We start from the raw sequence: 144,179 nt of genomic DNA on the forward strand, positions 1-144,179 counted from the left end.
GCTATCATCTGAGTTTTTATTTCTTTTCTCTAATAAAAGAAGTCTATGTTTAAGAAATTAAGAATTAAGAAATTGTTATCAGAAGAAACTGTATTTAATGTAGAAAAATAACAGTCTATCCAAATCATACAAGAAGATATAAACAAATACATGTAAATAATGGAACGTGTAACCTGTGAATTAGAGTGACCCTTATCCAACACAGTTTCTGAAACTGAGGGTTTAAGCCATCTAATATGGACTAGCACGGCTCTTACCCAAACATTTCAAAAAAAATACACACTTTAAATCTTTATTTAAAATATCACTACTGCAGAATCACAGCATTGAAGGGGTTGGAATGAACCTTGGGAGATCATCTAGTCCAGCTAATATAGGTTCCCTACAGCATGTTGCACAGGAAAGCATCTAGGTGGATTTTGACCATTTCTAGAGAAAAAGGTTCCACATCCTCTCCCAGCAGCTTGTTCCAGTGCTCTGTAACCCTTACAGTAAAGAAGCTTATTCTCATGTTCAGATGGAACATACTCCTATGAACATACATTCCTCAGGCTGTGGCTCATGAAGCCCATGGTCACATAAAGAAGTGCTTCTAAAAAATTTATATTTAATAGTCATGCCTGTGTGCAATGCCAAATGTGAGTCATTTGGCTTTGCAACTATTTTGCAGCTTCTCAGACAGAAGCACCTTGAACACTGCATTGAGCACAAACTGACTTCTCTCCTTTGGCAACTACTGTTTTAACACCGAGGTTTTTTCCATACATGTTGTACGAAGAACTGAGTCAAGAAGACTAAGATTTGCTGTTACAGGACATGGTTAAGGTCTTCATTGAGTCATTTCTTTCTGTTGTCTAATAACAAAATCTTTAGTAGATGAGAAAGAGAGCAAGAGTTACACGAACCACTGAAATGCTGTCTTAAAAATAGGTTTGGGCTAAGGAGGACAAGATGCTTGCAAGATATTTTCAGCTATTTCACTGCCCCCAAAGGACTGCTGCTGTGCACATAAGCCACCTAGCACTCAGACATAGCCTAGCAGAGAGTTTAAGTACATGCAACACTTGAAATTTATGACCTGTTCTTTTGATGCTCCCACTTTTAAAGATGCTTATACAGACAGACATAGTTCAGGTGAGTAACATTTTTTTTTATCACAGATATTGGAGTTTTGTTTTAGTTAACAGCACTTTTGCCACATAAAATTATAGTTTGGAAGGAGCTATTAATTTTTTTTTTTTTTAATTAATGTAGGTTGAATTTGTTACAGACATATCTTACCAGTTTGGGCAGGTGCAATGGGTTGCACTTGGAAGAATGAAGCCTGTGCTTCCATATTTAATAAAAGCTTCAGCAAACCACTTTATTTTTCTTCTGTCATTCCAATGGACAAACTGCCTGTCTTCTGTAAGACAGCATTTGCCACACACTCCTGAAACACCCTCACATTGCTGGCCGTCCTGCTTCTTCTGAGATGCTTCCCTCTGTTACCTACAGGTTTAGGCCAAAGGTCAAGCAGCATTTGCTGGTACCTTATAAGAGCAGGAATCTTGGTTTATTCTATCTCAGGATATGAAGAGTTGCATCTTTCTGTACTTTGAAAACTCCCTGGGGACAGAATGTGATCCATGCAGAGCAGACGCGGTCATCCTTCATGAGGTTATTATGTTTAATACCATGCATATTAAATAAAAAAGTAATGAGACCATTTCTGAGAAGAGTAAATTTGCTTTTATGAGACTTTATGGGATTCTTTTCACTCCAGCAATCTATCGCTTTCTTAATAATTTACAACACAGATTAGAGATTAAAGAAGAGTTTTCTGTAGACGTAAATAAAATCAGTGCAAATTGGTGACAATTAATGGTGATGTTCTTATTATATTCCAATATAGTAAGTAAACAGTTCTTCAGAAATCACAGCATGGTTAACAGAAAAGTATCTGGTTCACAGAGCTTACAAGTCTGTCCTGAAATAATGCCAGATCTTATGTTCATAAGATCTGTTTGTCTGCACTTGCTATGTGACACTTGATCCCACTGTGGTATTGCACTTCGGAATGGAAAAAACCCAACAGTTTAGTTAGGCTTTTAGAAAGCATTAGCTAATTATAGTTTTCATAATCTCCTTCATTTGGAACTAGTCTCCTACTTGTCATAGCTGAGATTATGCCTCCTCTTGAAGCATCCCACACGTTCATTTGCTGGATACTGTTTTTCCCACAAATATGTGTCTCTGATCTCTTAATTCTTTTAGTTTATCTTAAGTGAAGTAGTAGATTCTGAACTATTTGCTGTTTTATTTTCTTCCATGATTGATTTCAGTACAGCTTAAAAATTCAGAGAAAAAAAAAAATAAACCATTTTTCCTCACAGCTTTTCTGTGTGCATCTTAATTCAAATGTTATGAGTTCTAAAAATCATTGCACAACAATTTCCAAAATTCCCTAAGTGATGCCCACATGTCTCATTCTTCTTATCTTTAGCTCTGGATGTATTCTACACACAGATACTTTCTGTATCTGATCATAAAAAATAAACACAATAATCAACTTTTGCTGAAACTCAATATAGTTCTTATCTAGTGTTCAAATATTTCTCATAATGACAAGAAATGTTTTGTAACTTTTCAGATAAAATTTGAATCAGAGAACCATAAAAACACTTGGTTTGGGAGGAAACTCAGAGTCATCTAGTCCAACCTCCATAACAAATGGCAACCCCAAAATATCGCATATATGCTTCAGATCATGTCTTAGAATGACATACATAGTTTCACCTAGTTTATGATCTGCCTGGAAAGTTTATTCTTTAAGATGTCTCATTTCATTTCACCTACTGATATAAATTTTGGAAAGAAATATAACCAGTGGTCTCACTAGTTTCTAGATGGGATGAAAATACTTTCCACATGGTTGGTCAATGTAGAATATCCAGGTGTATCATATGCTGATGGAGGATAATACTGAAACAATAAGGGAGAATAAGACTTCTGAAGTCCCAAGCTTTACATTAGATGAGATTAACTTTTCTACAAGAACAGCTGATATTAGTGCAAGGCAACCACAGTGTTACATGAACAATTAAGGAAGCATCCAGAGGACTATCTATGTAATAAAAATAGTGAATAGACTCTGTGGATGCTGTGACAGAGACACAAAGATCAGAAAAAGAAAGACCTGTCTTCAGTTGACATGAATATCTCCACTGATGTACCAAATGGGAATTAGGAAGGATATAATTATTTCATTGCTAATATTAAGCAGTACTAAGATAATGTTGTTCTATGTATCTGCATTAGAGATAGTGGAGGAGTGCAGGTGAGGGAGACACAGGCCACAACACCTGCCCAGACAGGGCAGTCTATGTTTCCTGCACCTATTTCCTATCCATTTTCCAGTTTCGGTCTGCCTCCATTTTCCAGTATGCACATCTCATAGTCCTTTTCTGCATCCCTTCCAATGCAAACCATTCTGTGGTTTTGTGATTCTTCATGTCCTTCTTTTCCTGCTGGCATCTTATAGCCTCCTTCCCAGGCTCTTCACAATTTCTTGTTCAGATTCTAGAATGCAGAACCCAAAATACCTTTATTAGAACTGTTTTCTTGTCACCTCTGAAGTTGCCAGAGAATGCTGCTTATCAAAATCATGTAAGGGGTTTTTATCTGTCACTGGAAAAAACAGGAGACTATAGTCATGACGAATAAAAGCAACTATTTTTTTTAAGACACTGTTACTGGGAAGAGTGAAATTGGGAAAAAACTGCAAAGAAACAGAGAAAATTTGAATTCTTACCAGAAGTAAGAATATCGTGCCAGGTAAAGATGTTTTTCTAAGCTAAAGTGACTCTTCTGGGGCTTCCTGCATCCCTGTTCTGTCAGCATGCGAAGTGATGAGAAAGGCCAGGGAGCTGGTAAGGGACATGGAGATCTTTTCAGGATTTCTTCTTAACTTCTCTAGGGAAGTAAGTGTAAATGTGCAAGTGAGCTACCGTTCACCTCTCCCTTCACTAACATCTTTCTGTCTGTTGTCAAGATTACCTCATTGGCAACTTTCCTCCATCTCATTATTTACCTTGTTTCAGGTTTTTCAGGCCATCTCTGCCCAGTAGAGGGCTGGAACACTTTTCTGTTTTAAAACTGCAAGGTGACCCACAGTTTGTTCTGTCAATCTGGTACTCACGGTTTTCCTTTATCTGTTGCCAGAACACTGGAGTTAATGTGTTTTGGTTTTTTTGCTACTTGAGAGAAGTAACTAGGTTGTATGGAATGCTATGGAAGAAAGGTCTGGTAGAGATAGGGCCAGCACATCCTGACATTTTCAGAGAATGCCTTGTATTGGAAGGGACCTTGAAGATCATTACTTCCAACATCTATGCATGATATTTTCAAGCACAGCAGACATTATCAGAAATTTGAGAAAGCTGATCCTCATTTCCCAGTAGAAAATATGCAATGACTTAACATTAAAAGAAAACCACTTCCCCTTAGCCCCAGTCAGTATCAGGGGACTCATCTTCATCCCAGTGGCACTTCCAGTAGTGAAGGTGGTTCTGGACTAAATATATGCATTTTCTTGCAGATATCTCGCTCAATTTCTGTATAATCTGTGGATTAAATCTTGATCATTTAATCACATTCCTGTACTCCCAGTTTACATACTGACATGGCCCAACTGGAATTCTCTTTGCTTCACTTCAGTAAGAACTCTACACAGGCCTAAGGCAAATGCAAACATGCAATTTTCTGAAGTGCAGATGGACAAATGGCATGTCTGCAGGTGGTGGAGTTGGTCTAATGGTTATGGTGTACTCAAGAATACAGTGGCATTCCTGAAGATATTTCTGTTTTTCAGCAAATGAGATTCTTAGATTACAACAGTTACATTGCTGCAGGTTTTGAACATGCCCTGACAGTAAAGGAAAGATACTGAAAAAGGAGATTTTGCAGCAGCCATGTTGCCCACCTGTCATCAAACATCTGGGGATGTTTGGATACAGCTACAAACTGCATTGTGTTTGTGGAGTTAATGAGGAGCAGAAAGAAGGAGAATGCCACTAACAAAATAGCATCTTTTGAATGCAATTCATGAAACTACATCAACAGTATGAAAATACGCATAGGTACAGATCTGCAAATTACATTTGTAATAGGATTGCATTTGTTACTGTAGAGGCATTTTTCTGTATTTCAGTAGCACACATGCACAGAAGTGCTGCCACTGAAATTATTTTTTTTTCTCCTATTCACTTTTTATTAAAAAAACACTTTATGTAAATTCAAGAAACTGTAATAGAGTTACTGCATCCCTTGCAGGCTCACAGAAATTGTTTTTCATGAGTATTGCCAATGCCAATGCGAAAATTAGAGGATATGTTAAATCAAACTCAGAATATCCAGCCAGAAATACATCCAAATACAACTTTGAATGAAGTTTTAAGTAGTATTTAGTGAAAAATGTTTAAGAATAATAAGAAGAAGCAGCTTTCAGTAAGTATTTGTTTTCCCACTGTTGTTTTGGTAGAAGGGTTAGCTCTTTTCTACCCCTTGTTTCTGAAGAAAGCATGAATTGTATGCTTTGTCACTGACAGAAGAAAAAATACTCCTCAATTTTTCTGATTTTTCATTGCATGGAATATAGCTTAGTCTCTTAAGAGACCAGAAACAAAAGAACATTCTCAATTTGCCAGCACAGCTCGCAGTAAAACAGAAATGAACACTTTCAGTAGCACTTTTACAAACGTTCTCATGTCAGAAGTTGTTTTCAGACAAAAACCTCACCCTCTGAAAACAACTGTTTTAAAAGATATCAATGAATTGCTCCATGTTTCAGGTCAAAGGTATACAGTACACACGTTTCTGACTGCTGTCTCTTCACTGTGCCCAAGCAGGCAGCAGAGGGCACAGCTCCCACAGTGCAGATATGTGACCATACCTCCTCCTGTTCAAACGTCTTCTGACTGTTGAAACACTGCAGGTTCCACAGTGAGGGAGATCTCTGAAAGAAGATGTTTATATTGCATTATTTATCCAACAATAAATTACGTACAGAATCGCAGACTTGAATGTGCCTAATAAAATTCCCAGAACACAGGAAATATCAAGGATCAGTGGGGTATTTATTTAAATAAATATTTAAATTGTACAGAACACCAAAAAACTGAATACATTTGAAACATGAAAAAATATTTGGACAAATATCTGCTCCACACATGCAGCTCAAATTTATTCCCAAGCCATAGCAGTAACATTAGGCAAAGCTATGTTTAAACTGATCAGCAACTCCTACTGAAGGGTCTGAAGCCAGACCATTTATTATACAGGTAACAATTTTCAGCATATTTCTAGCAGAGTAATCTGATTTCAACCTGTGGACCTAAGCCCTCAAGTTTGTGGATTCTTCTCAAGGTGAAAGACAAAGGAGAAGAGTAAGCTTGATTGCAGTAGGCTTTGATTCTGTGTGTGTTTTTCCTTTTTCTGGTAAATATTTAAGTATTGGACAATCGAAAGTTTGAAAATATTTACTGCAGGGCATTTAAAATGCGCTATCATGACATAGCATTTTATATGTTATATCTATAAGCCAGATAAATTCTGTTGCAGATATATATGCTTTCTTTACACATTAATGAACAAAGTTAAAAGGAAAAAAAACCCAACCATACCATTACTTCATCATTTCTAATGCAGCTTGTTTCGTGCATCAGTATACCTGTAAATGATAAAATGTGTACATTTATTACCAACATATCTCCACTTTATGAGGTTTAGTTTTTTGGGTTTTTTTTCTCCCTACAATTTTTCCTCAGATCAAGTGATGCGTGATGGCTTGGAAGTGACCTTATTCTAGTTAACTCCAAAGCCTTCATAACCTGCCAACTATCCTACCACAAGAGTGTCTACAATACAGATAAGACAGGATCATCTAGGATGACCATAGCATTACAAAAACAATGGTATCTTAGCTGGACTTGATGATCTGCAGAGGTCCTTTCCAACCCCTACAGTTCTGTGATTCTGTGTGATTTTTTGCATACAATAACTAAAAAGTGGTGCTGTGAAAGCCAGGGAAAACATTTTGAAACTTCCATTATTTTGCAGGGCTTTTTTTTTCACAAATGAATGCAATCTCAAGATTTGTAGTGTTTGATGCCTCAAAACTGAAAACTTTACATTTTCCTTAGATTTAATATTTTTCAGAATATTTTCTACTTTTTCTGGCTGGTGACCTTAAAATAAGAGTACTTTCAATTAATTCCTGTATTATGTTTGTGTTTACTTTCACAGTCATAAATAAGGTCAACAGGCATCTTGCTTTGAGTAAGTTAAACACATCTATAGTAGTTCACAGATTTAGAGCTTTAGACATTAAAATTTGCCCACATTGATTTGAAAGCCAGGGATTCACTTCTATTTATACTGTAAAGGTTTTGCCAAGGATATCACATTTCTTTAAGCCCACTTTCCTGGAAAGGTGCTAACAGTTTCCCTGTGGAGTGTAGATAGCCTAAAATGTGGAGGCAATAATCAGTGCTTGATGGAATACAGGCTTGTGTTTTAAAAAGCTTGATACCATCCATGCTTGTTACCTCAGCCTTCTTACATCCTGTGCTTCTGTGACATTTCTTGTGGTTGCTGCTATAGCATTTTATTCCCAGAGTTCGAATGCTTTAGTCTAATTTGATAGTGCCTGGACCACAAGTAATCCAGAGGATTGCACAAAAGCCACAAAAGTAATGATAACATGCTTTAAATCATATTATTTTGTTTACATTTATAGATATCATACTTCAATCCCTATTGCAATTTGTGAAAACCTTTTACTTTGGAAAAAAAAGTTTAGTGCTCTTTGAGTTCAGGAGTCTTTCTATCATGATGTTATGAAAACCCTTGAAATATTTTTTTGTTAGGTGGAAAAGGGACTGCAAAGCGCTGTGCAACAACATGCAATGCCGTGATATCACCTATCCTTCCTAAGCTGCATCATTTTACCTCCTGAGATTTAGTTATTTGGAGAAAAGCTAGTTGAACAGCCAAATTGGAATGTCAGAAATTAAAACAAGCAGTAAGGGTTTATTCAAAAAGATACTTGCTTCTTTTCCTTTGCATTCTCATTCATAAGTTTTTAAAAAGAGCCCTTTCATAATAATACTGCTTTATCAATATTCATACAGCAAAAAAATGATATTGTTTTCAATAGTTTTTAAGTTAAAATTGTAAGAACCAAAAGCACTTTAATTAAAGAACACAAATAATTAATTTAACAGCAGTGATAGAGTCATAGTTAAAACTGAGGTGCACTTATGGAGTATAAAAAGGTGTAAGGGAAGGAATCATAAGCCAGTTGTGTTGGGTTTCAAGAAGCAATCCAGTTGTCCTGTCAGTCAACCATGCTGTGCTGCACTGAAATCAGAGATATAGAATTACTTTAGAGCCGGGCTGATGAGACAGTAAAAAGGTCATAACTCTAAAATCTGGCTCCTCTTCCAAGAGATCACTTTACTGAATCTCTGCCATGCTCACCTCGCACAGAAAGAATATTTTTCATAGTCAGAAAATTGACATTGATTATCTGATCAAGCAAAAGATACTGTGGCAGTTTTTGCACAGTATATTCCCATTGCATCTATCCAACAAGACAAGATTTATATTTCCCTTTCCAATTATTCTTAAAACTTCACTTCTTTCTTTGTTAGTAAGTACAAAATAATCTCACTCCAGTTTGCTATATTGTTTTTTACTGACTTTCTTTATTTTAATCACATTGTGCCCATATCATGCTAGAATGCACCATCTCTTTCACTCACATTATGCAGTTTCAGATCTCTCTGATTTAGTCTTGTCTACTTGGTCACTTTCTTTTTTCTGTGTTTCCACGGGTAGTTCTTGACCACTGACAAGAAGTTCTTTCCTATTGTTTATATATATCTAACTCTATTTGACTACTACTACAGGTGACCAATAGCAGACAAGAAATTGGCTTTTCCACTCTGCTATGAGCGTGACTATCTGCACTTGATTTGCTGCTCTGGCTTTCACAGGAGTGAAGGAGCTTGTCCTGCATTATTTCAAAGAAACAGTGATAACTGATGTTAGATCTGGTTAAAATTCAGTATTTCTCTTCTGCAAACTTTATGAATTTTACTCTTGGATGCTGATTTTCCTAAGAAAAGCATTTAAATGTGCTTTGATTCACAAAATGAAAAACGTTTGAGCCTTGAACAACTATGGCCAAATTCTCAGGCTTAGATGTCCCTCCAGGACCCCTAGCAGTCCTAGAAGTCAAATAGGGAGAGACACTTTTGGGCCATTAATAACCTTTAACTCACAGCTCAAAACCCAGATTTTCTCCTCACTGAGAGGGGCTGCTAGTCCCAAGTGCCCAGGACAAAGTGGCCATTTTGGGCCTCCTGGCTTGGCTGCCATACAGTTCCAGATCCATTGGCTGCATCTTTTTACTGTGTGATGCCACATTTAGTTTCCAAAGCCTCAAAACTTGGTCTCTGACAGCAACCTGAGTCTGTTTTGACACTGAACATGGTACTAATTTAGCACAGACACTCTAGAAGGTGGCAATCAAGGCTATGGCTGGCCTCCTGCTTCCCCACACCCCTGCAGGGGTCCTGAAGCCTTGTGGTAGGACCTGTTACTGAGCTTTTCAAAATCTCTCCAAGTCAAAGTCTGGCCAAGCCCAGGCTTCCTAATACTTCAGATTGATCTGCCAGTTTTGCTATTTTCGTTTCTCACATAGTTTACATAAGGTTTTCCAAGGACTGTAAGTTGTGCGCTTTTCACATCAAGCAGAAATGTGGTGATGAAGTGAGACACTGAAATCTGGCTGGGAATCTTAGTAATCTGGCTAAGAAACTGGATAGGAACTAAGCAGGTGAAGCTGTTTCTCTTTCAGCAGAGGTCTAAAGTGGTTATTTTCCATTCTTGTAAGGCATAATTTCAAACAACAAAAAATTACCAGAAAATCGGTTCTCAGCTATGACTGAGATTCACCTAAAAACTGTTATATTTTTAGACATCAGTGCCACGAGTTCTACAAGTTATATAGCGTTACTTGTACAATAGTATCTGTAAACCCCAACGTCAGCTATGGACATCTGCAAAGGCAGATATCAGTAGCTTTCTATTACTGAGAATAGTCTGTAAGAAAAACAGGAAAATACCATTGGGCTCCATTCCTGCAACTCAGGATGACAAGGCAATGCTCACACAGTCTGTGATAAACTTCGTTTTATAGAGAAATGATGATTACGTACGCTCAGTTCCAATGTTTACAAATATAGATAATAACACAACTATTTAACTATGCTGCAGTATTTATCAAGCATACACTCCTAAAAATACAATCACGCTTTCAAGTGTGTATGATAGAGAGTTTAAGCCAGACAAAATCCCATACTTAGCTTTAAAACAGAGTCAGAATGTCATATCTTACTGATGATAGATGTGACTGTATGTGAATGTTCTTGAACCGTAAAATAGGACCTACTTCAGGAGAAAACTTTGGAAGCTGGGCTTCATTCATGCACTTAGTCAGGTATTGATCTGCAAGAAGATTATCTTGAAGATTCCCAGCAGTACAAAACTGGCTTGAGACCATTCCCCAAATATCTGAAGGACTTGTAGGACTTGATAGGCTTTGGATGACCTTTTTTATTAGTCATAGCATTGTTGATATTAATTTACACAGCTTAGAGTAGAAATCTTCATTTGTTTATTTGTTTTACTGAGGACCTGATCAGTGGCACAAGTTATAACTTATTGCCAATGGAGACCATCAGTCTCCTGTTGATATTAAGACCAAGGAAGTAAAAAAAGATGCATCACTGGGACTTCTCAAAATGTTCTGGAAACTTTCTACATGCGAAGACATTTTCAATGTTGGACACTCATTCCGTGTGAATTTTGAAGAGAAAAATAATTAATGGGGTTAGTAAAAGGGGGATCTGAAAAAAAGCACCAGAGATATTCTCCTTCCAGTCTCTTATTTTTCTAATTTTTGTTGAAAACAAGATTAGATGGTGTATTTATAAAGCTTACGGCATGCTTTCTAATTTTATGATTTCTGTCAGTTGGCAACACCTGTAAGTGCCACAGAAGATCCATATTATGTCCCATAAAAGTAAGACTTGTTGGCAAGTTTCTAGTGTTTATGGCAAAAAAAAAAAGACTGATGATTTCCCAGTAGAAAACATCCAGAATAATAACTGTTTTGGGGAATAGAAGGTAGAAAAAGACTTTCTAAACATAAACATTCAATTGCTGTTTGGTTTTAAAGCATCTTGATGGAGGAGATTTATACATACAGAAAAGTTAATCACAACATACTTCCTATGAAATCACTTGGGCCCAAATTATTTTTCCTCTGATGCTCTTGTTACCTTCACAGCAAGGGAGGACGGTCCTTTGTGCTACTTTGCGTTTTGCAAGCACCTAAAGAACATGAGGCACATAACATTGTGCACAATGAAATACAGGTGCTTGTCACTATCCTAGGAATCTATACACAAATGCATATGTAAGCAAAGACTTTATGATAATGACCAATAAACACTATCCAAGTATACCTGTGACATCTTATATTTTAAATTCATAAAATATAAATGGATATAATTGTTACTCTGTAAAGAAAGAGGCCTTTAAAATACTCTCACAAATAATAAAGATTTTAACGGGAAGTGAATTTCACAAAGTAGGACTATTTCTTCTGCAATTACTGACATACAGTCAGTATTCCTGGCAAACCACCGCTTTTCTGTATGCTTTACCATATGACTTGAATGTCACAAAGTCTTTACTGATTGATGCCTTTGTTGTATTCTATGCATTTGCAATGCTGACTGGTAGATATGTTGCTGGAACCTAGACTGTAGCAGTTTCATTTCTGCTGGGGCCAAACTGATAAGCAAGGCTCAGAGCACACAAGGGATGGAAAGAAATATGCCTCAGAGTCAATGAAAGAACAGCCAAAGTCACATTTTCAAAATCCAGACACATCCATCAGTACCAAGGGGAGGGGAGGGGGAAACAAGCATGGGTAGATTGCATTGCATTGATGATAATTCTATTTTGCAAAAGCAATAGTATACTTGCGTGTAAAAAGTTGACTTCACAAGAAAGAATTAGGGTTTTATGGTCAGTACTTATTAAGCTAAATTTATCTGACCTGCATTTAAGTAGTGAAATAGGGCTGAAAGCTGCAGATACAAAAGTAACACCAGCTAAAGGTTGAAAATTTCAAATATGCAAATACATTCATCTTGTTACTAAATCAGCTGCTTTGTAGAGAGTCTGATCGCCCAGTGCCCTGCTATAATTGTAGCTTGAGCTCCTCACAGACAAAAGCATCCTGATTATTGCAATGTGGGTTTTGTTGGCTTTTCAAAAACAGCTGATAAGATGGAAACACAGGAGAAACTAATGAAGAGAAAAGGTAGGAAAAGTTATCCAACAAGAACCCCAGCAGCTGTCAAGCACATTTACTGTCTTCAGATAATGAAGGAAGATCTGTTTTACAGATAACAAAAAACACCTCTGAAGTAACAAATTTTTGTTTTCTAGTATCTTTGTCCTGCTAACAGTTATCAGCATTCCAAGCAAACAATTCATGCTCAATCCACGTAACGTTATCCTTTGGCAGGTTTTAGATTTTGGGAGTATTACATACGACATGACAACCTAATAAAAACAGATAATTTGTTCTTGATTTAGGCACGTGGAACACGCAGCCAGAAGTGCATTCCTGACAGGAGATTTTCTGCTTTGGAGAGTGCTAGAGCTATCTCATTTGATACAGACAAGATAAGAAAGGGGTGTCCCTCTGGAGTTGCTTCCTGCCACAAATAGATAGTGCACTCAAGCAGTGTTGAAGCAGCACTATTAAGTGTTTATTAGTTTGCCTTGAGGCAATGCTTTAAATGATTTTTAAACAGTAGAAATAGGTTGAAAAAACTTGTTCCACTTTAAAATATACCAAAGTACTTATTAGATCAGAACTTTAAAATTCTAGGCAATATATGATAACTTCCATGTTGTGTCTCTAAATGGCAGAATTTCCTCTTGCAATAGAAGAAGTTTAGGTACTTTTCTGGCCATGTTGCTGAAACACGAAACAAATGGTTCTGTTCTACAAATTGGAGTTACATAGTTGGTAAAGAATTGTGAAGCATATTAATGGGTGTGAAGGTAGATAATGAAGGATACTATGATTTCCACATTCTTTAAATTTTGGAAATTTATATTTCACATTAAAAAAAATAGCACAAGAGATAATAAGCAATGTATTACACTTAATAAAAGTTTCTTAAAATGCTACTAAAGCAAGTACTAGCAAAACTGAGAAGTTGTAGAAATATTCATGTTGAATGCAAACCATCCAATGCCATTATACTTATGAACATCAATGCCATTATACTTGTGAACATCAATCTTTTGCAGTAAGACTAATGTGTATAAACATTGCACCATGTGTAAAAAGTGAATACAATCCTCAAAATCCTGTTTAAGCTATTACATTTTTAAACATATGGAAGAGAAGACATGCACTGAAGACTGTTAGCAGTAGGGTTAGAAAAAAACATATATACCTATTAAGCTGCGATTTTCCACTTCTTTCTGTACTTACCCCTAAATTGCTTTTGGGAATATTTGTAGTTCTGCCCATTTGAAGATATTGGCTGGATATGGGAACGGACAATGCCTGAACAATTCATCAGAACACCATAAATAAGCCGGCGTTTGTAAGCAGGTTCTCAGTTTCATGATCAGACCCAGGGAGTGCAGAGTGGCATTTCTAACAGTTGTACTCAAATTCCAGCATATCTTCATAACAGAACCAGCAGAAATGATTCTTTTCAATTGCTTTTCAGTTTCATCTCATTAACTGGAATGCAGAGAAGTATTCAAATGTAGCCGAGGCTTTCTATAAGTAGGATGACTTGGCAATTCTCACTGTTTTCCTGAAGGTCAGTTAATGACATGCTAATAACATGTGCATTTCTCTTTCCTTATCAAAACTGCACTCAGTGATGAGGACTAGAAACAGCATATTGTTTGTGTTAGATCAGTGGAGATGACTGTCTGTTATCCCAGCTTAGACAATATTGCCAACTTTGCTCATCTCTCTACACAGACGTTTAGCCCAAATCCACATTTCATACACAGAGCTTTCAAGAAGAGCTGTGCTTTGCAGGCATGCTTGCTTGAGAGCTTGTGGAATTTCACCCACCTTTGTAACAGGTGGTGCTAACTTTTCGTGTTTCCACTCTGTTTACAGTGATGTAAACTTTCACAGAAAGACAGTTTGAGTCACATGTGCTACTACAATCAGAAAATAAAATTTTAAAGCACCATTCCAAGAACTCTTGAAGCCATGCACAGAGTCTACTTGGCCTTTTTGCTGAGGCAGCATAAAATAATCCACACTAATAAGGAATTACTTATGTTAAAATAATATCATAAAACAATAGATTATTATATACACCGAAATATAATTACTCATAGTCCACATTGTAGAAAAATACCAGCAAAATCACCTTTCTGAATGCTTCCAAAGTGAATTTGAAGGATAAACACAACTCTTGTAAAACAAAGCCATCGTATACTTCTGAATTACACATTAGTACTTGTATTACTCTTTGCATCATGCTAAAAAACAGAAGCAAAACTTCTTGTTATTTTCACAACAGTTCTAAATTTATCTGACTCACAGTGGGTTTGCAAAGCTGATCATATCAAAATTTTAAAAGCTTATTCTCTGTGGTGTTAGAATAAACCTTCTGTCAAGAATTCAGGTTTTTAAAACTATTTTTTTTAATCATTATTTACAGCTTGATCCATGCAATGAAAACCTGAAGGTTGTCTGGAAGGCCTTAGATTCAGAAAAGACTGAAGTAAACATCATCACAGCCTGATCATAATATACTGAATAGTTAAATTAAAATCCATGCTGTTTCTCTTCTTCCTTTTTGAAGACCTCAGATTAAGGCAAGGATTCAGCTGAAGGAGCTGTTGTGAGATGGGGCTGCAAGTATATTCCTCAGCATGAGTTTATGGGATCCTGATTCCTCAGTTCTATACATCCATCTGCTTAAAATTACCTCTGGTGCCCATCACCAGCACATCTTTGGAACTGAAGTTGAGAAGAGGAGAAAAGGGAGAAGAAATAACATCAGAACTGTGTGTTTCCTAAACTGTCTTGAAAATCCAGGGCAGCTTCTGCTAAACCTTGTGCAGCAGTACAAAATAGGTGAGATGGCATCTGAATATCTGAATTTTAGTGAGGCACATTAAAAACACAGTATAGCTTTTCCCATACAATTTTAAAAAAGAATGTAGACTTTGCCTCTGAACATGCAAACATTAAACCTTCCATTAACCTCAATGCACAGATGAAGATTAGCTGTATACTGAAGTGTTTCACTTCCTCAGGAGCACAGCACCTTGAAAAATAAACCCTTTGGTCAGTGATGATTGAACCAACTCTTTGATACCTGATAGGATTGGGGATGTAGAGGAAAGTGGTTTTTTGTTCATTTGTTTGTTTTTGTTTGTTTATTTTAAAGTAATATTGCTCATTATTGTTGTTGCCTGTTTGTGTCACCAGGGTGATTCACCTCTGCTGCTATGAGAAAACATTAGTGTTTTGAAATAACTTCATATGATTTAGGAACATATCAGACTGTAGTCTGAAATTTTAAGCAAATGAAATCTTAATCACGGGTTTCATTAAGCCAACATATCTTCTGCAAGGTAAACAAGATCCATTTTCTGATTTTGATCCTTCAAGTCTACTGCATCTTTGGATCTTCAGTGGCTCCCTGACTCATCCTCCCCTCCATAAGAGTGTTATCTAGATTATTTTCAAATAACCTCTTTCTGTCTGCTCAGAGTACATACAGTATTACAAAAAACAAGAGCTTCTGGGACACTGTCATGTTGAATTGCATTGCTGCATTTTAGGTCAGTTTGTCTCACTTGTAATATAAAATCAGTATTGCCTTTTTACAGCATTATTGTTCTTGATAAACATTTACAATTCTGCCTCAGCCCAGTTAGTTAAGACTACTCACATCTTGCAAAGTCTTGTGGGAGCTGAGATAACTTCATATTTCTGGAGATAGTTCCATTGCTCAGGTAAAGATGGTTTGCTTCTGTGTATATGTGTATTTCCTTGTAGTGATGTGTTTCCCAGAGCAGCAGTTCTTCCCAATTCCATTCGTATGAGACTTTCCCCAAAAAATACATACTTTCATTAAATGTCAGCCCAAATGTGTCTGAACAGGGGATTTTGTGGTATGCCAAAACAGCAAAATGGCACAGTGCATTACTTACTCCATTAAGTGCTACCATATGGAGCTGCACTGGCTGCTTCCCATTTTATAACACTGTCTGCAGGACAGAAAATCCAGTCTCTCACTACTTATCAAGAAAAGTGCTCATTCTGTTCTAAACTCTTATGAAACTGTCTTGTATTGTGAGTGAAATTAATAGGTACATAGGTTCTTTCAAGGAGAGTGTATGCATCTAGATGAGATGTCTCTTGCTTTTTGCAATTAAATTGCTTATGTTACTGGAAATTACTGATGGCTACTGTTTTGACTAATAAAAATGGTTTATTTTTCTGAACTTCTCAGTTCACCTGATGTATGTTGAATTGAAAATAAACTAATAAAGAAAGAACCTTTAAGTGAAACAGTATTGTAACAGTGTTTTCAGAGAAATTGTGCTATAATTACTGTTTTATTTCACCTGCAGCATCTAATGAAGAATATGTGCACTGACATGTGACCATGCAAAAATAAAGTATGTAGGTCTGGTTTCTCGAGCAAAGCAATGCTCAGCTTTACAAATGGCTCTAGCATTGACAACTGAATTATTTGATAGCCAGCAGTGGCAAAGGTCTAGACAAGATAAGTTAGACGCCGCAAGATACAGCACAAATCACTAGAAGAGAAATTAGGCTTCCAGGTGACCCCATTATGTGATTTGAACATTGTCTATCTGAAACAATGGAGTACCTTCATTATGTGATTTGACTATTATCTGTTGAGGTATTGCAGCACGTTACTACACATAGCCTTGACATTTGTATGCCTTTGGATATACAGCAGTGCTGTAAATACTTGCAGTTCCTCACACTTCCTCCATTAAGCACAGAAAACTGTATGTGCTAAAAAAGAAAAGAAAAAAAAAAAGAAAAATCTATTCTCAACTGAATAACCGTGTCTTGCTGATCAGCGATACCTATTCCAATTACCAATTCAAGAGAACTAGTGAAATATGTCTTTCTGTCCACAGCTGTATGAAAAGAATTACAAAGAGGCCAATAATTCCCTCTGGTACTTGATACCTTCTTAATAAGCAGCGAAGAAACCAGAATGCTTGTTTCTTCCTTAGTATAGCAATTGCATCAGAATCATAGAATGAATCATAGAATGGCCTGGGTTGAAAAGGACCATAATGATTATCTAGTTTCAACCCTCCTGCTGTGTGCAGGGTCACCAACCACTAGACCAGGCTGCCCAGAGCCACATCCAGCCTGGCCTTGAATGCCTCCAGGGAACTTAAATTGCTTTGAAAATCAAATGGATGTACTTATGGCAACTAAGAAAATGAAAAAGCAATTCATAGTCTAGGAAGATGTAACGGAAAGGAAATGTCCTTGACTTGATCAAGGTAAGACAAATTCCTTTCATAGTATCTCTAAACTTTGGCTAGCAGTGATGTAGAGGTGGCTTATTTTTATAACAAAGAAAAGAGTAAAATGAAAACTGCATTTTATTTCAAGACATAAAACTATCACTATATTGACATCTACTGGCTACATAAAAAAGAGTGAGAAAAAAATTAGTGCAGTTGTTTGAATGGATGATTGAGTGGCAAAGACTTGAGAAAATTACACAGAAAACCTAAGTATTGTAAGTCTTATTTTAAGAATACAATTTTCTGTCTTTTACATTAAAGTTAATCATTTTCTCAGTCGGTGTTTGATGTTCAATCCATACATAAAAATATGGATACCTGTGTGCTGTGCATCAGGAGCCAAACCCCATAGTAAATCACTCACAGTTCCAAATGTAGACAAATGCATGCTACCACTTAGAAAGATATTCTGGAGAACCACTGCAAAATTTCTCATTCTGTCAAGAGTCACAAAATAAAGTAACTGTGCTGAAATATAGTTCTCTCATAGTTCTACATTTGTCAAGAGCCCCTTAACATATAGCATCTGATCAGCAAATCAGATATCACATCAGGTTCCAGCAGCACCTTCCATCTTCAGCATTGTCAGGCTCATTAAAGAGTCATTTGTGGTGCTTACAGGACAAAACCAGATAGATTACATTCATTTCTTCTTTATCCATTTCTTCCTAATTCAACTTCTCATTCATGTTGAGGAAAACAGTACTGTTATAACTACACAGATGTCAACCAATGTGTGTGCTTTGAGAACACTCAGAAAAAAAACATTGTAGATGAGATAGCTCCAGGCAATATAGGCAATGGTTGATGATACAGATTAGGGATTTTTACCATGTGTTCTATAGTTGCCTTGGAAAAGAGAAGACCTTGTCTGACTTCATAGCTCTGATCACCCTTTTATCAAGCACAGCAATACAGGGAATGCAGAGTTGACCAAACCTGGCAGTTCAGAACAGGAAACAGAGTGTGAAGGCAGCTAACAGCAATGCTGTTAGATTAGATAAATAGAACCCTGAGAGTTGAAGTCACTCACAGTAGATCATTTAGAAAACAGTCAGATAAAATACTACATCTTGAAGCTCTAAAAGTAGCTTTCAGATCAAGCCACTTGTTAAAATCAGCGTATTCACTGGCTGTTCTGACTGTTTTGATTGCATTATTTACCAAATAAAAGAAAAGATTTGGTGAAAAAATCCAACCAAGATTGATGATATATTGCAATCTACAGAAATCTAATGCAGTGTAGCTTCATTGCATGTTTCTCTCAGGTTTTTCTGCATTGGCATAGCGATCAAATAAGACACACATTTTTTGACTGCTTAATCCTTAGCCAATTAGTCCCATAAACATTTAAATTAGCCCCACAAGCATTTCAAAATCAACAAACTGCATTGGACCACAAAGCTCACCACACCATAGCAAGAGTTAAGTCAACTAAAACAGTGTAACCGCAGGAAAAATACACCACTGGGTGATGTTCATGCCAGCACAGCGTGCTGTGACTAATGCAAGCGCTATTGGTTACAGCACCAAGCCAACCTCAGGCATGAGGTTCCCCAGGGAGGTTGCTAAAGAACAGCGGTGTGCCCGCTGTCCCAAGGGAGCCCTCCATTCCCAAGGTGTCCCCAGCAGGCATGCTGGGTGATGGTGCTGCTGTGGGGCTCCCATGTCCTGTAGGGCCCAGGGACGCCTGTGCTGCTGCAAGACCAGCAACAGCCGCAGCACGTTCAGTGCCTGTAGCCTGAAACAGGCACTTCCCTCACTGTGAAACTATCTCCACGTGATCCCCGCTTTATGCCTGTTGCATTCACTTCCTATTTTGTCTGTGGAGAACCACGGCTGGCATTTGGATAAATCCAGGAAATCGAAGGGCTGGAATCTCCGAACAATGTTTACCCCTCTCTGGGAGACCCGTGAGCTGAGGCCAATACTGCTCAAACAGGAGAAACCTGAGGATGGCGGAGAGGCAACTGAGAGTGTCACAAGGCCCAGCGGCTCTCGATGCATCTCCCAGCAGGGTGATGACTGCTGGAGTGGCACGTCTGTAATGGGATACAGCAGGGGCAGCAAGGTTCATGCAAAATGGGGCCACTGAGCATGGACTGAGGGTCAGGCTGGCGTCTCAGCTGGACTGAATTTAGTCCAGGCTGAGGCTGCTGGCTGCTGGGCCAACCCCCGCGTAGTCAAATGTAGATGTTGCCAGCAGTTTTCTAAAGAGCATTTTTGACTTTTTGGTAACAAAACCACCAGCTCTGCTCAGCAGTTCTGGTGGCATGAAGATCTGCCTTCTTACATTTTTTATACCTTGGCTCTCCAACAATGTGCTGTCTGTAAACATTTAGGTTTACCTTTGGAAGGTGAGTAAGGACAGAATTGATAGCAGTAGCACCAAGAGTAATGAGTAACTGATGCAATAGGAACACCGCTGTCTTACAGAGAGGTAAGGAAGGGCCAGGAAGAGACACCCACAGCTGCTTCTGTGCAAGGAATCAGGCTTCCTTCCAGTTCTCTGGAGATGGCCAGACCCCGAACTTCTCTTACTTTCCTCACCAAAAGATGTGGTTTTCCCTGGATTTGCACTGCTGTGATGTGTGAATTTTAAAGAATCTTGCTTCTTAATTGTTTTCATCACTCAATATTGGGCATTTGTTCCATGGCAGCATTCTTTTGAGGTATGGTGCAAAGGAGTCATTGTGTGAAAACACAAAAATGAATGAGAAATGCCTAAAATTGTCACTTTTCTTCAACAATTCAGAGTGTTTTCAGCCCTTAAAAGAGCCTTGTAGGGTTAACATCAGACAGGACTTTACAAGACTGCCAGCATAAAATGTTACATTTTGCACATCCATTACATGTCTTGCAGCAAGGTTTGTAACTTGGATTCTTCTGTAATTTCATCAAGGGAGAGAAGGGCTCCAGGAAAAGCCTCCAGACAGCTTTAGATCATTATTGCAAAGGAAAGCTCAGCCAAGGAGTACAGGATTTTTTCCTATTTTACTCATTGTACCCTGCTTCTGGCCTTCTAGGTTTCCCTGCTATGAGCACTGCTGACCTATCTCTGATCTCTTAGTTTTTCTTCCAAGTATTTTTTGTACGTGTATTTCTTCAAGTGACATTTTAACCCATTCAAGCATATCTGATTGATGAGAGGGAGGTGGAAAACAGATGTTTGGCTCAAGGAGTTGCAGGACCAGTCATTAATACACAGAAGAACAAGCTGTAGGCCAGACTGAAATCTCATTTCTGTAACACTACACCAGGTTGGAATAATTGCGAAAAGACTGAATTCAAATACATGATTCTACAAAACAGCACTGCGAGTGAGCATAATTACATTATAGCTTAGTTGTTCTCAAAGCTGTGGCAAACATGGTATTCATGTTCACGATCTGTAGATTTCCAAGCATAAAGGAAAAAAATCATTCTATTAGTATGGTTAGACTAGTGATAAGATTAAGCAACCTTGTTCCCAAAGGTTATGCTTTGAAATCTGTAAGCATCCCAGAAGAAGTGATCCATATTGCCACAGGGCTGGAGCTGTCATTAACTGGATTTCTTAGGTAGTCAGTATTTCAAGGAAATTAAGATCTTCTTTTCAGTGGCTTAACAAAGAGTTAAGCACCGGTCTGAAAATACTGACTTGATGTGACTAGTGCAAGGCCACGAAGAAAAACGGTGTGAAGTTAGGAATGGAACAGAGATTACACCCAGAGCTCCCATTCCTGATGAGTAAGCGTGAGGAGGGGTTTGGCCTCTTCTCTCAGGCAACAAACAGGACCCGTGGAAATGGCCACAAGCTGTACCAGAGGAGGTTTAGATTAAACAGAGGAGGTTTAGATTAAACATAAGGAAAACTTTTTCTCTCAGAGAGTGGTCAGGCACTGGAATGGCTGCCCAGGGAGGTGGTGGAGTCGTCATCCCTAGCAGTGTTCAAGAGGTGGCTGGATGAGGAGCTGTGAGATATGGTTTAGTGCTTGTGGTAGCAATGGTAGTGGGAGGACAGTTGGACTAGATGATCTTCTAGGTCCTTTCCAATCTTGTGATTCTATGGTTCTATGATTCTATGCCTGATGTGGTTCAGCCATAGGACAGACGTGGCTTGAAAATGCACCTTTCCAAAAACACTTTCCACCACTCTCCATGAGGCAGATATGTGATGTGCCCCTGGCCTGAAGTCACCTCCTCCTACAAATCCACTTTCCCAGGCCTTCTGTGAGCCAGAAAATACCTCTTTCCTCAGAAAGAAAAGGGTGCCCAATTTCCAGTTGCTCCTTCTTAATCTCACCTATGTGCTCCTGAAGTTGACCACAGGACCACTTGGTTTTTTGTCTGACCATATACCTTAGAAAAACTGTCTGTTTCCGTAGTTAAATCAGCATTCCACTCGTATGCTGGCTTCTGTGACATGAAAGCCACAAAAATCTTAACTTTTTGCTGAAAGACAACAGAATTATAAGCAGAACAAGCATTAGCATTTCTGTTTCACAGATAAGGAGAAGCACGGGAAAGACTTATAGTTGTGTTCTGAAGATGTATTTTGGCATCTAAAATGAAACCCGGGCTGACTGCCAGTGTCTAAATCCAATAAGAAGTCAAAAAAATCATATGCCTACTTTATTTACAAAACACCTAAATACTGCTGGTGTGCAGGAATACCATATGCAGTGGTGCCCATGCAGTCAGCTGATGGAGATGTAAGAGTCCACACTGGGTGGGGACAAGATGTCACACAGGTGTTCCATCACAGCTCCGAAACGGCAAAGGCTCTGTTGAAGTCTTAGGTTGTACAGCTTCACAAGGCATTCCTAGCACACACCAGAATCATAGAATCATAGAATGGTTTGGGTTGGAAGGGACCTTTAAGATCACCTAGTTCCAACCCCTGCCATAGGCAGGGACATCTCTCTCTAGACCAGCTTGCTCAAAGCCCTATCCAGCCTGGCCTTGAACACTTCCAGGGACAGGGTATCCACAGCCCCTTTAAGAAACCTGTGCCAGCGTCTTACCACCCTCACAGTAAAAAATGTCTTCCTAAAATCTAGTCTAAATCTACCATCTTCCAGTTTAAAGACATTTCACCTCATCCTGTCACTACCTGCCCTTATAAAAAGTCCCTCCCCAGCTCTCCTGTTGGCCCCCTTCAGGTACTCCTGGGAACCTTCTATTCTCCAGGCTGAAGATCCCCAACTCTCTCAGCCTGTACCCATAGGAGAGGTGCTCCAGCGCTCTGATCATCTTTGTGGCCCTCCTCTGGACCTGCTCCAACAGCTCGATGTCCTACTTGTGCTGGTGGCCCAAAATTTGATGCAGTACTCAGGTGGAGTCTTCACCTGGAGGAGTGCTAGCTGTGTCCATAGAGAGGGACAGGAATTAAGTATGGTCAGCTATTGCTGGGGATCTTCCCCAAAAGCTTTTGATAAATGCCAGCTAGAGCTCTCTGAGATGCAGTGAAGTTGTTGAAGATGTTGGCATCTATGTGGAGAAAGGTACCCTGGAAAGTTTGTTTGTATATGACATTGTTCCAGGGACAGTAACTGGGCCCTGCCTTGTTTTATTTAACATGATAACTGCAGCTGTAGGTTCACTGCAAAACACAGCAGGCATACTTGACTTTCTTTCTGGAAGAGCGAGCAGGCTTTGAACAAGGCCATCAGAAGACTTCTGCTACGCAGGATTTTAATGTGAACACTTCTGTAATTGGATAGTACTTACACTGTGGGTGTGATATTGTGTCTCTTTGTAAAACTCAGAAAATTAAAGGGACAGCAACAAGAATATGCAAAAATAATTTCTTTTTAGCTATCTCCCCGTTTATTTGTTTTATACTTTGATTGGATCTTTTCCCCGATCCAAACAAGAAAGGTAACTCTGCCAGTAAGAAGCATTAGGTAATGTTTGTATAGTGCCTACCAAACCAAGAGTGCTAAATGCTAGGACTGAAGCACATCTCAGTCCTCAAACACGTTAAATAGTTGACCCAGTGCCCAGGCTGGGACAACTACAGTCTCCAAAGAGGCTGAAGATAAGCCTTAAGCCGTAAGAAAAAAGAAGCCTGGAGCAGCTCTCTAAGTAACACGATTTAAAACACAACTCATAAACACTCTTTAGAAAAACAGGAGCGAGCTTTCTTTTTTTTCAGTTCAAAGCAGTTCAGTCAGTCTCGCTTTCTTCTTGCATGAATTACCATAAGCAAATTGAAAGAGAAAATTCTCAACTCTGATCTTTAATCTTTCTTAATCTCAGCCCGTTTTAGCAGGAGCTTAGTGCAAGTGACTGCACAGCATTCAGGGAGTTGTTTTGTTATAAGCTACAAACACCCCCTGAACACACTGCCATGCTGCAGCACACCCTCAGCAGTAACTAGGGAAGCACAATTGTAAGACTTCTGCATTATTTAAGCAATATCACCTACAGGCAGTGGGTGTACCCGAGTGCTGTTCTGTTCTGATATGCTGGGTGTTCCCGCTCCACGTGGCAGTGCTAGATTGCTAGATTGCTGCCTGATTGCTGCAACCCAGATGGAGGCTCTGGAGGTTGTCAGTACCATTAATGTACTGCCACTGTAGGTGAAATCCAGATCAGGGGTAAAAACACCAGATATCCAATAAATAATATGGACAATGATAACATGACAGAAAGGAATTTGGTAGTATATTGGTCTGTTCACAAACTTTCACATTTCTGTAACAACACAGATCTATTTCCACCTAATGCACATTTAAGATTTGCTTATAGAAATTAAGAAGCTTGACTTATGCCCTAAAAGTGATACTTAGATATCTCATAATTGAGCAAGAGTGATTGGCAAGCACTTTTCTAGGATCACACAGAATAGAGCAAGAGCTGTTCCACTGCTGAAACACCACTGTTCACCTGAATCAGGGAACTGAACGAGAAACTGCTTTTAAGTAGCTGGCCAGCTTTTTTACATGAACATTCATCATTCCATCTGAAAAAAAATCTTCTCTCATTTTTGTTTATTGCATGCATGTACAAAGAAGACAGGTGGAGAAAGCTGTGGTTGTTCAGTCTGGAGAAGACAAGGCTCTGAGGAGACCTCATTATGGCCTTCCAGTACACAAAAGGAGCTGTAAAAAAGATGGAGACCAATATCTTACACTGTCAGTTAGTGATAGGATAAAGGGGAATGGCTTTAAACCAAAAGTGGAGACTTAGGTTAGATATAAGGAAGTCACAGGCTGCCCCAGAGAAGTTGTCCAGATGCCCAAGGCCAGGCTGGATGGGGCCTGGACAGCCTGATCCAGTGGGTGGTAACCCTTCCCACTGCAAGGGTTGGAACTCAGTGGGCTTTAAGGTCTTTTCCAGACTAAGCCATTCTGTAATTCTGTGTATCTGTTCTTGCATGGAGTTTGGTCCTGGAGCCACAGGTGCTACCTGCCCCTTTATGTATCAGTAAGGTCCAGCCAAGCCAGACTGAGCTGGGCCTATGGAGCCAGACTGGTGGTGCTGACCTGGCTGTGCACCATCCAGGCTCCCTGTATACAAGTGACTTGAACATTCTTCTTTTAATGCCTAAGGGAAGAAAGAAGAAAAGAAAAAAACAGCTGGAAGAAAACAGTGAAAAATTTGATCATATAGTAGCAGTTTCTAGCATCTGGTTCTTGTTGCACTGTGCAATGGCAACTGCTTATGAAGAACAGGAGAGCATTTAAGTGCAGATTCACCTAAATATGATCCTTTTAAATCTTTACATGCCTTTTGCTATATCCAAAAGTTCAGTATATTTCTCCTTGTTTTCCTTCGAAGAAAGGCAGTAAGCTGCAGTCAGTGGCACAGCATCTCCTCTTTGAAAGAACATTCTGTTGGTAGTCATGCTTCTATCTTTGGCATTTCTCTTCTTCTTCACAACCCCCCACTCAGTTGCTCAAGTTCAGCCCAACATTTTACACCATTGAGTACAGCAGAGTCTGTAATAATTTTTTCAAATGCAATACTCCTTTCCTCAATCATTCATCTCCAGATACTCCTGTCGAAGCAGAATAACTTTAACATTGGCACTGTTTGAGAACACTGGGCATCTCCAGCATCCAGGACACACTCCTGTGCAGGTGGAATAGCACTGACACTGTACATTTATCATTCCTACCTATTTGCCTGATGAATGTAGCTGTATCAATGCCTCCACACAGCCAAACTGAAGCCTCTCTGGACACAGGACAGTGTGTGCAGATGTGAGGAGGGTGCTGCAATCCAGCTTCTGCTCACTTACATAACATTCAACAGAATATGTTCTGCATTTAAGACGTTCTCCAACTCTTTCTCTATGGTTTATGTGTGCATACACTCATATATAGAGAACATAACATAGAGAGAGGCAAATATATGTAGACAGAACACATACAGTTATTTTAGTACTGTTTGTAAGCATTTTAGAAACTATATAGAAACAGCAATTATACCACCACCTTCAGACTGTGCATAAAAGGAGAATGTTTCGAAGATTTGCTGAGGATACTTGGCTGACAGCACCACACACAGTGTTGCAGCTACTCAAACAGTGTTAATTGTTAGTTTTGATTTTTGTCATATAGAGCTACTGCCCTGTTTCAGTCGGCTGCAAACAATTCAGTCTCGGTGGAGCAGGCATTTGGAAAAAGCTCTGTTGTTAGCTTTGTGCCTGTTTTTGTTTTGCTGATGAATTGCTCCTGGACTAGTCTGGTAGTTCTTTGGGTAGTGCCTGCTGAGATTGTTTGTGAAATTTGAGACTGAACACGTTGTTGAATAGTGCGGTACTGTGACTATTACACTGCACAGCTTGATGATATAACACCAGTAAGGCATTGCTCTTGGTTATAACTGTACTCGCAATGAAATAACTAACAGAAACACTGTTCAAATCATCTTCAGCAATTTTTGGATTGCTGATGCCACCTACAGACCTGGGCACACAGCATTCTTTGGACTACCCTCGGTTTGGTGCCTGTTTTCTGCATTACCATGAACATTACCATGTTTTAAAACAATTTGGAAGTGCAAGTTTGAGTGCTGAGAACACTAGTGATTTCCAGGTAAACTGCTTATTTGTGAAATCACAAAATACATAAATGACCTCAAAACGACCAAAGAGAGCATCATGACATCACAAATGTGACTGGCACAGGCTGTGAATACAGCAGTGTGCACTGCTTCCCTCCTGTGCCAAAAAGAGCAGAGCTGACCCCAGGGATCCTCTGCAATTTATTTAATTCTGATAAGAAGTGTATGGGTGACCAGTCATTCAGCTGTATACAGCTCTTGACAGATATTCTTTTCAACAAATGCCCTGTGCATTTTTTTGGTCATTGAGCATTTCATTCTTCTTCGTATGAAATCTCCAACTGTGTCAGAGGATAACCTCTGATCAAAGAGAGCTGCAGCTGGGGCAGACAGGCAGACAGTTTAGCCTCATCTGCTCCAGAGTGATGTTAACGTAGCACAGAGCCCACACTCGAGCCTGAACTCCCTGGGAGCACCCAGCAGGCAGTATAGTAAAGCTCAAAGTAGCATGAGCACTAAGGCCGTGACTGAGGATGACAGCCCAGTCAGAGGATGCAGTGCTGGGACTGGTCCATGCTCTGAGAGGCACTCACTACAAAGAGAGAACTAAACAATCTGCTTCCAAAGGAATTTCAGTCAGCTGAACATTTGTTGCCTTGTTCAAGCGCCATCAGCTTTCAGCCTAGACATAGGATATTAGAATTCCTGTGAACCATGTCTTCTTCTAAAAGTTACTTGCAAACGTCATGCAGACTAGAAGTGCTATCAGAAACTCTAAGTACAGTTGATCAAATTCCTTGCTGCTGCCAAAGATGATTTATTTGGAACATACAAAAGGCGACAGAATCATAGAATGGCTTGGGTGGGAAGGGACCTCAAAGACCACCTAGTTCCAACTCCCCAACCATAGCAGGGTTGCAAACCACGACATCAGGCATTCGATCAGGTTGCTTAGGGCTCCATCTAACTTGGTCTTCAACATCTCCAGGGATGGGGCATCCACTACCTCCCTGGGCAACCTCTTCCAGCACTTCACCACCTGATACCTAATACCAGTCTACCCATTGATGGATTTCAGAGGAGGGGTGACAATATTTCCCAAAGTTAGAGCTCCAGTAATAAAACTGCAGATTGCTCTGTAAAACTTTCATCACTTTGATAGAAAATACAAGACACAGCCATAAATCAATTTTTTATTTTGATAAAATCCTCATAAATATCAAAGCACTGGATCAACTCCACTATTTTCAATACATAAAAACATGTACAAGTTTTGTTTCTGATATGAAGCCTTACTGCTTTCTCATCTCGGCAAGAAAGTTGTATAAGTTTCATGTGATTTGTTAACATTTTGTTCATGTTCTGCAGCTACTCACATGATCAGAAAATATATCAGATCCAACACTAAATCTAACAAAGGGTACGAAAGCACACAACACACTCTCGTTCTCTCCGCACACACCTTGCAGACATCCTCGCTCAGAAAGAAGCAGACTGATGTCTTTTCAGCTGCATTCTTCTTCCTATGTCAGAAAGCAAAAAGTGCCGGCAGGTTTTTCCTCTTTGGTTACTATTTGTACCTGCTGCTGCCAAATGCCTTATAGTTATCCAATAGCCTACTTGTGTTCGTTCCTTTAGAATACAATCAGAAGGCATTGAGAGGCCTTGCAGCAGTAGCACCTATATTCTGGGGAGGAGAAGATAAAAAAAAATAGTAAAATACACCTGTCTCAAACTAAGCTAAAGTATCTATGACTCTATGTCTATTTTATTCAGTTAAAAAAAGGCATATAAAAACAATCCTGTTTGTGATTTCCCTCATATTTGCCCATTTAAGACAAAAAGACCTGTTGAGGTAAGAGGCACAGTATATGAAACCTATGAAAAAACAAACTGATAGAGAGTAGTTGTGGAATATGAGGTCAGAGGTACTACAGAGGCAATTGCTGCTCATGAAATCTTTAGCTGCCTCTCTCCAGTACTGCTGGTTTTCACTATCTAGTTCTCACAGTTTCAAGGTAATCTACCTATACAAGCTATATGCTATGGCAAATTCGTTATTATTGAAAATAACAAAAATTAAATTGGCTTAAAACAAACAATGAGATTCAAATACTTTTTTTTAAAAAAAAGCTCCTGAGAGTAACACAGGCTCAGGTCAGTTCACTGAAGACAGGCATTTCAAGACACTGCTACCATGAACTGATCTTTTATTGGATATTGATTTGATTTCTTTGGCTTAAGGGCTATCTTTGGTCTTTGAATACAAGTGCAGTGACTCAAGTTCATCTGCAACAGGAGAGCTTCAACATGCACCTAGGAGATAATCCGTTCCTGAGCAATGCTGTGTGGATTATATGAACCAGTCTAAAGCAAGGGCTGTCTCTGCCTCTTGAAGACTATTTTATGTGGTAGGATTCTGATGCTACATGGACGTGGTATTCCATCCTTACTGTTCACCAGATGCAACAGACTGGATTTAGGCATGAACTCACAGATCTCTTTGTGACTGTGCAGTTTTCAAGGTGTGGGACAATTTCATCACCTCTACAGCAGAACTCAGGAATCCCTAATCCACCTGATGTGATCCAACATATACAGAATCTTTACTAAGTTCAGTGGTACGTTAAAGACCAGAAGAATAATTTCAGAACATCCTGTACTGCCATTAATACCAGGGATCCTGTCCAGTAATTTGATGACCATTTCTGGAAAACTCCTTCACCGCACCAAATCCTTCTGATAACACTCTGTGCATGTAACACAAACATCTCAATGCTCCCACAGCAGTGCACACAAACACATTGACCTGTTAACATCAGTGATGGAACTGCCAAAGCTCAGGACGTTTCTGTCTGGGAGAAATGACTGCATAGTGAACCAGTAATTAAACACCTGTTTGTTAGAACAACTCACCAAAAAATAAAAATAAAATCACAAAGTATATTAGCAACGACAATTGGGCCTCTGGTGTCAGAGGTGGCCTGTTCTTGCTTTACATCTTTAATTCCTTCTGACTTCTCGGCCCTTCAGGGGCTGTGGAGGGCGGTAGTTCCGCAGCAGGCAGCAGGCCGCCTCGTCCTCAGCTGTGCTCAGGAGGCTGCGGAATTGGGCCAGCTGCAATCCAGAGACACACAACGTTCAGCAGGAAACCCTCGCACTCACACCAATGAAAAACCACGTGGTAAATACTGAATATCTAATTCAGATCTGAAGTTTCATACTTGGCCTAATTTCTAATATTTCCAACATTTCTTATTTCTGTGTACCAACTTACTTCCTTTCTAGGTTACCAAGTGTAGGATTGTACAAAAGTCATCTCATCTTCATATTGCATTGAGTTGTAGAGCACTTGGTACCTTCATTTCATTAAGAGCAAAAAATGCCAGTGCTATCTTTTTTTACTCCACTCCACAGCTAATATTTATAATATTTATAATACTTATAATATTTATAAGTGGGCAGTAAACTGTATAGTCCCCAAAACAGTCCCATTTGAGAAGTAAAATTGGTCAAACAGTATCAGTCATGATATGAACTGCATTTTTAACTTTGTGTGTGCTTATATTTATCTGAAACAGCATATTTGTACTTTAATATATAAGATTGCAAATACATATAGAGTGCAAAATATTAAAGAATCACTGTATTTTGCATCCTTTCCAATGCTTCATCCTCTGAACCTGTTACACATGGGTGTTTTCATACGTCTCACATTTTAGGATATATTAACTATAAATTAGCCCAGGTGCTTTTTGACCTGAACAATGGATTGTCTTTGGGAAATTCATATCTTAATGCAAATTTTCAGTCCTAGATTGTGTTGCAATGAGTCCTGCAAGAACGCACTTGAAGGAGTGAGGAGATAGAGATGAGAAAAATAGAAGCACAGAGAGAATACACAATTCAAAATCAGTTAAAAACAGAATCTGAGGTCACTTAAGAAACATCCCATTCTGTGAACTATTCTAAGGCCTTGTGCAAAGACTGTAGCCATCATTTCTGCTGAGCATGTGGCCCAGTGTGTCAAATCTTACTGAAGTATTTGAAGTACACCAGCCATGAATGAGACAAATGCTTTGGTGTAAAGATCTTGAGATTTACAGTGTTAATAACATATCATAAGTGACATACTTACAAACTTCCAGTATTGATCTGATTCACTTTGGTCTCTCTGCTGTAAAAAAACTCTACATACCAAATGATCAGCCCACTGGGTGTCACTGTTGCAACGTGAATATATAGTGTGAAGCTTAATTTAATGCCATGGAAGTAGACTAATTTTTTTGTATATATATATACATATATATATTGTTTAATTTCATAAGGTATGCAGTGTCAGAGTCTGCAAAAATTTATCCTTTTTGGTGGCATTTACCACTGAAGCCTTACAAAAGCCTTATTTCTACAGTAGTGAAAAATCAAGATATACCTGTTCAGAACAAACACTTATGGGCTCTCTCAGGACAATCCAGATGACACTTTCAAGAAGAGGTGGAACAGTGAGAGAGCCAAAGTAAGTCCAGTAGTCCAGGGATTTGGGAAGCAGGCAACTAGGATCAAAGTTGGTGAATAACGCCCTCTTACCCTGAAAATTAAGAAGAAGTACGTTGTGGTTATAAGAAATAAAAAGAAATTGCTTCTTACAAGTGCATTGGTGCTTTATATCTATTAAATTATTCATCTATTTACATGCAGTATTATTTAAAAGCAAATCATGTCAAAGGAGGCAAGGCTTGTTCCATCATGACACAGGCTGGCAGCATCCTGGACATGCACAGCAGGGACCATGAAGGTAAGAGGAGTAGCAGCCAGGTTACCAGAAACAAAACAATGAAAGCAGCCACTGATATCTGGAGTTTTTTAGAAATATTTGTTCACCTTGATTCTGATGGTGTCCAGGCGGTCGGTGATCTTCTTCAGCTGAGGGTTGCATTCACCAATCTATTAAACAAGAGAAAGAAAAATGCAATAGTTGTGCTCTGGAGAAAATATGTCAGAAAAGATAAAAATCAGAAAGCAAACACATACTGAATCTGCTTCATACAGCTTTTGTTAGGTGACAGTAAGTGACTTACATGTGCTAAGAAAGACAGTGAAACTTCCTGAGTCATTATAACATGAAATGGAAAGTGAGAGCTCTTGTAGCACAAGCATCACTTTTACACCATCACTGTTAATAACTTTGGGCTCATAATGCAGATTTTTTGGCGGGGGCTTACCTTCAGAAACACAGCCATGACTGCCAATCCATCTGACTGACGAGCTGCCTCGACAAAACTGGAATATTTTTCAGCATTCCAGTGAACTACATGAAGCTGAAAAGCAAAAGGCACAGACAGCATCAACTCTTGCTGAACTGGAAGAGTCACAAATTAATACTAGAAATTTACTGGTAACATTATTCTACTTCACTTATTTGCATTCAAAGACACTTTTCTCACCACAATATTTATTGAAATTGCCAAACACACAGCTCTTACAAATTGCAGCAAGCATTGCCAGTGGCTGGCATTACCTAGCAGCAATCAGCATAGTACAGTGCCTAGCAAACCACTCCCAAGTCCCAGATTTCGAGGCTAAGACAAGATATCCCCTGGTTATGTAACTAAAGCTAAAGCTTTGGGTATAGCTGATTTTAACGAGTGATTGAAAATCATTGGGATGTCATTAGTTCTTTGTTTCTTTTTTTCCTAATCAAGCTTTCAGTAAATCAGCCGCAAGCAGAAAATGAGCAGAGGAACATGTTAAACTTGCAGTAACCTCTTATCCCCTGTTAAGTTTAAGCTGAATATCAAAATTTCATCTTTGATGCATTCCAAAGGTCATTTTCTATGATTACTAGTATTAGGAACTTAAAAGTAGCTTGATTATCTCAGGTTTGAGCATTTGAATTTCCAACAGGCACTGTTCTGCAACTGTCTTATGGTAGTTGCTTAAGAACTTGAAGACACCCACAAGGGTGAGGACTCCTTGCTATCTGCCTCCTTAAGACAGGAAAAGCCCCCATACCGCTTCAGTTCCTCCTGCTAAGCCAGGATCTCTAAATCCTGCCCAGGCTCAGCAGTGGGAACTCCTGGTTCCCCAGAACACCCACACTGAGCAAAGGTCTGACTGCCAAACTGCAGAGAGAACACATACTGCACTCAGGACCAAGTACCTCACAAATGTTAATTCCTCCCACAGATCCTCAGTGGATTACTGCATCTTATCTGCCACAATTTTCAGATAAGAGAGGCTCAGAAGCAGGGCAGGGAATTGCCTTTTCTAAAATTGGTGAGCATCTTCTTAGATTTTGCACTTGACTCCATAGGAGTGCTGAAAAACAGCCTCACTGAATGACTTAAACAGGGGTGAGCTCCTGAAAAGGGGGCATCTCTTTGAAATGTTAAGATCTCCAGTACATGAACAGTTTGGGAAAGCTGGAACTCACTTTAAAGGATTTATATGAGAAGCAGCACAACAACAATTTCAACATAGTTGAAATACAGATCTAGTGAAGTGAAGACTTTGACTCCACACCTCACTAATTGCCTAGCCTCTATGAGCTTCAATCTTCTGTATCTGTAATACAGAGCTGTTACTAGTTGTTACAGGATATAATTAACATTTGCTGAGTACTTGGGTTCTAAATGGCTGAAACATAACCTTCAGCAAGTAAGGAATTCTACTGAAATCAATAATAACACACATGCTCACGATGAAAGATTTGCTGGCTCACAGTTTCAGAATCCTTGAAGGAAAGTTGCTTACAAGTGCTATTAATTAAACCAAGTGGAGAACAGAGTCCATCAAACCACTCTGAGGTGAACAAGTATCCTGGAGCTCATTGTGCCTGCACCACTCACAATTAGAAGTTCAAAGCAGCTACGTCGAACAATTTTTAAACAATTACACTTTTACATACACAAAAAGGAAACAGAAACTCTCAGTCGGAATTGACTTTTATTGTGGATTTTAAAATAGAAAAAAACAACAAAGAACAAAAAGCAAAATTCTCATAACTAAATAAGACTCCATCAGAATTTTGCCAGAAGAACCCCAAACCAACCCCCAAAAAATCAAAACTCCCAGACAAACAGTGCTGGGAAACACTTTTGGTACAGCCCCCGTCTCAAAGGCTTGTGACTTCTCTTTTAAGGAATATATACCGTCTTACCACCACTGTGTCATTGCAGCTTGTGAGGAGACCTTGATCTGACCATATGTTGCCACAAAGAATGGAGCTGTGGATGTCTTCTGCTTTCCTGTAGAGTTAGGGGGCTGAGCCTTCCACTCTTTTTTACCTGTACACTACTTCTTTCTTCAACACAGTTGATGCTTTTTCTTGAAATCTTTCACATCTTCCTCATGGACATGAGCACTGAAATCATCTTCATTTCTCCTTTTGATGTATTTTCTTTTGAGTAAGCAGTGCTCAGAAGCCTTGGTCTGAATTCTGGGTTTCTTATCTCATAGCCAAAATGACATCTAGAGAGCTTCTTGTGGAGGCTTACCCAACCAACAGGCAACGGAAAGCTTTTTAGACTGGCTAGAAATTCAGATATTTTCTCCTTCCATTTGGTTTCTTAGATGGGATACACATTTATATTTTCTCAGCTAGAAATTTTGTTTTGGCACTGAATGGTTTTAAAGCACCTCTATTAATTCTTTATATTCCATCCCACCTGGTTCCTGTGGAAAACATAAGCCTTTAAACACTGCAAATGTCACTTTTCCCCATTAGTGTTAGAAAAATGATTTTTTTTTTCTGACCACTGTCTCTTAAAGCATTTCCAGCAATATCTGATAACAGCACCGTGCATACATTTCAACATTTTTTTCTTCTTTAGTATTACAAGACTTTTATTTTTCCACTAGCATTTATACAGTTTACTTCTTTTCAACCCCAGAAAACTCTTCACTCTCTGAACTATTGCTGATATAGATCTCAGTCTCATCAAAACACTCCCCATTACTTCCATTTGCAAAGAGGAATCAGTCACTGTTGGACTGAGCACTCTCTATGGTGGATTACTCCAACAGATCCAAGAAGACAGAGCAGGAGAGTGCTCTCCATGTCAGAGCAGCCAGTGCACCTGTCCCCTGTGACAATGCCAGGCCAGAGCTGCCTGACATAGACCTTAGGGTGCAGTTCTCAATCAAACAGCTTCTCCTTTTAGAATGGATCAAGCACGAAACACTTCAGGAAGACTGCTTGTCTTTTGATATAATGAAGGGAGAAGGAAAAGTGGGAGTTGAGGGGCAAAATTATTCTCAAAATGGAATGCTAGTCACAGGTTCAGAGGAACGAACGATTCTGCGCCAAGCCTTACCTCTGCTGCATACTTCATCCCATCCACAGCGTGCTCAGAGCCAGCCTCGTCGTTGGAACCCCAGTGGAAGTGGATCTGGCGCAGCCTGTAGGTCCCACAGAGCGGCCCCCCGGTCAGCACTACAAACCCAAACACAGGAGAGGGCTTAAGTGAAGGAACGGGAGCTCTTGAGGCTATTGGTGTGAGTTTAAACTTGCTTAAACTTAAAGATTCAGTTTCTGGGCATTATGCTACTTCTTCTCAAAAGCTTTTATATGGGTTCTCCTTTCTTTGATGTGTTATAAAGGAATCCTTGTTTGTCCAAAATGTGACTATCAAAACTGTGTTGATGTACTGATTAGTGGGTTACAGCCCACTGAAGGGTTACCACCAGGTTATCACCAGGTGTGTCTTGCTAGGGCTCGGGTATTTCTCAGAAGATGGAAAAATGGAGAAGTGTTTCTGTTTGGCAAGTAGTGTCCTGTCTTGAATGTATTTGAAAGAATAACTGAGAAATTAAGCATAAAATAGATTTTATGAGTAAAGGGGAGGATCAGAAAAATAAAATATGAATAGATTTTTTTCTCCTGTTTGAAGTTCAGAGGAAAGTAGGTGGATCATAAAAAAAATTTCAAGGCTTTCCTTCTTTTGCAGCCAGATCCAATTACAGCTGACAGAAGTCTGAGAAACTGGAAGGAGCAGATGCTAACACAACTAGATACACATTGTACAAGTGCAATATTACTGACATTTAATTTGCCATTTCATTCAGCTGAACACCAATACGGATGGACTTCCACTGTTTACCTTCTGTAAAGCATTCGTGTTTTTCTGAGCAGCTGGGTGGACCGAAGTCTGCACAGACACTTGAACACAAATCACATTCAAAAAAACTCCTTACTCACTGCAGAGCAAATCACTCCACTTTCTCTCTCTGCTCCATCCATGTTTCCTTGGAGGGTATGGGGATTGGTCTGAGATGTTTTACTGGCTCATTGTAGAGATTTTAAAAACACAAGATGGAAGCTTCAAGGAGATGTTTTTTAAATTAAGAGCACTGGGAAGGACAACAGCCACTTATTTCTTTTTCCAGTTTTAATCCAAAAGATAAATCTTGTCGGGGGTAAAATGCCACCAGGTAATTGTAAGAGAAGAATTTATTAGCTTGCCTAAACGCTAACACAAGTAGCCTGGAGAGTGGGAAGGAACTGGAACTGTTTATCTGTGGGCAAAAATGTTTGTTCTTAAAACTTCAACTCAAGAACTTACTTTTACAGAGCCTATAAACCTAGTGACCAAAAGGGGATGAGGGTAGTGGCACTCCTAAAACAAATTCCTTCTTTTGAGGACTGAGAACTTGTTGGCAAACAAACCTGAAAATGTGTAAAGATCAGTGTTATACTGGCGGAGGAAAAACAACTGCACAGAAATGCATCAACACTCAATTAAATACTTCCGAAAAACGTGGAAAATGGCCTGATGATGTATTTGTGTCACATCATACAGTGATGGCAAAAATCTTCCATTCAAACAGCCACAAAGCAAAAAATTACTCAGAATTCAATACTTTTTCTGATCAACGATCTGAAAGAAAACAAAAACATTACTACTGATGGTTTATCAGTAACAAGTATCAGGTAAAATAGTGAAAAAGTCAGTTTACAGATGCAGAAAGATCTGAATTTTTTATAAGCAATGTGTGAAAATGGCTGAAATGTAAAGCTGCACATGTATGACTGAAGAATGTATTTCATACATAGAAGAATTCTGAAAGTGACTGAGGATTAAGCTTATGAATTATCTAATCAACAGCTGCCAGTGCTTTGTTGTATCCTTGGATTTATGGCCTGAGGAAAGCAGTAGGAAGAGAATCATATTACCCCTGCTTTCCCACCAGTGTAAGCCTGCAGAAATATGTGTTGAGGTCTTATCACTTCACGGGTAAAGTTAAAAAGTGAAAGAGGCTACTGGCATACTTCTTTTTTAATTTATTACTTAAAGAAAAGAAATTTAAACACTGAGCTGTTCTGACTCACACCAGAAATAATTTGTGATCTTGACTTTTTAGCCATGAGAGTAGTCAACAACTAGAACAATCAAGGGCAGTGGAAGATTTGCTGTCACTGGAAATTTTGAAGGCAGATGATTGAATGTTTTTGTGAGAGATGTGCTTTAATTCACCCACACCTACTAGACCTGAAGCAGAGATTAATCCAGGGAAGTCTGGTGGCCTCTGACACACAAGGCCAGACCAGATCTCTGCCAGCCAGCTGGTGGCTTTCAGGCAATATCCGGTGTTGCACAGACTGGCAGAAGATTTCAGTCAGACTAAGACTGTTCAGGAAACCAAGCAGGACATTGCTTCCACCTCTGTCTGTCACTGTTGCCACTATCAGCCAACAAGTCCTCGTACTGAGGGACAAGGTGATCACTTATTAGTCCCCCTCTGGCTTTCATCCTCAGCTAAGCCTCACACATCCACATGAGGATTTTACTGCTTCAAGAAACTACAATCCTACAGTTTCAGAGGAGGGGTGGTAGCAAGTCTGCCATCCAAGAAAAGCCTCTAATGATGCAGGTATTAACATTACAAAGACTGCACTAAATCAGAGAACTTCTAAATAAGAATTATTGCTTGCAAAAAGGGAAACTATACAGCCCTGTAAAAGACCAGAACAATGACACTTTTCAGAGAAGAAAAGAGATCCCTTGGGATGTTTTTCACTTGTTCTGCGTTGGTTCTTTCCTAACATAAGAAGTCCAAGCATGGGTCATAAAAAGGAAAAGGATGTACAGTCAAACCTGCAACTAAAATCAGGTACGAGATTTGAGTAATTTGGTTGGAATAAACCTGTAATGAGACTCAAAGGATTAATCCACAGTGAAAGAGTAGGATCTGCAAAATTTTTGACAATTATGGTTCAAACTGGGCTGCTGGCACTATCGAGTTGGTTGGGGCACATCAACTTCTATGTGCAAAGAAGGAATCCTAGTGCTTCCCAAGAAACACAATCTAAAACTCCTCTGGAAATATGACTCAACATCCCAACAGGCTGAAAGACAGGGGAATGGGAATCTCACCCAGAGGAGCAGAGCCTTACTGGTTTGAGGAGGTCACATCTGGCTGAGAGATATGGCCAGACTGCGCTCCATTCAGGAAATGGGGGAAGAAAACAATGCAATAGGAAAGGAACAAACCTGATTTATTCACAGTGTCATCAAACTCAACGCTGGTGGAGTGCCCGTTGTTCAGGATGATTTTAGCAGAAGCTGGATCGTAATTGGGATTTAGAGGACGGAGAGAGGGGTCATACTTGGTTTCCTCAGTTCTGATGTCAATTGGTGACTGCCGGTCTCCATTAGCGACAGGAAAAACCTCCTTCCAGTGGGCAGGCCCTGTGAAGTATTGGAGGAGAAGCTTCATAAGCCGAAAGAACGATAAGCCTGAATTTTTCTTGCTTGCATTATTTTAAATTCTAAATGAGTTCAACAGAAAAACCCAGATCAAAATATTCAGTTACTTTTGTTGCTCTGTGTCACAACAGCAACTCTTGGGATCCGTTCACATACCTTGCTTAATGTCTGCAGGAATGGGGTTCCACCACTTCCTTGGGCAAACCTGTTCCAGTGCTTCACCACCCTCATTGTACAAAACTTCTTTCTTATATCCAATCCAAATCTCCCCTCTTTTAGTTTGAAACCATTTCCCCTTGTCTTATCACAATAGACTCTGCTAACAAGTCTGTTCCCTTCTTTCTTATAACCTCCTTCTAGATACTGAAAGGCCACGTGCAGTGCTAATGATCTATCAGTATTATAAAGAACATAGCACTTGTTTTTTCCCTGAGGCTTGGCATGGGTGAGAAGCATAATAATTCACTTAACTAAGAAAGAACAGATATTACAGAAACTTAAATACAAGCACTAGAAACTCAGCTTGTAAAATCAGTACAACCAGAAATCATTAATCCCTGTATGAAAGGTAACTGATCTCATCCCAAAAATCAATCTAATTTTGAATCTCTCTGTACGTCTCAGTACTTCAGTAAACAAAATGGCAAAGAAAAGCTTAGGTTGTAGTACGCTATGATTAATAGCCTCACATCAGAAGGAGTCAGATAGTTTTCTGTCCTGGACTTCAACAGTAGTGAACATAGCTCAGAAATCTGCAGGTGCTGGGATAGTCCAGGCATGCAGCAGTGAATTGGGAAGCAGAGCTGGCTCCCACCTGGGCTCACTGCCCCGAGCAGGGGATGTGAGAGCTGAGGGGTCTCTTGCACAGAGCAGCCAAGGCTTAAGCTTCAAGAAGAACAAAGGCCTTTGGTCTTGACTTTGTTACAAAGTGATTTTGCTAATGACTTAATTAACCCATTAGGCAAAATACTGCTCATTTGAAATACAAAGCTGTGTAAACTTAATTCTTCTCATTTCACAAATGGTGGTCAAAACCATTCAATATGTTGATTTACTACAGTTTAGCAAACAATATAGTTTTAGTTGTGCTTGGATGCTAGTACCTTGCAGTTAGACATGCACTGCACAGTTCTAGTCACTGAAGAAGCATTTACTCCATGAGTCATGCCTAGTGCTTCATTTTAGGATGCTTAGGAAAAGCATATTGCTACTTAATTTTAATACTTAGGATATACTAAAGTAAAATATATTTAACTACTTGGACTTGCTGCTCTATCTCAGCAATAACTATAGGTACTGTACAGTAAATAATGAGTGATTTGCATTCACAAATAATAAACATGGGACAAAAAGAAGACCTAAGTATGTGACTCTAACATTAGACAATTATTCAGCAATAAACTTCAGTCATTGCACCTGCCTTGGTGTTTGTCCTTTGCTCGGATGACCAAAGCCCACATTTTCACCTGCCAGTAACACAAGACTGCCAGAAATCTGTCCTTACATATGCAGGAAAGTGAAAAGAGATTTAAACTTCTTTTATATCACCTTGTTTTATTGAGTGATATTCCTTACTAGAACATCTACCAGCAATCCTACTGCAATCCAACTCCTGTAACACTGGGAAAACTGGCTCAGCTCATTTCTACTGACCCAATCCCAAAGCAAGCATTTTGTATGACTGCAGGAAAATATGTCATTGTATCTGTAAGTCCACAGACACGACACTCAAATGCATGTCATACAACCAGACTTAAACCAGTGGGAACTTCAGCACTGAAATTTCATCTAAATTCAGACCTGAATTACATGTCTCCATTTCAATATGATGGCAGACACATTCTGGATGTTGTTTGGTTGCAGTGAGCCTCTATACTTGCATAAATATACCATATGTACAGGTGAAAACACAAAATACTTGCAAGTCATCCAGTTACATATTCATTTCCTATAATATTAGCTCTACTTAAAACAATTGAAAATTCATAATGGGCAAAATTAATAACGGGCAAAATGCAGTGCTGTTTTTTTACTACAGATATCAAAACTATCACATCCCTTTTTCTTTACAGAACACCTCAGTGTTGGGAGAGACCCAGTGACATGTCTGCAAAAAAGCACAGTATATATAATACTTTCCACATAATTAATTCCACATCAAGCCAGGAGTAAATTTAAGGCAGTGGATTCTCACTTGGTGTCCTAACTAAAGTGGGAATTTCTGCCCTGCACTGCAGCCAGTGCCCAAGATCTCAGCGTTACGCCTCTGTGTAAGCACTGCTAGAACCATGAGGTAAGGAGAACGGCAAGGAAACAAAGGCCAAGGTTTGCATGGAAATAAAATAGTGCCTCTTAGCATTTCAGAAATATGTGCATCAAAGCAGTGAGGAAGGTTTCATTCTCTGCATACCAGTCAGCCTTGTACGTAGATACACCATAAAAGCAGACAGGGATCTGTAATATTTGATGGTTTATGCACAAAGTGATTTAAGCAGCACTTATTGCTAAGGGGCAAACGAGTTTTTCCCCAGTTAAAAAAGAAACAGGGCTTTTATCCCTGCAAGTAACAAATGCTGAGGTCAGAGTGAATGCAGACAGTTCCCCCACTCTTCAGGAAGTCAACTAATATAATATACAACTAATATACAACTGCATCAAAGTTAATTAACTTCACTCTGCTGCTACCTCCCGAGTAGCAAAAGCAGATCTCAGTTTTAGAGAAGCTATTCAGGGCCATGCAGGCAAAAAATATGGTGCAAGAGGCACAGCAATCTCATGCTTCCACTGTTCAGTTGAACAACTGGCAAAACTAATGCAAGAAATACATGGAAAGAGTTAAGAAATAGAGCTGATATAGGGAAGGGCAGTCAGGTGTTGGACACCCAACCTCTCTCCTTTATTCTCTTGTGGGTTTGAAGGGCAGGCGATGGGGTGCTGGGATACGGCCCACCTCACAGTGGCCAGGAGCTGGAAAAGAGTGGGGAGCCAAACTCCACCCAAACATGTTATCAACCAGTAAACAGGGCTTGGGGGAAAAAGGAGCCTCAGGAGGGTCCAGGACCAGCCCGATAGAAATTCTGGTGCCCTCCCCTTCCTAGAAGCCAGAAGGAAGGCCAGGATAAGAGAGGGACAGGGACTGCTTATCTGTGCCTTGCAAGTGAAGTTTGCAGCACCCTTGGAAAACACAGGGAGAAACACACGAAAACAAAAACAAGAGTCATCAGCTTCTTATGGGGATGGGGAGAGCACATAGCAGCAGACAGCACCCAATTGCTGTGGCACTGTAGCTGTCCACTGCCACCCAGTTCTTTGGGAATGGCGCATCCACTCCAGCGGAGAGGGAACAAAAACACCACAAAGGGAAGCTCTGAGCAGTACCACTGCTGTGTGCACTAGCACATAGAATCAGATTTACAAAACACCCCGAGTTGGAAGGAAGCCACAAGGATCACCGAGTGCAATGCCCAGTTCCACACAGAACCATCCTAAAAGGTCTGAGAGCAGTGTCCAAGTGCTCCCTGAACTCCGGCACTCAGGCTGTGCCTGCTGCCCTGGGCAGCCTGTTCCATGCCCGCCACCCTCTGGTGTAGAACTTGTCCCTAACTCCCACCCATGGAATCATGGCAGCTCCAGGCCATAAATTCATGTCAATATATATTTCTTCTTTTTGCTGTCACAGTGCCTTATTGCCCTGTGCACTGACACGATACAAGCTGTGCTATTTGTGTGTTTCCAGCCGGCACCAGGAGCTCTCCCATTCCCATCTGCATGCACTGGAGCACACAGCACAAGAGCAGCGTCTGCACGAGTTACGGATCAAAGCAGAGCAGCGGCATTAAGCCTTCCGCTGGGAGCACCTCGGCGATTCCAAGATCGCTGAGATGAAGGGAAGCATGAAACAACCCAGACCCCAAAGCATCTCCCCGTGGGCGTGAAACGACAAACCCCGATCCCGGCATCGCGCAGCAGAACGGGACACGGCCGGAGCCAGAGACAGCGCCGGCACCTCCCGCACCGCGATGCAGCACAGCGAACACCGCACAGGGACGCGCCCGGAGCGCGCCGCAGGGACGGGGGCAGAGCCGGATTCGCAGCTCCGCGCCTCGCCACGCCGCCCCTTCCCCGGACAGCTCCGGACAGCTCCGACAGGAGCCTCCGTCCCCGGCCCCGACGCCCGTACCGTTGTGCTCGTCGTATCCCCAGTGCAGCATGGCTCCGGCTTCGGGACGCGACGCGACGCGATGGGACGAGACGCGAGACGAGAGAAGCGGCCCCGCCGGCCCCTCCGCCCGCTTTGAAGGCGCCGTGCGGCGACGCCCCGCCGCGATAAGCGGCCCGCCCGGCCCGGCCCTGCCCCGCGGCGCGGCCCTTCGGGGCCACCCCAACCCCCACAGCCCGGCGGGGCGGCTCCCGGTGCCCCATCGCCCCGCGGCCCCCGGCGGGATGCGGCCCCGCGCAGCACACGCGGAAACGCTTCTGTGTGTTCCAACTGCGTGCCGAGGGGCTGCCGCCGTGCGCTGCTGCTCCCCCCGCCCGGCCCGGTGCCGCCGCCCGCCCTCAACATCCCACGCGCTGCGAACGGCGGACCCGCGGAGGGGAATCCCGGGCCGGTGACGTCAGGGCTTCCCCCGGCGCTCAGTCATGACGTCAGGCGCGCGCCGGCTGCTCGCGGCGGCGGCCATGGGGAAGAGTCGGGCGCGGAAGGCGGCGAAGGCGGCGAAGGCGGCCAACGTTTTCGCTATCGCCCGCGGCGCTGCCGCCGGGAAGGCCCGCGGGAAGGGCCGGGCGCGGCCCGTCACCTCCGGGCTGAGAAAGGTGAGCGGGAGCCGGCGGGGCTGAGCCGCTCCGCAGTTTCCCCGGGGCTGCGGGTTTGCGCGTGCTGAGGTCGCGGCCACGATTCTCCTGGGCTGCATCGAAAGCCGCGCGGGCAGCGGGGCGAGGTGATCTGCCTCGCTGCGCTGCGGTGGGAGAGCGGCCGGAGTGCTGCGTCCGGATGGGGAGAGCTCGGCGCAGGAGAGACGTGGGCCTGCTAGAGCGTGTCCGCAGGGCCGCAGAAATTATCCACGGAGGGAACATCTCTTTTGTAAGGACAGGCTGAGAGAGCTGGCGCTGCTCAGCCTGGAGAAGAGAAGGCTGTGAGGTGACCTGAGAGCGGCCTGTCGGTATCTAAAGGGGAGCTACAGGAAAGAAGGGGACAGGCTCTTTAGCGGGTCTGTGGTGGTAGGACAAGAGGAAATGGGTTCAAGCTAAAAGAGAGGAGATTTAGTCTGGGTATAAGGAAAACTTTTTGCAACAAGAGAGTTGAGGCGCTGTCCCTCACTGCACACCACTTGGTCGGCTGTGCAGAAGGAAGTGGCAGCTCCTAAAAAAGGCCCTTTGAGATCTTATTCTACAAGAGAAAGCCACCTGACAGGTTAATCTGGCTGACAGACAGGAACACAACGAACTGTGGAAATAAACAGGGAGCCATGAAACAATTTCACGTTGCTGGTGTGAAATCTGCACTTAGTCTAAAGGGCTCTGTATAATAAAAGGAGGAACGGGCTTAAAAGCATCTTCGTGAGAACCCAGCAGCTTATTAGGAGTAAAATTTTATTCTGTGTGTTTGAAGCTGTATTCTTTAATTCATTAAGCCTTTGGGGATTTATGTATCTTTAAGTAGTACTGTAAAAATGCTCAAAAAAATGTGTTTAAATGGGTTTGTTCCTCAGTGAGACTCCATAGTAACTATTCAAACAGCTTTTGATGCAGACACACATCCCAGCTGCAGAGCCTCATTCTGCAGAGCAGTTCCTGCCTGAGTGCAAAGGGTATTTGGAACACAAACTGACACTTTCGGCACTGCTGAAGCTGGGAGCTGCCAACAGGCTCTCATGGAAAACAGAAGGCCTGAGAAAATTGAATTGCCCACAGCCCCATATACTCTAATTTGAGCAAGGAGCTGAACCTGTATTTCTTGAGTCAACCTATAGTTTATTATCAATTATCCTCTAATCTAAATAGATTGTTTTATTGGCCTCGTGCCCCCACTTTCTTACTGCTGGTCCTCCTGGCCGCTGTCTCAGGAATGAATGGAATTATTGTTAATGTCTGAAATTACAGCAGCTTTGAAGGCAAAAGGCATAAATATGTGTAACAGTGCACAGTTTGCTTCTGCCTATGTAAATTGCTGAGATGTGAATGAAAGCCTTTGGAATAGCTGGAGACAGCCTGCAGTTTGGGATGTGTGGCATGCTTCTGGACCGGGTGCAGTGTGAAGTGCTGTTGTATGGCCAAGATCCTGCCCAAAGTGCAGTGGGTTGGTGTGAGCTCCTTTCCCAACACAGCAAGTCTGACCGCTTTCATAATTCTGTATTTATTCCAACATTTGTACATGACTCAGCAATATAACTGACAACCAAAATTCTAATATAAAAACATTCCTGCTGTAATGTTGTAAGATATGCATATAACATATATTAACTAGTTAACAGTTGTACAAAAATGATGCCAGTGCAATTTCAGTTTAGAACACCAATGTGTGCTGTTTTTTTTTCTCCCTGCAGATAAACATTGCAAATGCTGACAAAGTGAGCAAGATAAATAAAGCTTTTGCTGAAATTCAGAAAGAAGTACGGCAACTATCGAAAGGTACTGCAGCAGAACCTCCAAAGAACCAGCAGGTAATTTCTCTTTGTGAGAATCTGAGGAGGAAAGTGAAAGGGATGTACATTTTTAAAGCATTATATTCTGACACAAAGGCTGCAGGCAATTCTTGTAGTGGTTTTAAAATGACAAAGCCAGCTTTATTAACTTCAGTTGCGGGGAAATGCTGAAATCTGGCTGGCATTGTCAAGTGCCCTATAACTATTATGTTAGGGGGACAAACGAGATTATACAGGTGAACCCACCCTGGCTGGTGGGGAAGTAGAGGGAACTGGACAAGACTGAGTACTGTGCCTGGGGTCATCAAGTTTTTGTGTGGCTGGGAGCAACAGAACAACTGCCAAATAACCCAGGGTGAGGCTGAAGAAGAAAGGAAGCACACGTGATAGTGCTGCTGGTACAGCACGAGGCCAAGCAAGGCTGTAGTTTGCTATTGCGCATGGCTGGGATCTTGGACTGTCCCACTACTTCTGCACTAGTAGGGCTGTACATGACATAACATTCAATGTGACCATTTGGGGTGTAAAGAAATAGTATTTTTCATCTCTGTTTCAAAATTGTGCTGTCTTAAGTATTCCCTGAACTAAAAGGTGTGCCTCTTTCACCTGGGCTATGCACATTACTGATGTGATACTTTATCTTTCACTTGCAGCATAAATAATTGGCTGGTTTTTATTTTTTTCCTTTTTTTTTTTTCCTTCCCCAAGCATAAAACTGAATTGATCTGTATTTTAAACTGAAACTTTTCTTTTATAAGGTTACTACACCTTCAGAAGAGGAACCAGCAAATGTGGATGCTGCCACAAGTCTGTTATCACAGCTGTAATGCGTAACGGATGATGAAGAGATTCCAAGAATTGAAGGTCACACAGGCTTTCTTTGTAAAATTTTATTAAAAAAATCTTGTTAATATACAAGTATTGGCACACTTTAATACAAACTACAAACAGACCTTTCCTATCATCTAGGAAAGTGGAATGTCAGAAGTCAGTGTGAGAAACTTAAAGTGCTAAAACAGAAGGCACTTCACAAAATTGGTTCACTGAAACAATTAAGCATAACTCAAGTTGATATCCTTCACTTTTCAGCTTGGCAGTGGAAGTTTCAAATTTGATGGGAACATTATAAAATATTGACAGCTTCTCGGCAGTAAAGCTTCAAAGAAAATGCTGGTAACTATGAGAAAAGCCTAATCATTTTGGAAGGCTATTAAAGCATTTTTGCTTTCCTTAGAAAAGAAAAATCCAAAATCATTGGATTACACAAAGGACACTCAGGTGAAAAATGTGCCAAGATTCTGATAAAAAAGCCCTTTTTTTCTGGTGGTTAAATTCGTTTTGTGAAGTAGTTAAAGGAAGCAAAAGGAAATATACTCCCAGAGTCAGTGAACTAAGAAGTTATACATTCATTATTCAAATACTTAGGTTATGAAGAAGTCTAGAATGTTATCGTTAGAGGTAGATAAGTAGTCTGGTTGACACAATATCTAATAATTTAGTATCTGCACATCAAAGAGATCACAGACTCCTTCATTATCATCCAGGTTAAAGTTGTAGTCATCTCCGGGAGTAGGAGAGAGTCGTAAGAGAGGAAAAACTGTAAAGCAGGAATAGTTTAGTTTAAGTTAAAACACTTTTGGAATATCAGTCCTGTCTCATAATCCAGTATGTTCATCATCACCAGTGCCAGGGTCAGTCTTAAGTAAAATATTGCCTTGATAATCTCACAAGCATGCTAGGACACATACTGTGACTATCTGTATTGCCTTCAAACTAAGGCAATAGGCGACATGTCTACACCTTTGTCCTTAGTATCTTACATAAATTTGCTGGGGGTGGAGTGAAAGCTGTGAAGTATGGACCTACTCTCTCCTTTTGCAGCAAAGGAACTCCTAAGCAGCTTTTGAAAATTCTGTCAAAAAGCCACTACTTATATTTATCTCCTTCCTGTGACAATATTGTATGTATTAGTCTTCAGATATTTAATGTGGATAAAGAAATTAATATTATCTCTATTGTACAGAAGAAAAATGGAAGCTGTCAGCTTCTCTGCACTACATTTCATGCACGGAATTGAAGCCCTTTTTGGGTAATGCAGGAGAAGCCTCAGCCCTCGTGCTGTACCTCAGGAAGACTAATGCAGAAGAGTTGGGCACGTTGTAGCTGTTCTAAAATGGGAGAGTATGTCCATTTTATCCACATATTTTATTGTCACGTTCATAAAACTCCAGCTTCCCTCTTAGATCTTGTAGCTGCATGTTTCTTTCTAGATAAGCCCCAAGTCTGCCTGCTTGAAAAGCAGATATTAACACAAGGTGTTCACAGAACAGCATAGTTAAATGGGAAAAGGACTAAGGCAGCTGGGTTCAGTGAGATACAGCAGGGGGTCATAAAGTGTATGGAACCACTGTAGCTCAGTTCTGCATACATATGGCCAAGGAGATGCAAGACCAGAAAAGGATTGTATTCATTCTGCCAGTGTAAGAGACCTGGCCAAGTATCAATCTGTATGCAGGCATGTAAATATGCTCTGAAATATCTGCTCAGAGCTCATGGAAGAGGCCTGAGGCAGAACAGAATTAAACAAGATATATATATATATATATATTTTAAGGCAGGCACTCGAGTCATCAACCTGTTCTTTATTTATTTTCAAATTAAGTACTGTTCAGTTACTCATGCATGTAAGTTCTTGCTGGATTAAGGCTTCATATTTTGACTGTTAAATAAAAGCGTTGCAGGGAACAGATAGGGATGCAAAGATGAGAATGACAAAGATAGAAGAGGCAGTACAGGGGAAAGAAGTAGTATCATACTGGCTCTTGATATGAGATTTAAGACACCTACCAAGAGTGCTGTTCATATAAAAACCATACTGCTACTTTTTTAATATCTGCAAGTAAGGATGCTAAATACTTACCATCAGAGGACATAAGTTCGTCAATAATATCCCCACCAATATTTCCTGTGAAAACAGGAGCATGTGTTTATTGCAGTTAACAGATTCCCTGCGTAACAACACTGAACTGTAAAGTACAGTACAGCTCACATGCACATGCTAGGAGCTGTGGAGACAGTGTGCTGCATAAATATATAAAATATATTCCTGTTTTTATCCCTCAGTTTTTCCTGATAAATTTCTCATGCTTTCCTCAAGCTGTACAGTCAATCTCTTATAACCCTAAAGCCATGTGCAATGAGTAGCTTATTTGATAGCAGAGAAAGGTATTTTGCTCAAAATGAGCTTGCTACCCAGAACTGGCTCTGTGGCTTCAGTGGGAGATAAACAAATGCCTATCATTTCCTCCGTGGGAAAAGCCTTAATCCTTCCCTCCTTGTAACTCATTGGTAACTTGGCAAAAAGAATGGCTCAGGAAGCAACAAAAATACTGAATAGCAACTGTTTTCTTCCTACCTGTGGGCTCCTCCATCTTTCCTATGTCAAACGAGTTTGGCTTGAGGATACAGTTAACGTCCAAAGGGAGCAAAGCCTGATAGTCGTTGGAGCTTGCTGTAGCTTGGGCGACATCTCCTGAAAGGCTGGGGTACAACACTGACTCTGGAAGGCTAGAGTAAGGAGTTGCTGGCGTTGTACTGTTCTGCTGCAAACTGCTTTCTACAAAGACAGAAAAGCACATTATAAAATCTATTACTGTAAAAAGGAATGTAAAAGACCTGCATCTGGCTTTCTCTCTTGAGGACAACACAGCTAATGTCTGGGTTGAGGAAAGAAGAATCTCTTCTCCATTCCAAACTCACAAACTCAATTTTATCAGGATCCCTCAGAAACAGAGACTGAAACGGTGACGACATTTTCTTAAATATTTCCATATTATCCTACAATTACGATTTTAAAAAAATACCAGATATTCAGGCAGTCTCTCATTGTGGCTATGTGGAAGAAAGTAAGTGACCTTGTGGCACAAAAGCTGGGACTGGTGCCTGTAGTATCTCCTTCACAAAAAGGTGTATGTTCAAATCATATACTCCCGTCTAAGGCTGACAATTTAATTCCACCCTGCATTTTGGAGAAACATCTCAGATTAACAACTGGGATCACATGCAAAACCTGTTCGGTGTAAGATGATAAGCTACAAGGGGAAAATCTGTTTCATCAATCAGGGTGAAATCAATCAGAGCACAGAAGAGGAAGAACCTCTTGAAAGCCATTAGTAAGCCCCTTGGGATAGTTTCTTAACAGACACCTGCCCTGTTATGCAAATTGTTGATATGCCTTTCTTCTATCTATCACCATTTCTCTTTCTTCCCCCTAAGCCTTTCTCCACCCATCTTAGGTGGAAAAATAATTCAGACCCACCTGACTCTGTGTCCACTGTTGTTTCTGGCAACTGTTGTTCCTGGTTAAGGCCATGTTCTGGTGGGTTTTCAGGAGCTGGAGTAGGTTTAAGGGGAGTCACTGGAGCTGCAGGCTGAGATGGGGTTTGTGCAAGGTCGTCAGGTGGAGGAACTGGAAACACCATGGGCTTGGAGGAATTTGATTCTCTGTTTATAAGCAGTACATGAATAGGTCCTGAACTACTTTTAAGATTGATCTGGTATTTTTTCTGTCCATTCTGGCCCTGTAGAGATGGTGTATTAAGAAAGTTATAATGCCCACAGAATTCGGAACTTCAGAAAAATAGTGATTGCATAGACTTATTTCTCATAGTAACCAATGAAGATGCTTAAACAGAATTCTCGATGTACTTTTTACCTCCCAGAAGATACAGTACTCTTCTAATTAAAATGCTAGGAAGAAATTTTGATTGTCAGACTTATCAAATCATATTCAGACAGGAAACATATATTTAAAACAAATATAAGTGATCTAATAGGAAACAGATAATAATTCTGTTATGCGTTTATCTGACCAGAACAGCTACACAAGACACAAGACACTTTGAAGGGCTTAACTAAGTTCTGAATTGAAGTTAAACGAAACCTACAGTAGGGCTACATCTTATCAGTAACAAAACAGATAAAAGATTTGTATACTTTTACATTTCTTCCTCTTAAATGGAGCTTCAGAACCATCTTAGTTGGGACCAACCATGCCACAATAATTAAGTTTTCACTCAGACCAAGTGAACACAGAATCATTGAGTCAGTAGAAACAATTTCTTAGCTGATTGGCTAGGCATTCTTTTTGCTTGGCTAATTCATCAAACAGGTTTTCAGCAAGTATGTTCCAGAAAAAAAAATGAGGATGAGGAAAGTGGAAAAGGAGCCTGAAGGGAGGGAACCAAAGTAAATGAATCCCATTTGAAGTTGCTGATGGAATACTAAATCATCTGCTTTTGTCCTCAACAAAAAGTCAAAAAAGCTGCATCATAACTGCTTTCACCACACAGGGAACCATACCATTGCCTGAACTGTTTTCAGCACAGATGAACAAACCAGTATCACTGGACCAGCTTCATGGTCCTAGCTTTGGATGCTCTTCTGATATCAGATTGTGCTTAGCCTCGTTAAAAATAGCTTCTGAAACTTCTCCTGTGAGTTTCACCTCTCTAAAAGCATTGTGTCTGTCCTGCTTCATGCAACACTCTCTCCCAACTACGTAAGGTATCAACCCTATTTAAAACAGAGCAATGCATTTAAAAAAAAAAAAAAAGATTAAAGATTGACAGAGTTAAGTAATATGGCCTCTTCCTCTAATCCTGCCAAGTCTAACAAACCTTTCAGTTATAAAGAAGTCTGCAGTGTGTTTCTCTATTCAGTATATTACTATGTGATTAAACATGAACAGCATCTAAACCACATCTGCAAATAAATCTAAAAGGCATTTTCATGGAAGTTCTGATTTAGCAACACAATAATGTTTGAAATTTAACACATAAAAGTTACTGCTATTAAGTTCTCAAGGGAATTCAAGACATTATGCCTAAACTGCAAGGCTGCAAACTTTAAGATTGAGGGAGAAGAGAGGACAAAGAAACCAACTATTATATCTTGTTTCCAATATAAGACAAGTTATCATTAGTTTCTCATTTGTATACATAGACTTAGGTGTGCTGAAAAACAAACAAACAAACAACAACACTTTTTCCCACTCAACTCCTCCATCCTCAACTAAGACTAGCTTAATGTTTTTCCTTCCTCTCTCATCACAGCCTGAGATAAATCCTCAGCTACAGTCTACCTCTTCTTTTCCACTGTCCCCCTACAGCACTCAGGTAAACAAGGAACCAGTACATACCATTTCGGGTATAGGTACTTCTAACTGTGTACCACAAGGTGCTTGAATTGCTAGAAGTGTGTCTCCTGGTTAAATAGCAATTTTTAAGAAAGTGTTAACTGTGCGTATTTTTCTTACATCTTGCATGATATCCACTCAAATAAGAATAATTCTCTAAAGCTACTCAAAGTACTGCATAAGTCCAGCACAAATACACTTAGGATGGGATTTGCATAGTCCCTGTAAGATCCAAAACCCAATATTTAACTAGCTTCCTTCTCAGCAAAAGGATCTCTTTCATACAGCTTGCTTAATTGCTTTGAGAACAGGTGACACAGGAAAGCGAAAAAACATTTCAGATGTTGTCTTCAATGCCAGCATTTTCAAGTACCTGAACTTAGAGCTTCTGCAGCACATCCAACTAAGATGCAACAGGTGGCCATAACACTCACCTGTAGCTTCACTACGTGCATCGCAAATTATTAAAGTTAGGACACATCAATTTGCCTTCATCCATAACTTGGAATGATGCTTTTTTTCCCCTGCCATTTGAGATATATTTTACACCAAGTACAATGCGGTTGGTATCTTAAACAGCTCCTACATATTTTGTAACAACTAATTCTTCTCAGCAACAGCTTGTTTTGTAAAACTCCACAGCAGTTTCTAATGTTACATTTTTATTCATAATGAAACCCAACCTTCCTTGTGGCGAACAGGCTGAACAACAATACTCCCTTGAGTAATTTGGGATCCAGAAAGGGTGTCAAGGGAAATAATTTCTTCCAGCAATTCTTGGCAATTTGTTCAAACTTCCTGTTCAGAAGGAATCTTTCTTGTTCAGTAGCAATGTCCCATCTTTAACTTCAACCGGCCCCATGTAACATCACAAGGAATTCCTTCTGACTCAAGCTGTCATCTGAAAACTTAAAAGAAATCTAAACATGGCTGGCCTTCAGATGAGACCTGCAAGCCCTGTCCCTGGTTCTGTCAGGGTCAGAGACAAACTCCTGCAAAGTGTGCACAGAGAAAAAGACATCCAAAACCAGCACTCTCAAGCAGCTGAACTTCCATTCCATACAGTGTGTGACTATAACTACACTAGAACCTGGGGGACATGAACAGTAGAAGATGTATCTGTTTACTTCTGACCACTGTTGAATATTTATTCTAAACACAAAATACTTGCAGGGAAAGGCAGGTTGGTTAGCAAGTTGAGTTTCAAGAAGATCAGGAAATCCCTTATTTCATGAGATACAGCATAGGAGCAACTCACCATTGAAACAGTTACAGATATCTTCATGGGTGACATATGAAAATGTAATTTATGTCAAGGAACATCTTTCTTAAAGCAACGTGAAACTGGTATTTGATGCCTTAAAAAGAAGTTTGTCCAAACTAAGCCCAACTTTACTGCTGCTACTCAAAGGTGTAATCAAGGCTTGATTTATGATGTTAAAAATGACTATTTTTAAAATAACACAGTTCTGTACTATTAAAAATATATCTATGTGAAGAAAATACCAAAAGAGAAGGAGCTGAATAGCTTGAATGAGAAGAAATTCTTTTCAAACAGAAAACATGTAAAATCTTGTTTTTAAGAACACCATTTACCTCATTAACTTCACATTATATAATTCAACAGTGTATCAGGATTTCCCCCCAAAAAACACACAAAAAGACTGCTAGAGGGGACTTGAGAGTTCATCTTCAGACCCATTCCACTGCCTCAAGGTAGGATCAATTATTAAGACATTCCAGACAGTTGTTTGCCTCTCCTGTTCTGGAAAACATCCAGTGATGGATATTCCAACATCTACCCTGGGGGATTAATTCCACTGCTAACTCTCCCATGGCACATTTCTCTTCATACCTTGCTTAAATCTCCTTTACTACAAAATTTTATAGGTATAGTTTCTGCAGAGCAATTGCAAGTAATGTTAAGTACTTATCATTGGTACTGTCAATAAGAAGGGCATTTTCCTGCTCTAAGTTTCAGATGTGTCTGTTTTGCACAGTATCTTGCAAGACAGATGAACACATTACAATACACAATACGGCTGGATCTTTCTGCTTATGGGGTATTTACACACAGGATATTTTTTCTGTTCTGAATCTAACAAGCTTCAGATCTTTGTCAACTCAACTCAATTTATCTTTGGCTTTAGCTTTAACTTTTCAAGAGAGAAAAGTAGAAGATTGGGAGGATAGGAGGGAGATTCATGTAAAATACAGCTAAGAAGGTGTAAATCCAAATGCCTAATGGCAATACAATCAATTTAAAACCAGATATCAGGATTATACCGTGGACTTAAAAATTACTGCAATACATACATATGCTAGATTATTTTCAGGTTACCATTTGTACAATCACAGAGCTTAAAAATACACGCAAACATCATTTGTACTCTTATTGGAACAAAACCTGGAGAGAGAGAAAAAAAAATATTCTTCCTTAGCCTTTGCTTCTGGATGAAATTGATGGATTACAGCATGTTTCACCCTTTACCTATGCTTTAATTGCTGTTTTAATTCTTGTTCCAAGATGCACACTGTTTCTTGAAAAGGATATTGGTGGTTTGTAGAATCATCCATAACATTCTTGATGCTTTGCTGTAGCCACAGTTTCTGCTGATCCAATTCTTTTTCTTTTAGCTCTAGGTCTTCAATTTCAGCTTCAAGATACCTCAGCCTGTCCACGACTTCTTTTGTATTGCAGCCAGCACCTACTCCTCTTAAAAAAAGTATAAAGATTCATGAAACCACAAGAAGTGAAAATCTAAAAGAACACTTTCTAAGTATGCCATCAATTATTTGAAAAATCTAAATTTCATTATGAAGCAAATTTACTCTCCCAGCAGCGTTTTATGGGAAAAATGAGCATTTTAAAAATCAGATCAGATTGAGACTTTCTCTCTACCTAACCTTATATTCTTTCAGAATGTAGCTTTTCTATATTAGAGATGGTTCACAGCTCTCTTCCCCTTCCTGCTCTCTTAACACTTCAGTTACCCTTTCGTAGTCAGTGACCAGAGAAAATAATTAAGAGGTGTGTGTAGGTGGAAATACTGTTCCCCAACACCTGTCACGGATTCAGGGAGTGTGAGTGATAGGTAGAAAGTAGCAATTCAGGTTTTCTGAAAGTATCTCTCCTATAGCTTTTAAACTTGAATCTATGTATCAAGGATGCAAATTAAAGGAAAGACCAACCATGTTCATTGGTAACTTGGATGTTATTTTGAAATGTTGCATTGCTCATTGCTGAGAGTAATATTACTTCATCCCATGTTAACCAGTCAGGAGAAATTGATGGAGGGAGTTTGTGTTGCTTTCAAGCACAGTAAGAAATGAAGAATTGACAACTCTTACTTCCACTGAATGCTGTTTTTTGACTTCTTCTCTATGAGATCAATACCCTCTAAAACGTTGGTGATATCATAGATCCTTCTCTTCTGCCTTACAGCAAGGGCATCAGCAGCCTGTGGAGACAAGAGCATATCAGCAATATCAGCAACGTGGGGCAAACAACAGACATTCTAACCCATCCCCCTGAAAAGAATGCCAAATAATAATTGGCTTGAACTGTTGCCCATCAGAAACAATTCTTTCTTCAAGAATAGGGGATGCTCAATGATAAATTCAGAAATTTAGCATCTGCTTCAAGCGGCGTGCAAGTGTGGCCTCCTGATGGTGAGGGAAATCACATGAGGCAAGGCCAGCAAGCCCACCTTCACCAGGGAGGAGTGCTCACATTAACTGCCAGCGCTGCCATTGGTATCTGCACCACCCAACAGCACTCCTTCTACAAGGCATGAAACAGAAGGGAAGGAAGACAGCAGCACTGCAACAAAATAAGTATCTGAGGCCAACAGCATGTTGAATTTATTATCCCCTAACTGCTGGGATATGGGAGGATGGGGTAATTTCTCAAAGTAGCTGACAGAAGGAGAGCTGCAAGACTGGAAGCCAACATTGTCCTGTAAGCCATCTTGCCATGTGACGAGTGGTAGGAACCATCCTCAATAGCATTCGGAGCTGCCAGAACACTAGCCAACACTGGCAGCCACCACCACTTCCCTTTCTGACCCAGACCAGCTACAGTGTGTTTGTATGTGCTGTCACAACATGTCACTGACAGCAGAGCACACTGTAAGTCAGAGGAAATAGGCTGCTTGATCATTCATAATTCTGTCCGTGAGGATTCTTTTGTACCTGACACAAAGCCTTCCTAGATGTGCACTTCCTGGGCACCTGATGAATACTTTGCTTTCTGCACTTTTTTTTTGTTTGTTTTTTTTAGGTCTTGGTTCAACCAGGGACAAGGAATGAGGTTTAGATCATATCAGAGATGTTTCCCTTTAAAGAAACTTCATGGAAGGGGATGACAGTGGACAACGGGAACCTTCTTTGTGATATAAAAAAAGTACAATGTAGACGGGCAATCTCTTCCCCATCTTCTTTTTGATTTCCCATCAGGCAGGTACTTCAGAGATCAGAGGCTAAGTTCTTATATAACACAGTTTTTCAGTTGGAAATTTTGTCTTTGGTGGTACTGTTTGTTTGTTCTAGTTGCTTAGGTTTTAGGACTCCATTGATTTGCATTTTCTAGAGACAAAAAAACTCCATCAGAACTTCAAATCCCAATTCCCTTCCTGTCCCCACATTTGCAATGCTTTCTGTCTCTTGCCGTGGAATAAACTTCAGCGGCAAGCAAACAAATTTCAGGGTACTCAGTGTTTTGCACTGTTGATCAGAAATACCATTTAGCCCCGAGTATGGCAGGGATGCCATTTTGCTACAAGCCAAGCCTACTTGGAAACAAGGTGGAAGCCAGAGTACACTGCTGAAGAGAAAAAACACACTGTGTTCTGGGTGTCGTTTCAGGTGGCTTAGCCTTTATTCGCTCATTGTGATCTTTCTGTATTTATCCATTCCTTGCAAATGATGGATTTCTGAACAGAGGAGCTTACTTTCTTTCCCTTCCATCTCATCCCTTGACATTTTAAGCTTACCTCCTTAGCAACATTTACTTACACAGGGTTATTCAGGGACAGCTACACAATTATTCTGGAAGAGCTGCTTGATTTTAAAATGAGCCCTCTAGGATTTAACCTCAAGACAATCCTCACTCCCATAATTTGTCAGGCATTATAGCAGAGAAACGGTCAGTGCTAAAACACTTCCAAAGTTCAACACACACAACTGCTGGGGCTTCCCGCACCCAGAGTGAGGAGCAGCAACCTGCATGGGATTAGCATCTGTGTCCCCTGGGGCTGCTTCACAGATGGTCAGTTATAAAGGTGCCCAGAGATCACCAGGAAATGTTCTTCCTCCATTGATAAATCAATCAAAGTACACTTGGAGTTTCCAAACTCTGTTTTCTTCATGATGTACTTAGTATTTTGGTACAGAAATATTACTCAGATGGTCAATATGTGTAAATACAACCGAAAAAATCTTCGATGATTGAACCATCTTTTGGAAAACACTGTTTCACACCAGGAGCTCATTTCCCTGAGCGCACCAGCAGGGTATGCATGCTGCTTTTCACTTTTCCCTACACACGTGACTCGCTTATGAGAAACGCCAGATTACAAAAAAATGTACATTTTGACTAATTGCTTCTGAAAGTCCCAACGTTTTGTTCTCTTCAGTTAGTGCTTACTTAAAACAAACCGTATCCTGTCATTCAGAAACCGGTTTCCAATGCCCTGAGCAGAAGTCTTTGTCATTTCTGCAGTGCCTGTTTACCTTCCCCTAACCATACATGCTGCCATTTCCCCTTGGTGGGAAAAGAACTCCTTCCACGCAGGGGCAAACGACAAACACCCAAGCCGTAGTTCCAAGTCTGACCACCTGAGCGCCCCAGCTGGAATGTAACACCTCGGGGACCCCTCCTGGCTCCCTGACAACTTTCACTTTCCGCTGTAACACTGTTAAAGAGCTCTCTCTGAACAGCACTGCGCGAAAAGTATCCGAGGGCACCTCCTCTCCCAGAGCCCGCTACCAGAGCCAAGGAACGCGGTCAGCTGTCTTGAAAGGATTCAAGTAACCACGGCACCGAGCTGCTTATCCTCAGCTCGGCCAACACCGCCCTCATGCCACCTCTTCATCACCCTGCTCTCGGGCGGAGGTCTCACTGTCGCACGGCAGCGACGCCACAGGGAGCCCTGTTACCTCACACCCCGCATGGAACGGGCCGAAAACAGCCTTAAATAGGCGTCTGTTCACAGAGTCAGTAAGCAGAGCAACCGCAAAGTGAAAACAAACAACCGAAGCCAGTCGGGCTGCACGGGACCACGGCTCCCTTCGCACTCGGCAGGTGACCCGGCCCCGGGGCACGGCCGCAGCCTGACAGCCGCCCGGAGCCTCCCGCCGCTCCCGGCAGCTCTGCGCGCCACCCCGGCCTCCCCACAGCCGCGGCCATGGCGGTCCCGCGCCGCCCCGCCCTCGCACCACTTTGAGGTCCAGCACGCCGTCCTTGGCCTCCTGCAGCAGCGACACGAACTTGGTGGTGAGCAGCCCCAGGCTCTTCTCGTGCCGGCTGCTGCCTCCTCCGCCCGCCGTTTCGGCCGCCGCGGCCATGCTGCCCGCCGGGCCGGCGCCAGCGGGGTCGCCCTATCGCGCCACGTGTCGCGATCGCCGCAACAACCCGAGCTCGGAACGGAGCCGGCCCGAGGGCTGCGGCGGGAGGGGCGGTACCGCAGGAAGTGACGCCGCCGTCGTTGCCTGGACACCGGCATGGGGCGGCGGGGGCTGGGGAGCTGCACGGGAACGGCGCGGCTACGGCGTGCGGTGCCTGTTGAATGCCAGAGCAGTTGGATGACATATAAACTAGGTTCTGGTTACTTTGTCTTTAGTAAGAATACGGTTCTTTAGGTCACATCAGAAATTTGGCTCAAGTCCATTTGCGAACGGTGCACGGTCACGCCACCAGTTTGGTCACACCAAACTCTTGGACCCCACCTCAGCCCTGCGTGCACGCTGAGATGGGACAGCAACCACACGCGCTGGCGCTGCCATGGGCAGCACGCACAGTGCGATGCGCGGACGTCGTGCCACTCGCTGAGGGAGAAGACCTGCAGCTGCCCCTGCCTGCACCAGGCAATGGAGCATGTCATGAAGGGGCAGCACGCTGACAAGGCCATGGCCAGGAGCTGGGACCTCTCAGGCAACAGCACGTTCTGAAGAATATATATATATATATACATAGATTACCTTGTAGGTAACGCTTCCTATTTATTTCCATAGAAACCACAACAGATGAAGAGAACAATAACACTACTTGGTAGAGCAAAGCCTCAGATACAAAACTCGTTTTTTCAACACAGTAACCACCATTAGCTGTGCATTTTTGCCAGTGATGAACAAGAGCTTGTGTGCCTCACTTGTTACAGTCTGCACACAGAATTACAGAATCACAGAATGACCAGGGTTGGAAGGGATCTCAAGGATCATAAATCTCCAACCCCCTTGCCAGAGGCAGGATCACCAACCTCCCCATTTAATGCTAAACCAGGCTGCCCAGGGCCCCATCCAACCTGGCCTTGAACACTTCTAGGGATGGGGCATCCACAGCCTTTCTGGGCAGCCTGTTCCAGCAACTCACCATTCTCTTTGAAAAGAGAAAGTAAAAAGTGCTGTCACCACCACTGAAAGGCAGCACCCACCGCCTCACTGTGCTCACAGCCACTGTTCGGCCTCCAGCAGCATTCAGCGAGCATCAACAAATGTCAATGGGTGCCATTTTTTTTTCTGCGTGGAGGAATTCAGTGACACACCTTTGCTTCATCTGCACTTCCACATCAGACAACACTGTGTCAGAGTGCTGCTCTGCTGCCATCTGCCACATGGCAATAGAGCATAACAGAATACTGGTGGGAAGGTTCAACCTCTTTTGCCATGTCAGCAACATCTGCCTCTGACATTATGGGCCAACATAATAAAAGATCCTTCTAGGTGAGCAAGTGTGCGCTGTCTCTGGCCCTTGTCTTGCATCCCTCCTGCTCTCAGTCAGCATCAGAATTTCCTTCCCAATTGCACATTTTGCTGCTGATTTTAAAAAATCTGTTGTCTGGAAACAAAACTGAAGAAAATCTAACAACATAATCAGCAGTTTTAAATGGTTGTGATTAATACCTGAAAACATGTTATATAGATGACAATGGCCAGAGTCCGTATTTCAATTAGATTCTTATTTATTCAGTTATTTTATGCTCTCCAGTAATCTCAGACTGAAGTTTTTCCATTTGACACTGTTCTGATCTGCGCCACACTTGTATCCATTTAACATTTTGAGACCTATTCCAACCATAGGAATTAACATTAAAAAAAAACTCTAAGAAATCTATGCAGGCAGAAAGAAGGAAATAATGCCAGAGGTAGAATCAGACATGTGAAAAGGAAACAATACAAACAAAACTACCGCAGGTATGTGCCCGGGTGCTACGGTGTAAGATTTCCAAGCCAAGAGCAAGGAACAATAAGAACCTATGGTAAAAAACAGTAACAGCTCCCTGTGACAAAATCAGGAAATGGTTTCAGAATGAAAAACTTGGAGGAAACCTGGGCTGGCATTAATAAACGGAATGTGGCTACAAGGAAGGTGTGCTACCTTGCCAGTGCATTTGAAGTATTTAGTTGCAATATTAGAATGTGGCTTGGTCAAAGAGTTAGAAAAGTGCCCAAAGAAACACTTGATAAACACAACAGAAAAGCATTCTGAATTGCTGCAGAAATCCCAGCCTTTTGGTGTGCCATCCATGTAGATGGTATAGAACAGTTTTCCAGATTATTACATAGCCTCCAAAGAAAGAAGTGTGCAGAGCACAAGGTCACCTTGAGAGGATATTTTCATCTGCACATTGGTGGTGCTGATATTTGTCAGGCAATCAAGAAGGTTGCTGTGATAGTGTCAGATTGATAAATCAACCAAATTTGAAACTTTACAACAAAGTTTACTAGAACAACAGACATGTGCTAAGAGTTAAATCTTGCACCTTACTAATTGTTATCAGCATATATTCGTTTTTAAATATCATCAAAGTGCTTCAAAGCAGTCAGTCCTTAACAAGTCTATCATTAGACACATACATTAGTTGGAAGAGTACAGTACCAGAGGGGATGCCCTGTGGCTGGTGCTGGTGGCTCTGCTCCTCCCTCATTGTCAGTGCTGGATGTAGGGAACCAGAACTGAAGTAGGTCTTTTCTGTCCCATCCCACACACATGGGATCTTCCTAATTTATAAGACAGTACAATTTCAAAACAATTCTCAGCCCTTCCATTTTTTTCTTTGCTGCAGCTTAACTTTGTACTGGAAAGAAAGTGTCTTCCCAGTTCTCAGCGTTGTGTGTTTGCAGAGCACTTAGCATACTGGTGGTGCTGCAGCCTCTGCTTTCAGCTTGTGCCCATATTTCCAAAGCTTTTGCCTCCATTCCACGATGAAGCTGCACCTCATGACAAGAAGCAGCTCGTGTTAGCCTATGGTTTACACAAGATCTCATAACATGTTGGTAACAAGCCCAACAAGCCTTGCAAAGTTAACAAAAGCCCTGTGGCCTTCTATTAGCACTACTACTCATACAAAATTATGTATACTGCTATTCCATATTAGAGAACTCATTTTGGGATGCAGAACAAAGTGATGCTAAAGTCAGGTTAGTTGAGTCTGTTGTCATTTGTGCTACAGGAGTCTGCTTTAGCTGTTGAGTCTCAAGATGGAAAGAAATAGCACCACCTGGTGTACCAAGAAAGAACACAATTATAATTACTACCACAGTATTAAGCACTTCAGATTATGGTTCAGTAGAATGAGAATAAACAAATGAAACAAATGCATCAGTAGAGTGGAGATGAAATTTCTAACATATATACATTACTATGATTGTTCTCATTTAAAGCTTATTATCTCCTACTTTTCAGCAGCCTGGTGAAAAGCCATTTGCTGCAGCATGTGCAGATCACAAACATTTTCAGGTAAAGTTCTTTGATTGCTCATTAGAAGAATTTGTACCACAACACAGGAAATCTTTAAGTTTGTCTTCACACATTTTTGTATTCTCACACTTAGAAAACATCCTTTGCTTTTACATTCTTCTCTCACTCAAACAGTCATGTCTCAATTTATGCAATGATTTCAATCAATAAATTTGTTTCTGATCCAACTTTGACAGAACACTCAAGAATAACCAAGGGTTAGAAATAGGTATTTATTATAAAAATACTGTACAAGTATTTGCCTGATTCCCAAGCCCTCAAATTTCTATATAAAATTTATTCTCTAGAAGCACTTCAAACCAAATAAGAAGTGCACTGTAGCATATTTGTTTATATTAATATTCTTTTTAGTGTATACATTTGTAAAGAACAACTCTGAAATGTAAGACATAAAGCTTCACAGATCTTGCTGAATGTCATTCAACACATACGTAATCCGTTTTATTTTATCTTCCATGGCTTTTTTATTGCTTGCTGTTTCTTGCAGAAGCTGACGCATTTCTTCTTCAACGTAGTAAACCTGAAAGCATATACAGATCAAATAAACAAGTACAGATCTAACTTTTCCTTAGTACTGCCAACAAACATATACTCTTCCTGATTTTTAACTCTGATAAAAGATATAGGAGTTGCATCTTTAAATCAGAACAGATTTATGTTTTAAAGTTTATATTATGGAAAAAAATTTTTGACTGCAATGATAAGTAAAAGTAAAAAAAACACTTTCTCAAGGAGTTAGACAAAAATGCCACAAATACAGATGACAGGACAAACAACTTCTAAATCAGAAAAGAACAAAGTCCATGTTAGAAGGTATCAGATATTTAAATAAGTATCACAATTTTGCCAGCGAACAGAACTTGCAGTAGTAGAATTTTAATTAAAAAAGAAAAAAAAGAAGTACTAATTAGTAGGACACTGCTATTAATGTAAAAACTAGAATATCTACTACATAGAAAAACTGCTTTGTCACAGCAAGATAGAATGCAACACATGGCAAGCACATCAGCTGCTAACACAGACCTATGCAAGTTAAATGGAACGTCTGGTATAATCATTCCTTATCTACACCAGCAAGAATAATGGAAAGGTGACAACTAGTAACAGTTGCATCACGTGCGACTTCATTTGCTTCACTCCAAGAACCTGACCATAGTACAGCTCTAGTAATTTTCTTACTGTGAAAAGATGGAGTACTACGCTAGGGCTATCTCCATCAAGTAATTAGACAGACTAATAGAGATCAGTGATTTTAAGCATCATTGCTGGAGTAGCTGGAGAATAAAAATGCAAATAAAATAAACATATTAATTTGGTATCAAAATTACTTTTTCATTTGCTGCTTCAATTTGTTTTTCCTTCTCATTTGTCAGCTGCACTATTTCTGCCTCATGAGCTGCCAATACTGACTCAAGTTGTTTTCTAAAAGTATCATCCATTTCACGAAGCCTCTCTGTAGCAATCCTAAAAATAATAATAATGAAAAATAAATTACATTCTTTCAAAGAAACAAAAATATAAAACATTTTGCTTTGCATAATCCTGCCTTTGGTAAGATTTCAACAACACAAGCACAAAAACAGTTATTTCAATATCTAGCTTCAGAAATATTTTGTTTTCTCAAGCACATCTTCTGGTTTCATGCATCGTATTTAGGGCTTCTGGCACTCTTAGCAGAAGCATTTCACTTAGCTGAAACATTTAATCACTAGAAAAAAATAAAAAGATTCAGACTTTCTAATGTTAACATGGCTCATAGCACCATATGTTTTCAAACATTGGCCTATCATACTTGTGCTTTCTGAGAAGGCAAATAGACTACATGATCCTGCAGACTGCCTCCAGGTCTATGTTCCACACAAACAAGAGTCTACTTCACAGAATTGAAGCATTTATCAGACTCCCAAGCAAATTCTGCTTGGGGATGATTCTAAAATATGCAGTAACAGAAAACAAAGCAATCTATTCCACAACAGAATTGATTTACATCAATATTCTGAAACAAAACAATTATTTCAGGTAAAATTTCAGTTTCAAGACTGATTTTCCAGCCATTACAAAACCTATACCATTTGAGGTGTGGTTGGTGTGTTTTTGTTGTGGATTGTTTTTTTAAATCAGAATTGACTATCAAAATATTTTCTTTCATATATGAATCAGATAACCTTCCTTCATTGAAGCATGATTAATGTACTTCATTTAAAAAGATAAAGCAAAAAATTGAAATCATGCTAACTCACTACTTTAATAAAAAGTGGTTATTATTGATAGTAAATGTGCAGAATTTATCTAATTAGTCTTTTCTTAATAATAGTTGGGTGGAAAACAAGAAAAAAGGGCCAAGGAATAAAGCAAAAAAAACCCTACTAACAAATCCAAGTTCATCACAGGCAGAGGTCTACCCTATGTCTCTGAAGTGCCATATGTCTATAAAATAACTGAGCATCATCTAAGTCTGTGATCATTTTCTATGGTATGATATTTGTTTATATATATTTATTAGTAGTTGCTCAAAAATATTGACAGTACAAGAGGAAAAATAAAAGAAACTGAAAACTTTTTATCACTTGTGTGGGAGGAGAGTGAGAAATAATTTACAAATACTCAGTTACAGACTTAAATATTTATTGTCAACATTTACCCTAGGTCGTGATAAGTACTGTGGATCCCACCTCAGTTTTTCTAGGTATTAGATCAAGGTATTTACATAAGTCTGACAGACATCAGTAAAGTGCTGTGGCCTCTTGCCTATATTCAAGTGCCAGCCACAGTTGCTTGGCTTGACCTTGGCAAACAGTTCTATGCATCCTGATAACAAACAAGAAAGTTGACAGGCTCATCCTCAAAGAAATGCCCCTTACAGACTGTGAGACTGCCTCATGTGTATGAGCACTTCAGTACATGACTCTAGACAGCACACGTGATGACCTGCAGACAAGTCTCTACCACGGAATCCTGATGTCAAACTTCCTCAGAGAAGTGAACCAAAAGCACAGCAGTGGAGAAGCATACTTGGGGGCAGGCTCTAATTATTTTCAAAGAGAACTGGAATATAGCTAAAAAGTTTAAAGGACAAATACTGCAACTGAATACTGGGTTTGGGTAGTAAAGTCACTTGTAGAGCAAGAATTACTTCTACTCACAATTTCCTGGAAATGGGATTGCTAATTACTCACCAAAGGCATTCTGCCACTGTAACATTTTTGTTTGTTTGTGCAGCTAACAGAATAACCTATTAACGTTAAGGTTTTCACCTCTGAGCTTGAAGACTTTTATTTCTCTCTTCAGTCAGCTTCTTCTCCTTCATATCAAAGCTCTCCTTCATCTGTTTAACTTGTACCTCCAGCTGACTTAATAGCTCATCTTTACCTTGCCACTTCTTCTTCAGTGCACTGAAAATAAAATGTATATATTTATCATTCTGCTTCTTAGGAGGACAGAAAAAGATTTAAGCTCTGTAAGTTTTAGTAGCAAGAAACTACTCTCTAGGCAAAAAAGAAGACTTCATGGAACTGCTGTGAACAATCAGGATCCCAAAGAATTACTGCCCATTGTATCCATCACCTGTGTGCTCTCCTCATGCCATCAAGTTCTACTTCTTTTTCTTCTAAACGCTGCTTTAATTGCTCTTTTCTTTCATTTTGTCTTTCTAGCTTTTCCATAAGCTCTTCGAATTCAGTAGCTTTTTCATCCAACTGGACTTGAAAACGCTTATGTTCTTCATGCTGTTTTCTGATTTGTTTATCTCTTTCTTGTAAGCTCTATGGGAAAAAAAAATATTTCAGAATAGAAAAGATAAACTCTATTTTAACTTTATTGTTAACCTTAAAAAATATATGTTTAGTCTACACAGAATAAAAGCAGACTGACTTAATAACACTTAAGTCTCTGAATGAGATGTAATGGAATAAACTAATTAAGACACAATAGCTGAATTGTTAAAATACTGATTGACAAAAGCAGAATAAGTATTTATGCTAGTAAAATAAACCTGCAACAAACTTCTTGTGTTATTAGAAAAAAAACAACAAACTGAAGAATTACACTCTCCTGGATTTTCTCTCTCTCAAAATCATTATCGAGAATAACTGAGTGGGGCAAAGGCAAAAAGGCAAAAAGTCTTTATGTAACTATGATTCAATGAGAGATTCAATGAACATCTGTTGAAAAAAGACTCTCTTCTGCTCTCAATGAAATCAGTTGCTACGGACAGCTTGCTTGCACTTTCTGAATTAGTAAAACTAGGAGTGCAGAGCCACGTCTCCATCAGAGCTGTTACAATAACTTTCATTACAAGTCTTAATTTTACGTAAAAAACAAACTGTAACACATCCAACTTACTTCTTTTAATCTCCTAATTGTTTCTGTCTGATCGTCCACTATTTTGTTTTTAATTCGTATAGCATCACTGTCCTGTTCCCTCTGCTTCTTTAGAATTTCCACCTCATTTGTTAAAACCTCGATTTTTGCCTCCAGTTTTCCCCGATCTTGAGAAAGGTGAGCTCCTAGGTAGTACAGGACATTCATATACTACAGTCATCAGTTTACAGATAACTTCAGGATGTCAGAGGCAATATTAAACAAATGTCATCATTCAGCCCACTATAAACACTGCAATCTGTAAGAAAAACTTAAAAGGAACGGCAGAACTGAAGGCTAGTATCACAGAACCATAGAATCATAGAATGGCCTGGGTTGAAAAGGACCACAATGCTCATATAGTTTCAACCCCCCTGCTGTGTGCAGGGTCACCAACCACTAGACAGGGCTGTCCAGAGCCACATCCAGCCTAGTATTTTATCCTAAGAAAACTTCCCTAAAAAAAAATGAACAGAAATTCTCAGACTGCACCAATCTCAGAAGAAACTACAAAGTGGTGCTAAGACTCATGAGAATCAGAGGACAAAAAAAGCCAGGGCTTTTTTTAACCCACATTTAATGCATTATTGATATATTTTTAATAAAAGATGTCAATAAAATTTCCACACTTGACTTAGCTGATAGACATGCAGTATTACATAACACAACAGAAACTTCTTTCCATAGTTTCTTATTTAAAAATGCTTCACATAGCATTATGGCATTTTGACATTTTGGGCACGCAGATACACTGCACTCACAGATAACTCTCACAATTGCTGTTAAAGCTCCTATAAATGGTACTACAGAAGTAGTATTTTTCCACATCATCCTTACAACCAGGTAAGATCAACAAGGCACTGAGAGATCTTATCATAATTATGCATTTGTTGGGATGTTTACTTGGAAAGCATAATATTGAATAGCTGCAGTTTTACTGCAATATATATATGTAATGTGTGTGTTTTACCTTGTTGTGCCAACTCCTGCCCCCATATTTTTCTTTCCATTTTTAATCCATCAATTACAGATTCTTGAGCAGTCAGCTGAGAAATAAGTTTTCCATTTTCCTTCTTCAGAAGTTCCACTTGACCAGCTTTCTCTTTGTCCTGCTCAATCACAGTTTCAAGTTCTTCAGTTCGATTCTGTGTGAATTCACATGGGAAAATAAAGAAAGATTCTTTAAAACAAGTATTCAGAATCTCAAATCAATGCTAACTAGCTAGGAAAGTTAAAATTTCATTTGCTGAATACCAGTAAACTGAGAAATATTCTGCTTGCGTAGAAGCTTCCATCTGACTTAAAAATTTGCTCATCTTCCCAGTAATGAGACACAGATGTTTGCTTCAAACAGAAATACTTAAATCCCTCAAAACCATTCACAAAGCTGTTTTCTAAATAGCCAACTTTGATTAATGCCATTACAAAAACTCATTTAGAATTGTACATGTCAGAAACATGAGAATAAACAAAGTTAAAATATTAAAACAGACAGAAGTTGTGATGCTTTCAACTTCCTCTTGTCATGATCAAGATTTATGTCTGATTACACAATTTTTTTGTTTTACATATTAAAGTTATTTAATATAGCTATTTTTGTATTTTAGTTTTTAAGCAACATCAGTCACAGGCAGAATCCTGTTTTGTTTGGATACCACAATAGTGATATAACAAGATTAGAATCAGCTTTGCAGGGGTTGTACTGCACAGAAATTTTAACAAGGACGTACTGGATAAATCTGTGGACCAGATTACACTAAAAAGTTGTTGAACAACACTTGACTACTTACAGTTTCATTTTTACTTCATGTGCAGTGCAATGCCAGTTTTTTAGCTGTAGAACCACAATCCATTATTTTGACTTTACAAAAGGTCAGGGAAATTAATGTATATTTTTAAAGCCGACTTCAGAGCAACCACCTGATCATATATTAGCTACTAGTGCTCACAAGGCAAAGCATGCAGTTTCTCTGAAAACAAGAATATCTCTGGATTTTGTAGTACAGACAGCATAGTGTTTGTAAGAAATAAGGAGGAGATACAAGAATAAAAGCTGATCTGGGTTACTCTGCTTTAACGCTAAAGGAAATACGCATCTTTCAGTGAATCTACCTGGTACAGAATAGTTACAGTTTAGATAAAATATTAAAATAAACAAAAAAAAAATTCCAACCCAAATAGATATATAGTTTAAATGTTTTGAAAGAAGTACCTTCAGGTTTGCTGTGGTTTCCTGATTTGATTTTAATAATTCTGCAATCTTTGCTTTCTGTTCTTTCACTATGCTTGTTAGGTCTTGGATCAGAACTGTCATCTCTTTTTCCTTTTGTTGAAACTGAAAGAGGGCCTGCTGATGTTCAGCTAAATCAGCAGAAACATTTTCAAAATCCTCTTGTACCTAAAATTTCATAAGAACTCTTGAAAAATGTTCTTTGAAAAAAAGTGTAAGCATTAAAATGGTATCCTATTTTTCAAGTAAAAGGGAAATTTAAGTTTAGTAACTCAATGTGAAATAATGAGTATCCAAAGCTGGTTTTCTACCAGTTAAGTTCCAATCATTTATATTTGAAAGTAGCAGAAACTACCAGCATTTTCGAATGAGTCCTTGGAACAAACACTTTAAGAATGAAAGGAACACAACCCATTTAAGAGCACTACAACTCTGTCTAGTTCAAGATTAAATGTTCTCTTACCTCTTTAAACCTTTTTGCCTCAATCCTTAAAGCTAAACGGAATTCATCTTCTAACTCTGTATACTTCTGATTTAATGTATTAATTTTCTCCTCAAAGTCTTTAACACGCTGTTCATGCCTCTGCTCCTCTTTAGCCACTTCTTTTGACACAGCTGCTTGAAACTCTGGTCCATGTAAAGCAACTCGGGTTTCAAGTTCTTTCCTGGAGTTACCAAACATATACAAGAATTACATAGAAAAGAACTACAGTATTTGACAATGCTACTTCAGCTGATTTCCTTAATATTTATTAAAAAGGATGGAGAAAAGTGTTTTGACTACTACTATTAAAACATCCAGAGAAAGGAATAGCTTTACTTTTTAATCCAAACGTTCATAAAAAGATTCCATTATTCTTTTGCTGTTAATGTTCGTTTGCTTTCCTGGCAATGCAGAATCACAAAGAGCAGGAAGAGAAGGGAATCAGGAAAGCCACTGTATAGCCAGATAACTTTTCTTCCCTTTCCTTACCCAGTAATTGTTGTTTCCCACTTAGAACCCAAACCTAAAAGCAACTGCAATGAGGCCCTAAAGAGCTCCAGGATATGCCTCCATACAGGATGGTTGCACATCCATAGGAGAAAGATGGAGCACAGTGTACTTCAAGACTATTCTGCCCATTTGCTTTAAATAACAAAATCTGTCTGCCATCTTTCGTGTTACATCTTTTAGGAATTTTTAACAGAATAAAGTAAAGTTCTCAAAACACAGTGATCAGATTTTTCCCATCTTAACCTGCAGTTATTTTGGTATTTGAATACATTTAAGCTCAAAGCTAAGCAAGTGTTATCAGCTTATTTTATCAATAAGCTTCTTCACATGGTAGTATACCAAAAACAACTGGCTGTTTTACATGTACATTTATTTGATTGTATTAGCTCAATAATACAGAACTTGTGTTCAAGTATTCTCAATAAATAAATGAGTACATACATACTTTTCTGAGAGGAGAGGGCAAAACAGCCAATCAAGCCACCCACCCAAAATAATAAACTAATGCAAGATGCTACAGAATCTGACATCTTGGGGAATTACTTTGTATTACTGAAGTACATATGCACACATACACAAATATATATGTATATATGTACATATGTATATACACACACAAACCAACTTTCTGACAGTAATTCAAATGTGACTTCAGTTTTACCTGATCATTTCCCAATTAAAGACCATAACATAACGAAAGTTCATCCATATAATAAAACAAGAATGTGTCAAAAGAAAGACAAAAGAAGAACATCTGCCTACAAGGACTTGCAAAGCAGGAGTCTAAAAGCTACGAAGACATTCATAAAAGAGACCAAAAATGTGTGGGAAGATATCTACATACTTTACAGAGAACACCTCTCCCATAAAGGCAGCCACCCACAGTTGGCAGAGCGCATTCAAAACATGTCTGCAATACTAATGTGTTCTACTTTGTTTTCACAGCAAGTTAATAGAGATCCCATACCTTTGTTCTCGTTCTCTTAATATAAGAAGTTCATGCAGTTGTTTTACCTTCTCCCTCTGTTGTCGAAGAGATACTCGAAGTAACTGTAATTCTCTTTCATTTGCTGATGCTTTAAGCTCTGCTTCTTGCACCTGTTTCATCTGTATATAATCATAAAAACAAGAGGACAAGATTCTTAAAACTGTTACCTATCTTCGTGACTTGTACCAAAATACAGAACAGGTGCTTTAGTAGCACTTTTATACAAGCCATTATGTTTAAATCATGCTTCGCAACTGGCAGAATTTTTCATAAAGTTTTATGGAATTTTATACTGTTACCTAACCCACAAAAAAAGTATTTCTTTTTACTTAGTAAACTCTTACAGTTGCAGAAATTTAACGGTAAATGTTTAAATATAAGCATTAACTTAGCATACCACAACACAAAAAAGCAAATAGCTTTCACCAAGAACAAAGGACATCTATTTAATTTATAAAGAAGTAGAAATTGTCGTACATAAATAGGACAGGAATATTTGTAGAATGATCTTCTCAGTTATAAACTCTCATATTCTAACATTTGTACTGGTTTCAAGCAAAACATTTTAGATCAGTATTTGCTATCTCTAATTATTTTTACACACTCTCAATACAAAAATCTGCATCTTACAGCTTATAGTTGCTGAACAGAGTTTTTCTCTTCTGATTTCACAAAGAAAAAGAACACTCATTATGAACAGCAGATGGCATACTCCACTTTTTCCATGAAGCTTTCATGAAGAATTCCATTTTATAATCTAAAACCTTTTAGATATAGAAGAGTATTTTCTGACATGGCAAGCCAAATTAAAAAAAAGATAATAATTATAGAAAAAGATTTTATTACTCATGAAATAGTAATTCAGAGTCAGGACACTTCAGAAGGCTGCAGGTTAGAACATGCAACAGAAACAGCAGAAGGTGATGTCAGTGGTGACACTCTTACATCACATAATGACTTGCACTATTCATTTCAATCCCTGTGTGCTCAAGTGTTAATGACTTACCCACCTTGTCGATCTGATCTGTCCTCCTGAGCAAAGCAATGGACTTAGCATATCTCTCTAAATTCGGTACTAACAAAGTTCAAATCCCTTTGCTTTGCAGAGTATCAAAGGTGTGAATGCTTAGTGGACTACTCAGGATTAGTTTGTGCGTTAGTTATCTAAGTTTATTTAAGTTCTTTACTATTAGAGTGCTCAGGTGCTGGAACAGGCTGCCCAGAGAGGCTGTGGATGCCCCGTCCCTGGAGATGTTCAAGGGCAGCTGGATGGGGCCCTGGGCAGCCTGGTCTAGTATTAAATGGGGAGGTTGGCGGCCCTGCATGTGGTGGGGGGACTGGAGCTTCATGATCCTTGAGGTCTCTTTTAACCCAAGCCATTGTATGACTATACAATTATCTAACTGTAGAAATAGAATGCAATAAAGATAAGCTAGTTGGATTTCCAGCTCTCATCAGAAACAAACAGAAAATTCAACCTCCGCAAGACAAAAAAAGCAAAACTACAGCAGAACTATATTCTGAATTCCTACATGATGCTTCCCTTGGCTTGATACTGAAGGATGAAAAACAATAATCAAGGAAAGCTACATAGTAGACACTGGAAATAATGTGGTTTTTTTGATCTATCAGAATAAGGTATTCTATCTCCTGCTATATCTCTTAGGAATACTGAGTAAGTGCTACTGCCTGTTATAAGCTTCAATTTCATAATGATGGAATTATTTAAAATTCGTATGCTAACTTCAGTTGTATAAATGCTACTGTGAGACTCGTGTATGAAGATAAGTTCCTACATTCCATACACTAAACCTCTTCAAGATAAGATACAGATATATTTCACTGCATGCCTGCTGTTTTGTGAATAAAACGAGGCAATTCCCCCTTTAAAATGAGTATTAAAAAAATGTTCAAGTTAAAACATTTGCAAATTTAAGGAGTGCCAGAATAAAATGGTACAAATTTAGATGTACAGACACTTAAAGCCTCTAAATAATCTAGTCATGTTTACTGAAATCCTTAGACTGTGACTGCATAGAGGTATGACCATTTACCACTGATGGCAGTAAAGGTCTCCTTAATAGGAAGCTGACTACCAATTTGTACTATAAAAAAGCTCTACAAAGTATTCAAGAATTCATAAATCTTAAGAGTTGATAAAATAAATCAAAAGTAAATTAAGCATTAAAACCAATAATATTGTTTCTAGATAATCACAACTTTCTTTGAAACACAATTACTCCTATTTGTGTACAGGACCTTAAAGACAGGAAAAAAGACCTTCCCCTAATAAAAACAAGATACAAATGGTGATACTGTTATCAAGAGGGAAGATACTTCCAAAATCTAATTACAGGAAAAATACATACTTTATATTCCAGCAAGTGTTTTCTTTTTTTCTAAGAAAAAGAAAACAATGTCTGCTATACCAAATTACTAAGTTTAGTACCTTCTGAAGTGATAAAAAAACAACAGCAAAACAGATAAACTGAAGGCCACTTGTAGACTCACAAGAACTTCAGGCTATTTAAAAAAGTAATGAGACAAATAGAAGAGCCATTCAGTGTCCCAAAAAAGGCTTCTAGCAGTATTTTGGTTACATCTGAACCTTGAGTGTTCACAGCTGAATGGGAACCATAGCACAATTGCACTCTTCTGAAGATGCAGCTGGAGTTAAAAAAAAAAGCTGTAAACAAGTACTAGGCACTTGTTTTAGGCTCTGACTCTATAAGGGAACCCAGAATGGAGGGTGGTTAACTTATAACTAGAATGGCACTGGCAGTTTGGTTGTCAGCATACTCCCCAGCTCTCTGCTTTCCTTTAGGGTAAGAGCAGTTAGAGTACTGTGCTAGCAGTTAAGAAACTTTTGAAGATGGATTTATTAAGACACAGTTCCTGTAAGTGTATGAAATGCAAGCTGAAACGTGAATATAACCAAACAACAGTAATGTACATATTGAAGAGAGCTGCCTTTGACCACTGAAACTTCACCAATAAACTATTCTGTCAGAAACAGTGACAGCATTTGTTGCAGCACCGAATCTATTCATATGCTAAATGAAGATGCTCCATCATTACCTCCAGCTGTATAATCAAAACCAAAACAAAAATCCCAAGAAAAAAAAACAACAAAACAGCAGCTTTAAAATAAGTTCTCAGCAATTACCATTTTGTTCTGGCTGTGAAGAAAGCACTTTGATTAAAAAGTTAAACAAAACCACTATCTAAAGTCTAGTCTTTATTCATACTTAAGACTACACTGCCATCCTGTTGCAATCATATTATTCAGTTACGAAAAATATTTACCTCTATTGCTCGTTGCTGCAATCTCTGTGTTTCCATCTTGGATAATGCTTCTTCTAAAGCTTGCATAGCCTTCTGATGTTCTGCTTCTTTATTTTTTGCTTGATTTAACTCATTTGTAAGTCTTTCAGTTTCATCTTTCAACTGTTGGACATCTGTTTGCAATCTCATTTTAATATCTTTCTCTTTCAATATCATTTCCTTTAACCTGAGAAAAAAATACAGTGAAGTTGTGTAACGTGAGCTTTTGAATTTAGTAATATCAACTACATTAAGAAATAGACATTTATTTAGTAAGGGTTGTAGCACTGCATCTTGTGCTTCTTTGGTGAACTGTATTATGAGCAACTTTGTCATGCAATGTTGTTTAGTAATATGTAAAAGATTACCAAAGCTATGCGTTGCATTACTACATTTGATTTTATTTTAAAATAAATAAAAAAGGCTGAATACAACCTCATAGATAACTCTCCAAAGAAAACACATTCCAACATAATTTTGCTTTACATGTAAACTGTACCTATAGTATCAATATGCAATTAAGAAAGACAAATGGAATAATCTCTGAACAAAGTGTTACTTGTCAACAACTACATTAGAAGGGAGAACTTACGAAAAACAAAAAGCAGCTTGCAAGGATTAGGATTGCAGTCTATGCAAAGATATGCTATGTCAGACCTGTACAACATATTGCCCATTGCCCTGCTCAGGCCTGCCAGAAACATCTTTGCTCACACAGGAAAAAAGCCAGCTATGTGGACTAGTGGAAAAAAAGCTTAAGAACTGGAAGCATGACATGAGACAAGATACAGTTACTAGTGCCTCAGCTGAAAGAGAAAGAACAATCAAAATAGCGATTGCTTGGAAAGAAAAAGACTAGAACCAGAGTTAAGTGGCACACTGATACCATTCTCAGATATGAAGAGGAAGAATAGGGTACTAAGCACTGACAGATATTCTTGTTCCCTTATGTCTTTTCAAGGAAGTAGCGACAACCCATTAAGTATTGCCCAGGACTGGGTTTCAGCAGAGTGTAGAAAGGAATTTCATTAATACTGAGAGAAGTTCAAGAAGTACTTTCTGATGAGTCATTTTCCAAGCACATTCTTTAAAACTATTCTCATTTCCTCAGCCTATGAATTGAAATGAGAAGAAAAAAAAGAAAATACACTACAGCATCTATTTTCCTACCTCTCCGTAGTGTATACAGCCATACTTTGAATATTCTTTTCCTCTTTTGCATGCTTCTGTAACTCTTTCACATGCTCTACTAATTTCTTCTCTGCTTGTTCTGCTTTCCACCTTCTTTCTTTTTCCTGATCAAGTTCCTGAATCAGTGCCTAAACAAGAATGTAGTAAGCATCAATTTATGTGGTAATATTAAAATGTAGCCAAAAATGAAGAATGATATTCATAATTGTAGAAAAAGATAACTCTGAATTTGAGAGACCAAGTAAAGTGACCATGCCAAAACACAAAATTCTCTTTCAGTTGACAGTACAGAACTATTTTTTATCCTAAATGCCATTATTTTTGGCATCTCAAATCTGAGTTTCACCAAGAGACACACATTTGACTTCAGGGGAAGACATATTCAAAATGTTGCAGAACATACTCGGTATGTGGATTCCTCTGTCGCGTTTGAATTCACGTCATCCACTTTTTCCATATTGCTCTGCCTTCCAATTAATACATCAGCTCTTCTTCCCACTACTTCCAAATTGGGACTATCTGATGATGAATTGAGATGAGACTTCCTCTGATGGGAAGGTGAACGTTTTGAGGAACTCTTCTCTTCCCTTCAATGGCATAAAAACAAGAGCTATTTAACAACATGCAGAGTTTAAACATTTTTTCGAATGTTTTTCAAAGTATTGAAGATTCAGATAAAGAACTATAAAGTATTGTCTTATAAAATACATAAATTGAATTGTACAGAATTCAAAGCTATCTATAAAATAATCTGTAAGCAGGTCCAGAAACAAACTGCTAAATTCAAATCTTCAGCTGTAAAAACATGTATACTAGTAATGCTATTAGAAAAACATCATTTGATCAGATATAAAGCAATTTTAGAGAAGCAGAGTAGCTATAGAGCTGCAGGAGTCGAATAATCTAATGGTTTAACTTATATCATAATTTGTCCCACATTTCTGATATTTACTGTACATTCAGACTTGTTGCTACAGCAGCCTCATTATCAGCACAAAGAACAGCTATATTCTTGATAAATGTTTTGACATCCTTTTAGATATTTTTTTTTAATTTGACTCATCCAGTGATACATTTCTGTAATGAAAAATTCCATTTATATAATTTAAAAGAAAGATGAATAAGTATGCTGCTAAAATTCAGAAGGTTTTTTTTTTTTTTTGGAATCTTCAGTTCAATTTCCTTTTCACCAAAATACAGTAAACGCTCATATTGGTAAACGATTGAGCAGCTGATGAATAAACTTCAAGAAGTTAAATAATATTTAGATAAGGCTTCCTGTATTTTATAAAGATTCCACTTCAAAATGCAAGGCACATACAAAAAAATGCAGATGTAGGAGTTTATGTAAGAAAAAAGAGGGCTTATTTATTAAGCAGTATCAGCAGGGTCAGCCAACAAGTACGTAATTTTCTCCTTCTCTGCCCCAAGAATAAACACCAGAAATTTGACAGCTGCTTTGCTAATCAATAGTTTTGTTATAAAGCCACAGTAGCTAGTAATTTTTAGAGCGTTATCTCAAGTTCACTCAACCTATCACGTTCATAAAATGCTTCAACACAAACTAGGTTTACTCCAACAACATTCAGCTTAATTTTTATTTATATGGCAAACGTGGACATAACCTGTCAGTTATCTTGGTCTTAGGATGATTCAAGTGACGTCTAGCAGATAAAGTAGTTCTATGGTAAGTAGGGATCTTGCTTCTTTTCACAGCCTTTTTGCTGTTCTCCTTCTCAGTCTCATGTTCACTCTCAGAAGTTGGATCTGTGTCTCTCTTAGCTTTAAGAACATTTGGAGAGGCTTCTCTTCTTGAGGCATCAGATACCTAAGAACAGATTGAAGTTCTATCTGTTCTAATTAGCTCATTTCTAACATTTATCAAGGTACTATTTTTGGGAAGTTAAGATATTTTTCATAGAGCAGTAAACAGCAGCTTCCAATCTACCCCTTTTCCTCTCTGCTAAAATAATTCAGTGTTATAAAAATAATGTAAACAAAATAAAACAGCATGCCTGAGAATAAATAACTGTAACTTTCTGAAATAACTTAAGTTTACTAAAAAAACTCACTAGGCATAGAGGAAAGATTGGCGCAAAATGTAAAACATAGAGCACTTTAAAAAAATGGCATGTTTCCAAGGTACACAATAAATGGTTATTATAACACAGAAAAACATACCTGACAAGCATATCAGAGCAACCTAGCTAGCAAAATCAACTTCCACAGCTCTGCTGCATCTAATATTTTGTTCTGGTTCAATTACATATATTGATGGCTTCAGAATAAAAACCAAACAATCAGAAAACAATTTGCTATCTAATATATGATCAGATAGTCCTTCTAGCCACATATGCCATGGGTTTCAGTCAATATGAAACTTCCATGAATCAAAGTGCAATAGCTGGTTTTAAAGTGTTTTTTTAATCTCCTTCTTAGTTTTTCAAAACACAGATTACTATGAAGTCAACATATGTGACAGTATAAACTGTGTATCATTTGTAGTGAACTTTTGTAGAATCAAAAGGAACTTGTTTTACAAACAGAACTTTTTGTGCAATCATAGGAAAAACAAATCACCTTCTGCAGTATTTGTGAAATTTGATCTTCTAATTTTTGAATCCTCATCTCGCTCTGTATTTTATCAAGTATGGACTTCTCAGGCCCTGAAGATGAAACATGCTCTGTAGAGGAACTGACAGAACTTTGTACTGGTTCTTTTGTACGCTGCCGAAAATAAGCTAACGCCTGGTCGATGTGCGGTGTCACCAACGGTAAGGCCTTCTATCAAAACAAAAAGTAAGCTCTGTAACATGAATGAGTTATATGCAATATAAAACAAAACAAAACAAACTAACAAACAAAAATCTCTTAAGTTTAAAACCAGTACACGCAAACTATGGCACCTGATCTTTGGATGAAGGGGACCCGGATGAAGTTAAACAGTTCAAAATGTCTTCTAAACACTGCAAATTCGAACAGCTTCCTTCTGTTGACTCTACTGGCTCACCATGAATATTTCTTCCATCTAGAACTGCCAGCTGGGGCAAGGCCTGAAGAACAGTTTCTCTATAACCTTAAGGAAAAGTCCATACTTAAATTAATCTCCAAAAAAATAAAACAAGAAAAAAAATCATTGTGAAAATAGTGAGTTATTTACAAGTGTCCTGCTCTCAACAGAAAACATACCAAGATAAATGAGCTAGGTAGCTGCCAGCATAGTTCTGGTCTACACTGGGATCTTCCCACCACCATTAGCATGTGGCAGTTGCAAAGCCAACTTTTTAATACAGACCTAATGCAACAAAATAGTTGGTGGAAATATAAGACAAATATAATGAAAGGCAAGTTCAAAAAGGACTTGGATAATTTCGTCCTTTTTCAATGAATGAAAATGCTAATATAATTAGCATCTTACATGTACTGTCTCACATTCTGTCTGTAACTGCTTACTGATGCTGTGGGAAAAGGAGGAAAGTGCTTATTACTGATCTTTCTCTTGCTGCAAATGACTCTTTGTCCTCCTCCTAAAATAATGTGTGAAAAGTTGAACCCTACAAATGCAAAGAAGATTCACAACTTTGAGAATATACTTGGAGAAAACAAAAAAAAATGTTTCACTATGGAAAACAAATTCATTTTGTCAGAATACATATTTCTAAAGACTGGCCAGTTTATGAACGAATTTGCAAGCTTCAGAACCCAGCCAACAGCTTAAGGAAAATTACTGTTCAACAAAGCACAAATTATTTACCTGTCATAACACACATACCTGCTGCATAACAAACTGGATTGTTGTTTCCATATTTTTCCAATGTCAAATTGGTCAAGCATTGCAGCCCCTTTGTGCACTGCAGTAAATGATTAATATTGTTTATGCAGTTGCTGCGAAGGTCAATACAGCTGATCTTATGATGGGTTCCATGAAGACACTGGAATCCTGAAAATTTAAGAGAAAATAGAAAACAATGATTTCTGCTGTGATTCAGTTTAGATCAAATGGCATACTGTGGAAAATATTCAGGCAACAATGCATCATAATTGGAAATGATGTAAAAACTTTTGTTCAACTTTCCTGGCTAAGTATATTAGGTATTGTAAACTACAGCATACAATTTTATGAAAGTTACCTTTAAAGATAAGTAGTCCTTTTCATTAAAAAAAAAAAAAAAAAAAATTAAAAAAAGTTCATTGTTCTAGATCATAGAAATGCATAGAAATGGTTGGAAGGGATCTCAAGGATCATGAAGCTTCCACCCCTCAGCCACATGCAGGGCCACCAACCTCCATATCTAATACTAGATCAGGCTGCCCAGGGCTCCATCCAATCTGGCCTTGAACACCTCCAGGGATGGGGCATCCTCAACCTCTCTGGGCAGCCTGTTCCAGCACCTTACCAGCCCAGATCAGGATCTCTAGGCAGCTACAGTCATGTGAACTCACTGTTTGCCTGCAGTGTCTGGTATTGCTGAACATTCACTCCCATTTTCATACATCTAAACACAAGCAGCTCCAGACCATTAGTTACATGGTCAAGCTCACAAAGGCGAAGCTCAGCAGTGCCAAATACAGAAGAATGAATTCCAGTTCAGAAAAAATCACGATGAAAAAAAATTAACAGCTGAAAGCAGCAGCAGCCACCACCTTTAGCAGCATTGTTCAACTGGCCAAACTGCTAGAAACCTCTGAAAACACATTTGATTTTTTTTTTCTTAACTGAAGTAAGGCAAATGCTTTTTATAGCTCTACCCATGCCAAAGTCACTTACCAGAGAGATCGTGTATACGATTATATGACAAATTCAGTGTAGTTAAATTAAAGAGCTTTTCCAGTCCTAAACAAAGCGAGGGAAATAGAGACAGTAAGGTTTGCAGAATACTCTGCTTTGTCAAATCAAGACTTGCACATTATGTCTTTTAAAATCACAGCTACAAATTATCATCAACTATCATTAGAATATATATATATATATATATATATAAAACCATAAACACACTTTTTTTTCTTCCAAATTACAGCACCTTGTTGTGATAAAATTTAAAGAGATCACGTGCACATTTTAAAATGTACACAAGGCCAGCAGTTTGTTTTGACTCAGCACAGCCTCGGCACAGGCTTACTTCCAGAAGGAAGCTTTAACACATAAAGCCTCATCCGTTGAGAATGGGGCAAAAATAAGCATTGCAGACCCTCCACTGCCGTTATCAGGTTGCAGGACAAGTTCAGGCTGCGCAGGCTCTCCAGGGCACTCAGCCCCTCCATGCGGTGGATTTGGTTGGACGACAGGTCCAAATGTTGCAAGTTCCGGAGGTGGCCGAGCCCTTCGATTCTGGCGATGCGGTTGCAGTGCATATTGAGCGTGTGCAGATCCGAGCTCAACGAGACCTCCAGCAAACTGCGGGGGAGAGGCACCGCCATCAGCAGGAAGGGGAACGGCGGGCACAGCCCAGGCCAGCCCCTCTCCCCTGCTCACGACCCACCCGGCCGCGAGGAACGCTGCTCACCTCCTCACGCCCATATCCACGAGGCTGAGCTCCCCGGGCTCGCCACCTTGCCCCGCCATCACGCCGCCTCGCTTCAAACTTCCCTCCGCTCCCAACGGCGACGCTCTGCGCGTTGCGACAGACCTGCCGTAAAGCAGCAAACACCGCCCGCCGCCTTCGCAGCACCTCCCGCCGCGGGGACGGCGCAGTCCCTGGAGCGGCGAAGGCGGGGTGGGAGCCTCAAGGGTGGTTGAGCCCAAGTCCTATGTGCACGCAGGGCCACTTAAACGTGAAACGCTATATCTGAGAGTGGTATCCAAACGCTCCCTGAGCTCCGGCGCTCGGGGCCGTGCTCAGTGCCCTGTGCAGGCCGTTCCATGCCCACCGCTCCCCGGTGCAGACCCTGTCCCTGACCGCCACCCTCCCTCCCCTGACGCAGCTCCATGCCGTTCCCTCAGGCCCTGTCGCTGTCACACAGAGCAGAGCTCAGCGCTGCCCCTCCGCTCCCTGTGAGGAGCTGCAGCCGCCATCAGGCCTCCCCTCAGCTCCTCTGCTCTGCGCTGAGCGCACACAGGGACCTCAGCTGCTCCTCACAATTTAGTATAATTTTGAAACCTATGCATTTCATAACTACAGTCAGGTCATTTACAAATACACATTTTTACTACAACTCTTTGAGCCTAACCTCTCAGTTTTTCACCTATCACATTATTGTATTTGTCTAGCTGCATGCTGGACTGTGTCTATAAGTTGAAGATCAATGAGTACTCTTCAAGGAAGTGTTTCAGTGCTTTATTTTTTAGGACTGGTACAGTTCTAATTAGGAGTTCACTGGAAGCATGGTATGAAGCTCACTACTCACTTAGGCCTGGGCACAGGCCATGGCTGGAACTGTGCATGGCGTCTGATGTCACAGTGCTGTAATACTCCTTTGCAATACGTCACTGACAATTCCTCGTGGATGTTTTTATTCTTGAGAGCACTATGAGCATCACTATGTACGTTTACAGTGCAGAACAGAGCATTTGCTGTAGAAAATGCAAACTTGTCCCTGTACAAGGGAGCACAGTCTTCTAAAAATAGAAGAGGAATCACCTCCAGCGGTCAGTTCATGAAGCTGTCCTTGGATGGGTCTTTTCTCTGTCGCTGTTCACTGTAGGAGAAGCCCAACAAAGTCTGAATGCTTGATTTTTGAATGGTTAAATTTGAACACTTAAGTGCTATTCTTGGCTATACTCACCAGCCAGCAGTTACTAATATCTGTTACTAAAAAAATCCACTGTACTTTTCTTCACAATTTAAAGCCTAATACAGAAGGTTTACAGCATCTCATGCAAGCACCTTTGTATTGGTGTTTTGATAAGGTTAAGGAAATGCTTTAGATAAATAAACTGTATGTCTAGCAAGAACATTCATGGATGAAATTACTAACACAATGTAATTCCACAAAACAGTGGCTTTTGCTGTGTTTAGCTAATTGTTATGTGGGGTCTCCTTCTTAATCAGTAGCAAAACTGGAATGATATTTATATCAACAAAACAAACAGATTTGTGTGTCTTTCAGTAAAAGACAGAAGTGCAAAAATTTTGACAAAAAACAAGGAAAAAAAATATTGTTAAGGCAGTAGATTTTTATATGTTTGAAGGTGCAGTCTCACTTTCTAAAGAAAATAGATTGTGAATACAGCATGGAGTCCTGTGCAGCATGGGGGTCTGGTGCAGCAGGTGGTGAACTGGCTTATATCTAATGTGACTTAGATAGAATCTTTGAATAGCCATTGAGCACCTTCCAGATGGCAGGACACAGAAAACTACTTTTAAAATGGCATGTTCTCCAAAACAGGTGAGCTAAAGAAGAGGAGAAAAGAAGGAAGAATATAAATAAAATTTGTAATTTATATTAAATACAACATATGACTTGCAGACATATGCCAAGAAAGATTGAATATGCTTGCTTTTTTTTTTTCCCTTGAAACTCTCTTCAGACTTTGCTTTGTTCTTCTGTATGTTTATCCTTGCTGAATGTCAGCAGCTTCTTCAGAGAAAATACAGATGAACATTTACTGAAAGTTTGAAAGGCAAATTAACTTCTAATTTTTTCTCTGTCTTCTCCTCTTAAGGGATTTAGGAAGATGCAGAACTAAATCAATACAGTGGTAGAAATCCTGAGAAGTTAATTGAAAAGGAACTAAATAAGTATTTTAAAATTGTGCATAGTTTAGATAGATGGACTTCTTTCTGGTTCATCTAATCAGTGAGTGAATCATAGGAAAGACTTAGTGAGTACACACACAACATTTTTGCGAGATGATTACAGACTCCTTATCTAAGAACATTGAAATTCAGTTAATTACAATCAGGAGATAATGCATATCCATTCTAGACAGCAGAAGGATTCTTCCATAACTCTTCAGTATTGTCTTTTTCTTAAATCTAAAGAAACCTCAGTGATTAAAAGAGATGAGTCGTGACAAGTGCTGACATTCATGACAGTGAAAACCTTGAAATTGAAGGCTAGAAGAATTTGGAAAGTTAGAAAATTAAAGTGGAAAATTTTCAATGCTTGGAGAACTAGAGATGAACAGCTGAAGTTTCAGTATCAATCTTAATTTTTATATAGCGTTCTCTTGACTTACTTTTCCCATCTAAAAGAACTCTCTAGTTGGGATTCACAAGAATTCCCTGCTGAGTATAAAAATTGTAGTCCAAAGACCTTTTATTTTGATGTTGATATAAACTTTTAGTCAACTCCAAAGGGAATCTCAAGCTTAGATTGTTTTAATAGTTTATTTTTGCCTTATATTCAATGGTTGAGTCTGTGGATAATGTCATCAAAGTGAATCTGACCAGGTATACATAGTTAGGTGTAAAGTGGAAGATGCTGACATGTGAGACCTTGAAATAATCATATAGATTGTGTCAATTTATCCTCTCAGAAGTCAGCAGCTTCAGCAGAAAACCTTGAAAATGAATATTAATGGTGTGCTTCGCAAGCACTGGAAAGAAAAGAAAGAAAAAAGGAAAAAAAAAAAGAGTTTGGCTGGAAAATACCTGTTGTTGCACAGCCAGCAGTGTTTCACTGGGTTCTCCCCTGGTAATGCTTCTGTGAACATACTATTTCCAGAGCTTCAGCTTTTGTTGGATTTGTAGGAATATTGTCTTTATCTCTGCTCTTACCTTCTTCTACTCTGGCAACAGCGCACCAAAATGAAAAGCACACTTTGCATAAATCTCAAATGCATTCCACTCAATTCTACAAATGTTTATCTGAGCTAGGCAGGAAGCACGCACAAGAAAGTAATACTCTCAGTAGGGTTTCCTGAAATCAGGCAGCTTTGCAAGAAGTAACAAATCCTAATTAATCTGCTTCTGGGAGATTTTGGAAATGCTCTATTATACCAGAAATTAACATACTTTAGGATGAACAGTATAACAAAGTCATTTGCATCCATACTTTAACTTTCCTTTAAATGTAATACGTATTTGTTCTTAAAATAGTAATCTCATTCCAGCTGTATGTAGCAGAACACCCAAAATAAAGAAGTTGAGGATTGCTAGGTATCAAAAAATTACGTATTTCTGCCATCTAAAACCATTTTTCACACTTAATTTCCATCTCCTTAGTATGGGTGAATAAATACTTTGATTTGTTATGAATTATTCATAGTAATGAGTTTGTGAACTTAAAAACTTACTGCTATTTATAAATTGAATAAATGTAACTTAAAATGCGTGCAAAATTTTATAACTAGAATTTTTGAAGTCTGTAAGACTTGACCTTTATTCAAAGGTGAAAATATAATGAATGGTACAGTGATTTGCAGAAGATGGAAGAATGGTCTTTTGGTTTAATGCTGTTCTGAGCTGTGGATTCTGTCAGTGACTGTGCTGCATAGTTTCTGTCTGATGATGGATAAATGCACTCTAACAAGCTTTTCAGTGTTGCTTAACAAAGTGGCATTTGGTTGCTTACAGCAGGCAGCTAATGCCACTTTAGATGCCCAATTTAACCTCTAGCTGGTGCTCCAGATGGTAATTAATCCTGTAGAGCTTTTGGCATATTCTTCAAATCTGTGAAGATATCTTGATGCATCAAAAAACGTCTAAAATATGTCTCATGGCTTATGTTAGAACACCTGAGTTACTTCTCAGTTTTGTCTTTTCTTTCTTTATTTCTTTTTTTCCTCTAGGTGTAGAACCTGAATCCATAGTCCTTTTTTTTTTCTAGATGCCTAACCTGATTTGAGGAAATGCAGAATATGCACAGTTGCAGTGGTATTCCACAGTCACATTGAATCATGCCTTTATTCCTTCTCTGGCTTGAAGTTTTAGTTCCCATGTCTGTTTTAGTGTAGTTTCAATGATTCTTAAGTCAAGTGCACTGTGAGCTGTTGTGATGTAATGAATCTGACTGTTTTTTAATACATACAGTGAATTTCTATGACGGCTAATGATGACTATACTGACAAACTAAGAAAAAAAAGATTCAGAATATTGTAATAGTCACTATTTATATAGTGACCTAGAAATAGTCACTAAACAAATTAAAAAACAACCAACCAAACAAAAAAAAACAACCAACCACCAAAAAAAACCAACTTGACTATGCTTGTTTTAACTAGAGGTCTTTTACATGATGGCATATTAAATAAACTTTATATGTCAGAAACATTTATTTTGTACTTCAGTGAATGTCCAGCTGTTCAAGACCAGTCTGAACCATATAAAAGCCATGAGTTTTGTTCCGAGCGTTATTGAGCTTTGACTTTCTGGACAAAGCTGATTCTACAAGTTGACTGGTGAAAAGTTAGAATCTTGCGCCTTTAGGTATGTGCTGAACTTATTTCTCAGTTTCCCACTTTCTTTGTATTTTGCTCTATATTCCCTGAAAAAGAATAAGTGCATTTTTCTTGGGACAAATGGCATACTCGCATCTGAATGAATTTCTGCATTATGAACATAAAATATGCCACAGCTTGTTGAATGCTTAGAAAAATCAGTGGCCACATCTTAAACGGCAGACACCAAACTATTGGGAATTTTCAACCTTTGTCATTTTGTTCAGAAGCTGTATGTATGCTGTATATATATGCTATATATACCCCCCTTTCCCTTGCAGCAGTGTTTGAATATTAGTAAGTGCTTGTACAGTTCTTGAGTAGTACAGTAATATTGAGTACTCCATAAAAACCATTAATGAACTGATAACGTTCTCTCTAGTGCGGTGTTCAGGAAGAGAACCATAAATAAAATTCATTATATTCTGGGACTGATGGGGATTTGGCAAAACACACAGTTTACTACTGATCATTGTCCTTTTTCACAGAATCACACTATCACAGAATGGACAGGGTTGGAAGGGACCTCAAGAATCATGAATCTCCAACCTGCTGCCACAGGCAGGGCCACCAACCTCCCCATTTAATACTAGACCAGGCTGCCCAGGGCCCCATCCAACTGGTTTTGAACTCCTCCAGGGATGGGACATCCACAACCTCTCTGGGCAGCCTGTTCCAGCACCTCACCACTCTCTCTGTAAAGAATTTCCGCCTGACATCCAACATAAATCTTCCCTCCCTCAACTTCAAACCATTTCCCCTCGTCCTACACATATCTACCCTTTCAAAGAGTTGATTCCCCTCCCCTCTGTAGGCTCCCTTTAGGTACTGAAAGGCTGCAATGAGGTCACCCTGCAGCCTTCTTTTTTCCAGGCTGAACAAGCCCAGCTCCCTCAGCCTGTCTTCGTTGGGAGATGCTCCAGTCCCTGATCATCTTTGTGGCCCTCCTCTGGATCCCATCCAGCAGCTCCCTGTCTTTCTTGTACTGGGGGCTCCACACTTGGAGCAGTATTCCAGATGGGGCTCACAAGAGCAGAGTAGAGGGGGACAATCTCCTCCCTGTGCCTGCTGGCTACCCCTCTTTTGATGGAGCCCAGGATACCATTTGCTTTCCGAGCTGCAAGAGCACATGGCTGGCTCATGTTAAGCTTTTTGTCCATCAGGACGCCCAGGTCCTTCTCTGCAGGGCTGCTCTTACGGATTGCTCCTTCCAGTCTGTATGGATGCGTGGGATTCCTCTGGCCCAAGTCCAGATGGATCCCTGTATTCTTCCCAGGTGATGTTATATATATTTTTATATATTGACTGTGGAAAAACATACCTGTCTGTTCAACTCCTGTCTCTGTTACTGTCCACAGCATACAGAGGGCTGAACTTTTTCCTCATGCTGCCATGCCTTCCCACTTTCTCTTTTCTGTAATTCTCATACAGTGATAACATTTACTTACTTCACAGAATTTTCATACATACTGCATATGTAAAGAGTCTGGGAATCCTTTGATGGAAATCAGCAGGGAACTGAAAAGCGTTTACTGTGTATTATTTGTTATGCCAATTTCTTTAAAGATATCCCCAGACCAAATTTCTGAAGTACATATTAAACCAACGTGTCCATGATTTACCAGCATTCCTTGAAGTAACCAGTTAATCATCTTCACACACTAGACAGCCAAACCCAAAGTATGCTCTCTTTTTTGAATGATTAAGCCAGGCTTCTCAAAACATTTCACTGGCAAGTAGGGCCATGACAATCAACTAAGAACAAAGGAAGAGGAAAATACGTGTAATCTTGACACTGAAGCCATAGAGTCTGTTGTGAAAAATAAGAAAAAAATGGGAAGAGGAAAGAGCAATGATCCCAAAGATGTAAAAAGAAAAGAAAAGACCAAGATGCAACTCAAACGAAGAATAGGTTGTTTTGATGGGGTAAGTTTTATTATCGGATCAATAGTTGGGGCAGGGATCTTTGTGTCTCCCACAGGGGTGTTAAAGCATTCCCTGCTTAATGTTGGTGTTGCATTAACAATCTGGACTGCTTCTGGACTAGTTTCTCTTATGGGCTCCCTCTGCTACGCAGAGCTGGGCACTGCTCTGCCATTTTCTGGAGGGGAATACAGCCATATTAAAAGAGGCCTTGGATCCCTACCTGCCTTTGTGTTCATCTGGACATCAACGTTTACCAAGCCAGCATCAAATGCTGCCCGAGCCTTGCTATTTGCTGAATATGCCACCCAGCCCTTCTACGGCATTTGCCCTGCACCAGAAGTGCTGAAGAAATGCTTGGCTTTGGCCGTCCTCTGGTCCCTGGGGATTCTGAATGGATGCAGTGTCAAACTGGCTACATGGGTGCAGATGGTGTTCACTCTCCTGAAGATGATGGCGTTATCTGTAATTGCTGTCGGTGGAATAGTTCTGCTCGTTGGTGGAAGGAAGGAGAATCTCGCCAGGTTTGAGGACATGTTTGGCTCAGAGATGCCCAACGCATCACAGATCGCTGAAGCCTTTTTCCAAGGACTGTACGCGTATGGTGGTTGGTGGTCCCTCAATTATATGGCAGGTATCTTGCTCTTTTTCTTTAGATTTTATTCTGCAATAGCAATTCTTAACATTCCTCTGCTAGTGTTAGAAGAACTTGTCTGTCCTTCATAGGTTTATGCACATTTTTGTAGTACAAACTGTCCACTGGTCTTGTGTGTGATAGGGCTGGTGAAAGAGGCATTGCTCTACTGTCAAGGATGTTCCTTGCTTCTTGTGTAGTCTTCAGAATGAAAGTAACATTTACAAAGGACTACAAGAGAAATTTAAGAGGTTTACTTAAAATATCATTTGTAAATAGAATTTTTCATATCTTAAAAAATTGGAGTTTGAGTTTTACAAATGAATGCTTCAATTAAGAGATTTTTGCCAGCATATTTCCTCAATAAGGACCAGTTCCAAAAAGATGATTGTATATCAATATCTATACCTTCTCTGATTTGTACATGGACAAATTCATACTGAATTGTATTAAAATATATCAGTTTGAAGGGATATACAGTGTAGCCTGTCTGTGATAGTTTCCTGAGAGCAGATGTAGAAGAATGTAAGGGAAGTGGTATAAATCTTCTGATATAACTTATATTCAATTTTAAATATGCGTAATCTTTTGGCATGTTCATTTACTTGTCCTGTTCTATATCTAGTGATAGGTAACAATAATAAACAGCAGTTTTTCATGAAAATTGCAAAGAGAGAATGCTCACAGTAACTTACATGCTTCACAATAAATTGAGTGAACAGTATTTTATAATATCATTAGATTTATGGAGTTAAGTTGTAAGCAAATGGATGATGCTGTTGTATCTTTAACCTTACTCATCCATTGACCTCTTCCACATGTAGAAACTTTAAACATTAAGTAAGCCCAACGTGTGAAATGTGTAACACAAAGTTCAGTGGTGAGAACAGTGTGAAAATTGGGTTAATATTTTAAAAACTGACTGTTATTATTAAAATCCTGCATTTAGAAAGTGCTGTTATTAAAAAAGGTGGCAAATAGCAGAAAATATAACTTTTGAAATCTTAGGGTTTTCTTAAAGGCAAAAATTCGGATTTTTACAAGGAAATAAAAATTGTTCACAGAAGTACTATTTTCTGATCAGTTACCACAAGTAACAATTGCAATACACTAGTGATAAATGCAACCCACTGGGTAGCACAGCTGTTTAGACAGATAGTGTAGCAACTACACTATGGACCTCTCCTGAACTGAGTTTCCTATTCTTCAACAATAACTTTCATTCCTGTGAGCCTTAGCTAAAGGATCCCATGCCAGCTGGATGTTGGGACTGTAGCTAGCAACGAAACAAATGGAAAGACAAATTTAAATCAGCTATTTTGGTGATTGTCTCCCTTTGTGCTCAAAATTATGAAATGCATTTCTTACATTTCAAATAAATACCCAATTCTCCAATAAGCTCCGCATTTCTCTGCTGTGCTCGTTCTGTCTCTCTGCAGTCCATGCACTGCACCCCAGAATAGGGCAGGCTCAAAGCTGATGCAGGAGGCAGAGATAGTATTTGAGGAGAAAAATGATTCACCTTCCCTCACTAGCCTATATCAATACTGATATAGGCTGAGTAGTTTTAAGCTAAGATACCAGGTTTAGCACTGAACACTACTTTTCCTCCACCAATTTTGTCATGGAAATGATAATGGCAGAATCCAGCTGGCAACTGCCCTTTTTAAAAGCCACTACATTACTGCTCCTTGCCAATGCCTTCATTCTTTCCCGTTATGTCTTCTGTATCTTCTGATGTAAGAGCAAAGAGAAATGTTTTGGGCAGGAATAGGAAAATACACTTAGAATGATGATCAGAGGGGCTGAAGCACTTCCCTAGGAGGACAAGCTGAGAGAGTATAACTTGGAAGAGGGTGGATTTAAATTCAACATTATGAAGACATTCTTTACTGAGAATAACAAGACACTGGAACAGGTGTCCAGAAGGATTGTTGTGGGTGTTCCTCTCTGGAGGTGTTCAAGACCAGGCTGGATGGGTCTTTGAGCAGCCTGGTCTAAAAGGGAGGTGTTTCTGCCTATAGCAGGGAATTGGGACTAGATGATCTTAAAGGTCCCTTCCAACTCAAACCATTCTATGATTCTATGAAAATTTGGAATCAGGGCTCACGAAGTGATGAAAGAATAAATAAAGTGACTTTACAGCCTCACATTCAATCTTTAGATTTAAAAGTATGGCTATTTGGAAACTTATTACCAAATCAGTATTCTAATGTACAGCCATGTATTTGTTTAATCAAATCAGAGAAAATTTATTAGTCCTTTGTCATTTTTTATCAGTCTGTCAGGTCTCTCTTTTCCCAAGACACCTGTAGCTAAAAAAAGACAAAGGAAAAAAAAACGTTCTAAATACTTCACTTAGGACTCTTTGATGATAAACTATTTGAAAACTACTGCGGAAACATACAAGCAGTGTAGTTTAGGAAACATGATTAGGGCTTGGGAGAGGATTTCTGTGTCAGTCATGTCAACCTCTGTGTAGATTCACCACTGAAACACAGAAGTTACACTGCTTGCTTTAATATTATTATTATTTAATTGTGTTTTTCAGAAGAGATGAAAAACCCTAGCAGAAATATCCCTTTAACTGTGATGACAGCTGTTCCCTCAGTAATTGTGTTTTACTTACTAGTAAACATCTCATATCTGACTGTCCTCACTCCAAAGGAAATGGTCTCCTCAGGTATGAGTTTGATATTTTTGTGAGAAAGGTGAGTTCCATTAGTGTGCCTGTTTGTTGTCAGTGTACTGGATTACCCAACTCCACAATTGGGAAATGTGAGTTTCACTGTAAGTTTTAAAAGAGAATTGTGGTTTAATTTTGCTGCATGATATAAGTTGGACTGAATACAGAGAAATAATAGTAGGTGTCAAAATTTTGACTTACGCCTGTACTGTCTAAAAAGAAATCAGAAGTGCATTAAAACATGGAAATCAAGTGATGATTGGGTCCTTGTTTGATAGGTAGGGATTTAGTTTTCCTATAGTTTTAATCCTCTCTCCTCCTTCCTTTCCTATGTCACAGTATCTAAGGCTAAAGTCCTTACTGTTTAAGATGGGAACAAATAATCATTCCAAGTTACCTCTAATGATAAGTAATATAGGAAAGGCTATAGACAGGAAAACAGCCATTTGGGGTTATTCATGGTAAGTATTCTCATTTCTTGGAAGACCCTGTTCAAAAGTCCATTTTCTGTAAAGCTTCTCTCAGATGCAGTACCAATAAATTGTGTATAAAAAGGGCCAAGAGGAGCTGTATTTTTCTTTGGTTGTCCAAACAGCACCTGTTAAAATCCCAGTCTAATGACACTGAACTGTCAGACCTTGCCTTGTCCAGGAGAGACAAAACCAAACCCCACAATCACTTTTTTTTTCTTTTTTCTTTTTCTTTTTTTTTCCTGTGAAAACAACTCAATAACACAAATGATGGTGTAGCTGTCACTCAGCAGCCCCATACTGTCATCTGCCCACAATCGGGCTATCTGCTGGGAGAGACACAGGCATTTACAAATCCATTCTGGCAGGAAAGCAGCAGTGGATACCAGAACATCAGCGAGCAGCTGCCTGGCTGGCACAAGTAGTTCATAAAATGATGGTGGAATGGTGCTTATTTACATCAGCTGAGGAGATGGCCTTAAAATTATAGCTCTCATTTCAAACATTGCTGTACATTGCTGCAGTTCTTTATTGGTCACTACATTTTTGTTGTTTTCTTCTCCCCTACTCTGAGGAGTTTTATGCTGTACAAATCACTGCAAGACATATATATTCCTCATGGCACTCAGTTGTAGGCCTGCTAAGAATTAGTCCTCAATATAATACTGGCCATCACCAATTTCTGAGAAGTATGGAAAATCACTTGTTCAGCAATAATCTTTCACATTTCCCAGTTGTACCCAAAGCAAAATCAGAATAATAACATGTTTTCTGACCCGTCTTTCTACATACATGCAGTTGTGTTGCAGTTTCCTCCTACCCAGTGGTCATGTCACCTCTGTGGTCAGGCAGGAGACTAATGCCTCCATTTTCTTTACTCAGGTAGCCCTGCTCATGTGTTTGCATTTGTTATTCATGATGCCGAGATGCAGCCATAATGCTTACAGGGCACTCAGTACTTTGCCTCCTGTTGGTCATTGCAGCTTCACCCAGGAGCTTTTGTAGTGATCAGGAGTCCTTGCTGCTACCTACTGCTGCTACCATGCAAGTTTTAGCTCCTGAATGCAATACTTTTAGAATTAGAATAGACTCATTTGATTATTCAACAAAACGAAAATCAAAACAAAACAAAAACTAGACATTCCCAATAAGTAATTGTTATTTCACGCATTTTAAGTTTCCTTTCTCTTGAGTCTGTTGGAAATTCAGAGCATGGTACCTACACCATTACTGATGCTTTTTTTTTCTTGCAGTTGCTGTGGCAGTAACTTGGGCTGATCGAGTGATCCCCTCTGTTGCCTGGATCATTCCTCTCTCCGTTGCTATCTCGATATTTGGCGCCCTCAACAGCAGCATGTTCGCATTAGGTCGATTAAGCTATGCTGGAAGTCAGTCAGGACATTTACCTGTTTTAATATCCATGCTTAACATCCATACTTGTACTCCAGCACCAGCTTTGATTTTTTCAACCATCATTGCATCCATTTTTATAATCCCCTCTGACCTTATTATGTTAACAAATTACTTTGGATTTTCTGCCTGGCTTATGATTGGATTGACTTGTGCAAGCCTGATTGTACTTCGATACCGAGAACCTAACCTACATCGACCATACAAAGTAATTGGAAATAAGTTATCATATATTCTTTTGGTTTTATGAGTCATGGGTATCATGCAGAAGTTATGGAACAAATGCAAGACAAAAGTTGATAGTTACTACAGAAATGTAAATGCTAATCACAATGATAAGAACCTTACTTGCGGTCTGGGACAAATCTGCTCCATACTGTAGGGTAAAGGTATTAAAAAAAAGCAAACATGGTCCTTGCCCCAGAGAGCTTACCTGAAAACAAGAAATGAATATGCACAGCACTGGGGAGATGTGCAGATGAGGAACAGGGAACCATATTGATGTGGAGCAGTGACAGGAACCATGTGGGATCCAGGCTGGCAGTTGTTGGTTTAAGAGACCTTTGTCTGCTCTCATTTTTCTTCACCCAACCACAGCCATTAGGGTCAGGTTTGATTTCATCTCAATCTAACTGTCAGAACACTAGATTGGAGATACATAATTAATTAGCATTAATTGTGAAAGCTTCCTCTAGGTGCTGGATTTTCTTTAGGTATCCATACTATTATGTGGGTGAATGTTTTTCAGGTGTTGCTTATCTCTTTTCCTTAGTGATAGAAGGAGCCTGAACAAGTGTTGTAGACAATTTTATGTCAGATAAGTCTTCCCTGGGGTAAGATTGGAGCAACACAGATGGTATTCTGGTGTGGCAAAGAATGCATTGTTACTGTAATGAACAATACATGAAACTATGGTTGGTCAGCTACTTCCTAATTTTTTTTCTTTCTCTTACAGGTTTTTCTACCGGTTCCGTTTGTGATGGTGGCCATGTCATTCTTCTTAGTTTTAGCTCCTATAGTCTGGTCTCCAAATATGCAATATTTGTATGCTTTTTTGTTTATGCTCGGGAGTCTTATTGTTTATCTTCCTTTTGTACATTTTAAATTGCATTTTGCATTTTTTGATAAAATTACTTGCTACTTGCAGCTACTGCTGGAAGTTTCTCCTGCTGATGGTTCTGATGAGAGTAAATGTGAATGATGGCAACTTTTTAATCCGAGTGCAACCTGACAGCCAATAGAAGATTTTCTTTAACCGAGATTGTAGGTCAAGATTTGGATGTTACATGTCATATATAGGAATATGTGTTTGTATACGTATATACGTATTTGTATATATGCAAATGTACAAATATGTGCGTATACATATATGAATATGTATGTACAAGCGTTTAGTTTCAGGACTGTGTGTATGTAAATGTTAGTATGCATACATATACATAGATGTACATATTTAATAGATGCAAATAATCTCCTTTAAATTGGTAAAATCCATAAAATGCTCCCTCTTGCTCCTGAAAACACCATTAAAGTTGCATATAACAGAAATAAAACTAAATTACAGAATATAAGTATTATCATAAATAAGTAAATATGTACTTGTCAGCATCATTTGATAATGTACTTTTAGTCTCTAAGTTGGCTGGATTATTTCTAGTTCTTAAAAGTTTGTTTATTAGAACTTCTGGTTTTGAAGGCCTTAGACTTCTATATGTCTGCTAGCCTTTTTTGTCTGAATTTATTTTTAATAAAAAAGCTTTGAAGAATATTGTAAAATTGACTGAGACTTCTTTTTTAATCCCAAGAAAACCATACCTGATGAGCCATGGCCATTTTAGACCAACACATAGAAACATAGGATGAAACCTTAATAGGCATCAAATAAATCAATAATTGTTATTTGTCCTGTTTGTCACACCAATAACATTCACTATCTAGATTAATTTACTAAATGAGCATTAGTATTCTTATTTACTGATGCATGAGATACATGAGATCATGTTACTGATACATGAGAGAGAGCATTTTTGTCCTCTATCCATCTCCCTTCCAGTTTTTAAAATGAAATTAAGATAAATTTTTGAGATTTTATTTTAAGAGCTGAGACACATTAAGCCCACTGAGTATTAAAGCCTAAGAACCAGTACACAGGAAACATCAGATACTTCAGGGCTAATCTATTAACATACACTGCTATTTTCATAATTATGACAATATTACGTGGTCAAATGATTTTTTACCTGTCTGTATAATACTTAACCGTTCAACCAGCAGATGGCTCCACACCAACATCTCCCTTAGACCAGGATATTCTGGATCACTGGATGTTGTATTAGTGAGAGAAAAAGTTTTACAGAGCACTGTATTACTGTAGAACAGAAAAATTATTGCAAAAAGATTTAATTCTTCAATTCAGAGGTTAGAATGATAGCTTAGATCTTCAGACAGAGCTATGCAAAGGGTACTATCAATAATGCTGGGAGCCATCTGAAGGCTTAGGAGGATTTGATGCTGTGCAGGCAGAGCCCCCGATAGGAAAACAAGTGCAAGAAGCAAGTAGTTCTTCCTATGGCTGATGAGGTATGCAGAATGGAAACCTGAAGTAAAATGTACATCTTTTAAAATGCTGTTAAAGAGAAACCCGTGCAAGAGAGAAGTGGATACTGCTGAGATGCATCCTGCTGAAAGCAAGAGGGGAGTCAGTGTTTAATTTCACTGAATGGAGCCATCAGAAAAGCATTCATCTTGTTATTTTAATTTTAAAAAAAATCACAAGGCTGAACAAAATTTTCTGCAGGTAGGATTGTAAGGGCTGAATTCTAGCATGATAAAAAGAAAGGGAAAATTTTACTATGACTAAAGAACTGAGTATGGATTTGTAGAGTCAGGTGTAGTTCCTGGCAGTGACACTGATTTTCAGCTGACATTGATCGAGTCACCTATTTAAACCCATGTTTTAATTTATAAATAAAAATGAAAGTCATAGGGGAAAAAATGTGGACGGTACAATGAAATTCTGTAGAGGGTGGCATGTTCTAAACTGAGTAACATTGGACTCGGTTTTTCACAATAATTGGTATTTTCAAAGTGCACTTAGTTTCCTGAAATTAAGTTTCAAGTACAGTAAAAAAGGGAAAGGTCAAATCAGCACCGCCACTTTGGTTTAGATGGAGAGCAGGTATCCTGTAAGTCAGAGGCCTCTGACTGTAGGTAGCTGGAATGACTTCAAAACATACAAATGGTGAAATGTTAAAATATATCCATAAGCGTTTGAAAATGTACCAAATCGAGCTGCAAGGATGTAAGAGGGGGTATATAAAATGAGACAGTGACATTTTTGTTTAATTTTTGATTAAACGATTTCAACATTGACCTTGGAATTTTACAATGAGAGAGATCAAATTCTGGGCAATTTCAGCACCTCATCTGCACATACTACCACATGCACTATGTTAATTTCATTTCTACAAAAAAAATAAGGGATTGTGTTCCTCAAATTTATTGTCTTCTTTAACACAAACTACCCATTCCTGCATCTAAGTGAGACAGAGGTCTTCTGAAAAATAACACTCATTAAATGACCCCTTGCTTGGAATGGGACTCAGCTGAGCTGAATTAACATTATAAAAGCAACCACAGATATGGTATTATTTCTTATCTTCTGAATATGAATCTCTTGATGTGCTCCTAATGCAGCCTTTCTCTTGCCTGAGTGGTTTAAAATGCTAAATCACAATGAAGCAAATACAGCTTTCAATTCGTATAGATTTCTTATTGTTGCTGGGTCATTCCACATTTCCAAGCACTAAGCATAAAGGAACAGAATTCAAATTTATAACTTGTATTAGCTAGCCTGACCAAAAGCAATTCCATATTTTAACATTATAACTTGTTTTAAATGACACTAGTTGGTCTCAGCTGCTTTCCTACTTCTATGTATCTCAGAAAATGCTATGTGGAAGTGCAAGTGTTTTAGTACTAGACTATATCATGTGTTTATTTCAATTTTTAATTTATTTTTTTTTCCTTTGACATCATAATTATTTAAAGCTAGTGCATGCTTTCATGTTTCAGAAATTCAACCTTATAGCAAACTTAAAATGTGATTGTTTTACTTTCTATACTTCAGTACAGCCTTGTTTAGCATACAATGAACCTGGCTGTTTTTCTAGGTTTCTGTCACAAAATTTGTGTATGTGTGTCTGTTACTTTTATTTTTGCAATTATCACCATAAAAAGACAGATGAAAATCAATATTCAGTTTTATTTTAAAAATTACTTATAGTTGCACACCATACTAACCCCATGTCTCCTAACTGCTTAAAAAAAGGTAAAAAAGGTAAAATCAAAAAATCCCTCTGAGGAAGTTGTAAGAAAGAAAGGGAAGGAAAAAAAAAATCAGCAATTAATTTTTTTACTCCCCATAGGTATTATCATTTGTGATTCCAATGGAAAGATAATCAGCTAATACAAGCAGTTGCATTACCCAGAGAAGCGGTGGATGCCCCATCCCTGGAGACATTCAAGGCACTTTGAGCGCCTGATCTAGTTGAAGGTGTCCCTGTTCATTGCAGGGGAGTTGGACTAGATTGCTTTTAAGGGCCCCTGCCAACTCAAACAATTCTATGATTCTGTGATTTTTGTTTGAACTTTTAATTTGATTGGTTGGAATTTTGGTTTGTGCAGAATGTGCTGCCTTTAGCTGCTAGCCTTGGAGGGGTTCAGACCTTCTGGCTTCTGACCTTGACTTTGATATATAGCCCTGTGTGCACTGCAAAGGTTTCCCATATCTCAGTTTCCGCATCTGCTGAAACAAAGAAAATCATGTTTTAGCAGCTGTCTGATCTCATAGGTCAATGAGAATCTGCTTCTCCCCCTCTCTTCCTAGCATGCAGTTGGGAATTATTCCCATCACTGCTCCATGTGACTCATACCAAGTGATGGGGACCCTGGCTCATTTTTGGAGGTTCTGAATGTTGCCTGTTCTTTCTGGATTGATTTGAAGGCATGAGACCTGTAAGGGCTTCAGAAACTTGGAAGCTGTTTCTGTTCTGCTTTGGAACAGGAAATTAAACGTTTTTTAAATTAACAGCTTTGGATAACTTGTGTCCGACAGGTTTAAAGACGCAGTTAAGGAGATTGTCTAATAAGGTCGATTTTCGATATATCAGAGGAAGTTCCAACAGAGGAAAAGAAGGTTAGCATGCTCATATTTGAAGAGAATAAAAGAAATAACCCAGGTAGTTATAATTCTGTCAGTGTGACATAAATCATTGGAAAAATAATGGAACTTTGAGACCAAATCAATGAAGAATTTAAAAGATAGTAGCATATTTAATGCTGAATCGTTTGTGTTTATGGAAAATGAAGCTTCATACTATTTTTTTTCTGTAATTTTAATTTTGATTAAAGGGTGAAAATATTGGCGTACAATATTCAAGCTTCTTTAATTGAAACAGGATGAAAAAATGCATATGAAAGATCTGAAAGATGACAAAACCGTTGTGACGCATTAAATGCATTAAGAACTGGTAAATGAGATCTCATGTTAGCCTTTGAAAAGGTGTCTCCAAAGATGCCCCACAGAGATCAGACCTTTCATGCATCTGTAAGTGGCCTGAAAAAAATGGGGTTATCGTTGAAAAAGTTTACACATGACTAAAATGAAAAATAGCAAAAAAACAAAAGTAAGATGCCAGAGCACAGATCCAAAAATATCAGGCTTCTGCAGTCAGCTAGGAAGAAGCACACAAGTTATACTGCAGATTTTATTGTCATATGTGTAGTATCCTAAACTGATGTCCTCTTTTTGGTTACAACATGCTGCTTGATCATTTTTGTTCCTGATGACTATTAGAAGTGGTGCACAATCATAGTGAAAGATCCACAGATCTGAACTTCAGTGGGAGCCTGCTCTTCTGGCAGCAATGCTCAGACCCCTTCTGAGGAACTGGTTCCTATTCTTCCTTTACTGTGGGGAAAAGCGCTGTGAATTCTCGCCAGATTCCTTCCAATAGCAATCAGTTAATGACACAAAACTGAAGATGGGAAATAGCTGGAATTCAGATAGTTTAGCTTAGCCTAGTGGAAATTTTGTGACTTGATGCAGATACTGCTGGTAGGCTGGTAAGCTGGTTAATACAGCAAGATCCTGGACCAGAAAGTTGAAGGCATTCAGACTAAATTTAAAGCACACATATACGTCATTCTGCTAGGCACAATATGTTCATTCAATCCCAGCTGAAAATAAAAATATATTCAGGTAACAAGAGAATAACTTTTGTTTTTGTTTCATCTTAATCCCTTTTTGCAGCATTTGACATACTTTCTAGCAGAAATTCCTGTCACATCCATTCCTATCAGTGTTGAAAATGGTCTCCAATGCAGCACATTTCGACAGTTCTTTTTTTTTTTTCAGCATTGTCTAATCATTTCACTTTTTGGACTTGAGATCATTCCAAGCCAAAAAGGTTATGGCATCATTTTGAATTTACTTTCAAAAGCTGCTGAAGATAAACAAGCCATCTGCCAAAAACATGTCAGTTGAATTTGATCACACGTATTTCACTCTTAGCATATCACGCCTTTCTTTTCTGAGGTTTATCCTCGTTGCAGAGGTTGGATTAGTTAGGCAGAGCTGCTGCAACAAGTACATCTGAAATACTCAGAAAGACACCCAAACATATACAAGACACTGAGTTGTCTCCAGCTTTTTTCTCCAGCATAAACTTTTTAATTTGCTGCCAGAAATCTCATCTCTGTACATTCATTGCCATGCAAGTTTACTGCCTGTTACCTTAGATTTGTGGGTTGATTTAGTTTTTGTTTCCGTTGCTACTCAAGACTTGATGACTGCTCTGACATTTTAAAAACACTTTGCCTAAAGTATTTTCCTTCTGAATTTGTCTCATTTGACTTTCTGGCTTAGTTCTAGCTCTATCTGTGTTTGCTGTTATTGAGTTTCTGTTCACTGCATAGATTGAGTTAGACTGACTGAATTATTGCAAAACTGCCCCTATTTGTAGGTGAAAATCTTCACTTAAACAAAGCACTTTCTCTTTTCCCCCTGCAGTTTATTTAATTAGATTGATTGATTCTTTCTCTGTTTTCCCAAGTAAGCCCAACCAGCATCCTCTATGAACTCTGGACACTGGAACTGGGCTTGGTACCCAAGAAGCAGTCACAAAAATGACTCAGCATAGGGTTCTCATGGGGTGAAACGAAAGCCAATTATTTACCGAGGTTTCTAATACCTGGTCTAAAACACTGATTCCCAGTAGAGGCTATAACCTCTTGGGAGTACGATCTACATTTTTTGTTCTGAGTGGGTGCTTTTCTAGCTGGTGATACTGAAATTTCAGTTTCTGCATCCAAATTACTCAGCATGCCTTGTAGTAGCAGACTGTTTTTCATTGCCTATGATTTTCCTCAGCTTTGTCATACCTGAAGTGTATCAGGGATAGCTTTGTGTTTTCCCCCTAGTCTAGATGAAGTATTTTAGAGAAGAACACATTGTGATTTTAGTAACTGATTATGTTTGCAACAGTTTGGCTTTATATATTTCTGAAGAAAGCTCTGCTTCCTCTTGGTTGTGTTAGTGGCATCCAAACATTTTGTCATGTATCTCTTTTTTAGTCTTGTTTTTATAATTGGGATAATGCCTATGTTTGAGTTGGAGGAAATGTTAAGCATTTGCTGGACCTGAAAGCCACTTACACATTCCCTGCATAGTACTCACTGTAGTCTTACTAAATTCAGCCTTGCAGCTTTTTAAAAACCTGCAAAATTGGAAGAATCGCTATTTTAGGCATCATTACTAGGACCATAATTCATCATTGGTATTTTATATATAATCAATACCAACATTAACCCCTAGAGGCTTTTTCATAAGGGGAAAAGGAAAAAATGTAAAGCTCAGCTTTTAAATTGATCTTTTAACCTCAGAAATCCTCATTTCCTAAATTTTTTGGCAGCATGTTGTTCTTACTCAACTATTCTAAATCAGATACTCTACTGGAGATATAACTTTAAGCACTTTTTTTTTTTTTTTTCCTCTTTATTTTAAACACTTTCATGCATTGGAATACTGGTCAGATATTTCAATATGTTAGACAAAATAACTCCTATGTTGAATTAAATGGCAGAGTCATTATAAAGCTTGTCATTAACAACCTTAGCTGCGATCTACATGAAAAGCATCCTATCATGGACCACATCGTGTTCTCTAAAAGTCTTGATCAAGTCATGCAGACCTCAGGGTGGATTTTTGAGAAGGCATGTTGAGATCTCAGCCGCATGTAGAGGTGTCTGAAAAAGTTTTAAGTTACTTTCCCCCTAAGCACCATGTTTTCCACGTGGCCCTTGGTGCAACTTAGCCATCTTCATTCAGGTAGAAGGTGCCAGTGACTGAGCAACCTGTTCCAGCTCTCCAGCACCCACACTCCACAGTAGTGCCTCCTGGCATTCAGAGGGAGCCTTCTGTGCTCCAGTTTGTGCCCTTTGCCTCCTGTCCTGGACTGGGCACCACTGAAAAGAGCATGACTCTGTCCTCTCTGTACCCTTCCTTCAGGTATTTACATATGTACATTGCTGAGATCCCCCTGAGCCTCCTCCAGGCTGAATTTCCCTGCTTGTGATCTGACACCAGCTGTGATTGGTTTGGTTGACAACAGAAAGGTCCATTCCCTTAGAGCCAAAAAGTTTTCTGCTCTAGACCCAAGCTGGTAACGTGAATTTTGAACAACCTAATAGTACAGAATACAGATCAGGGATCTGGCAGAGGAGCAAGTAGAAATAAAACAGTTGGTAACCAGAGAGCGATCGTAGTCAGTGAGAGCTGGCTGTGAGGTGCTCTGAAATGCATAAAAAGTAGGAAAGTAAGAGACAGTGAGGAAAGGAGCATTTATCTGTATCTGCTGAGCTTCAGTACTGTTGGTTTTTTTTTTTTTTAATTCATTGAATAAAAAATACTGATGTGAGTTTTCAAATCAAGCTTTAAATTAAAGTAGTGCTACATCTGAGGCTGGAGAGAAATCGCAGTGAAACCAATAGAAAGACTGCCATTGACACAGCAAGGTTTTATTTCTTCATTGGCTTGAATCGTATATGAGATGGAAAGGTCTTGTTTGAACTTTTATTCCACATAGATGTTAATACATTTAAGAACACCGTGCCAACATTTTAGCTCCTTGAAGATCCTTTGAGTGTGCTTTTCTTAGGTTTCTAAAATATTCTCATTAAATTAATCAAATGTATCTCTTTGAACATTTTCATATATAAAAATGGAGTATTTGTCCCTACATAGAGTAGTAATCCAAATGCTATTGTTTATAATTAATTCACTCTTTTTTGACACCGTAATTTCTCTTGAACTTTTTGAAAACGTTTCAGCCTTTTACTCTGCACACATATAACCTTTTTTTCTCTTTGAGTGCTGAAGTCTTATGCTGACTGTTGTGGCATTTAGTACTCCACCACTTGCATAGCTCTTGCACAGCACTGTTCTTGTATGTTCTTGGTTGGTGCTGTAGTCAGCTCTTCTGCATAAATTATGGGAGTTTTCAAAGAAGGGGACTGCATGAAAATGTAGGATTCTCAGAAGGACAATCTGAAATTAAACTGAAAGTGTGTGACAAAAACATTGCACATCTAAAAACATGGAGGTTGCTCCAAAAGTAACGCCTCCTATTTATTTCCATGGAAACTATAACAAAGAACACAATAGTACTGTTTCATAGAGCAAATTCTCAGCTACAAAACAATATTTTTCAACACAGTTGCCACCATTAGTTATGTATTTTTGTCAGCAGTGAACAAGAGCCTGCATGCTATGCTTGTAAATATCTGTACCATTGGAGGTGATCACTGTTGCTGCAATCCACCGCCTCATTGTGCTCGTTGCCATTCAGCAAGCTTCTATGAATGTCAATTTTTTCTGCATGGAGTAATTCAGTAACACATCTTTACATCATCTGCACTTCCATGTCAGTGTGTTAGGTTGCCCCTCTGCTACTATCTGTCACAAAACAACAAAATGTAATGGAATGTTGGCAGGAAAGTCCAACCTCAACTGCCATACCACCAATATCCACTTCTGATGTCATGAGCTAGTATAATAAAATAGGAGGCATTACTTTTGGAGCAGCCCTCATAAAAGCAGGAATGAGCTGATTTTATGATATCTCCATGGTTTCTATTTCTGTTTCAGCAGCCTGAGTTGAAGACAGAGCAGCAGATTTAACTGCAGTTTCATCTTGTCTTGAATTGGGCATCTCAGTGCAGGCTGCAAGCCCCCCAGTGCAGCCACTCTGCCCAACTTGAGTGCTCCAGCCAGCTAGAAACCTGCTAAGGGAGCTTGGAGCTGTGTTTCTGCTGGCAGATGGATTGCTCTATGGAAAAATGTGCTCATCATTGAGTTAGCAACCTCCTCTCCATATCTCCGTGTGTCGGGTGTGTTTTGGAGGAGTGAATGGAGCAGAAGATGCGAAGTTTGATTCTCATTGCCCAGTCTCAATTCTGCTCAGAGCTGGAGCTCTCTGCTCCTGTTGGGGAGCTGGACTCGATGATCTCTTGAGGTCCCTTCCAATCCCTGCAATTCTGTGATTCTGTTTGTAGTGCTGGCTCTGGGGTGCCATAGCCTGCACCCACTTTTCTGTTTTGTGGTATCTGTTCCAAAAACACTTGCTGCACATTTTCCAAGTCTTTCTTAGAATTTGATTCTGCCTCCAAATCATCAGTGTCAGCATCACTATCACAGAATCATAGAATCTTTTGAGTTGGAAGGAGTCTTAAAGACCATCCAGTTCCAGCCCTTGGCCCTGGGCATGGGCAGCTCTCAGTAGATCAGGTTGCCCAGGGCCCCATCCAGCCTGGCACTGAATACTTCCAGGGAGAAAGACATGATGTCATGATACTCTCTTGTAAAAGGAGCAGGGTCAGGTTTGTGTTGCAGGTAGCTGATTAAAAGAAAGTACTGTTTAAGAAACATTTCTAAGTCTTTTCCTGGAGAACGGACTCCTTCCATGTTCCTGAGATGAGAGGAGTTAAATTTCCACCTTTCTGCCCAGAGGCTTCTGTGCATAGTGCCATCACCTGCATGGATGGTTGAGGGAGCAGGGGCTATGTGAGATGGGATGAAAAGGCATCTCCCTCCCCTTGAGGTAACCTAATTATTGGCTGCTGAGCTATGCAAGGATGGGCTTCCCCATCATCTCACCAGTATATGCAATGATATAATTAGAGAAAAACTTAACTTACAGGAAATTATTTTGATGGCTATCGCGGCCTCTGTGGCCTGAAAATTGGTAGAATTTATCATTTAGATGCATCATCTTGTAATGTTTTTCTCCCATTTTGCAAAAGTGTGAAAACATAACATTAGTAAATTTTTTTTTTTATTGCCAGTGCCACTTACTGTGTACTTGCTGAGCCATTTGCTTTTATCTGAAAGAAGTCCATGAGTCCAAGGTCAAAATAGATCAGGTCCCTGTGTTTTCATTTTCATTTAATATTATTTTGTCTTGTCGATGTACATAGCCTTTCTGCATTTCCCATATTTATCTGGGACATGAACTGTCTGGCTGGTAAACAGCTAATTTCAAGCTAACATCCCAGTGTATTCAATAAATGAATTCTGAATTTTCTATTACTTGTATTCACACCATGAACCTAATTTTAAAGGTTATTATAATCAAGTCAGGTAATGAAATGTACTGTGCTCAATCAAAGCATTAGTATGATAATTTTTTTCTCTTCCCAAAGAGCAAGTTAAAGAGCAGTATTTGTAAAAACTTTAGAAAAGTATCGAAAAAGAAACCAAGTCAGGAACATGAAGAATTCAGACAGTAATAAAGCCATGTTATTTACTTCATTGACTATGAATTATATTCCTACTAGTGAAGTGCTATGGAAAGCAAACAGATACATATTTTGTGGATGTTTTCCTTGAAAAATATTTACTTGCACTGGTCAGCACAATCATTTCAAACCGATTTCTACTTGTAAATCATTTTCTGCTGTAAACTCAAAGCTATACACATTAATTGTGCCTTACTATCTTAAATGTAGTTATCATACATAACATAATACTGTAGTTATCATACCTAAACATACACTTTGCAGTATTTTCTCTAAGATTTGGCTTTGATCATATCAATATTTGGAGAATTCATTTTTCACTGGTATAAACCATGACAGAATATTTTTTTTTCACTCTCACTTAAATTTATGCCAGAAATGCACTTGTAGTCACTTCTTCACTGCACCGGGAATGAGACTAAGAGCAGCAAGAAGAAGACAGAAAAGTAAATTTTGTATTGCGAATTAGACTGAATGCAACTGAATGCAAAGTCTGATTATTGGGAATGAAGCTGATGCATTATCGTCTCTTTTCTTTAGTCTTGGGAGAAAACAGCTATTTTAATATCATAAATCCATGAATCTCATTACATGTAATATAATCTTGATGAAGAGCTGACAGAAAAATATGCTAATGTTTAAAGGTTTTGAGACTTGCTTACTCCTCTGTTTCATCTTTCCCTAAACTTTTTCCAAGTCTTCAGTGCTTCCCATGTCTGTAACATTCTTAATCAGCCAGAGGAGAGTATCATGATGCCATGGTCTTTGTGGCTGGTTGCCTAAATCATGTTGTATGTGTTAAGGTGATAAAACCCAGGCTTTGGTACTAAAGATGCACTTTCTGTTAAGAGTTCCCTCCTTTTTTCCCACATTCTCTTGAATATTTTAAAGAATTAATCGCTGTCAATTTAAACAATATTTTTTTACTGCATGAGCTCCATGAAGTGGCATGGTATTTTAGTGAGATTCTTCTCTGCTCTTCCTGCCAACCTTTAAAGCTCAGAAATTTCTCTTTAAATCTGATATGTACCCCTGTGGTGGTACATGAAGCTGAATACACATTAAGATGTGATTAAGCTATGTTACACCATTAGCTCAGGAAGCAGGCCAGCAGGTACCATGCACAGTACAGAGACTGGAAAGTCATTCAGTCACACACTCACAGCAGCCTCTGGTACAATCTGTGGTACTGTTGCTTCCTCTAGGCCAGGTTGATTGTTCCTGCACCAAACCAAGTCTTACAGTCTTCTAGTAATGGAGATTTCAGCCTTTTCTGGGGAACACTGTCTAGGTGAAAAAGTTCTTCCTGATGTCCAGCCAGCTGTCCCAGGCTGCAGTTCGTGGCCCCATGTTACATTTTTCTACCACTACTGAGAAACTGTTGGCTTTGTCACCTTTGCAACTCCCCTTCAAGGAGCTGCAGGCTGCTCTTGTAACACCTCCTTGCCCAGTTCCTGCAGCCCATCCTCACTGAGCTTTTGGTCCCAGCTCCTCTGGCAGTCTGCTCCTGCACTACCCCTCTCTCAGCATTCTTACACCCAGCTGCACCCTGCTGCTGAGGAGAGAGGAGTAGCAACTCTCCTTGTTCTCCTGGACATAGTCTTTTTAAAGGAGTCCAGTTTGCCTTGGATGTGATGAGAATAAGTTGATGCATACTGAAAAAAAAATGATCCTTGTTTTATAACATTGGGAAATGATGAGGTACGAGCAGACTTCAGATGGTGGCCTTGGGGTTAAAGAAGGTCTTTGTGTGAAAACTTCAGCTCCAAGCTGAGTAGCAGTAAAAGTAAATACCCTGACAGAGGAATGATTAGAAGGGAATGAAAAAACTAAGCAGAATACAACACTGTGGTATTCCGTAAGTCAAAAACAGTATTTGCAGTTTTGGTCCTATTTCAGAAGGACATAGTAAAAATAGAGGTTTACAAGCATCACTGAAGACAGTGACTGACTCTTTCCAAAGAAAGATACCAAGTAATTTTAGGATTTATCGGTCTGGAAAAAAGGACAACTCAGGAGAAATCTAAAATGAGGTTTGTAAAATTATGATTGGCAGAGAGAGAGTGGACAGGAAACATTTTTTCTCTGTATTTTTCAGTGCAATAGCTAGAAGATATCAGATGTTATTATCAGTGGGCAGCAAAAGCAAAAGTGAAGCATTTTTCACCAGATGAATAGATTCCACTAATCTGTGGGATTTCTCACCCCTGGATGTGGTGAACACTGAACCTTTAAAGGATTTGAAAAGAAAAACTGAACAAATCAAGAAAAGTAAATTAATTTTGGGTTGTAAGATGTAATGTCTATAGCTTAGCATGTGCTTGTGCTACAAATTGCTGGGACAGTGGTCACTATATTCTTCATTGCCTATTTATACTTTTCATTATGCATTTGCCGCTGGCCATTTGGAGGTGGGACTGAGCCAGAATGTCCTTTGGTGACCCAGTGCAGTTTGATCTGTATATATAATCATACATACAATATTTATAAAAGCCTTTTTTTTTTTTTTTTTTAATTGCCTGATTTAAATTAAATCAAAAAGTCTATGATTCATGATTCATGGTTTTCTAAACCCTTTTCAGGAAAAGTGCTTCTGTTAACATCAGCTGGGCTCTGAAGGGCAGTGATGTGAATATAGAGACCTCCCATGCAGACACTTTCAGCTCATGAGCTCCATTTAGTTGCAATCAAGACTTCAGAAAAGATGGTAACAGTTTGCTGGGGCTGTGAGAACCTGGGAGGGCACCATGCTTCTGGTACTAGAAATGACAGCGCTCCTCCTAAGGTCAGAATATACTTCAGTTTTTACACCGATCACAGCCCCTTTCAGTACCATGAAAGTGATTTATTTTGTGCTATTATTACAGATTGAGAGATTTTTTTCCTTCGCTTTTCACTGAAAAATGCTAAGTAAAAACAGTAGAATCAATTTCAAAAGTCAACTTAAGGATATGATGCAAATGTTGCATTTTTAGTTAATCTACCTTCATATGGGCTTGTGCCACAATGTCATCATGCAGAAGAGACTTGGCAGCAGTGCTAGAACCTAAATGAATGAATAGGTAGCAGCCTATCCCTGACTACTTCAAGAATAGCAGTTTTGTTTAAAAATGTGATTCTGTGCTTTTATAACAAAAAAGGGAAGGGAAGGGAAGGGAAGGGAAGGGAAGGGAAGGGAAGGGAAGGGAAGGGAAGGGAAGGGGGGATAAAAAAAAAAGACTCCAAAGAAGAAGAAGACATTATTAACCTTTCATTTCAGCTATGCAAAGCTGAGACTTGCATATGGTAGGTCTGTAGTATAAAGTTGTTATATTGCTATTAATGCTTAAAAATTGTCCACACCCATATACCCAACAACACTTTTAAAACTGTCTTCTTATACTTTGGACTGGTAAGAAGAAAGAAAAAATCTGTGTTTTCACACCTCACTGGCCAGCGCTATAGATCAGTTTGTCTTTGGAGACAGATACTGTCTTCTCTTATATAATCTCTGACCTTAATAAGGAGACAAAACAACCAAAAGCAATTTCTCTCATTATAAAATGTGAATATGTAATATGTTTTAAAGAATCTGGTGACTTGATGGGAGTATCTAAAGAGAGGCAGAATTCACAAAGACAATGAGTTTCTGTCACTATGCGCAAGAGAAAACTGCTTTGAATTCTGCACTATTGGACTACATTGTGCTGTGCAAGCAAACAAGGGAAAAACTTTTTCTAATTAAAATTATTCTTTTTTTCATGCAAGTGAAAAATTTAAATCTTGGTTTTATTTTCTAGTCTAAGACCTTTGAAATGGTATGCCATGACATCCTTCTTTCCAAGTTGGAGAGATATAGATTTGATGGGTGGACTGTTCAGTGGACAAAGAACTGGCTGCAGGATTGAGTCCAGAGAGTGGTGGTTAATGGCTTGGTGATGAGTAGCATCCCAGAGGAGTCAGTGCTGGGACCAATACTCTTTTATATCTTCATCAGTGACATTGACAATGAGGTCGAGTGCACTCTCAGCAAGTTTGCTGATGACACCAAGCTGTGGGGTGTGGACAGCATATTAGAGGGACAGGATGCCGTCCAGAGGGACCAGACAGGCTTGAGCAGTGGGCCCAGGCGAACCTCGTGAAGTTCAACAAATCCAAATGTGAGATCTTGCCAACTGTATCCTGAACTGCATAAAAAGAAGCATGGCCAGCAGGTCCCTTCCAGGTGTGGAGTACTCAGTATAGAAGAGACATGGAGCTGTTGGAGTGTATCCAAAGGAGGGCCACAGAAATGATCCATAGAATAGAATTTCTTCTATGAGAAAAGGCTGAGAGTGCTGGGGCTGTTCAGCCTGGAGAAGAGAAGTCACTGACATGACCTGAGAATGGCATTTCAATATCTATGCCAGCTACAGGAAGAAGGGAACAGACTCTTTAGCAGGGTCTGTGGTTAGAGAACAAAGGGAAATGGTTTCATGCTTAAAGAGGATAGATTTAAGTTGGATATAAGGAAAAAAAATTTTACAGTGAGGGTGGTGAGGCACTGGAACAGGCTATCAGAGACGTGGTGGGTACCTCATCCCTGGAGACTTTCATAGCAAGGCTGGATCAGGCTCTGAGAAACCTAATCTAGCTGTGCATGTCCCTGTTCATTGCAGGGGAGTTGGACTTGATGACCTTTAAAGGTCCCTTCCAACTCTAAGGATTCTATGGTTCTGTATTACTGTAGTCCGTGGTTGAAATACAAAGCTGCAATAATTCAAGATAGATAATGTATGCAGGTCTAGATATCTTCACAGTTTTGTCTCTGTGGATAGCAGAAAGCAAACCCTGGAGTGCATGCAGGAAGGAGGGCAGGATGGCAAGGGAAGATCTTAAGGGAGTAGGTAGCAACCAGAAAGTGTCAAAATACAGAAATGGGCTTTGCTTACACCGCCCCTGAGTGTCTCCTGCAACCCTCAGCAATGTCCAGCTCACCCCTCTGGCTTCAAGATGGAGGTAGGGCTGTGGGCTGCCTTTCTCCTCTCCCAAGCCAGTCCCTGCGCACAGGGATGGATATAACAGGAACTATGCTGGCAGGAGGGGCCCCCAGAGCCTCCAGTTTCCTTGGCAGCCACCTATTCCGTCTACTTCTGTTTGCAATTATAAAGGCTTTCTGCTCTCAAATTGTCTATTTCATACCTAAGTGGTTCTAATCTTTTTTTTTTTTGTAAGAATAACTGTAATTGCAATGATTTTCTTGGATTCATCTACAGTATCATTATCCAGAGCAAAAGATTGGATTCAGCAAACATAAATGTTAAAAAAGATTGCAGGTTGGATTGGAATTCATGTGAAAATGTGAATGTGATAGAAGCAGCAGATTATTTGATTTTCTTTTCATGAGTTGCCCAGATTGATTTAACTTGCAGTGATGCTCTAAGACTTAAATATTTCTTGCTTGTAACTCAAGCGAGTTTATCCCAGTATGATGACACCTAGGAGAGATAGATACATTGTTTTTGGTAGAATTATAACAGGAAAAATAAAATACACGGTAACTTCATCTTCAAATCCCAGATAGAAATGAAAGGCAATTTACATGGCAGGAGATAAGAGTTGCAATTAGAAACATGACTGAACATTAAGAAATAATTGGATTCTTCTTAGCATTTCAACATCTTCATTCAGAGCAGTTTGTTTGAGTGGTTAGCAAGACTGACAGCATTCTTTCAGTTGCTACCCACTTTCTCAATATGTAGCAAACCTATTTAAAACTTTCTGTCATCTGATGTAAATCCAGAATAATTCAATTCTTATTGTGCACTTCTGTGTTGTCCCTTATGCTCTTAAATTTATGTGATCCATCAAAACAATAGATGCATTTCACTGGAAGATAATGTGCCTTAGCACGGTTAAACACTGAGTCTGTGTGAGCTGTTTGGGATCTTTCATGATGAATGTGCTGTGCTGTAAGCAGTATATTTGCTGCTGGGTGTGGAATAACCCTGGCAGGCAGCTCAGCACCACATGGCTTCTCACTGCCTCTCCCCAGATGGGGGAGGAAGAGAGAAACAGAGGGTAAAAGTGGAAGAACTACGGTTGGGATAAAGACAGGTCAGTAGGTAAAGCGAAAGCTGTGCGTACAAGTGAGGCAAAACAAGGAACTAATTTGCTCCTTCCCATATCTGGAATTTATTCCAACTGATATGAGATCAGCAACTGTAATTTGAAATCTTGTATAACCTTAAATTAAAAAAGGAAAGAGAATATTTAAAAATCTCTAGCTGGATACACACATAGAAATTCATATTCATCTTACTATTCAGTTTATTCAGTGTTTCTTCTGACTAATCTGGCCTTTAAAGTATTCTCTTGGAAAAAATATAAAAAGATTGGAAGTTCATATTTTATTGCTTTAGCTTGAATTCCCATATTTGAAAAGATTGATAACATAAGGCAAACAGCCAGTGCTACACTGCAATATAGAATGGCCTTTTCCTTTGCCAAAATGCTGATTAAATGAATTCTGACCTATATTGTTTTTTACATCAATGCCCTTTCACATACACAAAAAAATGGAAATAGAGATAATTAACCTCGATGAAGCATGACTTAAAAGAGTAACCAGATTTTTATAGTTTCCCAAGTGAAATGCTCTGTTCTCCTTAAAATCCCTGTGGCTGCTTCTGTATGTTGTACTGTACACTCAAAGATTCAGGATGGAGGTTAGATTTAGAGAGAGATGCTTCTTTCAGAGACAAAGTAGGCAACTGGGAAAATATTGTACCCAGAACCTCCAGGTCTAAGTTTAAAAAACAAATGCCTTAATCCTATGAATTTTACCTTTCTAGTATTGTTAGTATGTATATATAGTGACTGCAGAATGCTCCAATTAAGTCACTGTATTCAATTTATTACAAATCTGGGGGAAAATAGAATTCAACTGAGAACCCAATTTGCATATTATCTTTTTTGTTATTATTAAAGAAAAAAAATTGCACCTAAATTCCACCAAATTTGTTTTGGGAACTATAATTTTAAGATGGGTATTGTGGCTTGGATCCAATATCCAGTGTTTGTGGTTGGCTGACAAAAGCAGCAGCTGTGAACAATCCAGTCTGAATAATAAATATCTTGTTTTTCTCTAGTGTTACTGGGGAAGAAGTGATTTAGTGTAGTCACTTTTGCAGCTGGCCTTTTGTCGGTGTATTATAAATGAGGTGGTTGTGGGGAATTTATGAATCAGTCAGTTTGTAGTGCTGGCTCCTACAGGAAAAAGATATCCTCTTCTGTATGTTTCTGTAAAATGGCTTTGGTTGGTCTTCTGTCCGAAAAAGTAACAACAATTAAAATCAACTGTGAGACAGATTGATGATTTTGAGTATATCAAAGTGATAGAAGACATTAAGCCTATTGGTATACTGAAAATTATCACATTATGGTCATGTTGAAGTTTGCAGTTCAACTAAGCATTGACATTCATAGCTAGGTGTGAGGATGTGCCCAACATCTGGGAAGAAATTAATCTACCTCTGTGTATTGCAAATGGAAAATTAAAGTACTGTCAGGAGGTTCTATGTAAAGTTGGATTTTTTGGGGGGAGGAGGGGGCTGGTGAGTAGCAGAACCTTTCATTTTGTAACAACAGAGCCAAAAGACTAAGAAGTTTTCTTGAGTTAAATGGGGATTCCACAAACACCTTCAACAAAGCAGAATGACAGAACTACCAAGGAGCAAAGAGAGTTAAGTGTACAAGGCAGGGACAGACCTGTGCTCTTCTTCCCTACTAATCTCTCTCTTTTTTTTTTTTTTTTTTTTAATTTCCATTTTAGTCAATCAGGACAACTTGGATACTTTTTTCCTGAATCTCCGTAGAATACATTTAACAGAAACTAAATTAAATATTGGATGATGATTTTAGAATCTGCCTATTGTTTTACATATTACTTAAACTGTTTTTAATTTCAAGTGCATGCAGTCTTTTTTCAGTATTTTAAGACCTCTATTTTATTAGGTAATATTATCCTGGTCATTGCATATAAAAATTTTTGTAGAATGCCTACAGTTTCTTCAGTAATGTTGTTTAATGAAGGAGTGTTTCATTTGAAGTCACTGCTTCTTTTCTCTTTGTGAGACCTTGATGAAGTGCTAAAATGTTCATAACAGCTGCCAGCCAATTCTATTAAACAAGATTTGTTTCTGCTTCTCTAACCTTGCATAAAAACCTGCTTAAGTATGATGGCTGTGCATGTGGTTCAAGTGTCTACTACACATCACATGAAATAATGCATGGGTGTCCAACATTACGATGTGCCTCAACCACATTGAGTGAAGTGAAATTGTCTTGGGCTATCTGTAAAATATATAATATTGTTAATGTATATAAGTAACAAAACTTTTTTTTTATTATTTTTTGTTTTTTAATTAGAACATAAAAAAAAATCAGCAGCAAAAACATAAATCTAATGGGATATTTGACTTTGTTTTTTGAAACTAATGCATCAGTATCTGGTTTGATGGAATTGGAGTTCTCAAGGTGTTCATCACAGATTTTTGATCTAATTTTACCCTTCTTGTACTTCATCCTTGAAAAGAGTTGTTCATATGTACTGCCAAAAATCAAAAATATGAATGAGGCTTGGCTGTGCAGGGAGGGATATTTTGTCTGGTAAGACAGGTCTTATAAATGTCTGTTAAAATGACACGACGAAATTTTTTTGTTTGGTTGAATGTGTGATTGCAATACACACAGTTATTTGCTGTAACTTGAGTTAGCACTGCACTGTGCCCATTCCATGCCTTGCTTTCAGCTCAGATAGTGCTGATCACACTGATGTTTGGTTGTTGCTGAGTGATGGATGCGTGCCCAGGGCCAGGCCAGGACGCTCAAAAAGAACAGCTGCCACCATGATGGCATGGGGTAGAGTGCAGCTGCAGGACAGGACAGGCCAGAGGCTTGACATCTCTAGAAGAATGCATTTCCCTTTGTAGAAAGATACCTACTTTTCTTTGGTGAATAGGTTCAAAATCCAGGTGGAACAAAATCTTTTAGCTCAGATCAGACTGCCATCATGAATCCTGTCGCACGTACACCATCACTCTTTGTAGTTCATAGAGTCACAGAATAGCTTAGGTTGGAGGGGACCTTAAAGATCATCTAGTTCCAACCTTGCCATGGGCAGATTTGGAGGTGACTTTTCTGACATACTCTGACATAGAATGCTACTACAGTATCAAGAACAAACTTAAATAGTTCTACTACTTTTGCACTCTTATAGATTTATTTCGTCTGAAGAAGAGCTGATCATGCTACTTCAAGATCTAAAGGACTTCTAAACAACCTTCAGAAGGAGACATATATATTCAGTAATGAAAGCATCTTTTCCTCCCTTGTCTGGAAAGAATTTGAGTTGCCCTGGGAGCCTCTAAACAGATAAAAATAGGATTGGAATGCAATCTCAATTTTCCTTTCCCAAGGAAATTATTCCTCCATGTAACACTTGTTATTCAAAGTGAACTCTGAGCTTATCAAGTAGAATCTGCCTTGTATTGATTTAGGAGAGAGAAACTTTGTTGGATCCAACAGTATTTCAGGGGCAAGTTATTAAGAAATGTTATCAGCATCTCCTATTGCAGATGCCGATGCTAATAGCAAAAAGTTCTTTCTGTTGCCTGTGAGTATTTTTTAGCTCATCTTTAATCCAACAGCTGAATTTTATCCAGTCCCTATTCAGTATGACATGTATTGCGTCTTTTTCATCTTTCAAACCAGTCATTATTTCAGTAAGCTTGAAAATCAAGCAATATCTCAACGTATAGTGACATTTCTAAACAACTGATATTGCAGCAAATAGCCTCTTGACAAATACTGAATATAAGAAAGTTTAAGTAGTCACAAACTATTAAGTCAAAAAAATTTTAAAAAGTTGAGATCATCTCATTTTGCTTGGATAACAAGAATGAGAATCTGGACAATAGTTTGGAAAAATACGTTCACAGTATGATTTATTGTTGAAACTAGGGAAAAGATTATGTTGCTGTCAAATGCTCCTCAACAATCATTTTTTACCTCTGCATTTTCCACCCATGCAGCCAGAACTTCTTTCAGGTCTCGTTCCAATTTAGTGAGCAAAGGTGGTGACAGAAACTGTTTAGGACAATGAACAAGTAACCTTGTTAGCCATCTTCTGGAGTAAGCTTTACAGTGTTCCAGGGTAATATTGGCAGAAATTGATAAATGAAGTCAGGAGAGGCGAGGCATTCAGCTCAGAAATGGACAAGACTTTTAAGCAAGGAGAAGTAGCCAACTTTAGACAAAACAAACTGTTCTGTCTACTTGAACCCCGTATTCCAGAAAGAGATTGTGCTAGAAAGAGCGTGGTATTTGCCATGTTGTTTGCATTGTGAGTTATGACAGCGTGCTATCACTAAAGTTGAGAAATGATTACTGGGCTTACAGGGAAATGCAGTTCCAAGTCTCCGAGCAATTCTAAACCCCACCAAACATGATGTCTTGAGACAGCTTGTCTCTGTTAACAGGATGCATCCATTGGATTTCTTTGTGGAACCCTAAGAGGCATCCAAACAGTGAGAGCCTGGCCAGATTCCAGCAGATCATGTCAGAAGACGGCTTTGTCAAGCAACACATGCAATGTTCAAAAATGAGCTCTGCATGAGCACTCACTGAATATCTAAAAGAGAAGAACATCCTAGCTACGTTGTTATGGGGAACAGTCTTTAGTGAAAAAGAATTTTAGCAGCTCACAAAGAACACCTATTTGTTTCTTATATGCAGTGAGATTTTCTGCTTCTGGGTAGAAAAATTAGACGTAGGTATATATAATAAACTTCTCTAATGAGAAGCAAATTGAAACATTTAAATTAAAAGGAAACTAAACCTAAAATAAAAAGACTTCTTAAAAACCAAACCAAAACATTTAGATGGAGTGAAAGACATTTATTGAAAGGGATAAAACCTATGGAATAGAAAGGAGAAGGAAATTCTTGAAATTATATGTACAAAAATGGAGGTCCAGAAATGTTTAGTTGCATTGAGAGAGGGTGTTGAGTTGACAGATAAGCAGATATTTGAGGGTTCTTAAGAGGACACCATGATGAGGTAATGTTATATCATCGTTACCTTTCTGAGCCAAACTTGAAAGATCATTAAACTTCTAAGATTAGTTACACAAAATTTACTGTCCAGGAAGCAGAAAAGCAGTTGATACAAAAAAATACAATCTTAGGAATCAAAGTATTTTTATCAAATACCCCTATTTCCCTAAATCCATAGAACAATACATTCCTACAGGGATGTTAACTGTTTAATTTTTTTAGATAAAAGTGTGCTCTCATTTTCCACAAAATCCATTGAACCTGTAACAAAAGGATTTCTTCTTTTCCTTTCCAGTTAAAATACTAATTAAACACTTGACCCTGGTACACATTAATCAAGAAAGTAAATAGTACTTTTAAATTGCTTTTCAAGCATACTGTAGCATAACAACTATAATTTCTTTTGTTTATGAGAGTGTAAATGCTCCTCTACAAATGTAATGTTTGTGCAGTAGTGACTGGTTATTTACATTCTTCATTATCTATGTTATGTGATAACTATAGGTGACCAAAATAGCTTGCCTGGAATATGCAAATAATAACACCTATAATAATGACACTTTCCATCACTTTTCTTTGCTGGATTTTACTTTGCTCTGCTTCTGTCTATTTTCCAATGCTAACTGGTTCAGCTTTTTGAACTCCTGACTTTTTTATTATCCTGAATTTTGTTTTGGTTTTATTTTTGCATTCCACACATAGTGAATAAGTAAAATCAGATAAATTACTGGCAGGATTCTCAAGGTGGCATGCCCCTTATATGTAACTATCAACAAGTGATATTCATTTCAGCTAACCTTTTACATGGCAAACGTTATTGTGGCAGGAGGTGCTGGTAAACCCTTTCTGTAATCACTGGTGAGAGGGGGTGCCTGAGCAGGAACACCTGAACCAGAAGACCTGTGGGATAAATCAAGTTCTGCCACAAAGAGGCTTTATGTATTGGGCTGAGAGAAACAATCCTGTGGGCTAAGTTTACATCTAATGGTTTGAGGTTCTGACTTGGAGAAGGAGGCACAGCAGGGCTGCCATGGCAAGGCAGCAATAGCCAATTAGGGAACTTTTGAGAACTGGCCACAGCAACATGGTATTTTTATGACTATACACTGGGAACTTCCAGTGGGTTGTGCCCATACCAGCATCATGCTTCTTTCAAATCCCTTCTTAATCTCTCTGTTTACGTTCTGTCATCAGAAAGTATCTGATGTAGCTTTGGGGTGACTTCAGTACACGGGAGTATTTTGCATCAACACAGTAGCAGCAGTGGCTGTGAGTATAATGCACTAAAATACTATTGGATTTTTTTTCTAATAGAAGAAATATATAGACAGAAAAAGTCCCTTTAAGCCGTATTCTACACTAAAAGACAAATCCAGGCTGAGGGGGATCTGGTGAATGTTGTAAATGTCTAAAGGGAGGCAAATGGATGAGGCCAGGCTCTTCTCAGTGGTGTGTAGCAATAGGACAAGGAACAATTGCCTAAGAATTGAACAGAGAAAGTTTCATACAAGCGTAGGGAAGAACTTCTTCACAGTAAGGGTGATGGAGCACTGGAACAGGTTGCCCAGAGATCTTGTGGAGTCTTCTTCTATGCAAATATTCAAGACCTGTCTGGACACCTACCTGTGTGACCTACTGTAGGCTACCTGCTTTAGCAGAGGGGTTGGAATCAATGATTTCTTGAGATCCCTTCCAACCCCTGCAATTCTCTGATGCTGCATGTAACCAGGAATATAATTTTATTCCACAAAGAAATGTCAAAGCTGTCAGTTATAATAGTGCACAAACAAAACAGTCTTCAAGATGTTTGGTGTATTCTCAGTGATCAAGTTTTTGCTAACAAGTTATTTTGAATGGGAAAATGAGGAAGGATTAGAATTGAGGAGTAATACATTTAATCAAGGCAATAAACCAGTGAACAAGCTTTTGTATGTGAAAGCCATCCTATGGCCTTTTAGTACTAGAAGGAGAATGAGTATCCTGTAAGAGTACGTAATTTTATCTTTCTGCTGAATATGAATGAAGCATTTTCACTGAGAATTTAATTTGCTAGAATAAAATGCGCGTTATTTTCTAGAATTTACTTCTGAGAGAGAATTGCTTCTTAGTTATTATTATTTCTAAGTTGGAGGAACAAACAGGAAACATTTGGCAAAAAATTGTATCATTAACACTAATGTGCATGGTTGTGAGCTTTCCTTGAAGCGTTCCTCTTTTAAATTACCTTTTGTTTTAGGCACTTTATGTAAAGTTCCTCACTCAGATCCAGTCTTCATAATATATTATAATTTATTATATACCCTGTTTCATGAAACTCCATTGCTTTTTGAAAATACATTATTCTCAACTGTCACTCAATGATGCAAAAAATGTCTGCCAAAATTTTAGCAGTTAAATAATTGCTACTTGTGTTCCATGACAGGATAGCTGCATAGAGTAACTTCCATTAATTAATGACATAGTTAGTGAAGTCTATATGTGAAATAAGCTACTGAACATGATGTAAAAAAATACCATGCTTTCTTCTCCTGATACCATATGTTCTCTGGAATCTGGCAGTAGATTTTGCATTTTAGGTAGGGTGCCTAATTTGGTTTATACTTTATCATCTCCATCTTTAATGAAGGCCAGCACTATCCCAAATGCCCATATGTTATTAATGAACACAGAGGAAAGACTGTATGCATCATCTTTGATTAATGTTATTTTACAGCTTTCACAGATCCTGTATGTTCTGATGTTCTGTCATTTTGGTGCATGAAAAGATGTCTTTGTGTTTTTTAAATTTTTTTACTTTACTAAGTTTAGATCCTAGCTAGCAGTACGTTCATGACTGGAATGCATGCCCCATCACTTGATAAAAAAGAGATAATGAAGTGTAATCAGCTTTTGCAGTAAATTACACACCTCCCAGGGACTGGTAGGATTTGTATTTAGAACTGTTATATTTTTTCATGAACTTGGTTTGTAAAAGCATCATGCAGCTTTCATTTCTAATCCAGTACTGTCTGCAGTGTTCTTGCAGGCTAAATTCAATCCTCTGGGCACTGCTGCTCTCAGCCATAACTGTCCTCTCCAGGATTTTAAGATTTTTTATTTGATAAAACACTTCATATCCACTCTTCTGCATTTCTGCGTGGCTTGTCTCCTTCTGAAAGTTGGTTAGAATTCTGCTATTCAAGAGCTCCTTAAGCCAAAAATTATTTTTTTCTTTCAAGAGTATTGGAAAGAACAATAACAGAGCACTTGGGTTTATAATGGGAAGGAAGATATTTCATAAGAAGTATCTTGGGGTTTTTGAGACTGTCTGGAAAAAAATAAATAAACAAACAATTGTCCTCTCCCAGATTTATCTTCTAATAACTCTGCTTTTATTGATTTAGGTTAGATTTTGGCTTCTGTGTTCAGTACTGTCAGGAGAAATTGATCCCAACAGTGAAAGCCTGGGAGGTGGAGTGCCTGGCACACAGATGTGCAGCTCACTGGTGTGTCCAGAAAGAGCACGTGGTCCCTCAAAGTCTTCCCAGATCTACTGACAGCAACACTATTTGGTCAACTGCTGATATCTCCACTGCCTGGTAGTGGTTTCCAGTGGTCGACTTCTTTACTGCCACCAGGCCTACCTGTGCCTTTACAAGATGCCCTCACACTTCTGTTGCTGTGGAAAATAGGAGTTAATCATAGTGACAGTTTATATGCTGTTCCTAAAGATCCATGACACAGAACTGTTATAAGGGAAATAATAAGATATGCACCATAAATTACCTTTGTTAGGAAAAAAGTTAGAATTTTATTTTCAAAATTCTAACATTTTTATGACATATTTAGTTATTTGTCTATTCAGTTATGTAAGCTCGTACTTACTTCCTTTAGGAACTGGCTTCATTTAAGGCCACTGGGGACAGTAATTCTGCATTGATTCTCATTTCCTAAATAATTCCTCCACTCTAAAATAGTAGACTTTGTGTTTTGCCTTCCTATGAATAATGAATGAAAAAGAATTATAATTAGCAGTAACATTATGACTCCATGATATAGATTTACATAAAAACTAAATGTTCAACACAATGGATGCGGAAGGCTTTCTTCTTATTACTATGAATACATGCATTTATAATACCAGGAATTAAAAATGACAATGATCTATCCCCTTTTCCCTAAGAAAAATTGAAAATAAAGTACTACAAATCCTACTCAATCACTTACATAAAAATAAAAAGCTTTTGTTCTGTGGTTTATTAATTTTCCAGCCTTCCGAAACTTGCTGTCATGTTCCCTAAACATAGACATCATTTTCTATGCTGAACATGATAAGTTTAGGCCCAGAGATGTCAGTAGCATTGTCTCCAGAAACGTTACCATCTTTCCTCTAGTCTTACCTTTTAGTTGGAAGTATTTTGGTAGCATTCCAAGGACCAGATTTGCTTCCTTCCCCGAGCATGCTGTCACCTGTTCCTTCCTGGATCTCAACAGTCTTGTCATATTTTGAAGGTGAAAATACCTTGAAGGTCATGAAGATGTTCAAAGGACTGAGAAACCTGAAATGTGGACAGACTGAAGGAATTAGGTCTTATCACCCTGAAGCAGAACAATCCTTGGAAAGGGCATTTATCAGGATTCACCGCTAATGTCCACATTCACAAGCTTATCCCCTCACATGTAGGAGGATTCCTCTCTTGGATAGTGTTTCATGTATAAAGAATGCATATAGTGTATAATTTACCGTGGCATAAGCAGCTTTATTAGCTTTTGGTTTCCTTCAAAAACCTACAAAATACTGAATAATTCCTCAAGTTTCCTAACAGCAAACAGCAAATATTGTTTTAAAATAAAAGGAACAACTTTTTTTTCCTCTTAACTTTTTAGACATTCTTATTGAGATTTGCCATATAATTTTTAAAGGTTTCGGGATTATTATCTCATATTGTCAGCTAAACATAAACTCCATAATAATTACTGGTGTCTATTTTACCATAAAGAAGAATATGGATGTTCAATATGTGATAAAATTTTCAGTCTTTTGACTAATTTTTATAGGTTTCTAAACTCCAGTGGCATTCAGTAAGGCAACACTTCAGTATGCCCATGCTTCCTCATGTCTATTTGGTGTGTTCCTCGAGTAAAGACACACCAAATATTTCTGTGAACAAATAAGACTAGAACCTAAGCCTGAGGCATTATGTTAACTAACTTACAAGAAAAGAAAATATGTCTTCTCCAGAATGCATTAGTTACAGCTGATTAAGGAAGGAATACAGAAATATCATTGTTTACCTTTATGCTTAGGAAGGGAAATTTAACATAAAATATTTATCTGCTGTCACTAGTTTGTGTTTCACGAGATTGTTTTATTAGATTCCAATTTTAATAACTTAAGTGTTTGTTTGAACAACAGTTTCAAAATCCTAATTAAAATACTTCTGACAAATACAGCTTTATCTAGAACTAAATTATGGAGAAGAGAACGATAATTAAACAGAATCACTTAACAACTGATAGGCACTTGTGGCACTAATTACTGAAACTCTATTGAAAAAAAATATGCCTGTAAACAACAGGGAGTAAACTTTACTCTGCTTTTCACCAGGAAAAATAGTTACTTGTTTTAGTGATCCATCTTGTAGGATCTCCATCCAACAATACTGTTCATTCATTATGTCTACAACTAAATGTTTCAGTATCTGTAATAAAAAATACTTAAACAAGACTTTAATCAGCTTAATGACCTATTCTTATGTTATTGCTTTCACTCAAAGAATCATGAAGGCTGAAGATGTTATTGAAACTATTGCTTAATGATTGATGTAAAACTCCAATTTCCAGAGAAAAGAAAAAAACTTCCCTCTCCTCTCTGTTTTTACTCACTTTTCTCCTTTTTAAGTTTAAATTTAAATTTAAATTTTAGTTTCTATTTTTATTTTTATTCATTATTTTTCCCCCATGGCTTGCTTCCAATTGTTAAGGTTGTAGAGCAGCACTTGAAATTTTTGACCATAGTAGCCACCAAAACTCTCAAAATAGCTCCAAATAGCAAACAAGCAGCGTCCATAATGCATTTGTTTTATTAAGTCAAGCAGGAGTACTGCTTATGATTTAAGACTGACCCCTTCTTGCTTCTGATAAAGTCTCCCTACTCTTCATTTGTCCATTCAAGTGTAAACTGACTTATTTTTAGCTGCTCAAAACAATATCTCCCCCAAGTCACTTCTCTTGGGTCTCGACTGCATCTCGTGCAGTCCTGCATCTCATGCACAGATACCCAGGACCTTGCTCAGTTCATACCCAAAGATGGTGAATTAACAAAGATGGCTCATAAAATCATCCCATCTTCTACTGTGTTCTACACTTTCCATCCAAGGAGAATATCCACATAACAGGTGTGTAAGAAGTGGGAGACATATTGCCTGGTGTCCTGCTGAAAGCTGCTTGCATCTCATGGAGATTAGTTTGGTTAGGACAGTCCTTCATAGAACAGAATTCTTTTCTGTTTTTCATGCTGAGATCTCTGTGCAGTTCCTCACATGGGCATCTACAGCTTACATGAAGTTTGTGACTGATGGGACTGTACAGATCACGATAGGAGCAGCTCTCACACAATGCTCGGTGGTGAATCTGAGCTACTTTCCCCAGAAATGTGCCACTTTTGGCTGGGGAGGACCCTGGCCTTTTTGCCCCTTCCCAGAACCAACAATTGACAACAGCTGCTGTAATGCACACTGTGGCAACAACAAAATCAAATACATCACCCTCTGCCAGCCACTATGGAGTTGAACAGCTGTGCAGTGAGACCAGTGTGGAGGTGAAGCTCACAGTCAGCATCTGGGCTGCTTTCCTGTGCTAGTGAGAGTCCCAGGTAGCCCTGCACATTCTCCACACTCCAGGAACCACTTGTGTCAGGAACAGTGGCAAACAAGGATGCCTAAGGAAATGCACATGTAAAATTGAGATGTAACAGGCTTTACAGGTCAGAAAACAGAATAAGGAATTTTCTCAAATAGTGTTGCCTAACCATGAAGATCAAGTGGCTTCTGAGTGGGCCAGAGGTCTCTGTCTGCTGCCCTCAGTGCCTTTTGGAAGAAGCCTCCACCCATTTCTTACACTAAGAGAATTTGTTTGTTTAGATCTGCAAAATTCATGACAACACAACTCAAAAGCAGGCATCTTTGGGAATATATGAGCAAACTGCAGGATCATATTTCAAAGTGAATCTTCTAAGTTAAAGGAAGGATACAGGGCAGTTGAGTCAGTGATGGCTTGCAAGAAATTTTTTCAGTTTTGTTTCAGGTGCAGAGCAGAGTTTGCTCTGTCCATGTGATGTGGAGACTATTTATGTGCATTTGTATGACTTGACCAGTTCATTTCTTCATCGGTTTATGGATCATTAAGATGTGATGATGAAAATAATCAGAGCACATCTTCTTTTTAGATTTTTTGGATTCCATGAGTCTCAGATTTTTTACTGACCCTCTGTGCTAACTCATTTTTAAAGGACTACCTGTAGGAGTGAGAACTTAGAGAGGGTGCACTAAGCGAAGAACCATGACAGCTTAACTACATTTAATCTTGACAATATAGCACACTCATCTTGAGGGAAAAATGAATCTGCCAAATTGGAAGCACTTCATCCATATTCAGAACTTGAAAACATTTTACAACGTTTTGAAACTGTATTTCAATATAATGCTTCCTACTATTCTTAAACTAGAAACAGTCATAGCAAAAATGAAAGGGAAGTCTAGCACTGACATCTTGAAGTAAGTGATTAAACTGTTTCAGCAAAGCCTAGGGGCACTGCAGTCCTAGGCCAGTACTGTAAGTATAGAAATGGGGCTACTTTGCATCAGTGCCAAACAACAGCTCAGCTGATCCAGACAAACAGTGGAATTTCTTTATATTGGATGTAGGTGATTTATTGCTGCTGGTCCTAGGAAACAGTGAAACTGCTTCTGACAAATTAGGCAAAGTATCGTCGGGGATACCAATGATCACATGGAGGAAACAGTTGAGTCATTCAGCTGGTAATGAGGGACTGTGGCTATAGAACGTTTCCTCTCAGGTAGTAGCCTTTTAGTTCTTTGCACCTGTGCTCCCTTGGCCAGCTACCTCCTTCACCAGGCGATCAATCATCAGTTCAGGCTACGGCATGACAGTTCCCCTACAACTTCAATATTGAACCCAAGTCTTTTCAAACTATCACAAGTTTATTAGAGGTACTATTTTTTTTGTAAGACAAATGGCATTTGATTATACAATGATGTGTAAGAACAAGTGCTCACACAGTGTATTGCGATATGTTCAAAACGTGTTCTTTGGAGTATGAGGGTATGAGGCACACAGGGAGATTTGTAAATGCTGATTGTTTTAAGAAAGAGCTCTCTATAGAGTTCTAGGTGTCGTGTTTTTTGTTTGTTTGTTTGTTTTTACTTTGTTTTGTTTTGTTTTCCATTATAAAGCAAATCATTGTATTTAGCATCTTTGCTATGCAGAAGTTTTCCATTTGAAATTCAAAAAGAAATATTCATAACTTTTTATATTTACTATATCATTTGTCTGGATTTCATAGAAGTATAGAGTGGCCTGGGTTGAAAAAGACCACAGTGATCATTTAGTTTCAACCCCTCTGCAATGTGCAGGGTCACCAACCACCAGACCAGGCTGCCCAGAGCCACATCCAGCCTGGCCTTGAATGCCTCCAGGGATGGGGCATCCACAACCTCCTTGGGCAACCTGTTCCAGTGCATCACCACCCTCTGTGTGAAGAACTTCCTCCTAATATCTAACCTATACTTCCCTTGTCTCAGTTTAAAACCATTCCCCTTTGTTCTATCATTATCTACCCTCGTAAATAGTTGTACCCCCTCTTGTTTATACACTCTCTTCAAATATTGGAAGGCCACGACGAGGTGGAATTCCACACCAAGTGGGGCAACATAAGGCTTGTTATAAGAAAATAGCACAGCAAAATTCAAAAGGGATATTATTTTTTAAAAATGAAAAACGTATACTTTGTGTGAAAGCATACTGTATACTCATGAGCCAGAACTGCCACGAGTTTTTAATCCTCAATTAAAATATTTCTCTAGAGTTTCAAAATGGGAAGTAGAAATAATGCAATTGGGCTTTGGTGATCAATCATAAACACACAGGACAAACAGATCCCAGCAAGTCAGAGTATCATTTATCAAAGATACATAGCAAACACTTTTGAATATCTAATATGTAAACAGAAAGCAAGATCTGTTTATGACTGGCATAAGAACAGAAAAGAAATTTTATCAATATATTCGCAATCAGACCTGTCATATTCTATACCTACTTGTTCTATAATTTTCTGTAAACTGCAGCCATGTGTAACACACAATTTGCTGAAAATACTGCTGACCATTAGATCTTGGAAGAATATGTCACTTAGCATAATGAAGCATAAAATACCTTTTCCTTCTATTGTTGTGTAGAGAAAAACATAACCTAGAAAGATTAGAAAAAGAGATGCAAAAATCCAAACCCCAAGAAAAACTTTTTATTCTGTTTTTATGTTGGAGATAGAAGCATTAGAAACAAAAACGAGAATTCAAAACCTAAGCGCTCTTATGAACAGTCATTATAAACTATTGCAAATCAGAAGATGAGTTTCAGAGAAAGTCTGAAAAACTTGGCAACATGTACAGTACAACAGAGTATAAGCACCTCAGTGAATGTGTCTTTCAATTAATCCTATGTGTGAGAATCCTTCTTTGCTTTTTTTTTTGCTCAAAGCTTGCTTCCTGAGGTAGTTTGTTGAGGAGGCAAGTGATGGGTGTGTGTGGCAATCAACATCGCTGTGTGGACAATTTTCCATCTTTGGAGCTGTTTGCCTTCGGAAGATAGTGCTCAGGAGTGTTTACTGGCGGAAGAACTAGCCTGTGACCAAATAACGCCTGTTTGCTATGGGAGGCTGGGGGATGATACCATTGTATCCTGCGAAGGCAAGATGCAAGTTGGTGCCTCCCTGCTTCCTCTTATCTGCTGGCAAGGCCAGGAAGATAAGAACTAAGGAGGTTCCTGCTGAGGCCCCAGAGCCAGAAGCTGCCACTCAAAGGAGAGCTGACTCAACCACTTTGGATTTGAGCTGTCACTCCAAAGACAGCTGACTCGACCACTCTGAAACTATTGAAAAGGGGCCATCATCACCATGGTCATCTCTCGTCGTGCTTCGTCGTCGTTGGCAACAGGACAACTCTGCCTGACGACCCACCGCTACTGAAGATCAAAGACTGAACTATGAACCTCGCTGGATCCATGGTGGTGACTATGTCCCTCTTGCTTCCTATAAAGACTCCTTGCCTCTTTTCTATCTTTTCTATCGCCCTCCTTCCCTTCCCCATTACCCTAATTCATAATAGTGTCCGTCCTCCCCTTCCCCATTTCCCTAATTAAGATTTGTAATAAACTGATCTGACCAACATTTGAACCGTTGCTTCTTAATCTCACACCAGGTATATAGATAATAAAAGAACCTCCTCTCCCTCCTATAAATTGGAGCGAGACACTATGTAACATGGTACTAAGCATGTTAATGCATTATTCATATGTGTTTTATTGAAATCAATGCATGACTGTATTCTTTCAGTAAATCTTAAGATACTTCAGCTTTTTCTACTGGGCACAGAAAATCACAGAATCACCAAGGTTGGAAAAGACCTCCAAGAAGGTCTAGTCCAATTGTCCACCTACCACCAATATTTCCCCACTAATCACATCCTTTAGTGCCACACCTAAAATGTTTTTTGAACGACTCCAGGGACAGTGACTCCACCACCTCCCTGGGCAAAAGTGTTCCTTATGTCATCAAACCACATACTCAAACAGATTGTAGACTGCAGTCAAGTCACTGAATAAAGGAGGAACCCCTATGGTATTTCCCAGAGAAAGTGCAGCATCTGTAAACACTTCATTTAAGAGCTGCGTTCCCTAATTCATAGCTACACACACAGCTAAGCAACACACCACTAGTTGTCATTTAACAATTACGGCAAATCTACTTACTATTCAAGTAATTTTATGTAGTGAGGAGCAAAATTTTTAGTATACGCCATGCAAGACGGCATGTTGTGTGAAACAAGAGCCAACCTCACAGATTCAATGAGTTTCACAAATAGACTTAGGCAGCATTCAGTTAAAATTTCAATGCTTTTCCACCCTCTGTCAGTTTATCTCATTTTCTTTGTCCTAATGATCCTTGTTGCATTGTGTGGTATTAACAATATTATATAGAAATTAAAATGTCAACTACAAAACCATAAATGCAGGAAGAAATGTTTTCACCAAGTCTTCTATTCCTATAACTGTGTGCCTTGTGGACATAATTAGAGGAATAAAACAAGCTTTAATAAATATTCTGGAGCATTCATAAGCATTGTGATAAAATACATTTGTCATCAAGAGGAGAGGACTGACATTTTCATTTGAAGCAACAGTATTATCTCTATAAATATGAACATGCTTGCTATATTTTAAACACTTATTCCCTAAATAATTGAGTTTCCAGATTTCCTACTCTGAATCCAGCAGGGAGAATATTCACGTGCTGTGAAGTGAAATTCACATTACTGTCAATTGGTTGGAAAACTGCCATTTATCAGTAGGTTTCTCGTACTGTAGTCTGAAAAGATGAAGACATCGCCCTCTCTGTGCTGGTGTGGCCTTACCTCAAGCACTGTGTACAATTTTGGACACCATAATGTATAACTACTAGAGAGCATCCAAAGGAAGGCTATGAAGATGGTGAACAATTTAACGATCACATTAAGCCATAGAGTCCAACCAGCCTAGACAGTTTCTTTTTCGGCAGACAAGGGAAAGGCGACTGATGTCATTTACCTGGACTTGAGCAAGGCCTTTGACATGGTCCCTCACCACATCCTCATCTCCAAATTGGAGGCATGTGGATTTGATGGGTGAACCACTCGATGGTTGAAAGGCCGCAGACAGAGGGTGGTCATCAATGGCTCTATGTCCAGGTGGAGGCCGGTAACGAGTGGTGTCCCCCAGGGGTCTGCCTTAGGATTGGTGCTCTTCAACATCTTTATCAATGACATCGATGATGGAATCGAGTGCACCCTCAGCAAGTTTGCTGACGACACCAAGCTGAGTGGTGCTGTCGACACAGTTGAAGGAAGGAGGTCATTCAGAGGGACTTCGAGAGGCTAGAAAGATGGGCCCAGGTGAACCTAGTGAAGTTCAACACGGCAAAGTGCAAAGTTTTGCACTTGGGCCCGAGGAATCTCATGCATCCATACAAACTGGATGGAGATGTCCTTGAGAGCAGCCCTGTGGAGAAGGACCTGGGGGTCCTGATAGATGAAAAACTTAACATGAGCCAGGAGCGTGCCCTTGTGGCTTGGAAGGCAAATGGTATCCTGGGCTCCATCAAAAGAGGGGTGGCCAGCAGGGACAGGGAGGTGATTGTCCCCCTCTACTCTGCTCTTGTGAGGCCCCATCTGGAATATTGTGTCCAAGTGTGGAGCCCCCAGTACAAGAAAGACAGGGAGCTGTTGGAAAGGGTCCAGAGGAGAGCCTCGAAGATGATCAGGGGACTGGAGCACCTCCCCTGTGAAGACAGGCTGAGGGAGCTGGACTTGTTCAGCGTAAAGAAAAGAAGGCTGCAGGGTGACCTCATTGCAGTCTTTTAGTACCTAAAGGGAGCCTATAGAGGGGAGGGGAATCAACTCTTTGAAAGGGTTGATAACTGCAGGATGAGGGGAAATGGTTTTAAGTTGCATGTGGCAGGGGGGTTGGAGATTCATAATCCTTGAGGTCCCTTCCAACCCTGGCCATTCTGTGATTCTGTGATTCTGTGATTCTGTGATTCTCTGAGTGCAGTAAGGCTTTCCCTGTTCTCAGCGAAAGCAGAGATAAGAATGGCCTACCAACTCATGGTCTTCTGCAAAAGGCTTTTTTTAAATTTCATCTGAATGTGGAACATAAACACTTTTTTTTTGTTTACAAAAATGAATATTCATAAAACTTGAAATGCAACAATGATAAAAAGGAGGTTGACGTGGTGCAACAGCTGATGACTGGACACCTTATACAAAATGAAATGTGCCAGAGTGCTATGAGCTGCGGTTGTAGTTTGGCCCAAATTTCTATTTATTAAACATGATGAATTTTTAATGTCATCCAATTAATTATTGCTAATTTTTCATACATGAAACTTCCTGACCATAGTCTGATAAAAATTATGAGATTTTCTGTGCTTCAAGTGTACTATATATAATAAAATTCTGTATTCAAACGTAGCAGTATCCCCACGTGCGTGCAAACTTCAAGTGAAACTAAGTAAGTCTCCAGTCAAAAGTTTCTCAAATCATTTAGTAGTTTCTTTAGAAATAAATATATTGTGGTCTAGAGCTGGCTGAATAATGAAAGAAGTTATTCATGGGTAATTATTCTATGAGAAATGGTCAAATTTACAATGGATTTTATTCATAATAGATTATTTGACCATTCACTGGGGACTGCTGTGAATCAAATTTTCTATGCAGTCAGACAGTCTCCCATATGAAATGCACATCTCAATGCTATTAAATGAAATTAAGCATTTCTGCAATATTATTCATGGTTCACTGTAGCCAAAGAAATACCTTATTCTCTGCAGCAGTTTTTATGGTGACATAAAATACTTTGAACAGCTTTAAAACCATTGGAGTGTTGTCTTGGGATTTGTCGACAGTTAAATACTTTCTTTTCTGCACCACCATTTCTGCATCATTTCAATATTTGTATTTTACAGTGCCTGAATGGTAGCAGTGAATACACTGGCTTCCTTAAGAAATCATTTATTTGTAGACTTTTCTCTGATTAAACACACCTATGTGAGATGAGGGGTTTTACTGCATTTTGGTAGCATATGGTAAATTTTATTATTTACCTACATCTTTTAATGTCTAAGAACACTCTGATGATAGGTGACAGAGATTCCAGCTGATAAAATATAGGGTTGGCTTTTCAAGAGCAGATAAGAGACCTGCAAACCAAGTTAAAAACTGCACTTTTTTGTTCTTTATGTTATTAAGAACAAAGAAAATTAAATGGGTTCACTCTACTAACATGGAATAGTTACTTGAACTGCAGTGAGTTATACTACACACAGAAAAAAATCTTTCAACAGTCTTAACAAGTACAGGTACTCTAGCTGAGGTTTCCTTGGATGATAAGATTGAAATATATCTTCTTAAAGAGAGGAGCATCAAGGGCTCAAGACTCAAGTAATCAGTTAGACTTTTTCCCTTTATAACAGAAGTGGAAATATTATACCCTAAATTTATGATTACATTTAAGCCAGTGACAGCATTATGACTGCACAGAATTCATATAATATCTGTAAGGAAAAAGATTAATTGAAATAATTAAAAAACAAACAAACAAACAAAAAACCCAACAAAAGCCAAGAATAAAGTAAGCATTCCTTTAAATAGGAAGGAGTTTATCTCAAATAAAATGACCTCCTGTAAAAAAAAAAAAAAAAAGAAAGAAAAAAAAGGAAGAAAGGCGATCACAAAGAAATTCTCTATTACTTCTATTCAATTCCTGTCCTTCACTTCCTCTCATAAACATAGCCTTTAAAACAATTTGATTTCTCTAATTGACTGCAATTTGAGTTTAGTCTCAGCTTGCCCCACAGGAGTACTTATTTATGCCTTTGTGGCATCCGATTTTAGTTAGAAATTAGTACTTCTCCAATTTGCTTAAGAAAAAATCCTTATTTCTTTTCTGTCTTTGTAAAAGTCAAGGTAGTAAAATTTCTCAGATGACTGCTGCTTTATTTGCCCTTTACCTTCCATAACCAGCAACATCTCTTGCAGCATCAGAACTTTTAAAGTGTCAAATCTGAATGTGCATAGCCTCCTTTCATCCTTACTGACCAAGGAATGACCTAGTGTATTTACAATCAATGGAAGAGAGATGATTTTTCCATAAAGTAAAACAGATGCTTGGCAATAATTTTTTCCCCCTATAACTTCTTTGCTCTCTCACTGCAATTACCAAGATGTGATACAAGAGAAGATGTTTGCAGTGTTAAGACAAAGCACTTGTATCTTATAGCCCACAAATCAGTGCACATTCTATGAGCTGTGGGAAGTCAGGTTCAGCCGTTGTCTCATCAAGAACCTCAAACAGATGCTTTAAGAATTTTTTCTCTGCCATCTTTGCTGGTGCAACTGTGAAATTAAGCCCACTGTGTTTAGAGCATGAAGTTTCTTTGTGTTGTGCGGGTGATGCCATCTCCTTGCATCTTTGTGGTTCTTTTTCAAACTAATCTTTTAGAAAGCCTGGAATGGAAACTACAGAAATCATCATGACTACTAACATATCAGTTCAGAATGATTTCAACTGGACAAAAATATTCTACTTCTTCCATGTGTTACCTTGTATTGACCGTAATTTTGAAGTGCTTTCTTGGACCTGCTGGAAGTAAAAAAAAAAGAAACCACCTCAGTATTTTCACAGATTTATTAGGGCTTAGATGGCCTAAATTTCTCAAAGGAAAAATATGCATGTTGAAATCTAGTGTATTCCTCTCAACCTGTGAGAAGAAGCTTGCTGCTGGAAGCAACATTGGTTTTATGGTTATCCACTAATAAGAAAAATAAATGCTAAAATGTACCTTAATCCAATTCTTTTGCTTTTCTAGAATAATATCAGTGTGATTCCTTGGAAAAAAAATTCCTGTTATCACAAGGAGTTAAAGCTGGTCTAGTGGCAACCCTGCACATAGCAAGGGGATTGAAACTAGATGATCATTATGGACTTTTTCAACCCAGGCCATTCTATGATTCTATGATTCCACGATTCTATGAATATGTGAGTTGTCATCTTCTTTGTTTAGATCCTTATGTATAGTTATCTCTCTGACTATGTTTCAGTATTGTTTAAAAATATTTGAAGATAAATTTAATAAATTGAATTTTATAGCAAACTAAATAATGATGGTTGCTGTTTGACAAAACTAACTAAGAAGGAGGGATATAAGAAAAAGGAAGTGAATCAAATGTATCTTGAAGTGGATTCTTACTGTCCCAGCAAGATGTCTTGTGATAATTGAGGGAATAGGAGAATAGGACAGCTAGGTCCTTTTTGCCTGAGAATCACAGACTCATTTGAATTGGAAGGTACCCTCAAAGGTCACGTAATCTAGATCCTCTGAAATGAACAGAGACACCCACAGGTAGATCAGATTGCTCAGAGCTCTGTCCAGCCTGACCTTGAGTATCTCAAAGGACAGAGCATCCACCACCTCCCTGGGCAACCTGCAGATCCCCGCTCAATCTTCTTTTCCCCAGGCTGAAGAAATCCAAGTTACTCAGCCTTTCCTCATGCAGGACATGCTCCAGGCCCTTAGCCACCTTTGTGGCCCTCTGCTGGACTCCTTCTAGGAGATTCTTGTCTTTTTTGAACTAGGGAGCCCAGAAATGGACACAATATTCTAAACGTCATCTCATGTTTAGGGCAGAGTAGAGGGGGAGGATCACCTCCTTCAACCTGCTGGCCATGGTTTATTTCATGCTCTCCAGGACACTGTTGGACTTCTTGGCCATGAGGGCACACTGCTGGCTTATGGCCAACTTGTTTTCCACCAGGACCTTCTCTGCAGAGCTCCTCTCCAGTAGCGATCCCCTAACCTGTGCTGATACATGCAGTTATTCCTCCCCAAGTGCAAGACTTTACACTTGCTCTTGCATGTTGGAGCCTGGATTAAATTATTGTGATTCTGTGAGTTAAACTACTTTGATATGTGTCAAATCACTTTTGGACTTCCATCAGTAGCGCTGTACTTAACTAGAATGCATCCGCAGTGTAGTGAAGGACTTGAATTATAATGGTAACACTCCCAGGGTTTCACATAGAAAAACGTTTTAAAATTAAACTCTTAAAACTTTTCTGTGGAAATGAATGCACTCCTGATAAATCACAGGAAAGACCTCTGTGAATAAATTCTTCTGAATGCATATGCTATGTTGAAGATGTCATTATAATCCATGCAATTTCAATAAAATGATAGGTAATCATAGTGAAATGCTGCTTGTTTTGATTCTTGATTTCTTCAGTAATTGGAATAATTGATAGAGGTCTCAGTTCTGTGCAGTGTATTTCATATTATTTATGTCAGAGGGTCCATGAGGTGAAAGTGAAAATCCTTTACAAATCTGATAACAGCACCTGCAGAGACAAAAGAAAGAAGCAGCAGTATTGGCACTGAGGAGATCAGATCGGTTTTCAAATATTACAGTGAAAGAGAAAACACCTAAATAGAAGTGATTTTTTTTTGATGGTCAGAGGAACAAAGGAAAAGATTTGCACGATTTTGATATTTTAAAGACTAAAAATGCAAAATTTGAGAATTTTGAATTGTTATGTGAAATCTGACATTTTGAGTAGCTGTTTTGGATTACTTTACTCATAGAAGATTGTCAGTGTGCATGAACCTAGTTAGAAATGATCTCACTAAGTTTCTTGTCAACTGCAAGACATTCCATAATGTGAGAGGCTGCGTATGAAAACTGGCAGTGCCTTGAGTGCCTACTAACCAGGGACCTAGTTTTGCAAAACTGCTGTGTAAGTATTCAGCCTCACATCCTCGATGCACAAGTGATGCTCAAGCATAATGGTACTGAACACAGAGGCACACCCCTGAAAAACATGTAATGGGGCCATGGGCTGCTGAGTTACAGAGGACCAGGGCTGTTTCCTACAGAAAACTGACAGACTGTAAAGTAATGAATCCATGTGATTTTGAAGTATTAAGCAGAACAACATATATTTAACAATCTTTATTTTTCCGATCAATCTTCCTAATAAATTTTAAATGAATTACACTATTGTAATGCTTTCATTTAAAGCTAGTGTTATGATTTCTACATTTTGCTGAAGGAAATAGGATTACTTTACTCTGATTTTCAGAACATGTGTTATTGTAATTTCCCCTAAAAGGTAGTAGCCTCTTTCAAAGAGTTCAAATAAATCCTCAAGAGAATCAAGGCGGGTGATGTGACCATTAATTTGTTCTCTCTCTTGCTAACACTCCTTCTCTTCAAACAGTGGGAGATTTAACATGGGAAAAAAGATAAAACCACGTCATGTTTTTAAGCATAATGGAGGCAGTGACATATAGTATAAACACAGAACATAAAAATCAGTGAAAAATAGGTGCATTCATTTCTTGTCTAAAGTAACTGCAGCTACTTTCCTTTCAGCTTTACTGGCTCTAATAATCCATAAATTTTGCTGCTTCTCCTGGTACAGTAAAAATATGAGCATTGCCTTAAAAACTAATTGGAAGCCTTGCAGGATAAAGCCTGATATAATCCTATTTTAAATCTCTCAGCAACAGCTAAGATTGTGGAGGATTTAGAGAAAGAAGAATTGCAAGAGAATTATATTCTTTTACAGTACAGTGTTCAATAAGCCCATATCCCCTTTTAGTTAAATGTTCAAATCAGTAGCCCTTAAGAAGAGTGCTTTATAAATGAGGACATTAGTTTGTAGATTAAGGATATTATTTATGTCATAGATCATTTCTTCACATACAATTTGAATATGACGGGATGTAACTCAACTGATGTAAATCAACATGCATCTTGATTCCAGGGATACCAGATATATCACTTATCTCTCTAGGGCATTCAGGATCCATTCCCATCAAGTGGATATGTAATGTTAAAAAACAAAGACAAACTTTACTGATTCTATTTGAGTCATTCTGAGGCTCTATAAAACTCAAGAGTCTCTATCAACCTCTTGAACTGTTCAAGAAGGAAAAGAGCAGCATGATTTACTGTTAATACTTTCAATGTTGTGTGTACCTCTAACATTTAAAATAGACAGGAAAAGCCCATCTCAGTTAATGGGCATTCCCTAAGATGTGAGACCTACTATCTCTATTGCTACTATCTATTGCTACATGTTCATGCTTAATCTAAATCATAAGCATAAAAACCAAACTCAGAAGATCAACTGCTCATCTTTATTTTGTTCCAGAAAAGACTGGAATGAGATGCTCTATAATGCTTGAGGTATTAATTCTGTAGAGGAGAAACTAATGAAAGACTTTAGTAACTTCACTTATTAGCTTCAGTAATTTACAGTAGAAATTGGATGAGATTTCCAAGAGAGCACGTCTCACAAAATGAATTCTAGTCCACAAAATTTACTCTTTCAATTATAAAGGGGGGGAGAGGGGAGGGAGAAAAGTTAGTAGGGTCCCTCCAAAAGATTAGAGAGTTACAGCGGAGCAGAGAAATTAGAAAATATGTTTCAATTCACAAGGCAGCCATTGGCAGGTGTCTCCAGCAGGATTGCATTCCAGAACTATTCACTCTGAAGTGTGTTATGGTTACCTTTCAAAGTCTGAGCTGTGTCCAGACAGAAGTTACCCAGTGGATCACTTGAGGGCACCTCTGTTCCTAAAAAAACCCACATCCATCTATTCAGATGCCTTTGAGGAAGAACTATCACTTTGTCACAAGATTTACTTTTGTGCAAGCAGAAAAAATATTTCACAGTAGCAGATACACACAGTTAATTCCTCCATTAGAACACATTTAAAACGAGAACTGGGCATCAAAGGTACAATTCACCTCAAAAAAGAGAAAAATCTCTTCTGGTGTGTCAGATTTCAGAGATCCTTCAGCACACGGTCCCACAGCAGGACAGAAGTTCATTAGCCTTCCCTCTCTCTGCATGCTCAGCTGGATAGCATTGCAGCTCCAAAAGGGAGGCTTTACCTATTTGATGCTCTGTCTCTCTCTGCAAGGTTAGACTCACACTAGAGAATTTCAGCTGAGTTTCTTCCTATATATCTCCTTCTTCTGTGTTCTTCACAGCTGGAAGAGGATCCTGCTACACAGGTCATTAAAGAGAAGGAAAACCATCATAGACCATAGAATTTAAGCATATGGGTAACTGAAGTCAGCTCGTCTGACTTCCCATGCTGCAAAAGCCTGGAAATTTTATCAGTATTGCACAAAAGCATTTGTGGAGATTGGAGTTTATATCAAAAAATGAGATAAGTGAATGCAAAATCAGAATTCCCTTCTATTTCTTATTTTCTTGTTCATTAAAACAAGCAAATATTCCTCATCAACAAATGCAAAGACTTTGCTTAAGGACATTAGTGACACTGGTAGGATCTTTGAGATACTGCAGAGATAGGAACCCTCTTAAAGGTGGGAAGGAAGGAACAGACAAGGCAACACAGCACAAAAGGACATTTGCTCAGCAGGCTGGAAGCCTGAAGCTTCTGGCAGCAGAAATAAGGTTTCGTTTTCACCTGCAGATATTTAGCCTAAAATTTAGTTGCCATGGCAACAGCAGAGAAACACTTTATGTTGGGGAAATATTCTGGGCTAGATATCTCAGCTTTTACAAATCAGACTAGTTCTACAAAGAGAGGAATGCAAGTGGAATAGGCATGTCATGAACAGGTTGGGCAGAGGTATGGTTGAAACAGTCTGTTCAACACAGTCAGGAGGGCAGGCAAAGGAGGAATAGCTGGACCTTCTGTCAAGAATAACCTTGAAAGTTGAGAAACCCCAGTAGGAAATTAGAGGTTAAGGTGAAAAGAGACTAGCTTTTATGTGCTGCAGTGGAGATCTGTAAAAGATCACCTACAGACCAGAATGGAGGAGTTAGTGGATTTCCCCCCTTCTCAATCCTTGCAAGTAATGTCTTCTCCTGGAACTCTGCTTCTACTGCTTAAACTGTGTAGGAGAAAAGTAGATAACATGGGAAGCAAAATTTCTAAGGGACTATTTACGAGAGCTGAATGTCTTTAATCCATAGGACTGGGTGGGTAAATCTAGGAGTACTGCAGGAGTTGGCTGATGTGAAGGTGAGATTCATCTATCCTCAAAGAAAATTCACTATGATCAGAGGATGTTCTTGCTGATGAAAAAAGGTTGATGCTGCATCTCTCTCTGAGAAAGGTAAAGAGAGGGAGGTAGAGAATTGAAGAATTCTCATTTTAAAGCTGATGAAATCTAAGCTGGACAAATGAGAAATTTTAAATTCACCTTGCAGGGTAGTGTTCTCTGTTGAAAAGGGATGTTGAGAAAATGGAGAGGTACAAGGGAAAGGTTAACACTGACCAGAGACAGAGCATGTAGTCTCTAAAGAAAGTATGAAGGAACTGGATCTATTTAGTGTGGGAAAGAGATGCTAAGGGACATTAAGATAACAGCCCACAGCTACTTGTGTTGAGATTGAAAAGATGATAGAACCAGTAGGAAATAAATAAAGTAAAGGGGAAAGTGTCGTGAAATTGTTGTCTTGAAGGCCCATTAGGAAAAGCCTTTTCCCCAGAACACAGCAGCACTTTAAAAAAGTTCTCCAGAGGGGCTAAAAACATCCATTACTGGATACTTTCAAGATTCAGATATGGCCAAAGCTGACTTGATTTAGACATGAGAATAGTCTTGCTGTGAGCAGTATGACCTCCAGAGGTCTTTCCAGATAACATTTCTAAGGTTCTGCTACCACCACATTTGAAAAGAAATCAGACAAAAATTTGTAGTGTAGTTATGCATGAACTAGCATGCTTAGCAAACAGCTGCACTCAGGTCATCAGACCTACTGCTCTGTAGGTCTTGTACCTGGCTTAATGTATGGATTCTGATCTGTTTTTTGTTAGAAGGCACAAAGGGCACCCACTTTCAAATCACTTGAAACTATTCTACTGTGGATGCTTTGGAGTCTGTTGGATGAAAAAATAAAAAGGAAGATTTCTACAGTATAATGGAAGATAAGAGGTCTTAAAAAAAATCTTCATTTACATAACCAGCTTCAGTGGAAAAAGTTAGTTCATATTTATCTTAGGATAAGTCATCCAGATACGATCATTCTGTTTGGCTTAGGCTGTTTATGCATATGGAAGACTGGATTTATCTTCAGGCTGAAAAAAAAGTTTTATGTTGTAGGTATATTGAACAGGTATACAGAAGAACTTTAATAAAGATGTTATTCATTTCAGTAGCAATGGCTTTTTATTCTTGCATATCTGAGTTATGGATGTACCCGTAGTCTACAAGAGCAAATTCAGTCTGCCCTCCAGATGATGGTGTTGACCATACAAAGAAACACATCAATGACCCTGAGATCTCCTGTATAAAAAGAGACCCTGTAGTATAATTAGGTCAGTAACTGCAACACATAGACCATACTCATGAAAAAAAGAATAGGCTTTTTAAAAATCATTTGTCATAAAGATCCTGGATTCATAGGAGTAGTAAAATAATAGATTACAGAGAAATATAAGGACTTCTTAACATAAAAAACTTCTGTAATTTTGGTATATACCTGTACATTTAAATTAAATTTTAGGCAACTAATTGCCTGTCTTTAAAATGTCTGTTTTTTTGAGACCAAATACAATGATTGAACTGTATTCATAATTTTCTGTTATTTCTTTATATTACCTTTATTTCTGAAAATAATGGGTAAAAAATTAAATAGGTATAAACATTAAATTATATCATGGTAGCAAAAAAGCAGGTAGTTTCCTGGGAACAGGTATGTTGTCATATGCCAGTAAAACAGCTGTTACCTGTGCTGTATTTTCTGCTATCTCTGGTGGCTAAGAAACAGTACAATGTAGATTCTACAAATGTGTGTAGATAGTAATTTGCTACTGATGAAGGACAGACGCGTGTTTAGCCTCACGAAGTCAAGGCCAGAATAATTCCATTCCTTTACCATCTCTTGGGCTCATAGTCTATCTCCAGATGATTACAAATCAAAGAAAAACAGTCCTTTCGTTTCAGATGGATTTGAACATTTTTCATTTTTTCTTTTTAAAAGTATATCTTTAGATGACACCCCACTCAGGCCTTTCAAAGACAAAAAAATCAGCGTTACAGGAGAGGCTTCTCTTCAGTCATTGTCTTTCTGTGGGATCTGTAGAGATGCTGTAAAACAACAGAAAAAATGATATATATATATAAAGGTCTGTCCCACAGCCAAATCTAGAAGTGAATTAAAAAAAAAAGCTCAGTATAATATCTGAAAAAAGCCACGGATCAAAATACATTCTTAGAGAATATATTTCCCTAGTTCTTAAATACACAGCAGTCCAGCCAGTGTGACAAGCGTGACTATTTTAGTAGCATAATATTGGTAGCATTTTTCCCACTGCACTGAGTGGAAGTGATTTTATCACTGGCAGATCTGCACACATGTTTTTCAGACTGACTACATTGAGGAGCACAGTGGAGCGCTAACCTTCCACAATAACACCACTATGGTATTTCAGCTATTGCGTCCATTCTGCAACATTTCTGCCAACCCAGTACTTGGCTCTTCTTTCACAGAAAATCAACTCTTTAGAATTCTCTAGGTGTACACTTAGATAAAATTTGATGAAAATCAAGGAGATGTCACTTCCCATATTTCTAAAAGCCCAGTAACTTATTCTTATCCCCCTCCTCTTCCACAATTATCTTATTATCCTCTTATTTTTGTCCAATTCTATCTAGTCACAAATTTCATTAAATCTATGTATTTTTAACTCAACTCTGAAATCTGGAGCTCATGGATCTTAAAAAAAGATTGTTTTCCTTACGTGTAGTTATTCTGCCTCATAGAAAATCAAGTACTGTGACTGCCAATTAAATATCAGCCAGTGCTGATATTAGCCAAATATCTCTGCTGGAGGTAAAAGCATTTCTGTTAAGCTGAATATTTTGATAAGAGAACTTCACTGTTTTGAAAGAAGAAAAACGTAGTACAAACACTGAATTTTAGGTGAAAATATCTTTCAAGGTCAAGAATTATGATATTAAAAATTAAGTAGTAAGGCAGTTAACTTTAAAATATGATTAAACATATCTTTTTCAATAATCACACTCATTCTTGTCTTTTTCATTAGAAATTTTTTTGAAACCCTAAACAAACATTATGGTAAAATATTAATTACACTGAAAGGATCATGTTGCTTCATACTGTGATAGCTTGTTTTTGCCACCAAAAATTACCCTCACTTTTCTGTTCAGAGTTAAAAATGCTTCATTACATATATATTACATAACTCAGCATGAAAACACTCCTAGAGCAATTTCTCAACAGCATGTGGTATTGTTAGAAATTGGTAACTGTGCTGTTTTAAGGTACCAGATGTTATACACTGTCCACTCACTTCTCAGGGTCACTACAAAACTTTTGCCAAGTCTAGCAACTTATCCTCATTTCTAATTCATTTACCAACTTCCCCATCTTCAGATGTTATACAGACTCTTAGGAATAGTATTCTGCGCCAATTTCTACAGTTTATGCACTCCGAAGTAATAACACAGTAGTAGAAAACAGACCCTGGAGTTTCTGTTTGATTGGCAACTCAAGATTAGTTAGTTCACTCAGCCACAGGACTGAGAAATTCCTTTATTTGAGAAGCGTGTCTCATATGACCTCTGGGGAACGCCTAATAAATAACCAATAATAGAGGTAATAATAAAATTGTTGTTGTTCTCCTGAGAATTGAAGTAAAGCCACTGAGATTTATGGACCTGTACAATATATAGGAACAAAGGAGCTGATGCAGCTGGAATAAGTTTATCTGCATGTTTGGAGACAGGTTCACAAGTGAACTATAAAAGATGTCCCATGATATTCTATGTGCTGCAGCTGCTATGCTAATTTTGGTTAATATTTGTTGGCCAAAACGTCACTGTGAAAGTATATTAACCTTCCCTCCCTACACCAAATCATCAATCTCAAGCTATGAAGAAGAAATAAGATGCAGTCATCTTTCCCCAGAATGAAGTGTCTCTACTTTCTAGATACTCTAATGCAAAGACTGATAAATTAATCAAGTGTGCAGCACCTGTCAAGGCAATAAATAGAGTATTCTGTATTTTTAAATTGTGTTCAATATAATTGTAAAGTTGCAGAAACATGATGAGAATCCAGAAAAAAAATAGACAAAAGACATTCCCTTCTTATCATATGGAATAACTGATGGAGAGGCAGTTGGGTTCTCTCACTCTTGAAAACACACAAATCCATTGAAACTCATGACTGGTTCTTGGTCTAGCAGAATTTTCCCAGTGCACCCACTTCCCTATATTCTTTTGATATACCACTAGTGGCAAGTATTTCTTACCTTTCACTGTGGTGTGGATTATTTCTATCATGCAGAATTTCTCTTTTTTCTTTTTCCTCTTCTTTTTTCTTCTTTCTTTCTTTTCCTTTTTTTTTTTCTACTTCCTTGTTTTCTTTTTCTTTTTTTTTTCTTCATTTTTTTTCTTTCTTTTTTTTTTTCTTTTTTCTTTGTTGAAGAAAATCAGAAACTCATTTTGTAGCTTTTTCAGCTCTGAAGACCTAGAACATATACACGCACAGAAGGAAAAATAAAGACAGAAAGAAAATGCCCTGGATATAATTTGTATCACTTCAGTTTACCACAGTGTTACAAGGAAAGAGGAAACAATGGTAAAGAACCACAGAAGTGCAAAAATTAATATTCTTCATCAATACACATTTTTCAGTGAGAATGACTGTAAGATCTGCCACAACAAATGTTTTGCAATATTCGTTCTGGTCGCTCCTTAATCAGCACAGACAGTTGTGGGAAACAACCCTGCTAACCTTTCTTTCATGTTAGTACTGCCTCACCAGAATGTGAAATGCTTAGCAATGTCACAACTAAGTGATTTTTTTTTTTAAAAAAAGAACTGTCAGATCTACTGAGTATGGATTAAAGAGCTCAGAATAAAAAGACAGTTGCAAGGTAGATCCTCGAAAGATAAGTAACTCCTTCTACTCTGGCTTTGTTGTCTAAAGAAGGTTCCTGGCTTCCAGTATTGCAGCAATTCTCAGGCAATTTCCTCCAGGTCAGGGATATTGTGATATGAATCTGCTGCATATAAAAGCTGGCTGCACCCTTACCTGATGGAGCAGATCACAACAGTTAGCATATCTACCTGGACACTTTCCCTCCTTTCAGCTGACTTTGAGCAAAGGTACTGTTATGTCCATAGGGACAAGAGGAAATTACACAGCCCTACTTACTGTATGGATACAGACAGTTGCTCTGACACCTGCAAACATGTGAATCTATTGTTACTGAAGATTTCTGTGGGAAATATATTTATGCCAGAGAAAATGGGAGGGAGGACAAGCTCAAGATGATAAATCTGTCATCCTGTCCAACATTGCAAGGGCAGGCATATTAGTCATAAGATTACTATCAGTCTACAAGTGTCAACATTAAATTCTCCAGTGTCTTAAGTAAGAAAATATTTGTAGCTACTCCATGGCAAAGCAACAGATGGATGAGTTTATTTTGTATAATTTACACCACTGTAGATATTTAAATTGATTTTATTCTTACTGTTACAAATGATGAAAAAAGAAGTACCTCTGCTGCCGAAGAGAGATTAGTTGTGTGTTGACATTCAGAATGCCCATACAGGATGTGAGTGGTGAGCAGTAGTCTTATGTTTTCAATAAATCAGCTAATTATACAGGAGGGCTTCCTATTTTACTATGATGGCCCATGATGTCAGAGGCAGATGTTGGTGATGTGGCAGTAGAGTTTGAACCAACATTCCACTATGTTTTGTTGCCATGTGGCAAATGGCAACAGAGGGGCAGTCTGGCACAATGACATCTGACATGGAAGTGCATATGAAGCAGAAGTGTGTCATTAAATTCCTCCATGCTGAAAAATTTGCACCTATTTGCATTCTTTGATGCTTGCTGAATGTCTGTGAAAACAAACAATGGATATTCTCCATTCTCATATTCCTCATGTCCCTGAAGCCTGCATCCCTGAGCCTCTAAGTGGGAAATAAAGGAGTAAATTCCCTCTCCCCCCTGTAAGGGGAAGTAAGAGCAAGTCTGAGACTGTCCCATGGGACTGAACGTATACAAGTCTATGGGGCTGATGACATGCATCCCAGGGTTTTAAAGGAGCTGGTTGATGTGGTTGCTGAACCACTCTGCACTGTATTTGAAAAGTTGAGGCTCTCTGGTGAAGTCTCTGGGGACTAGGAAAAAGTAATCACTCCCATTTACAAGAAAGGGGGAAAGGAGGACCCAGGGAACTACAGGCTCTGTGTCTGGGCAGATCATGGAACAGATCCTCCTAGGAGACATGTTAAGACACATGAGGGATGAGCAGGTGATCTGAGACAGCCAGCATGGCTTTACCAAGAGAAGGTTGTGTCTGACCAATTCGGTGAACTGATGACATCAGTGGACAAAGGGAAAGCAACCAATGATGTCTACCTGGACTTGTGCAAAGCCTTTAACATGGTCCTCTACCACATCCTGATCTCTAAATTGGAGAGATATGGACTTGAAGGGTGAACTATTTGGTGGATAAGGAATTGGTTGGGAAGGCCATAGGCAGAGGGCTGTGGTGATGAATGGCACTATGTCCAGGTGGAGGCCAATGATGAGTGATGCCCCTTAGGGGCCTGTCTTGGGACAAATGCTCTTTAACATCTTCATCAGTGACATTGATGATGGGCTCAAGTGCACCCTCAGCAAGCTTGCTGATGACACCAAGCTTGGTGGTGCAACTGACATGTTAGAAGGAAAGGATTCCATCCAGAGGGATCTCAATGAACTCAAAAAGTGGGTTCTTGTGAACCTAATGAGGTTAACAAGCAAAGTGCAAGGTTTTGTAATTGGGTTGGAGTGATACATATACACACTGGGAAAAGAACTCCTTGAGAGTAGTCCTGCAGAGAAGGACTTGTGAGTCCTGGTGGCTGAAAAACTGAACATGAGCCAAAAATGTGCTCTTGCAGCTCAGAAGGCCAATGGTATCCTGGGCTTCATCAGAAGAGGGGTGGCCAGCAGGAACAGGGAGGTGATTGTCCCTCTCTATTCTGCCCTCATGAGGCCCCATCCGGAGTATTGTGTCCAGGTCTGGGGCCCACAGTAGAGGAAAGACGAGGAGCAGTTGGAGAGGATCCAGAGGAAGGCCATGAAGATGATCAGAAGGCTGGAGCACCTCCTCTATGAAAACAGGCTGAGGTAGCTGGGCTTGTGCAGCCTTCCAGTAATTAAAAAGGAATTATAAAAAGGAGGGGAATCAAGTTTTTGCAAAGTTAGATAGTGATACTACAGAGGGGAATGGTTTCAAGCTCAAGGGAAGATTTAGATTGAATGTCAGGGGAAAGTTCTGCACAGAGAGAGTGGCGAGGTGCTGGAACAGGCTGCCCAGAGAGACTGTGGATGCCCCATCCCTGGAGGTGTTCAGGAACAGGTTGGATGGGGACCTGAGCAGCCTGGTCTAGTACTAGATCTGGAGGTTAGTGGCCCTGCCTGTGACAGAGGAGTTGGAACTTGATGATCCTTGGGGTCCTTTCCAACCCAAGCCATACAATGATTCTATGATTCTATGTCAGCACAGTGAGGTGGTGAGTGGCACATTTCAGCAGTGGTGACAGCAATAGTGGGCCACCTCTCTTGGTGCAGATTTTTATGAGCGTGGCATTCAGGCTCTTGTTCATTGCTAGTGAAAATGTATAGCTAATTAATGGTGGTGACTATGTTGAAAAATGGTGTTCTGTAGCTGAGAATTTATTCTATGAAATAGCATTTCTGTGGTCATTGTATCTGCTGTAGTTTCCATGGAAAAGAATGGAAAACATTACTTTCAGAGTGATTATGTATTATTTCACAATTATGCTCCCAAATCACCTTTTGAAAGATGCTCACATGTTTATAATGTACTAAGTTTTCCTTCTCTCATTGCAGAAGGCATTACAACATTACAAGGTTTACAGAAAGTTGCAAGCAAATGGAAATGCTATTTCACTGGCTTCTGAGAATGTTGAAATAATTCTAGGGTGAATTCAGCTATATACACTGAAAGATAAGATGATAGTGTGTAAAGAAATATTTCAGTGTAATATTTTGCCTGGAACCATGTCCTTGACTTTGTGCAGCTTACACCTCATGAAACTTATTTCACCCTTCTTTGTGGAATAAGTATTGAAAAAGTTCTGAAGATCTGGGAGCCCTGGAAAGAGCAGTGATTATTTGTTTATTCCACTGGTAATAAGAAATGTTTAGCAGAGGAAAAGGGAATAATGATTTGCACTTTCCTTGCTTCCTGGTGTTATTATGCCAAAGAGAAAATTTTGCCTTTAGGTTCACCAGACTGTGTGTGCACATACCACGCAGGTCAGGGAATCACAACTACACTTCTGAAGTTTGTAATCTGTCATCAAGTCCAGACATGAAATAGTTACACACTTACAGCTCCAGTGATTCTTCGGCTTTTCTCATGTATACACCTCATTGGCAGGAAGCTGTACCATGCTTGAACCAGTACTGAGCATCCGTACTGGGATCAAGGGGACTAGCTACATTTCCTGAGCTGAGAGAGAACGTACCTTGGCAGAGCATGATGATAACACTGGCACACCATTTACATACCCAAGATGTGTTACTGAGGTACATAATAGATGGACTGCAATGACTGCAAAGGCCC

General features: G+C 39.0%; 5 protein-coding genes across 11 annotated transcripts; 2 read left to right on the top strand and 3 right to left on the bottom strand.

Annotated features, from left to right (window-relative positions):
- Nucleotides 1-27,886: 27,886 nt before the first annotated feature.
- Nucleotides 27,887-42,692, bottom strand: LOC122155024 (carbonic anhydrase 13-like). Its single transcript, XM_042808703.1, has 7 exons — nucleotides 42,598-42,692; nucleotides 38,202-38,399; nucleotides 35,025-35,143; nucleotides 31,932-32,027; nucleotides 31,591-31,653; nucleotides 31,142-31,297; nucleotides 27,887-29,826 (listed from the first exon to the last, which is right to left on the bottom strand). The coding sequence occupies exons 1-7, from the start codon at nucleotides 42,626-42,628 to the stop codon at nucleotides 29,713-29,715; spliced, it is 777 nt and encodes a 258-aa protein (XP_042664637.1). The 5' UTR covers nucleotides 42,629-42,692; the 3' UTR covers nucleotides 27,887-29,712.
- A 405-nt stretch (nucleotides 42,693-43,097) lies between these two features.
- Nucleotides 43,098-45,979, top strand: RBIS (ribosomal biogenesis factor). The gene is made up of 3 exons (XM_042838941.1): nucleotides 43,098-43,232; nucleotides 44,963-45,079; nucleotides 45,820-45,979. Exons 1-3 carry the CDS (start codon nucleotides 43,098-43,100, stop codon nucleotides 45,886-45,888), a joined length of 321 nt encoding a protein of 106 aa, XP_042694875.1. The 3' UTR covers nucleotides 45,889-45,979.
- Nucleotides 45,936-57,824, bottom strand: E2F5 (E2F transcription factor 5). 2 transcript variants are annotated; one of them, XM_042838921.1, is made up of 9 exons: nucleotides 57,696-57,824; nucleotides 54,609-54,718; nucleotides 53,812-53,973; nucleotides 52,516-52,559; nucleotides 51,261-51,325; nucleotides 49,380-49,641; nucleotides 48,477-48,677; nucleotides 47,982-48,026; nucleotides 45,936-46,658 (listed from the first exon to the last, which is right to left on the bottom strand). In XM_042838921.1, exons 1-9 carry the CDS (start codon nucleotides 57,822-57,824, stop codon nucleotides 46,549-46,551), a joined length of 1,128 nt encoding a protein of 375 aa, XP_042694855.1. In that variant the 3' UTR covers nucleotides 45,936-46,548. The 2 variants fall into 2 exon arrangements, with proteins under 2 accessions (XP_042694855.1, XP_042694863.1); XM_042838929.1 differs by lacking the exon at nucleotides 57,696-57,824 and having other exon boundaries at nucleotides 53,812-53,971; nucleotides 54,609-54,695.
- Nucleotides 57,825-61,434: 3,610 nt separating this feature from the next.
- On the bottom strand, nucleotides 61,435-79,925 carry LRRCC1 (leucine rich repeat and coiled-coil centrosomal protein 1). 6 transcript variants are annotated; one of them, XM_042808871.1, is made up of 19 exons: nucleotides 79,827-79,925; nucleotides 79,512-79,717; nucleotides 79,091-79,156; nucleotides 78,095-78,262; nucleotides 77,229-77,398; nucleotides 76,903-77,106; nucleotides 75,948-76,150; nucleotides 74,726-74,909; nucleotides 74,302-74,450; nucleotides 73,114-73,318; nucleotides 69,787-69,926; nucleotides 68,289-68,490; nucleotides 67,808-67,993; nucleotides 66,566-66,740; nucleotides 65,578-65,741; nucleotides 64,801-64,997; nucleotides 64,491-64,628; nucleotides 62,565-62,700; nucleotides 61,435-61,756 (listed from the first exon to the last, which is right to left on the bottom strand). In XM_042808871.1, exons 1-19 carry the CDS (start codon nucleotides 79,883-79,885, stop codon nucleotides 61,634-61,636), a joined length of 3,075 nt encoding a protein of 1,024 aa, XP_042664805.1. In that variant the 5' UTR covers nucleotides 79,886-79,925; the 3' UTR covers nucleotides 61,435-61,633. The 6 variants fall into 6 exon arrangements, with proteins under 6 accessions (XP_042664805.1, XP_042664804.1, XP_042664803.1 ...); XM_042808870.1 differs by having other exon boundaries at nucleotides 76,903-77,103; nucleotides 79,443-79,717; XM_042808869.1 differs by having other exon boundaries at nucleotides 79,443-79,717.
- A 6,551-nt stretch (nucleotides 79,926-86,476) lies between these two features.
- On the top strand, nucleotides 86,477-92,967 carry SLC7A13 (solute carrier family 7 member 13). Its single transcript, XM_042809064.1, has 4 exons — nucleotides 86,477-87,200; nucleotides 89,752-89,883; nucleotides 91,610-91,974; nucleotides 92,722-92,967. Exons 1-4 carry the CDS (start codon nucleotides 86,477-86,479, stop codon nucleotides 92,965-92,967), a joined length of 1,467 nt encoding a protein of 488 aa, XP_042664998.1.
- Nucleotides 92,968-144,179: the final 51,212 nt, after the last annotated feature.

Source organism: Centrocercus urophasianus, unplaced genomic scaffold, assembly GCF_019232065.1.
Source record: "Centrocercus urophasianus isolate 14NV4802_14NV808 unplaced genomic scaffold, USGS_Curo_1.0 seq_11, whole genome shotgun sequence".
In the NCBI taxonomy this organism is placed as follows: Eukaryota; Metazoa; Chordata; class Aves; order Galliformes; family Phasianidae; genus Centrocercus; species Centrocercus urophasianus.

What these genes read in the sequence shown, in the direction of transcription:
- LOC122155024 (XM_042808703.1), bottom strand. Translation starts at nt 42,628, where the DNA reads ATGCTGCACTGGGGATACGACGAGCACAACG. An exon ending in TGGACACCATCAGAATCAAG is followed by an intron (nt 31,298 to 31,590) that starts GTGAACAAATAT and finishes CTTAATTTTCAG; the next exon opens with GGTAAGAGGGCGTTATTCAC. An exon ending in TAAGTGTTTGTTCTGAACAG is followed by an intron (nt 29,827 to 31,141) that starts GTATATCTTGAT and finishes TCTGGATTGCAG; the next exon opens with CTGGCCCAATTCCGCAGCCT.
- RBIS (XM_042838941.1), top strand. Translation starts at nt 43,098, where the DNA reads ATGGGGAAGAGTCGGGCGCGGAAGGCGGCGAAGGCGGCGAAGGCGGCC. An exon ending in TCACCTCCGGGCTGAGAAAG is followed by an intron (nt 43,233 to 44,962) that starts GTGAGCGGGAGC and finishes TTCTCCCTGCAG; the next exon opens with ATAAACATTGCAAATGCTGA. An exon ending in AACCTCCAAAGAACCAGCAG is followed by an intron (nt 45,080 to 45,819) that starts GTAATTTCTCTT and finishes TTCTTTTATAAG; the next exon opens with GTTACTACACCTTCAGAAGA.
- E2F5 (XM_042838921.1), bottom strand. Translation starts at nt 57,824, where the DNA reads ATGGCCGCGGCGGCCGAAACGGCGGGCGGAGGAGGCAGCAGCCGGCAC. An exon ending in GCGTGCTGGACCTCAAAGTG is followed by an intron (nt 54,719 to 57,695) that starts GTGCGAGGGCGG and finishes TTGTCTCCACAG; the next exon opens with GCTGCTGATGCCCTTGCTGT. An exon ending in TATCTGTAACTGTTTCAATG is followed by an intron (nt 51,326 to 52,515) that starts GTGAGTTGCTCC and finishes CTATTTAACCAG; the next exon opens with GAGACACACTTCTAGCAATT.
- LRRCC1 (XM_042808869.1), bottom strand. Translation starts at nt 79,885, where the DNA reads ATGGCGGGGCAAGGTGGCGAGCCCGGGGAGCTCAGCCTCGTGGATATG. An exon ending in CCCCTTCATCCAAAGATCAG is followed by an intron (nt 77,107 to 77,228) that starts GTGCCATAGTTT and finishes TTGTTTTGATAG; the next exon opens with AAGGCCTTACCGTTGGTGAC. An exon ending in GCTGTATACACTACGGAGAG is followed by an intron (nt 73,319 to 74,301) that starts GTAGGAAAATAG and finishes TTTTTTTCTCAG; the next exon opens with GTTAAAGGAAATGATATTGA.
- SLC7A13 (XM_042809064.1), top strand. Translation starts at nt 86,477, where the DNA reads ATGGGAAGAGGAAAGAGCAATGATCCCAAAGATGTAAAAAGAAAAGAA. An exon ending in GTCCCTCAATTATATGGCAG is followed by an intron (nt 87,201 to 89,751) that starts GTATCTTGCTCT and finishes TGTGTTTTTCAG; the next exon opens with AAGAGATGAAAAACCCTAGC. An exon ending in AAAGGAAATGGTCTCCTCAG is followed by an intron (nt 89,884 to 91,609) that starts GTATGAGTTTGA and finishes TTTTTCTTGCAG; the next exon opens with TTGCTGTGGCAGTAACTTGG.